The sequence below is a fragment of the Sarcophilus harrisii genome, chromosome 5 (assembly GCF_902635505.1).
Source record: "Sarcophilus harrisii chromosome 5, mSarHar1.11, whole genome shotgun sequence".
NCBI lineage: Eukaryota > Metazoa > Chordata > Mammalia > Dasyuromorphia > Dasyuridae > Sarcophilus > Sarcophilus harrisii.
Window position 1 is genome coordinate 94,438,873 of NC_045430.1, and position 141,391 is coordinate 94,580,263.

The window sequence follows — 141,391 nt, forward strand, 5'->3', positions numbered from 1 at the left end:
CACTAGAAGTTCATGTGGCCTATAGAAGTCACTCACCAATGTCCTGCTTTTCAAAGTTATTTCTTGATTCATCCCGAATGAATGAATGAGTGAGCAAATGAATAAATACATGATTAAACTGATTAACTGCTTACTTAGTAAACAGGACTATGCTAATGTTTAAGATGAGACAATTAACAGGCTCAGTAAATAGAGTACTGGGCCTGAAATCTGGAAGACCTGACTGTCAATCTGACCTTAGATACTCAGTAGGTGTGTGATCCTTAGAAGCCACTTATCCTTTGTTTGCCTTAATCCACTGGGGAAGGAAATGGCAAACCCCTCCAGTATCCTTGCCAAGAGTTTGACATGATTGAACAACAACATGAGAGAGTAGATGGTTCTTTATATTCATAGCATCCATCATTTCTTACAGCACAGTAAATATCCCATTACTTTAATGTATCACAATGTGTTTAGTCATTCCTCAATTGATGGTTATCTACTTTGTTTCCAACTGTTTGTTATCACACACACACACACAAAGTGCTACTATAAATATATTGGAGTGATAAGATTTTAGGAGACGCCTCATTTTCCAAAGCTAAGGTCCAGCAAATAGACTGTGCTTTGAGCTTGACATAACAATAATCCTTTGAGCTCACCCTCTGGCAAATGCTGCCATGGAATTTATGATTTTCATATTAATAATATAATATGCGTAATGAGATAGTAGCTATTTGGATTTGTGGAAATTTTCCCATTTCCCAGATGATCCTGGCCTAAGAACTGGGGCTTCAACTGACATGCTGCTGCAGAAAGTGATCAATCTCCTGATATTCTAAAAATCCCTGTACTGCTAAGTGAACTGAACCAGGTGCTACACTCCTATTTCCACCTTGCTAATTCTGGTTCTACCCCCTGCTAAATGATCACAAGGCTCAACAAATGACTCAAACAACTTGAGAAAATTACAAGGCTCAAAAATTCTAATAACTTATAGCCCATTCACATAGGACACAAGAATATCTATTGTGTGCTCCAAAAATGTCAGCTGTGGAAAATATACTCAATACCTAAGAATGACTGTGTTGTAGTCTCACCTTTTATGGTTTTCATGCTTAAAACCCTTCCTCTTCCATAAGCTCTTAAGCTTCCTTTTCAGAACTTTGCTCACAAACCTGTTTTCCTCACTCTGAAATTAAATTACTATTTGATTCCTGACTCATCCTACCTCTGTTCTGCTTTGTTTGACTCTGGACACACATGGGTTAGAGACTGTCCAGGCTGGACTAAATTTAAAATTCTTTTGTCAGGAGCATGTCAGCCCTTATCATTTCTTCTTATCATTGACTTCCTTGGAGTAAAAGTCCAATAATGGAGTCTCTGGTTTAAAGTATATAGACAGTTTAGACACTTGGCATAATTCCAAATTGCTTTCTAAAAAGTTTGCATCATTTCACAGCTCCACCAATAATGTATTAGGAGTTGCAGTCATTTTTTACATATGATTTGGCACTGAACTCACAAAATTCTGAAATATATCTTTTAGTTTTTCTATCATGAAATCAAATATCACATTGGCTATTTTAGCACACCTTTGATGAGCAGGCCATTTCCCTAATCCTAGCTTTTATTACACTGCATAGTGTTGTTTTTAATGGGGCTTAAATCAAAAGATTTCCCAAGCTACTGAAGCATATTTATCTCTATCTGTTGGATAACATTCTCAGTCTTTCATGACAGGTGGCATTGTACAAGGTTTAATTGCAGTATTCCATCTCTACTGGGAGATGAAATTTCCATAATTCTGGAAGAATTTTGCTTCTCACGGTATCAATACATAAGATTTCTTTATTCCTTCAATGAGGAGAACAATTATATATCCATGGGAAATAAACCCTCCTCACAAGAATGTTTGGGGTAGATGTCTCATAAGAATTGAAGATGCCTAGAATTTAGAGACTCACTTGAACTTCCCCTGATAATAATTTTGTCTGACAATAATTCAATGAAAAAGTGAGCTTCAAGAGGAAAAATTTCCTTTTTCCAATCAAGACTCTTGTCTCAGATATTGTATTACTCACAACAAGCATTTTTTCTTCCTAGCAATGATTAGCAGTAAAAACAAAAACAAAAACAAAAACCACAAAGTCTTATCTTCTCAATGTTCTTCCAGTTTTAAGAAAACCACATGGAAATGTCAGATACTTGTAAAGGCCTTTGCTTATTTTCTAAGAACTTATTAAGCTGTTTTAAAGCAGTAGCTTGTTGTTGACATTTTCATTTTCAACAGCACTTTCCTTTGAGCTTTGGTGTAGTTAATTTGTATTCATTATGGTCTAAAATCACTCTTGAAATAGTTGATATATTCATACCAAATCTACTACAATATCTTTATACAATTTTTACAAAATTGTAAAATAGTTATAGTTATCTTGAGTGACTCCAAAACTATTATAAAATGCACTACAAGTTTTGTGTATTTCTTAAAAATAATAGCTAGTATTAAAAACCACAGAATTAAAAGCAATAAAAGATCAGTGAAATACGTATCTGTTATGAAATACAGTGTTTAGCTGACTGGGAGCTAACTAAATGTGAGGAAATCAGTTCATTCTAGTTTTATCTATTCAAGGTGAAATATTAAGTCAGCCTAGTATCAGTAGAAGTACACATGTATTGCCATTGTTGAACCCCAAAAGAAATAATGTCAGAATTCTTGCTTGCTGAGCAGCTAGTATATGTAGAACTCGGTGCCTGAAGTCAGGAAGATCTTAGTTCAAATCTAGTCTCAGACACTTAGTAGCTGTATGTCCCTGAGCAAGTCACTTAACCTTTATTTGCCTCAGCTTCCTCAGCAGTAAAATGGGGATAAGAGTAGCACCTACCTCAAAGGATTGTTGTGAGTACCAAATGAGGAAATATTTGCAAAAGCACTTAGTAGAGCATATAGCAAATGCTACCTAAATGCGGTTTCTCTTTCCTTTTCCCCAATTAATATATAGACAGTTGTGTAATGTATCTATTTACACATAAATATGCATATGCACATATATGCTCTAATAGTCACTCCTACAGAGATTTTAGATACCATTACTCCATCTTTAAGAGAAAATCTTAGGAGAGAAGCAGTTATATTGTCATTTTAAAGAAACTGTTAACTGTCATGGCTAGAAAGGAACTGTTTGAGAGAAAGTGCTGAGAAAACTTCTTTCCTGAGAAACTGAGCTTAAAGCTTATCTTGCAGAAAAGGATTCTTGACTGACATTCCAATAGAGCTGAATAACAGAACTCTTATTTCCAGAGAAAAAATGTTAGGAGCTACAGTTGATAGAACTGACTGTGATCCTTCTTATTCAATAATACCTTATTGAAGTATTTAAAAGTGACTTTATATTGTTTGTCATACATTCTTAATATACATTTCTTAATACATTGTAAAGCTGATAATATTGATATGTAGTTAAGTTTATGTGACAGGGTAGGGGAAGCTATATAGAAAGAGGTAAGTGAACACTGGGATAAAAAGTTTCTTCAATTTATTCAATAAATTAAAGTAAGTGGCTGGAGTGAGTTTTAGCTAGATCCTCCTGTGATCCTCCCTCCCCCCTTCCAAATTCTGGTTGTTTACAGAGAATCAGAGTAAGGAAGTATACTTAGGGTGGCAGAATAATGGAAAATTAACTGTGAAAAACAAAATTGTGAAATAGTTATAGTTATCTTGAGTGACTCCAAAACTGTTATGAAATGAAGTATTTGGGGAAAGAGGAAGTCATTGTTTTTATGATCTGGCAAGACCTTCATCATTCATGTGGGCTGCATCTATCAGGACCTAAGACAAACTCTTTGAGAGACTTAAAGGCAGAGAAAGCCAACAAAAATTGAATCATCTTTTCGTCTTATATCTAAAGTCAACATTTCCATGTATTCTTTGATGATTTTAATAAAAGTTATTATTTCTCTTGTAATCTGAATGTGGATTCTTTGCTAAATCAGGAACTTGAGGTCCTTTGGGGCAAATTCAGGGGCTCAGAACCAATTGTTTAATTAATAACACAAGAAAAATCAGATCACGAAAGAAGAAAAAGAAAAACTGAAAAAGAAAAAATGCAAGCAAATAACAACATAGAGAGTGAGGATGCTATGTTGTATTCCACAATCTGTTCCCATGGTTCTCTCTCTTCATCACTGCACAAGTGGAACTGGTTTGAATCATGTCAATGTTGAAGAGAGCCACATCCATCAGAATTGACTGTTGTATAGACTTGTTGTTACCATGTATAATGATATCCTGGTTCTGCTCATTTCACTTAGCATCAGTTCATGTAAGTATCGCCAGCCTCTCTGAAATCATCTTGCTGGTTGTTTCTTACAGAACAATAGTATTCCAGAGCATTCATATACCACAATTTATTCAGCCATTCTCCAACTGATGGGCATCCACTCAGTTTCCAGTTTCTGGCCACTACAAAGAGGGCTGCCACAAACATTTTTGCACATACAGGTCCCTTTCCCTCCTTTAGGATCTCTTTGGGATATAATCCCAGTAGTAACACTGCTGGGTTAAAGGGTATGCACAGTTTGATAACTTTCTGAGCATAATGAACAGACAGTTTTCAGATAAAGGAATTAAAATCATTTATAGTCACATGAAAAAATGCTCTAAATTATTATTGATCAAAGAAATGCAAATTAAGAAAACTCTGAGATACCACTACACACCTCTCAGATTGGTTACAATAACAGGAAAAGTTAATGACAAACGTTGGAGGGGATGTGGGAAAACTGGGACATTGTTGCTGGAATTGTGAATGCATCTAGCCATTCTGGAGAGCAATTTGGAACTATGCTCAAAAAGTTATCAAACTGTGCATATTTGATCCAGCAGTTCCATTACTAGGCCTGCATTTCAAAGAGATCATAAAAAAAGGGAAAAGGACACATATGTACAAAAATGTTTGTAACAATCTTTTGTGATGGCAAGGAAGCTGAGTGAATGGTTGAATAGTTATATGAATGTTATGGAATATATTGTTCTATAAAAAACAGTGAGTAGAATGATTTCAGCAGGCCTGGAGAGACTTATATGAACTGATGCTAAGTAAAATGAGTTCAACTAGGAGATTATTATACATGCCAACAAGAAGAGTATGTGATAATAAATTTTGATGGACATGGTTCTTTTCAACTGTGAGGTGATTCAGGATTATTCCAATAGGCTTGTGCCAAAGAGAGCCATTTGCACAGAGAGAGGACTGTGGGGACTGAGTGTGGATCACACCATAGTATTTTCAATTTTTTTTCATTATTGTTTGTTTGCATTTTGTTTTCTTTCTCATTTTTCCTTTTTTTGATTGATTTTTCTCATGCAGCATGATAGTTGTGAAAATACATATAAAAGAATTGTATATGTTTAACATATATTGGATTACTTGCCATCTAGGGAAAGGGGTGGGGAGAAGGAAGGGAAAAAATTTTGTAACACGCTGAGTGAAATGAGCAGGACCAGGAGATCGTTATACACTTCAATAACAATACTATATGATGATCAATTCTGATGGATGTGGCCCTCTTCAACAATGAGATGAACCAAATCAGTTCCAATAGAGAAGTAATGAACTGAACCAGCTACATCCCGTGAAAGAACTCTGGGAGATGATTATGAACCACTACATAGAATTCCCAATCCCTCTATTTTTGTCTGCCTACATTTTTGATTTCCTTCACAGGCTAATAATACACTATTTCAAAGTCTGATTCTTTCTGCACAGCATACTTAACATGTATGGGTCAACCTGTCATTGGTGGGAGGGGATGGGGGGAAGGAGGGGAAAAATTGGAACAAAAGGTTTGGCAATTGTCAATGCTGTAAAATTTACAATGCTGTAAATGTCCATGCATATAACTTGTAAATAAAAAGCTATAATAATAAAAAAATTTTTTGTAACACAAGGCTTTGCAAGGATGAATGTTGAAAACTATTTTTGTATATATTTTGCAAATAAAAAGCTATTGTCAAAAAATAAATTTTTTTCTGGTTAAAAAAAAAAAAGAAAAATCCACCATAACTCTTGAACTGAAGAGAGCACAGAGTGAGAGGGAGCTTAGCTCAATCTATCCAGCAGACATCTTGTTCCCTAAAATGAGTCCAACAGCTGAGTAGTGTGTGTGCGTATCTGAATACAGTTCAGTAACCAAGTGACCTACTTATTCCAGTCTGGCATCAGCAGACCAGAGGCAGAACAACTTGCCTAGACTATCCCAGAAATAGCGGTAAAGTGGCCAGCCAAGTCTAACAACAGTTGCCCAATGACCTGTCTAGTCAAGCATAGTAGCAGCCCAGCCCCCTGAAGAACCAGCTCAATAGTCAAATGATTTGCTATGAGAATATGAGCTCCTTGAGATCAAGGTCTAATTTTGTCTTTCTTTGTATCCCAAGCATTTAGCATAGGGCCTGGAACAGAGCTAGTGCTTCATTAGAGCTTGTTGACTACGTGATTGACTGCTTGGCCTAGTCCAGAAATGGACTAAAACATCCAGTTGAGATAACACACCCTATAAGCAGCAAGCCCAGCTGAACTGTCTACCCAGTGCTGAGCCTTTGAAGAAGCCAGCCCAGCTGATCATGAGAGTGACACATCCATAACTGATGCCATATCCTGTGAACCTCCAGAGGAATCTTCAGAAAAAGGATGGACTTCACTGTCTCTACATGAATTACCCTGAAAGAGATTTGGAAGGAAACACAGATGAATGAGACAGCTTTGGATCTCATGCAATGGAAATTCATAATTTCATATATAATTCTCTTTTTCTTTTCTTCTTTATGTAAGGAAATGTTCATGTTTGTTGACATTTGCCAAGTTCAAAATAGTGAATAAATGAATAAAATGTGTTCAAACAAATGAGTTCAAACACATTAGCTCATGGAAACTTAAAAGCTCCACTGGGATATAGACACAAATCCCCACATATAGAGAAACTGATACTTAGAACTAGTGACTTGCTTAGAATGACACATCTAAAAAGTGTCAGAAATAAAATTTGAATCATATTTACTAAGATAAGCTCTCTTGTCAATATACTACACTGACTCAACAGTATATCAATAAACCAATCAATAACGATTTATTGAGGGGTTTTTGCTATTATTTGGCAAAATAATACTGCTCCATGGTACCAGAGACACAAGTATAATGAAACAATCTTCACAATGAGCTTATGTTCTAATGTACATGATGTTTTACTGTTATAAGAGAATTTTAGTAAAGCTGCTGAATTGATTAAATTACGAAATTATGAAATGGGGACGACTTGGTTCTTTAGGTACTCACCAAGAAAGATCACAAGTGGGAAATGGGTTGGCAATCACACTTTAATCAGACACAGAGGATGTGAGGGCAAATAGCAGAACAGAGACAAGTAGAAAAAGGATAGAAGCAGACAGCATTGAGACAGAGGGTGGGATAGTGAACAAAGTGAAGCAGTGTTAGAGAAAAAGAAAGGAGAGAGGCAGAATATTCTCCCACAACCATAGATTAAAATTGAGAACATTAGCCAGCATGGACCTGATAGAGATGGAAGAATGCTGTGGTCAGGGTAGGAATTTGAATTTCTATTTTGAATTTTGTTCATTTTTATAGAATTTTTTGGAGAATGGACCAGCTCCTACCTGTTACCTTGAGATGCATTCACTAACATATCCAAATCATTTCAACATTGTCAGTAAAATTTTAAGGTTAACATGTCTACCCTATCTGAAAATTGTCAGCGTCTTTTGGAGTTCTTTTAATCTTAACTATGTCTAGAACTTGTCTGAGACTTACATATCATAGGACCAAAAATCTAGATGTCTTTCCCTGATTCCATACATATTAGAAGGATAAGATTTTATTGGTTACTTTATGATACAGTTTATAAATTGTGTTCCTCTGATCTTTGGAACAATTTATATGTGGTCTAGGCTCCCCTTTATAATCTTAATCATAAAGGGGCCCCTTTATGTAGGCTACTTATAAACTTAGTATACTCAGTAGAAGGTAGAGGGAAGGGAGTGGTCAAAATACACAATACAGTTTTAACATAACCGCCACTTTACCTAAGATAATAGGTCAAGTACTTCCTGGGAAATTTTTTGGAGTTTAGCTGAGAAGGTTAAGGACAAAAAAAAAAAAAAAATCTGGCTCAATCTTATTTTTTAAGTTTTAGACTTGGTTCTGATATTTCTTGTTGTCTCGTGGAATTATTGAATTCTATTTCCTCCATTACATTTTACAAGTAGCCATTTAAAGGTAAGGTTTTCTACCTTCTTTTCTAAAAACATTAAGATCTTGATAACTGGTCCCATCACTTCCTAGAAAATAGATATAATTGACTCAAATTTAGAAGAATACAAACCATTCTCCAAATGATAAATGGTTATGAAAAGACAATTTTCAGATGAAGAAATTAAAACCATTTCTAGTTATTTGAAAAAATGTTCTAAATCACAATTGATCAGAGAAATTCAATTAAGACTGAGGTACCATTACCCTTCTCTCAAATTGGCTAATATTACAGGAAAAGATAAAGATAAATGTTGGAGGGGATGTGGGAAAACTGGGACACTAATTCATTATTAACGGAGTTGTGAACTGATCCAACCATTCTAGAGGGCAATTTGGAACTATGCCCAAAGGGCTATCAAACTGTGCATACCCTTTGATCCAGCAGTGTCATTACTGGGATTATATCCCAAAGAGATAATAAAAAAGGGGAAAAAGATCCATATGTGCAAAAATGTTTGTAGTAGCCATTTTTTTGTAGTGGCAAGGAACTGGAAATTGAGTGGCTGCCCATTAATTGAGGATTGGCTCAATAAGTTATGGTAAATGATGGTAGTGGAATATTTACACTATGAGAGCAGGAACAAGGAAGTAGAGCATCATCTTTTTTGACCTTAGGCCAGATTGTACCTGTCCAACAATCAATTCTTTTGGCTCTCTGAACATGTCAGCAAATCACTGAAAAAGCACCAAGAGCATCAACTTGGAGGGGTAAAAATAAATGTTAGCAAGTAGGAGAATTTACAAATATTGAATCTGTGAAAAATAAGAATTGATTGTTTATGTGTGTATGTTTGTAGAAGAGCCTTTGTCTCTTCTAAGATCTAATCAAGTATTTCAGAGAGGATATTTTAAACTAGATGTTCTATAGATATTTGAAATCAAATGTCCAAATGTAAACTAATTATTCACTTCAAATCTTTTTAGTCACTCAAATTAGCAAATTTGGGGCACATCTGACTCCACATTCTTCTTTACTCCCATCATCCATATCTTCTGGAGAATTATAATATAGTTTTCTTATTGGTTTCCCTGTCACAACTTTGTTCCCCTTCAATATACCTTACATATAGCTGTCAAAGTAATTTTCTCTGAAATATGGGCCTGATCATGTGACTCTTTTTCTTAAAAACTTTAGTGTTTCCCTATTGCCTCTAAGCGCAAATATAAATACCTTTAATTTTTTAAAACCCTTCTCAACTTGATCCCAACATACTTTCTTAACCTTCTATATATCATTTTCTTTCTTGCACTCTATAATCCAAATTGGTCCTCTTGTTATTTCTCATAGATAATATTTCATCTCCTGAGCATACCTTCACATTGATTTAACCTTATGTCTGGAATCTACTCCTTCCTCCTCTTTGGCCCTCAATATCCTTTATTTCCTTTAAAATTTTGCTCAAGTACCTTCTTCATCAAGGTTTTTTTGATTACCATAGTTGTCAATATTCTCCCATCTCAAAAATTCTTTAATAACAAAATATTATCACAGATAGCAGGATTAGAGGACAACCTTTATAGCTTGATACCTGACTTGTTCTTATGTTTAATCTTATTAAACTTTTAATCAAGTATTACAAAAATCCAGAGGTATGTATATTTTCTTTTTAATTAATATTTCAACTTCCTCATTAATTAATTTGTTTGATTCCATATCTCAGTTCATTAAATATTTTTTATTAAGTAAACTGGAAAACTTCCTTTCCCAATAGTAATTATTTTCATTTTTCTACATATTAAAATCCCTTAATATTTTACATAAATATTAAAATGGTTGAATATATAATTTATTAACAAGTGAAATAAATAATAAATATTTGTAATATGTTAATGAGAATGATCCATCTAGATTTCTTTTCACTCTACAAATAAAATTTTACCATTTAGTTCACCTCAGATACTTATTGAAGTTTCTCAAAAATTCTCTTCATATTTTTCCTTAAGATAAGAGTTTCTCAGGAAATGTTGTTAGTCTTTTTTTCTCCTCTCTTCAGTCCTTATAAGAAATACTCTTTCCAGAATATATTGTCTGCCAATTTCTCACAATTTTCACAGAATTCCCTTTATAATTTTTTTTCATAACATAGCAGTTAAGGAAATTGTCACAAGAAAGAAATGTGAAACTCAATATTCTGTTCTTCTCCAGCTCTAGCTCTAGACTTAGAATCAGAAAGTCTCAACTTCAGAATTTAGCAGAGATACGAACTGCTGAGATGCCCTCCCACCCTCCACCCCGGGTTGGGAGGGAGAGGGAAACAGAATTGATCTTTATCTGACTCAGATTCCTCATGTGTAAAACAAGGAGGTTTGGATTAGTTAAAAACAAAACAAAACAAAATAAAATAAATCCTCTCCCTAAGCTCACAGGGAGAAATTTCTCATAACAAGATATTATCAACTGTAACTCCAAATTGCTTTTCTCACAATATTCCATTTGGCTTTTAAAGATATAAGAACAGTATATTGTTTTTGAAAGAGCTTCTTGTAATAGTTGACACATACAGGCTTATTTGAATAGATGCTGTGTTCTCCCAATAAAATATAAGCTCTGTGAGGACAGGAATAGCATTTATTTATTTTTCTTTGTTAGTTGGTTTTCTTTTTCTTTTAATTTTCCCCTTGCATAATCTTTTGTTTCAAATTTTCCCCACCTTTCCACCATTCCCTCCCCTAAATGGCAGGTAGTAAATACATATTAAATATGTTGAAATACATATTAAATCCAATACACGTATACATATTTATACAGTTATCTTGTTGCACAAGAAAAATCAGATCAAGAAGGAAGGAAAAGAAAAACCGAGAAAGAAAACAAAATGCAAGCAAATAACAACAAAGAGAGTGAAAATGCTATGTTATGTTCCACACTCTGTTTCCATGGTTCTCTCTCTGGGTGTAGATAGCTCTCTTCATCACTAAACAAGTGGAACTGGTTTGAATCCTCTCATCGTTGAAGAGAGCCACAGGACAGGGATATTATGAAGAAGTTATAGTATATAAATGTTATAGAATATTATTGTTCTATAAGAAACGATCCACAGGATGATTTCAGAAAGGCCTGGAGAGACTTACATGAACTGATGCTAAGTGAAATGAGTAGAATTAAGAGAATATTGTACATAGCAACAAGAAGATTATGTAATGAACAATTCTAATGGATGTAATTCTTTTCAACAATAAGGTGATTCAGGCCAGTTCTAATAGATTTGTAATGGAGGGAGCCTTCTGAATCCAGAGAGAGGACTGTGGGGACTGAATGTGGATCACAACATAGTATTTTCACCTTTTTTGTTGTTGTTTATTTGCTTTTTGTTTTCTTTCTCATTTTCCCCGCTTTTGATCTGATTTTTCTTGTGCAGCTTGATAATTGCGGAAATGTATATAGAAGAATTGCACATGTTTAGATTGCTTGTTGCTTAAGGAAAGGGTGGGAGAAGGAGGGAAGAAAAAATTTGGAACACCAGGTTTTGAAAACGTGAATGTTGAAAACTATCTTATGCATATATTTTGAAAATAAAAAGCCAAAAAAGTAAATAAATAAAAAGTCCCTTGAACATCAAGGATATCAAATATCAAATCAATCAATAATTAAAAAATAAATTCATACTATTCCTTGAAAGGTCGAGAATTGAAACCGAAGCTTAAATACTTTGGCTATATAATGTGAAGACAGGACTCATTGCAGAAGACCTTGATGTTGGGAAAGATTGAAGACAAAAGTAAAAATGGATAGTAGAGAATGAAATGGAAGGGAAATATCATAGAAACAACAAACATGAATTTGAACAGACTTTGGAAAATAGTGAAAGGTAGAAGAGCCTGGTGTGTTCATGGGGTCACAAAAAGTTGGACATTACTGAATGATTGAACAACAACCATAAAAGATGACAGAAAAAGGAAAATGATAAATTTTGGAGATGATGTGGGAAAATGGGCACACTAATGCATTGTTGGTGGAGCTATGAAATCGTCCAAATATTCTGAAGAATAATATGGAACTATGCTGAAAAACCTCCAAAACTGCTTAACCAAAAACCTTCAGCAATACCAGTACTAGGTCTGTATTTCAAAGAATCAAAGAAAAAGGAGAAAAACCTATGTTTACAAAAATATTTATAGCAGCTTTTTTTGTTGTGGCAAAGAATTGGAAACTTAAGAGATGCCCATCAATTGGGGAATGACCAAACAAGTTATGGTATATTAGTGAGATTGAATACTATTATTCTCTAAGAAATAATGAAGAGTTGGTTTTAGAGAAACCTTGGAAGTATAGTTTATATATATATATATATATATATGTGTGTGTGTGTGTGTGTGTGTGTGTGTATGTATTATATTGAATATATAATTCAATATATATATAGTGAAAAGGGAAGTAAACAGAACAGGAAAACAAGGTACCTAATAACAGCATTACAGTGAAGATAATCATCTTGAAAAGTTTTAACAATTCTAGTTAATACAATGACAGTTCCAAAAATTTTGTGATAAAACATGCTATCTCTAGAAAGAGAACTAATAGGCTCAGAGTGAAAATTAAGCCATGTTTTCCTTTTCTTTTTTTTTTTTTAACATGGATTATGAAGAAATGTATTCTGTATGACTACATGTATTTGTGGTAGAGTTTTTATTGTCTTCTCAGATTAAGGAGGGGATGGAGAGGGAAAAAATTTGGAACTTAAAAAAAATAAAAAAGTCCCTGTTCTTTAATAAATAAAAATTTAAAAATAAAATATATGACACCCTATTTCCCATAAGATCAACTATAAAGTCTGTCTAAAAGTCAAAGCCCTTCCTAATCTGCCCCTTCCCTTACACTTAACTCACTTTCATGTCTCTGATCCCTTGATACTGACTGACTTCTCTGCTGACACAAAAGAGTATCTCCTAACTCCAGGCATTCTTTCTGGCTGTCTCTTACTCCTGGAATTCTCTCCCTTCATCTGCCTCTTGGTTTCCCTGACTTCCTTTAAATCCTCTACTAAATCCCTTCTTTATGGGAAGCCTTTCCTGATTCCCCTTAATTCTAGCACCTTTTGTCAATCATTATCTCCAATATACCCTCTGTATCTTGTTCCTATGTAGTTGTTTGCGTTGTCTCTTCCATTCAACTGTGAGCTCCTTGAGAGTAAGGACCACCTTTTGTTACTTCTTGTATACTCAGCATTTAACACAGTGCTTGATATACAGCAGGTGCTTAATAAATGTATATTGACTGACTGACTGAAGGGGATACATATGTAGAACAGTGTTCTAATTGATGTTAAATTTACTATGTACTTTTTAAAAAAGCTGCTTGATATAGAGACTCATAGTTTCATATACTATACTTTTTCTGTTCTTTTTATATAGAAATGTTTATGTTGACATTTATCAAATTGATAATGAAACACTATGTTACAAATCCTTCTATGAAGATGAGAGATTCAAGCAAACCCCCATCTCAAAGTTTACCAGCTGGTGACATTTGAACTTGGATTTCTAGGGTTTTTGTAAGTCTTGAGGGAGGGAAGCTTGAAGCTGGAATAACTAGCCACTTATGAGGAGAAAAGCATCATCAGGATGCCCAATCTCTGGGTACCAGCTCCTCTTCCCTTTCCTCAATGGGAATCAGAAGCCTTCCCTACTCCCCACTCCCAAGAATTGATTAGCAATGTCCAGAGGAAAGTGTGCATTTTTGTTTACTTTCCTGTTAAAGAAATATTATCTTCTAACTGATTTGTGATAGAAAGTACCATTCACATTGGAGAAAGAACCTCAAACACTGAAAGTGGGTCAAAGCATAGTATTTTCACTTTTCACTTTTTTGTTGTTTGTTTGCTTGGTTTTCTTTTCTTTCTCATGCTTTTTTTTCCTTTTGGTCTGCTTTTTTTTTTTTTTTTTTTGCACAGCATGACAAATATGGAAATATGTTTAGAAGAATTGGACATGTTTAACCTATATTGGATTGCTTGCTGTCTTGGGGAGGGGAGAGGAAGGAGGAGAGGGAGAAAAATTTGGAACACAAGGTTTTACAAAGGTGAATATTGAAAACTGTCTTTGCATATGTGTGGGAAAATAATATATTATTAAATGCCAAAAAAATTTAAAAATAAAGAAGTATTGTCTCAAAGCTCATAGATCTCTTAAACTGATAATTTCAGTCTATCGAGCAGAGTAAAGATGGTAGAATAAGAAGCATTTTGGTCTAACTCACCCAGTTACAGCTCCTGCTCAATGACTTAGAAAATACACCAAATCAAATTCTGATAAGAAAAGCCAAGAAAATGTCACAATGAATCATTCTTCCAGTTTAGAGTAGCTTAGAGAGATTGAGAGATCTACAGACACTGGAATTGGGATCTGGACAGGAGTCCACAGCTGTGGGGAGTATTCTAGTTCCTGGGAAGAAAAAGAGGGCCAAGAAGACCCTTCTTGCCAACAAGGCAGGAAGCACAGATGCAGAAAGTGATTCCAGAGGATCCCAAAACTAGCTCCAGGTGCCAGAATGAGAAGCATCTGGAAACTCTGTTGTCTACCATCCAGTTTTGGATCACAAATCCAGGATGGAGAGGAGTGGTCAAGAGAATAGGTCTTACCTGTGAACTGAGCAAAGAACAAGTTCCAGAAATGTAGCTGTATGACTACATTTCCCAGAGAGCAAAACAGAAACTCTACCCTAGTCTATTGCCCAGTATGTAAGTCTGCTGTGGAATAAAACGACAGGAGTTCCAAGTCAAAAAGGAGCCTGAAGTTCAGTCACTCAATCTGCAGAACCTCTCATCTGGCTGACAGTGACTGAATCCAGCAACAGTTTACCAAAACTTAATTGTACATAAGAAAATGTACCCAAACCTGAGCCAGGAATTGCCCAGGAGCTCAGACCAGGAGGGAAGTGAACATATTTCTCCTTTCTCACTTGAGCACTGAAAATTTGTGATTCCAACCCAAACTGAGCTTTGAGAGCAGGAAATGATTTCATTCCAAAATCATAAACCCAGTGGTGGTACCTTGAAATAGTATTCCTTTCCAACTGTGCTGCTGGATGGTGCAGGGAATAGAGTACTGGGATAGTACTGGAATAGTACTGGGATTGTAATCAGGAAAACTCATCTACATGAGTTCAAATCTTACCTCACATATTTACTAACTGTGATCCTGGAAAAATCATTCAATTTTTTTTCATCTATAAAATGAGCTGGAGAAGGAAATGGCAAATCCCTTGCCAAGAAAACCCTAAAATGGGAGCAAGAAGAGTCAGATATGCTTGAAACAATTTTATAACTCTCTCAGAAAATGTTTCTATAAATAGAAGGATTTAATAAGCATAGAGAGATTTAAAATATAAATATAAATTGACACCCTTCCCCTCCCCTCCCCCCGCCCAGCCATTAGAGATAAGCCTTTGAAGCAATATCAAGCTAAGGCAGAATAAAGGGGATCTATGCTACCTCTTGGGTTTTTTTTTTACCATACTTCGCCCCCCCCCCCTTAAAAAGAGACATCTCCTTAAGTATTCTGTATAATGATACTTTAAATGCTATATATGGACATTTCTCAACCCTTTCTTCTTTTAAAACATTCCACATGGAGAATCCCTACAACCTTATGATTTTTCAATAATAATAAAAAGATTTTTTTAATGAATAGTAATGATCAGTAATGATTTAAGCATTCAAGAGTGTATCTTACATAGTAAATGTGTATTTTTGTTTAAAAGATAACTAAAGCTCACAGGATCTGACTAATATGTCAACAAATTAGAATCTACAAATCTTGAAATCCAACTAAACAGTCTTCCTATAATATTCACATCCAAATTAAAATATTAATAGTGGAGATGTCAAAATTTTTTCTACCAATTTTAAAGAAGAGTAAAGTTCTATAAGGACCAGCACAGAACAAATAAGCCACGTCTTTAAAGGAAGCTGGAATTTTGCCTATTTTACAATTTTTCATAGACTAGATTTTAAATCTGGTAATCAGGACTTTAGCAATCATATGGTCTTATTTTCCCATTTTTCACCACCTAGCAAAATGCCTGGCACACAGCAGGTATTTAAATGTTTGAATTGAATTTGCAGATGAATAAACTGAGAAGTGACTTTCTGTGATCATAAAGCAAATGAGTGTTCAAATGTGGGGAAGCAGTTTACATGAATTTTTAGTTTCCGTGTGTGTGTGTGTGTGTGTGTGTGTGTGTGTGTGTGTGTGTTAGGAGGGAGAGGAAGGATACTGGGAATTCCCAATGAGAAAACTCCTTGTGAGGACCCAGATTGAATTCAGGTTTATTGATACACAATCCATTACCTCTTAGTATGACCTTTCCCAATATCATGAGTTACTTATTTAGAGGGTTTTTTTTTTTTTTTTTTAATGGTAATCCTTTAGATGTTCTTTTAAATCGGGCTTTAAAAAAATCAGACTTTTTAGATAGGAAAGGTTAAGTAAATTGAGGATTTGGGTCCTATAGCTCCTAACTCTCAGAAGTCTCTTAATTCAAGCTTCATTTGGACTTTATACTTAATGACATGTAGACAAGTGCCATCCTGGTTTCTATGTCAATTCAATTGATCTTGAACCTGACTCAGACAGGGAGCTAAATGTAGCAGGTTAGAACAAATCTTACTAGCACCTCCTGCCATATGTGTAGTGTGTTAACTATTATGTGTAGTTAACAAGTGCTGCTTGTTATAGGTGTGACATTCATTTTCTGTATCTACAGAATCTCAGAATTGGAATAGACCAAAAAAAAAAAAAAATCATCCAATCCAAGCTGTACCTAAACAGGAAACTTGCTCTGTAGTAGGATCACAATCTGGTGTAAAAGTAATAGGGCTTGATTTGCTAGAAACTCAGAAGGCTGATTCTGGAGAGCAATTTGGAACTATGCTCAAAAAGCTATCAAACTGTGCATACCCTTTGATCCAGCAATGTTTCTACTGGGCTTATATCCCAAAGAGATCTTAAAGAAGGGAAAGAGATCTGTATGTGTACGAATGTTTGTGGCAGCCCTTTTTGTAGTGGCCAGAAACTGGAAACTGAATGGATGCCCATGATTCGGAGAATGGCTGAATAAATTGTGGTATATGAATATTATGGAATATTATTGTTCGGTAAGAAATGACCAACAGGATGATTTCAGAAAGGCCTGGAGAGACTTACATGAACTGATGCTGAGTGAAATGAGCAGGACTAGGAGATCATTATATACTTCAACAACAAGTGTATATGATGATCAGTTCTGATGGATGTGGCCCTCTTCAACAATGAGATGAACCAAATCAGTTCCAATGGAGCATTTATTTTATTTATAAATAAAAATAAATATTTATTTATAAATAAAAATAAATAATGAACTGAACCAGTTACATCCAGTGAAAGAACTCTGGGAGATGACTAAGAACCATTACATTGAATTCCCAATCCCTATATTTTTGCCTTCCTGCATTTTTTTTTCCTTCACAGGCTAATTGTACAATATTTCAGAGTCCGATTCTTTTTGTACAGCAAAATAACGGTTTGGACATGTATACTTATTTTGTATTTAATTTATACTTTAATATATTTAACATCTACTGGTCATCCTGCCATCTTGGGGAGGGGGTGGGGGGAAGGAGGGGAAAAATTGGAACAAAAGATTTGGCAATTGTCAATGCTGTAATATTACCCATGCATATAACTCGTAAATAAAAAGCTATTAAAAAAAAAAAAAAAAAAGAAAAAGAAACTCAGAAGGTTGTATTTGAATACTGAAAAGTTTTGTTTCTTACTAACAGTTGTTTAACTTTTCTGGACATTAGTTTATCTGTCAAAGGAGGGGTTAGGAGAGGAAAGTCTACAGGTGGCCTGTAAAGTCTCCTGCTTCAAATTGTGTGTTCTAATCTAGGATATCTTTGACAATCACTCAGCTTCTGCTTGAACATTTCTGGACTTATTTTTTCCCATCTTTCCTGACCTTTCTCTTCCCACCTCACCCCCAATCTTCTTCTCAAATGTGGGGAAGCACCTTACACGAATTTTAAATTTCCGTGTGTGTGTATGTCAGGAGAATATTGAGAATTCCCAACGCGGAAACTCCTTGTGTCAATCCAGATTAGCGTCTGCTTTGAAAGTTCCAGTTTTAGATAGTTTGTTGTCTGGGGCACATTCAGAGTTAACTTTTCTCTCTTTGACTCCAGGAGGGCTTCTTGGAGGAGAAAGCTCAAAAGCGAGAAAGAAAAGAAGTTGAGACAGGGTCGGGAGAATGAGGTGAACCAGGTTCTGTTTTTGCCAGCCAACTCTTCTACCCTAGGATAGAATCAATAATTTTGGCAGGTTCCTTAAATCTCCTTCAGGGCAAAACTCGTCCCTTCAAAAATCCAGTGTAACGTAACTTCCTGCCTTCTGGGCCGGTTTGTGCCTAGTTTCCCAGCACTACTTGGCTGACACCGAAGTTTAGCTTTGGTTCAAATTCCTCCCCTTTTCCTCCACTCCCACAAAAATGATGCAAAAGGAAGCACCTGAATCCCTCTTAAGGGGGGACCAGGAAACTGCAGCTTTAAGGGGGAAAAGGACTGGGGGAGAAAAGGCTCTGACTCAGCTCCCTCCACCATTGGCTGTCGGAAGGATGGGGAAGGGAGAAATCCCATTTCAGGGATTGGCTCTGAGGGAGGGCCACCTCCCTCCGTGATTGGCTGACCTGTCAGGATATAAAGTGGTCATACCAGCCTCTTCATCAGTTGGAGGGAGGTAGGGGAGTGGTTCGGGTCGAAATTAGAGTTCTTTTTTTAAGGGTCGCCCTCTCCCTGTTTAAATCTGTGTCCCAGTGGAAGCCGAAGAGACCATGAAGGAGAGACGGGCCCCCCAGCCGGCTGTGGCCAGATGTAAGCTCGTCCTGGTAGGGGATGTGCAATGTGGGAAGACAGCGATGTTACAGGTGCTAGCTAAGGATTGCTACCCAGAGGTGAGCTGCCTAACGGAGAGAGCGCCCACCATCCCCTCCCTTCCTGGGCAGTCCGAACAGAACCCTGGTGCTTTCTGTCCCCGGCTGCGACCCACTTACCGCTGAGCTCTCGGGACCAGGCTCTCCTGGGACCTGTCCAGCTTCTGTCATCCTGCAGGTCTCATTCTTGTCCTCTATCATTAGCCCTCATTGCCCAGAGGAGCCTCTGCATTGCCTCTTTTGCACCCCTTTTCCCTTCCCCACGGCCGCCCCAGTCTCTGGAAAGGAGTCCAAAGGAATTTTTAAAAATTTAAAAGTCTAGATTTCCCTCTTGCTTGAAACCCATTCCTTCCCTTCTAAGGGTTTCTGATTGTGAGCCATTCCCCAACCAGCCTTCTGTAGTCCAGTTTCTACTGTTGTCTTGTATGGATCGTATGCAGACTGGAGTTAGGGAAAATAAAAACGGGCTCCCATCCTAAAAAAGGAAAATAGAATGAAAGAAAATAAGAATATTTGATTATCTCTCTGGGAGAGGGGCCGTATCTTAGTTAGATTGAACAGTATGCCTATTCACCTGGGATTCCCTTTCCTCCCATATCACCTGACATTATTACAGAAAGGTGGTACACAGTGGCACTGCCCATAGAAGCTCAGCTGAAGGACTGGGAAGCAAAAGAGCCTTGGGGAAGGGTATGATGGTGGCTTTCTTCCCTTTCTCATCCCACAGACTTATGTGCCTACTGTATTTGAGAATTATACAGCCTGTCTGGAAACAGAGGAACAAAGGGTAGAGCTCAGTCTCTGGGACACCTCAGGTAAGAATGCTGATTCCAGATGTTCTGCCCTTATCTGTAGCAGCTGTTTTTTCTCTGTGAGTGAGGTTAGGGAATAGAGATAAAAAAGGATCTTGGTTTTGGCTTTCTCTTGGCCAGAGAGGAAAAGTCATGCCAGTTGAATGGTTTTGGGAATTCAAAGTTGGCAAACCCCAGACAGTTCTAGGGCTGGCTGAAAATCAGCTAATTGAAAGAGCCTGTGTTGGTACTATAGACCCCGGGCAGACTAGACATAGGTCAAGGATTGTAGCATTTTGATATGACATTGGCATTTCCCTTTTTCCCTCTTCCCCACCAAACTAAATAAAAGAATGGACTATTGTAGGAGACAGTTATAATGAAAAGAAAGGGAACTAATTTGTGGAGGTGGGGGTATAGGAATTAGATTGGGAGAAGGTTAGTCATGTAACTGGGAGTGTGTGTGTGTGTGTGTGTGTGTGTGTGTGTGTGTGTGATATTTTGTATCTGGTTTATTCTTCACATATTCCATTGCAACGATGGCAGCAGTGACAGTATCAGAGCATCCCTACTGCAGCTCATGGCTAAGAAGATACATTATCTGGTGTTTGGGAGGATGAGGAAATGGTTTACATTTAATGTCCAGAGCTCCTTTTTAAACAGTGTCTAGTGAAGGAGGAGGTGGCTCTAAAGATGTCACCCACTGAAGGGGGGACAAAAGTAGTCACCCTGTTTTCCCAGAATGTGGAGAAATGACGTCTTTGCAGCCCCATCACAGATTCTAAGAGCATCACAGATTCTCTGCGCTAGAAAATCCTTTGCTTTACTTCTGACCATCCCAAATCTCTGAATGACTCAATGTCTGTTCCCTTTTTCCCAAACTGGGCCAAGGACCATGATTAAGGATTAAAAACAAGGAAAAAGGGAGAAAAAAATCTTTCTGCCTTTTTTTTCTGTCCTTCCTCCTAAGTACTTATTCAGGCTGAGTTTAAAGGGGAACTCTGTCAGACAGTCTCCTGTTACAGAAATATAATGCCCTATTCACCCAAAGCTCTATTGTATAGTCTCTCCTCAGGCGGTGATGAATAAATGGGAAAGGTGGCAGGTGGTCTAGATAGGGACCTTGGCACCGTTGTATACTCTCTTTTACCTACTCTCAGCTGACCTGAAATGCAGAGGGGCTGCAGGTCTGGGTTGTGCATCTTCAGCACCTCCTCTCACAACCCCTCCAGGATTTAGACTGCAGCTCCAGGTTCCATATACATAGCAGGGGAGCAATGGAGAAGAGGGATTTTTATCTTTCCCCCAGACCTCTGAAAAAAAATAGAAAATGCACCCCCCCCCATAGAATTTGAATTCCATCTCTCAGCTGGGTGTCCATGAGGAAGGAAAAGATAATATAGAGGACTATAGGATAGAAATTGTCCACATTGAGAGGAAGGGGTTTAAAGCAAAGATCTGTTCTTATGATTTACTTGTCAGACTTGGGTGGGGGTTCTGATTGAAGTCAAAATGGAGGTATTGTTTTCAATCCCTTACACACACCTCCACCATTCCTTTTGTATCATAATGTTCTTCCTTCCCCGGTGCTGCAGTGATATGACCCTACTTCAAAAGGGGGCTGTGGTGCAGGGGAGAGAGTTGTTGTCCTTTCTCTCCTTTTCTCAGTTCCTGTCATAAGCTTGGATTCCCCCCAGTTTCCATGGTAATTGCGGGTGCAGAGAGAAAGGCTGCTTGCTATTCTCAGCACGGACTGTCTGGGTTCCAAAGCTGATGCTGTGCCTTTTCCTGGGAAGGAAATGGGTAGGCTGGTCTGGTCCCCAGCATTCTCCTATATCGGACCGCCCAGGTTAACAGCTAACCCCCCTTGCCATAGGACAACTTCTCTGCCATCCACATCTGGACTGCTATTGGCCCTAATATGTTTAATATATATCCTGGTGACTGATCATATCTTTTTCCTGTGAGGGGATTTTAGAAGTTGGGATAGAGATATTAGAGACTTGGGGCTCTCCCCCCCCCTTCCCTTTTACCCTTCATGCCACAACTTTCACAGTTTTGACCCCATGGTAAGGGATGTGGACCACTTGTTATATAACCAATAGAGCCATTTCCTAAGAGGGGAGACACTGGAACAGGAAGGAGGGAAGGAGAACGAGTAGCACTGAAAATTGTGTCCTTTACAATCCCTAACTAGGCTTGGTGACATGATGTTGTATGAAGAAACTGGTTAAATTTTAGCACCAAATATATTGCTGAAGTGAAAGGAACCTCAAATAGGGTTTTCTCTCTCTCTCTCTCTCTCTCTCTCTCTCTCTCTCTCTCTCTCCTTTTATCTCTTCTTATACTCTAGGCTCTATTGGATTTGGGGGACAAAGGCTATTGATCTTTCCTCATTCCTCTCACTCTTCCCCCCTGCTTCTTCTTTTACATTTTTATAAAGGACCAGCTTAACTGCTCTAGAAAGAAGACAAGGGGCAGGGGGAGGGGAATATTTTGGCATATGGGGGCAAAGAAAACGTGTGCCTGAAATCCTCTCAATGTAAAGAGGGAAAGGATTTTAATTTATATTTTTTTGATATTCTACATAAAAATAGACAGGTCCTTTGCTCTGATGATGGTTATGATAGCAGTGGGAGAGACAGTGATAGCAATTCCCTGAATACATTGACTCTTCTTCCCTTCCTCCCTTTCCTTTCCCACCATCAGGTTCTCCCTACTATGACAATGTCCGTCCACTCTGCTACAGCGATTCAGATGCAGTATTGCTGTGCTTTGACGTCAGCCGCCCTGAGACTCTTGACAGCGCACTCAAAAAGGTGAGGTTCCAAGAATCCTGGGATATTAGAGCTGGAAGGAACCTGGGAGATCTTTCAATCCAGCCTCCCTCCCCCACTTTTTAAGATGAGGAAGGGAGGCCCAAATTAGTAAAGTTGCTTTGCCCAACGAGAGAAGCTAAAATGAAAATCCAGTCTTCTAATTGTCAATTTAGTAGTCTTTCCATTATATTGTACTTCTCCCTTAGAGGTCTACCAAACTGGTAACATTAGAGAGAGGGAATGGGGTAAGAGACTTTGGGAACTTCTCAGTAAGATCACAGAGTAAGCAATAAAATTATATTGAAAGATACCATTTTGGAAGCATTTTCTTTTGAAGCTTGAAGCCAGATAATCTGGGATCAAAAGAACCTAACTAACATATAACTAATTTGTTATTGAATTGTTAACTTTTTTTTCCCTTTTCTGTGTAAAATACAAATTACTTATTCCCTATCAAGGTCCCTTGAGAACTTTGGGAACTGCTTGCTCCAACTTTAAGGTTCTTTTCTTGGGTGCTTGGTTTGGATCTTTTGACAAGAGAGAGAAGGAAATCTCCCTTTGAGAGAGATATCACTGAGATGAATTTTCTCTACTTACTGTAGCTACTGTACTTAAAAGGGTTATTTTTGGCTGCAGTTTTGTGAGTGGATCATAGGACTTTTATTTCCTGGTATTTTTGAATCAGGACAAGACCTTTTAAGATCTAAGAGCAATAACTACGGCTGTCTTTTCCCCATTTCCCAATCCCTACTCCTCACTCTCCCATTGCTTATTTTTTCTCCTGGAAACCGAATCTGATGGAGGGTAGGGCTGTTGATGAACTTGGTGATATTAAAATATCCATTAGCAATTCTCCTAGTTCTGCCTAATTCCTTGGTCTTCTCTTATGAAATTTCTACTTAGCATAATGCCAGCACATAGTAAGTACTTAATAAATACATATTCCCTTCCCTTTTTCTCTTTGCCTACAATCCTTCAGTGGAAGATGGAGGTTCTAGATTACTGTCCCAGCACCCGTGTGCTGCTCATTGGCTGTAAGACAGACTTAAGGACGGACCTGAGTACACTGATGGAACTGTCCCACCAGAAGCAGGCACCTATCTCCCATGAACAGGTGCGTGCGTGTGTGTGTGTGTGTGTGTGTGTGTGTGTGTGTGTAGGAGTTGGTTGTAGTAAGAGGGTTGCCAAGTATATGGGATTGCTGATAAGCAAGACACTTTGGCAACACTGTGGCAGCCCCTCCCTGGAGTCCTTTACCTGCTGCCTTTAGATATAAATAGCAGAGATTTAGAAGGTGGAAGGTGGTGGGATAGCTCCGGTCTACTAATCAATCCCTGACATGAGCAATAAACATCTGTTTCATGTAAACAAACTTCACAAAGAAACAGTTGAGTTATTCTTTTTTGGTGTCAGAAAAGGAATCTGGATTGCTCTTTGTCCCCATTGGTCCTGAAGCAGGAAGAAATTTAGGTTAAAGCCTTCCAGGACTGCTTCATGAAGGAAACAGTATTGAACAACTTGGAGATGCTAGGATGTTCACCTCTCCACAGGGTTGTGCCACAGCCAAGCAACTAGGTGCTCAGATTTACCTGGAATGTTCAGCCTTCACTTCTGAAAAGAGTGTCCATAGCATCTTCCGGACAGCTTCGATGGTGTGTCTGAACAAAGGCAATCCTCTTCCACCCAAGAGCCCAGTGCGCAGCCTCTCCAAACGACTCCTGCATCTTCCCAGCAGATCTGAACTCATCTCTTCTACCTTCAAGAAGGAAAAAGCCAAAAGCTGTTCCATTATGTGAAGGGAAGGTCTGGGGGTGGGGGGATTGCCTCCCATTTCCTCCCACTTCCTCTCCTAGGAAGAGGAGGCATGGGGAGAGGGAGGATGAGACATTTTAGGACACCAGACATGAGTTTTTCAGATAGCCAAGGTGAGGGCTTAGAGGGATGGTACGGGCCCAAGGACAAGGATCTGATACAGAGGGAGAATCATCACCCCCAGGCCAGAAAATAGAGTTATGGAGGGGGCCAGTTTACTTCAGTGCCCCCTGCCCAGGGAGAAGGAAAAGTGTAGGGGGTGCAGGAGGTACTCTGGCCTCATGGGCCCAGAACCAGATGCCTCCATCTTCAGCATCTTCCATGCAGTGTTTCCATGCAAGTCTGGGAGGTAGATAAGGAAGGCCAGCTCCCTAGTTCCCCTACCAGGAGATAGCCAGGGAGTGGGGATGCACAGAGTAGGCAGCAGAGGGTCTGCCCTGGCAGCTTAGCTTGGGTACTTCCCAAATGAAGCCAGAAAGGCTATATTTAGTCAGAGCCATTGAGAAGGAAACTCATCTCTTTGCACAGCCCATGTCTCATATAGATGTGACATTAAACATCCATATGCTTCTCACCCAAGTCCCCAGGGTCCAAGGAAGAAGCCCTGACCCCCTTCTCCTGCCAAAGCATGAGGTGGAGGCATGCTACCAGGGGCAGGGGCAAGCGGGGGCACAAGTTTTCTCAGCCCTCTTTGAGGGCAGCACAAGTAGAATTTGTTTTATAGACTTTTGTCTTTGGAGTTGGTTAGTTGAAGGGGAGGGATAGGGGAGTATATCAATCTGTTACATGTTCTGTGTTTAAAGAAAACTTATTAATGAAAAATATAACATGAAATCAGGCTCAGTTTTCCTGGTTACTTTCTTTCCCCTACATTAATTGACTTTTTAATAATCTCCCTATCCTCCTTGTTTTTTCTCTCAAATGGTTCTCTGGGGAAAAGGGAAGTAGTTGGTCTAGGGCCCTTCCTCTAAATGGTTAGACTCTACCTAACGTAATCTTATTAGAAAATTCACTTTCCATCTCATTCTTCCAAGAATTACTACACTGGTAGAAGTCTGGTATTTTTTTTTCCCTTTCAAGTTTTTGGTATCCATTTCTCTCCCTCCTCATCTATACCAGTGACTCCTTAGCTCCCTTCCCAGGTAAAATACCAACTTCTACAACAACCTTTTTCCAACTTCTCTTAATTCTAGTGACCCTTTGTTAATTATTGCTCATTTATCCTGTACAGAGCTTATTTGTCATATTTGTTTGCCTATTGTTTCTCCCATTAGCTTGTAAGCTCCTTGAGGGAGGAACTATCCTTTGCCTTTTTTTGCATCCAATAACTAATTCAATAAGCATTTATTAAGTGTAATATTCTAGTTAGCTTTCTGGAGGTCTTGGAACCAGCCTTCATTTCAGCAGAGTAATCACCACAAGAATAGCCAGGGATAAAGTCCAAAAGTCTTTATTGTCTCCTTCACAATCTGTCCCCTTGCCTGGGGCTCAGCTAGCTTTCTGGAGGCCCTTCAGACTGGCAGAAGCAGGAGAGCCACCGTGATGCTGATGAAGATGGAATGTCTCTCTCCTGAAGTTTCCTTGAGTCCAAGAGCTTGAGCTCTAGCCTCTTAGTCCTCTGTCTTCTCTGAGTCTGTCTCTGGCTGAGTTTGTCCCAGTTTATATGCTCTATTACAATGACATCATTACAGTATACTGAATATAAACCAATCATCATATCACTAAGGCAATCATACTGAACTAGAGAACTCACATGCTAAACTAGGTAACCATTGTATTATCAATTCCACTGTGTTAACACCTTGTTTTAGGACTAAATCAATCATACTGAGCCTTGAGTATATTTCTCCAAAGTTCCTACCCTTTATAATTAAGTACTTACTATATGCCAGACACTATGTTAAGTCTCTGTCCAAACATTTGCACAGTGCCTAGCATATAATATGTGTTTAATAAATATTTATTGACAGACTGACATAAGGATAACCCTGGTTCTTGGGTTTGTAGGACTAAAGCAAAGTCCAGCAATAACTGTAAAGATTAAAAACTTTAGTCTTAAACATCGGTTCTTAGTATGGATGAGGAATAAAATGAGTTGTAGTTCTGGTCTTGCCTGTTATAGGAATGGGGAGTTGCAGCTCTTTTCTATATTGACTTTATCTTAGTTATCATAAAGCAGAAAATTTGCCCATCCCTGTACACTAATACCACAGGAGATACTGGCATGTGGTTGCTTACTTTTACAATATTGAAGGGGGATGTATTTCTCCTGAGGATGACCAGCATCCCTCTGTTCCTAAATGATTATTTATTCCTATTTCCCCACAACAAGCATGTTTCTACACTATTCAGTATGGACCATTAAAGAGAATGCTGCTTTTTCTCTTCTTCTCACCCCCATCCTGTCTGTCTTGTTATCCACCTCCTTTAGGCTGGCTCCCTTGGTCCTATCATCCAATAGCACAATCTTCAAGCTCTTATTGCCTTCCAAGTCCATGGATCCTTGGCTGGCTTTGGTCATACCTGTGGGATACCACAGGGATGAAGTCTGGCCAGATTTTATCCTAAGAAAGGGGCCTTCTACTGGTTCACTAGATTAATTATACTCTTATGTAAGCTCTTTAGGCTACAGGGTTGTGAAAAGAATGAAATAATAAGGAATGAAGGAAAAATCTAATGAACTAGGTCACATGTCAAGTTACTTTGGACTAAGGGTAAGGTGGAGTCTATGGTTGGGCTGAACTGGACTCTGGATAGTTTGGTATAAAGAAATTTTGTGCAAATGGGGCTCAGAATAGTTTAAGGGCAATCAATAGATGAAAAAGATGGGAGTGCAAATGCTCAGCTCAGCTTTGGCTCTATGGTGGTTGCAGTTCATCAGTATGATTATGGCCCTAGTTTTGGTGCTATTATAGCTTTACTATACTTGGAAGGGATCAATATCTGTCATGAAGTTGTCAGTTTGATTCTATTTTAATCCTCATTGGAGCTGACTGTCGTTGGGTAGTCTGGGCTGTCCAGCAGATGCCTTCAAAGAAAAATAAGAACCCTCAGAGGCCTGAATGCACAATGAAAAAAAACATGGTTCAAACCTGACTCAGCAGTAAAATAACTGTGATCATGGGCGAATCCCTTAACACACTATCTTTTTTTTTTTTTTTTTTAAGCTAGAAAGATCTCAGGAACTATTTAGGCCCAACACTCTCATTTTTGTGATAAAGTAACTGGGGTCTTCTTCGTTTAAGTACTTGTTCAAAGTCACACAAAATAATGTCAGAAGCAGAATTTAAATCCAAGTTCCATCACAGAATAAGCACTCTTTCCACAGTGCTATGCTGGAACTTATTTTAGAATGTGAGTGCAATTGATGTTCAAGGATTTGATAGCAAAAACACCTTACTTTGTTTGAAGTATTATTATGATTTTGAGAGAAGGTGAAATTATCAGGCTTCTCAATTTTTTTGTCCCTGTGCCTTAATCAATTTTCTGTAAAATTAAAGTTCCCTGAGGCCAAAAATTGCCTTGTTAGGTTTTTGGTTTTTGCTGTTGTTTTCCTAGTATCTAGTGTATGCAAGATATAAGTATAAATTTATTTTTTAATTGAAGGAACTATGAAATGTTATAATTATTATATCTGTGTAAAAAAAAAGAACACTATCCAAAGCTGACTGCTATTCCTCTATATTCAGAAGAATATATTTAAGTACTTTAATCTGAGGAACCTGCTCTTTTTGCTTTGAGTTGCTGTTCCCTAAATTGCAGTAGTAGAAGTCAAGTTCCCATGCTCAGGGAGTTTACATACTAGAAGGAAAAAACCTGCACTACAACACAAATAGAAATAAAATTTTATAAAAGCTAAAGAAATAGAAAAAACAAACATTTTCTCTTAAGAGGGAAAGAGTAGACTATTAGAATTAAAATACAAAATGATACATATATTTTTGACATCACTTTCTTAGTTTAAGAACATAAAAAACATTTGTTATTATTTTGTTTATAATGTTATTTCATATAATAGATTTAAATGTATTCAGATAATCCCAAATGTTTATAATTTATTTGGTTTGGATTTTTTCTTCTAAAAGTTCTACTTCAATACCTCATTGTGGTCTGGAATGATCCTTGCTATTGGCAAAGTATAAACTCTGGATAAGTCTATCATCCTGGAATATCTAGGTCTTCCATGTGAGTATTTATTTAGCCTACTCCAATAGGCTCTTTGGCCATGGCAACCAAAGGAAGAAAGGAAATTTCTTCTGATTCTATAGTGACTGGTGAAATGTCAGAACAAAAGGGCAGAGAATGCTAAGTTTTATATAGTTATAGACTCTACATGTGAGATTGCTGTTATGGCCAATGAATTGATATGCTATTTAAAGAACTAAACCATATCTATACTGCTAATTTCTAGATGAATGGCCAAAAGAAAAAAGACAGTTCCGCCTGCATTTTTTATTTCCTTCACAGGCTAATAGTACACTATTTCAAACTCCGGTTCTTTTTGTACAGCAAAATAACTGTTAGGACATGTATGTTTATGTTGTATTTAATTTATACTTTAACATACTTAACATGTATTGGTCAACCTGCCGTCAGGGGGAGGAGATGGGGGGAAGGAGGGGAAAAATTGGAACAAAAGGTTTGGCAATTGTCAATGCTGTAAAATTACCCATGCATATAACTCGTAAATGAAAAGCTATAATAAAATAAATAAATAAATAAAAGATGGAAACAGTAAAAAAAAAAAAAAAAAAAAAAAGTCAAAAACCTGGAGAGACTCACATGAACTGATGATCCAAAGTGAAATAAGTAGAACAAGAAAAATATTGCATTGTAATAGGAATGTTATATGGTGACCAACTATTCTTAGAAATAATAATCCAAGACAATTCCAAATAACTTATGATTTAAAAACAATCTATCCATTTGCACAGAAAGAATTGAAGGAATTGTTATGCCACAGTTCTCTTTTATTTTCCTGACTCAGTTTCCCTAATTATCCTGACCCAGTCCTGACTTGGTTTCCCTGCTTCTCAGTTCTACAAAACCTGCCCTCCCTCTTTATCAGAATACTTGATAGAACATCAGAATGCCTCTCCCCATCCCAAGCTTTTGGAATGTCAGATACTGTCTTATCAAGATGCCTCTCCCCATGTCCAGGGTGCCTCCCCCTGATTATGTCATCCCCTCTCCAGAGGCTCACCCCACCTTGCCAGTCCCATTCCAGCTCTCAGTACCCTGACTCCGCCCCTGCCTCAGTCTACCCTACATCTGAGCCACGTGTATATATGTCATTGAGAACTCTGATTGTTGGCTGGATTCTTGGAGACCATAGTCTCATTCAGCCCTGGGACCAAACATGGATCCATTGGTCTCAGTATATCTCTCCATTTAATAAGTTATTAAATACTCTAATCTGTCTTGCTCAGTTTCTCCACCATTATATAACCTGAATGTAGATTGAAATATACTTTTTTCCCCCTGAGGCAATTGGGGTTAGGTGACTTGCTTAGGGTCATACAGCTAGGAAAAGTTAAGTGTCTTGAGGCCAAATTTAAAATCTAGTCCTGCTGACTTTAGGTCTGGTGTTCTATTCACTTCGACACCTAGCTGCCCCTTGAAGTATACTTTAAAAAAAACAAACAAAAAATAACTTTTTAATTTTCTTGGCTTTGTTGGATTTTTTTTTATCTGTTTTCTTTCACAACATGATTAATATGGAAATATGCTTTGCATACCTGCACATGTATAATGTATATTAAATTGCCTGCCTTCTCAGTGAAGAGGAAAGAAAACAAGGAGAGAATTTGAAACTAATTTTTAAAAAATAAATGTCAAAAATTGTTTTTACATGCAATTGGGGGAAGAATTAAGTATTTAAAAAAACTATTTACAATCGCCCTTTTTTTTATAGCAAAGAAATGAAAACAAATGGATGTCCATCAACTGGGCAATGGATAAACAACATATGGTATATAATTTTTTTAAATGTAAGTTTTTAATGAACAAAAATTATTTTCTCCCTTCCATTCCTTCCTACTATTTAAAAAGAAAAAGAAAAACAAAACTTTTGTAATAAATGTGCTTAATCAAGAAAAACAATTACTTACATTGGGTCATGTTCCTTCTCTCACCAGTTGCATCTCATTCCATACTCTGAGTTCACATTACCTCTCAGGTGGTTGAGTAGCATACTTCATCACTGATTCATAGGAATCATGGTTAGTTGTATTTGTCTGAGTTCTTAAATCTTTTTTTAAAAACACATTTTAAATTTTTAAAAATAATTATTTCCCATTATATTTTTTAAAAAATTAAACATTCATTTTTTTAAAAATTGAGTTCCAAACCCTCCCACCCTTGAGTGATTGAACTGAGGGAACTAAAATAGCAAGTGGTATTGGAAATTGAGTGAACCAAATTATCTTGTGACTCAATTCTGGAGCTAGCTTAGTTTCCTTTCTATTCAATTATGTGTCTGATCCAACTTCTGTCTTGTAAGAAAACCATTCAATTGTGGGAATTGAGAGAAAAACTTACTATGTTGTTTGAACCTAACAGCTTGGGAAGCTGGAAACTACCTACTTTTTGGAGAGCCTTAACTAAGAACCTAGGTTATGCTGACAAGAAACCCAGTTAGATCCTAAGATTGATTCAAGGAGTTATATATCTCAACCCATATGTCTTATCTGAAAACTGACTCTGTAACGTTCAATCAATTTTTTTTTTTGGTTGTTTAGACACTTGGAGAGAGTAGGACACCATTTTTCCCCCCCTTCTGATTTCAGGGAATTGCTCACTCTCTCTCTCCCAATTTGAAAAGTCCCTAATCTTTCTTCTAATTTGAGAAAAATTAAAATGCTTATAAACTCAAATTTCTGTTTCTTCAATCATTTCATGTATTATCTGCCACATGAGAATACAAGCAGTGTGACATTGATTATATATGTGAAATCATGCAAAACATATTCCACATAAGCTATGTTGCAAAAGAAAAAACACACACAAAAACAAGAAAAAATAAACTGAAAAGAACATGCTGCAATGTACATTTAGAGTTCATCTGTGCTTTCTGTAGGTGATTAACATTTTTCATTATGCATCTTTTGGAATTCTCTTGGATCACTGTCTTGATCAGAGCAACTAAGTCTTTCATAGTTGATCATCATTATAATATTTCTGTTATTGTATATAATATTTTCCTGATTCTACATGATGCGGGTTGTGGTCCCTTTAAGAATCGATTTATTCCTTTCTGATTCCCAACCCCTCCTAGTTGATGTATTATCAATCCAGGAAGCTAGGACCTTTGATTCATAAATCCTGGTCAAAAGCACCCCTTTTAATTCCAATAGAAGATCTGGACCTGTCCTAGCCCCCACCTGGATCTGAGCCAACTTAGGTTCTCCCAGCCCTATCAGATCTGAGCCAACTTAGGTTGTCCCAGCCCCCATTCTAATTATCTGCTCAGGTTTCCCAAACCCCACCAAACAAACTCAAACCCCCACTGAAATCCAGCGAGGAGCCAACTTGGGACTCTACCCACAGACCCCTTTAACTAAATCTCTCCTTATAAAAGAGTCAAGACCCTCTTTGCAGAGGGTCAAAACATGCTAGTACCATGCCTGGCACCCCAAGGACTCTCTGTCCACTGGAATCCTGTTTCCAGTGCCCTCCTCTCTCTACCTTCACCTATTTCCTTAACTATACTTTAACCTTACTTCCAAACCCCATAATAAATCTCTTTTATCAATCTAGGTTTTTGGGCCTGTAAATTCCTTTACATGGGACTCTCGTGCCACTACTAGACCTCATTTAACTCCATATCCTTGCACCGAATCCGAAGGGATTGCAGGGGAGTTCTATTTGACTCCCTGTACCCCAAACCTGCCACTAGACCTCAATTAAACCCTAATTTCATTTAGGTACCCTATATCTAGACCTCATCATACTCACTTCATTTTATATAGTATCAGTTCATATAAGACCTCTAGTTTTTCTGAAATCATTCCATTTGTCAGATATTATAGTACAAGTAGTATTCCATTATAATTATAGACCATAACTTATTTAACCATTCCTCAATTGATGGGAATTCCCCCAAATTTTCAATTTTTTTCCATTAGTAAAAAATCCTGCTATAATTTTTTGTCTACAAATAGGTCCCATTTCTTTGGTCTCTTTGGGATGCAATCCTAATAGTAGTATTGCTAAGTCAAAGTAATGGCAGCCACCACAACAGACAGGCGCTGGGGATGTACAGTGCATGCTGCGCATGTCACAGCCGCTGCAGGGGGAATTCACTGCAGCAGTGAAGGAAGGGAGCGCCAAGAGCGGGAAAGAGAGTGTGGAAACGGAGGCATCACAGCACAGAGGCAGCTTGGAGAAAGTTGGGCATTGCAGTCTGTACGTCTCTATGTGGGCAAAGTTTTTGCTAGTATATTGTTTTTGTAGCTCTGTATATATGTATTGGTATTTTATTAATAGCAGTTTGGAATCCCTAGGAAATAATGATGTCAAGAAAAAAAAATTGACTCAGAGTGTAGGATATTCAAAGAACAGTGAACTTATGATTACTTTTTCATGCAGTACAAGGAAAGAGCTGTATGTCTGATATGCCAGAATATAGTGTCTATGTTCAAAGAATATAATTTGCTTCGACACCATGAAACTCAACATAAAGATAAATATGATTAGTTGGAGAAGTGAGAAAAGATAAAATATTAAAACTGAAAAATACATTGACAACTCAGCAAAATACTTTTGTGAAGCAGAAGCAGCTAAATATTTCATCACTGAGAGCAAGTTTTCAAGTTGCCAAGCTAATAGCACGGACTGGCAGACTATTTGTGGACGGAGAATTTGTTAAAGAATGCCTTCTTTCTGTTGCCAAAGAGATGTGTCCAGAGAAGGCCGATTTATTTAGTACAGTGAGTCTTTCAGGACCTACAATTACACGGAGGATTGAAGAAATGAGAAACAATCTGCATCAGCATTTGCAAAACTCCATAAAAAAATTTCATATTTTTCCTTGGCACTCGACAATAGCAATGATGTTGGTGATTCTACACAACTTCTAATTTTTATTTGTGGGACGAATGATTATTTTGAAGTCATAGAAGAGCTTGCTGCACTGCAAAGCATCAAAGGAACAACTACAGGAGAGGATATCTATGAAAAGGTTTGCCAAACTATGAATGGTTTGGAGCTGGACTGGGCTAAACTAGCCAGTGTGACAACTGATGGTGCTCCTAGCATGGTGGGGGTCTAAGAAAGGAGTAATTACTTGCATTAACCAAGAGATGGACAAACATAACCATTCTCATCCAATAGCCATGCACTGCCTCATCCACCACCAAGTGCTGTGTAGTAAATCACTGAAGTGGGACTCTTATGAAAATTGTGGTATCTTGTGTTAACTTCATTAGAGCTAATGCAGTAAATCACAAACAATTTCAGGAATTTCTGTCTGACCTAAATATTGAGTATGAAGATGTTCTATATCACACAGAAGTCCATTGGCTGAGTCAAGGGAGAGTTTTGAAACATTTCTATGACTTACTTCCACAGTTTACAACTTTTCTGCTTTCAAAAAACAAAGAAGTACCAGAGTTCAATGATGCAGAATGGAAATGACACCTTGCCTTTCTGACAGATGTAACAGAGCTACTCAACAATTTCAATATGCAAGTTCAAGGAAAGGGGAAGCTGATCTGTGATATGCAATCACATGTCAAAGCATTTGAAGTAAAATTAGTCCTCCTCATCAAACAAGTGAAGGAGGAAAACTTCTGCCATTTCCCCACAATTCAAAATCTGTTGGCAGAAAAACCGCTGATTGCATTCCCAAACAAAACATGTGTGGATTCACTGGAAAAATTGCAAAAGGAGTTCCAATTTAGATTTAAAGAGTTTCATCTCCACGAACAGGACATACAGCTTTTCCGTAACCTATTTTCTATTGGCATTGAAAATGTGGATACAATTTACCAAATGGAACTGGCTGAACTGCAGAATTGTGACTTTCTGAAAGATGCATTCAAGTCAAGCAGCCTTCATAATTTCTATGCCTCTCTCCCCTCTCAGATATATCCTCATCTCAGGAACCAGGCACTCAAAATGGTGGCAGCACTTATGTCGGTGAACAGACTTTTTCTAGAATGAAACATCTGAAATCGCCAACCAGATCAAGACTAACGGATGCACACTTGCATCACTTGTTACAACTAGCAGTGACAAATATGGAACCAGACATTGACCATCTCATTAACCAAAAGCAGGCCCATAGTTCCCATTGAAATACTGGTAAGTTTGTTAATTTAATTTTACTTCATTTTAAATATTGTATTTGTTCCCATTTTGTTTCTTCACTTCAAAATAAGATATATGCAGCGTGCATAGGAATTTGTTCATAGTTTTTGTTTTTACTATAGTCCGGCCCTCCAACAGTCTGAGGGACAGTGAACTGGCTCCCTATTTAAAAAGTTTGAGGACCCCTGATCTAGCCCTTGCATCCTTGATCCTGCTGCTCAGGAGACAAAAGATCACAAAGCATAAGACCCATTTGGTCTGTGGGCTCCAGTTTTTTCTGAAAATGCACAGTAGTGCACTAGGTCAGAATTTCAGCTGAGTTTATACAATAAAGCAGCATATTGTGGAGAATAAGACCAAGGTTAGTGGGAACACTGCAAAGGATATCAATAGCCCAATAGCACTGCAGTACTGGAGTCATTGCCCCTCTCCCATGTACCATGTGACAAAGTAAATTTGAATTCCAGTGTTTCCATAATGTCCATCCTCTGAAGTTCAGTACTTGCTTCTTATTTAGGTACGTAAGTACTTACTTGATTTAGTTTTTAAAGAATTTTCTTACTCCAAGTGCTCTCCTTCCTAACTCTGAAAAATGCAAATGAATGAATTTTGCCTGCTATATAATACTGCCCCAGGGGAACCAACCTGCAAGTTGAATTGCAGTCAGGGTCAGGGGAGTGTCGCACTTTGTGGAATCATCTAATACTTATCTTGAATTTGCATATTTAGGAGCCTAGTGGAAAGATTCTTACCTGAAATCTCCCTGTTAGATATTCTAGTTACAGGATTACAGGAATATATTGGAGAAGAATCAATATTTTTTTGCTTTCTTGTGTTTTTTTTGGGAGGGAGGGGGGGTTTGGTTGTCTTTCCTTTACAAGTCAAACGAATTGCTTTGAAAAAATTTAAACTGAGTCCCACAAGACTTTCCTTTTTGGAATTCCCATTTGTGGTTACCTCAGTTGCATCTAGGCCCAGCTCCAGTAAAGCTTTACTTCATCCTGCCATTTTCTTCACCAGTTGAAATGCTGCCATGCCATACCCTTTGTCCCACCACCTCTCTTTCCAATTATGGAACCATATTCAAATTAACTCTATCGTTGTTCCTGGTAAAAAGTGTGCCAATATATATCGCTATGGCTCTGCTCATCAGCCCTGTTTTCCAATTCAACAAATCCCTCCCATTTCCACCACTCCCCTATATGTGGCAGTCTCATCTATTAGAATGTAAGCTTCTTGAGAAAAGAGAAGAAAATTCTTGTCTTTATTTTTGTATATATATATATATCTTCAGCACAATTTTAGATATGTAGTACACAATTTACTATTTTTTACATCTTTTCATTTATTTATTTTTTATTTATATGTTGAAATTGTAATGCCGGAGAAACTGAGCAAGACAGATTAAAGAGTATTTAATAATTTATTAAATGGAGAGATATACTGGGACCAATGGATCTATGTTTGGTCCCAGGGCTGAATGAGACTATGGTCTCCAAGAATCCAGCAATCAGAGTTCCCAATGACATGTATACATGTGGCTCAGATGCAGAGGGTAGACTGAGGCAGGGGAGGAGTCAGGGTGCTGAGAGTTGGAACAGGACTGACAAGGTGGGGTGAGCCTCTGGAGGGGGGATGACATAATCAAGGGGAGGCACCCTGGACATGGGGAGAGGCATCTTGATAAGACAGTATCTGATATTCTAATAGGTTGGGATGGGGAGAGGCATCCTGATGTTCTGTCAAGTATTCTGATAAATAGGGAGGGGAGGTTTTGCAGAACTGAGAAGCAGGGAAACCAAGGCAGGACTGAGTCAGGATAATTAGGAAAACTGAGTCTGGACAATAAAAGAGAACTGTGGCATAACAAAATTTGTTTTATTATTGTGTTCATATATAAGTATAGAAGCTGATATAAAAAGGAATGTTGTACTCATAGAATAGTAGTACATACAAATATACTTAGAACACTCTGTGGGGCTTACTAACATTAATTTTTAATAAATTTTTAAGCAGGTATGGACATCTTGCTCTGTTGTTGTCTAGAATTATCAGTCTAGATAATTTTTCTAAGATCTTTATGGACTGCAGCTCCTGATTTGCCTCATAACCTAAAAACCCCAAGAAATCAGCACTAAGTGTTTCATGCCTTTTATGAAGCCCCACCTAACTTTGGGACTTTTGGGGATTTGATTTCTTTTTTTTTTTCTTTCTTTCTATCTTTTTAAGCCAGACTTCAATCCTGCTATGAGGTAAGTTTACACCTCCATTGGAAATGCCCTATAGTTTTGCAGGAATCCACTGAAGAAATTTTTACAACCACATCTCACAGATAAAAGGAAAATGGATTCCTAACAAGTGACAGATTTATTTTTAACAAAATTCAGGTAGATCTTAGGAAATTGGCTCCTTGAAAACTCACTTCTCTTTTTCTTGGGACATCTGAATAAGCTTTAGTCAGCTTTAATAACAGGCTTTACTTTCTCTTTTAGGCATCTATTTTTACTTGTTTTCCAACTAACCCAGTGAATTAAATGTCAAAAAGATACCAAATGTCCTAAATAAAAAGCTTTCTATCTATAAACTAAAATCATAAAGATAAGATAATACCTAGTGTTCACATCATAGAACAATCTCAAAAGACAAATTTGTTACAACTTAACATCTTTGAGACTATTTTTCCTCAGTACGAAAACAGAAGATACCTGTAGTATCTGCCTCTAAGGGCGATCACAAGGATCAAATGAGATGTTTATAGAAGTTTTCATTTAATTTAATAGCAGCTCAGGAATTAATGTCCTAAAGTAATAACGTGGGTGTAGGAGAAAAGAGGATGTGCTCCAGAGAAATTCCAAGGAGTCCAGCTCCAGAGTATGAGAATGAACAGAGGCAAGGAACATTATCTCCAACTTCCAGAAGCCCATTCCTTCCATTTAATTTTCTGTGCCCTAAATTGTAACTTTTCCGATTGTTCTTCCTCTTTTCCTTGGCTTTAGGGGTTCATATTCCCAAATCTATAAGCTTCTTTAACATACTAATTAAATCATTTTCTCTACCTTTTTCCTCTCTTGTCCCTGTCTTTAGGGACAAGATACAGCTTTTCTGTAACCCATTTTCTATTGACATTGAAAATGTGGATACAATTTACCAAATGGAACTGGCTGAATTGTAGAATTGTGACTCTCTGAAAGACACATTCAAGTCAAGCAGCCTTCATAATTTCTATGCATCTCTCCCCTCTGAGACATCCTCGGATCTCAGGAACTATGCACGCAAAATGGCATACTCAGCTTTTTCATTACTTGTGTTCTACGGTTCGGGTTTTTTTGGGATCTCTGGGGGCAGCCTTAGTTTCAGTTCAAGAATCACCACAAGAACAGACAGGGGTTTTATTATCTCCTTCCTTGAGCTGGGTAGCTTTCTGGAGAGCCTTTCAGACTGGACTTGGTCTCAGTGGGGGAAGTGCAGGGGGCCAGGCCAGCCACCGGGAGCCTGACAGAAGGTGAAATGAGAGCTTCTAGTGCGCTTCTCCTCTGTGGCTCTCAGTCCCTGCTTATATGCTCCACACTGAGTATGAACCAGTCATTATATCTCTAGGAAACCATTATTTGTTGTAGGATTAAATCAATCCTACTGAATTTAGAGAACTATTAATCACCATGCTAAACCAGATAACCATGGTCTCATCCATTCCACGTAGTACCTTGTAAGCATCCTTGTTTCAAGTTGAGAGTTCTGGCCCATAACAATTACTAATGTAAAGGAATCCTAGAATTGAAAAGTTCAAAGGGAACTCATTGACCAAAACACATGCAAAAGATATAGACATATTTGTGGAGAACTATTATAAATATCATACAAAAAAGCAAACTAGTCAGCTTGGATATAGATATATTTGTGGAGAACTATTATAAATACCTCACAAAAAAGCAAACTAGTCAGCTTGGATATAGATATATTTGTGGAGAACTATTATATACACCACACAAAAAAGCAACCTAGTCAGCTCTGGAACAGATATATTTGTGAAGAGCAATTATATATACCACACAAAAAAGCAAATTAGTCAGCTTGGATATAGATATATTTGTGGAGAACTAGTATATATACCACACAAAAAAGCAAACAAGTCAGCTTGGATATAGATATATTTGTGGAGAACTATTATAAATACCACACAAAAAAGCAAACTAGTCAGCTTGGATATAGATATATTTGTGGAGAACTATTATATATACCACACAAAAAAGCAAACTAGTCAGCTTGGATATAGATATATTTGTGGAGAACTAGTATATATACCACACAAAAAAGCAAACAAGTCAGCTTGGATATAGATATATTTGTGGAGAACTAGTATATATACCACACAAAAAAGCAAACTAGTCAGCTTGGATATAGATATATTTGTGGAGAACTAGTATATATACCACACAAAAAAGCAAACAAGTCAGCTTGGATATAGATATATTTGTGGAGAACTATTATAAATACCACACAAAAAAGCAAACAAGTCAGCTTGGATATAGATGTATTTGTGGAGAACTAGTATATATACCACACAAAAAAGCAAACAAGTCAGCTTGGATATAGATATATTTGTGGAGAACTAGTATATATACCACACAAAAAAGCAAACTAGTCAGCTTGGATATAGATATATTTGTGGAGAACTAGTATATATACCACACAAAAAAGCAAACTAGTCAGCTTGGATATAGATATATTTGTGGAGAACTAGTATATATACCACACAAAAAAGCAAACTAGTCAGCTTGGATATAGATATATTTGTGGAGAACTAGTATATATACCACACAAAAAAGCAAACTAGTCAGCTTGGATATAGATATATTTGTGGAGAACTAGTATATATACCACACAAAAAAGCAAACTAGTCAGCTTGGATATAGATATATTTGTGGAGAACTAGTATATATACCACACAAAAAAGCAAACTAGTCAGCTTGGATATAGATATATTTGTGGAGAACTAGTATATATACCACACAAAAAAGCAAACTAGTCAGCTTGGATATAGATATATTTGTGGAGAACTAGTATATATACCACACAAAAAGCAAACTAGTCAGCTTGGATACAGATATATTTGTGGAGAACTAGTATATATACCACACAAAAAAGCAAACTAGTCAGCTTGGATATCCAAGCAAACTAGTCAGCTTGGATATAGATATATTTGTGGAGAACTAGTATATGTACCACACAAAAAGCAAACTAGTCAGCTTGGATATAGATATATTTGTGGAGAACTATTATATATACCACACAAAAAAGCAAACTAGTCAGCTTGGATATAGATATATTTGTGGAGAACTAGTATATATACCACACAAAAAAGCAAACTAGTCAGCTTGGATATAGATATATTTGTGGAGAACTAGTATATATACCACACAAAAAAGCAAACTAGTCAGCTTGGATATAGATATATTTGTGGAGAACTAGTATATATACCACACAAAAAAGCAAACTAGTCAGCTTGGATATAGATATATTTGTGGGAGAACTAGTATATATACCACACAAAAAAGCAAACTAGTCAGCTTGGATATAGATATATTTGTGGAGAACTAGTATATATACCACACAAAAAAGCAAACTAGTCAGCTTGGATATAGATATATTTGTGGAGAACTAGTATATATACCACACAAAAAAGCAAACTAGTCAGCTTGGATATAGATATATTTGTGGAGAACTAGTATATATACCACACAAAAAAGCAAACTAGTCAGCTTGGATATAGATGTATTTGTGGAGAACTAGTATATATACCACACAAAAAAGCAAACTAGTCAGCTTGGATATAGATGTATTTGTGGAGAACTAGTATATATACCACACAAAAAAGCAAACTAGTCAGCTTGGATATAGATGTATTTGTGGAGAACTAGTATATATACCACACAAAAAAGCAAACAAGTCAGCTTGGATATAGATATATTTGTGGAGAACTATTATATATACCACACAAAAAAGCAAACTAGTCAGCTTGGATATAGATGTATTTGTGGAGAACTAGTATATATACCACACAAAAAGCAAACAAGTCAGCTTGGATACAGATATATTTGTGGAGAACTAGTATATATACCACACAAAAAACAAACTAGTCAGCTTGGATATAGATATATTTGTGGAGAACTAGTATATATACCACACAAAAAAGCAAACTAGTCAGCTTGGATACAGATGTATTTGCGGAGAACTAGTATATATACCACACAAAAAACAAACTAGTCAGCTTGGATATAGATATATTTGTGGAGAACCAGTATATGTACCACACAAAAAACAAACTAGTCGGCTTGGATACAGATGTATTTGCGGAGAACTAGTATATGTACACATACATATATGTGGGTAGAGCTGTTTAGTTGTTGACGAGATGGAGCGAGATCTCTTGAGACCGTTGTGAGAATGGAGCAGAGCTTCATCGGCCTCTGAGCTGGAGCAGCCCTGAAGGCCTACCTTGACTCGGGGCCCCTAAGTCCCCTTCCTGCCATCCTCCCATGACATTAATTTCTCCCCACTTCCATCAAATGCGGGCAACTTTGTACTTATTGGCCTAGTTCACTTTCCGGGGTAGTTCCCTCCTTTAGATGTAAGCCCTCAGCCAGTGAGGATGAGGGTCGCGGCGGGACGGGTGTTCGCGTTAGGGACAAGTGTAAAGCCTGCCCAAAGGCGCCGCCCCCTGTCGGGTGTTCGCGAGACTGGAGGGAGGCCGCCCCTTGGGAGGATGTGCAGCAAACTTCGTTTTGCTCCCGGCGATCTCCCGTTTTCTATTAGTTCACGGCGACCCCTCGCGGTTCTCAGCCACGCGTGTGTGCGTGTGCTTTGTGGAGAGCGAGTTAATGACGATGGGCTTGTGCAGGTGCTCAGACACACAAGGAAGAGCCGGAAGTAATCGCCTCCCCACCCCCACCACACTCCCGGCCGTAGCCTTGGAAAAAAACTCACAGAGAATGATTCATTACTATTCTTGCACACACACAAAAGTGTCTTTGGGGTTTTGCAGATCAGGCGCCATAACAGCTTTGCGGGTCCAAGCAAATAAAACGGCCTCATGAAGGGATGGGAAACTAAGCTAAAATCTGTAACTAAATTCCCCAAGTGTGGAACCCAGAGAAATCCCGGAGAGGGAAGCTTCCTTAGCATATCCAGCACGCTACGTTGTCCTCTAGGAGGCGCTAGTCCCCGGGAGATACATCTTGCCCAGAGGCTCCGCCCCCTCAACCGATCGCCTGCGCTGTGCACGCTGGGAATTGTAGTTTCCCGTTTCGCGTGGTAAGCCCAGGCCCAAGAGGCCGGGGACTCACTTTCCCAGCTTATTGCGCGGCCCCAGGTGCTATCTGGGTGATTAGAAACCGGGAAAAATGGCGGCCCCTCAGCGACGTTAAGGCCGCGTAGAGCGGTTCGGCTCCGGTGTGGTGAGTCCTGGGCCCCGGCAGCAAGAACGGGATTGGGCCTCGGAGGGCCCCAGTCCTGGGAATCAGGACCGGGAGTGGGACTTGCGAAGGCGCCCGGGGACACAAGAAGCGCGGGGGGGTGGGGACGGGGGATCCCCCTCTAGTTCCCTGCTTGCATCCTTGAGGAGCTGCGGCTGACGGGCGGCAGGGGCCGCTTCCGCCTCGGACGCGTTCTGAGGGCTGCGGAGTGGGTGACTTGCATGGAAAGGTCCTTTCCGCCGCCCCCCAGGCCAGGGTCCCGGAGCGGCCGCTGGAGCTGGGATCACTCCCCGCCTCCCTCCCACCGCGCCGGGCCCAGGATCCAGCCCACACTAGGCTGGTGTCACTATAAGTCCTGCGTGCGGAGCCTGGGCACTGAGGGTGGGGTTGGGGGGGAGGTAACGGGAGAGGGAAAAAGTTCGGATCAAGAAAGACTTTCCGGAGACTAGTCTGATGGGGACGGTGGCCCGTAGCGCAAATAATGAACCACGGATACGTGCATTAGAAGTGCAGACTTCCCAGTTCCATCCGGGAAAACTTGAGGAAAACACGGTCCACTTTTCCAACTCCAGAAAGCTCTAAGGGAGGAAGGGGGGAGGTGGAAGGATGGAGGAGAAATTTAAAATAAAAGATGTAAGTAAAAATCTACTTAATACAACAACAATTGCATCCCCTCCCCCCACGCCCCCCCAAAAGTATAGGTGAGAAAGATGGGTATAGGGAAGAATATGGCCAAAAAAACTAAGCGCCTCCATAAGGGATGTCAAAGGGGCCAATTTGATGGGAGCAGAAGTTGAAGGAAGTGATAATTACCAGACAAAGGAGTTAGAATATTGTCTCTTGGGTTGCAGTAGAGAACCTTTGAAAGGTTTTAGCCAGAGGCATGACATAACAAGGAAAGTTAGTTTGGGAGCAAGGTAAAAAAATACATTTGAAAGAAATGAGAATAGGGTTAAGATGACTTTCTCAGGCTGTTAATTGCAAAGCCCAAATCAGGAGATACTCTATCAGGAAATAACTCTGGAGGACACCTCTAATATAACCCATATTTATTTTAAAATGAAGTCACAGGTCCAGTGCCTATCTTATTTGTAAATTATTGCTGACTATATACCTCTCGTGACATGGATCACATACATATGTATAATAAAACAGGCACAAAAGTGGAAATTTTTAAAGGATGACACACTTTATTGCTACAAAAAGCCTTTTAAGGGGCATATTTAGTGACCTAATTGTGATATTCCTCATTATCTTTAAATCTTGGTTTAACTCTGTAATTGTTTGTTGAAGGTTCTAGAAGTTCACTGTATTTTAATATTAGTTTTTAATGATTCATAGCTAGAAAAAAAAAGCTTAGTTAGATATAGAGATCCATATAGAAGAAATATATCATTGCTTATGCTTAGGCTGAATCATGCATATATTTTTCTGTTTCTTCCACCATTCATGCAAACATTTTTGTTGATATTTGGCTAGTAGATTTCCATCTTTGTAGTGATCACTTCTTGCAAGCTAGTTATCTTCAACTCCTCATTCTTTCTCACCCCTTATTTTGTACGGTTAACAAATAAATTTAAAACCCGCTGAAACTTCACTTAAAAGGTTTTTAATAAGTTAGAAAATCTTGTTTTCAGGTTTTTAAAAGTATACAAACATGAGAGATTTTGTAAGTAGCAAATTACCTTTTTGGACAATAAAATTTAAGGGTTTTTTTTTTAAACGTTTTGTTTTATTGTGACGACTTTATACAATCATTAATATCAATCAGTAAGCATGTATCAAGCACTTATTATGTACCAGGATCTGTTTTGGTCCTGGAAGTACAAATACAAAGAGTGAAGCAATCTCTACTTGCAAAGAAGTTTATGTTCTATCAGGGGAAACGATAAGAACATGTATTATAAGACTTTGCAAAAGACAATAAATACAAAGTAGGGAGAGGATACACTGGGAGCTGGAATCAGGAAAGGCTTCATGGAGAAGCTATTTGAGTTGCTCATCATCCTTCATACTCTAAAAGGACCAGTGACATCATAATGTTAGAGTCAAGTGTGTTCCACTGTGGTTGATCAGTCTATTATGCGCTTGGAAGGCTCTACCACAGGTCAGGCCTACAAATATTGTGCATTTTATGTTTCTTTCGTATTATTGTCATTTTAGTTTTGCTAATAGAGCACAATGTCTTTAATCTGAGCAGTCCTATGCCAATGTCTCCCTTGTCCCACTATTGATACTACAGTTTTTCAGAGAGACTTTTAGAGTGGGCTTATACCACATCTAATGTCCTCTATGTATTTGCCTTGCTTGAGTTCTTGCTAAAATAGTCTTTTAGATAAATGTAATTTGGCATTAGGATATAGAGAGTTGGAGTATTTGGCAGTTCAGCTCCAGAAAGGATCTCATTGTCCAGTATCTTATTTTGCCAGATAATCTTCAGAATTTTCCAAAAGAAGAGAGGGATTCTTATTACTCTCTTGAAGGAACATGAAGTGGAGAGGAGAAAATGCATTCCAGGGACAGCCAGTACAGAGACTTGGAGATGGAAGATGAAATGTCATATTTGTGAAACAGACTGGATCTCACAATGCAGGAGGGTAAAGCAGAAAATGTAGCATAGGACAATGTTATGAAGGCCTTTAAACAGAGGAATTTACATTTAATTCTAGAGAAGATAAGCTGCTGGAGTTGATTGAATAGGGGAGTGACATAGTTTAGATCTTAAGGACATATCACTTTGGCAGCAGTGTTCAGGATGGGCTGAAGTGCAGATCAGTTTGAGACAGGGAGACTAATCAGGAGACCTTCTAGGTGAGACGTGATTAAGATCCAAACTAAGATGGTAACTGAATACAGATACCAGAGTTGGGTGTAAGGTGTTGTAGAGTTAGAAAGGCAAAGATCTGGTGACTTTGTGGGTGAAGGAGTATTATCTAGGATAACTCAAAGTTATGAACCTGGGAGACTGGAAAAATTATGGTACCTTTGACAGAAATAGGAAAGTTTGGGAGAAGGATAGACTTTGGGGAAAGGATAATTTCTCTTTGGGGCCTATTGAGTTTGGATTTCTTTTTTTTTAAGTTTAAAATTTTATTTTTCTCCAAGTACATGTAAAAAAATATTCTCTCCCTCTCAAGGAATTGATATAGTTATACATGTGTGATCATGCAAAACATATTTCTATGTTAGTCATGTTATAAAAGAAAATATAGACCAAAATAAAAACCTAAGAAAAATAAAGTAAAAAAATGTATTCCATCTGTAAGGAGACTTCATCAGTTCTTTCTCTGGGGAGGGGTAACATTTTTGGTCAAAAGTCTTTCAGAGTTGTCTTAGATCATTTGACAAGAACATAGATCATAGAACATTAGATCATATTGACAAGAACAACAAGTCATTCACAGCTGATCATAGTATTACTTTTACTTTGTACACTTCTCCTGGCTCTACTCATTTCATAAAATCTCTCCAGGTTTTTCTGCATGTCTAACTCATCATTTCTTATATTACAATCATTAATCACATATTGTCCAGCTATTCCTCAATTGATGGGCATCTCCTCAATTTCCAACTCTTTGGTACCAGAAAAGAGCTGCTATAAATATTTGTACATAGTTCCAAATTGCTCTGCATACTAGTTGAATTAATTTACAACTTCATCAGCAGTACGTTAAATTGTGTCTCAATTTTCCCACATCTCCAACATTTATCATTCTCCTTTTCTGTCCTATTGGCCAATCTAATAGATGTGAGATAGTATTATCTCAATATTGTTTTAATTTGCATTTCTCCAAATAGTAGGGAATTAGAGCATTGTTTCATATGACTGTAGGCGACTTTAATTACTTTACCTGTGCCCACTGTCTATATATACTCCTAATATCCTAAGGAGAAATTTCTTATTAGCTACAAGCATCATCTTCCCATGTAGGAATGTAAACAGTTTGACCTTATAAAGTCCCTTCTCATTTCCCTTTCCCGCTTATCTTTTTATTGCTTTCTTGAGTCTTATATTTGAAAGTCAGATTATCTATTCAGCTCTTGTCTTTTCATCAGGAATGCTTCAGAGTCCTCTATTTCATTTTATGTCCCATTTTTTTCCCCCTGAAGGATTATACTCAATTTTTCTGGAAAGGTGATTCTTGGTCATAATCCTAGCCCCTTTACCTACTCAAATATCACATTCCATGTCTTCTAGTACTTTAATGTAGAATCTTTTGTGATCCTCAATATAGGTCCATGATCCTTGAATTGTTTGTTTCTGGCTGCTTGTAATATGTTCTCCTTAATCTGGAAGCTCTGGAATTTGACTATAATAAAATTCCTGTGAATTTTCATTTTGGGATCACTTTCAGAAAGTGATCAGTGAATTCTTCCAATTTCTATTTTATCCTCTGATTTTTTTTTTTTTTAATCATGGCTTTCAAGAAGTCTTATTTTAATTTAGATTATCTCTCCTGGGTCTGTTTTCTAGATCAGTTTTGTTTTTCTAATAAGATATTTCACATTGTCTTCTCTTTTTTTTATTCTTTTGGTTTTGTTTTATTATTTCTTGATGTTTTATAAAATAGAATTATTATAGACAAACATTATACAATGTTTTTATAGAATAGCTTCCATTTGCTCAGTTCTAAATTTTTAAGTAATTATTTTCTTCAGTGAAGTTTTGTGCCTCCTTTTTCATTTCACCAATTCTTTTTTTTTTTTTTTAATGAGTTCTTCAATTAATTTTTGTTTCTTTCTTTGCATTTGACCAATTCTGCTTAAGGAGTTCTCTTTAGTGAATTTTTGTATCCTTTTTCCATTTGGCCTATTCTGTTTTTAAAAAAATTTTTAAGTACTTTTTGGTGCTTCCTTTACCAATTTCTTAACTTTTTTGCTAATTTCACTCTTATTTACTTATATCACTCTTATTTCTCTTCCCAATTTTTTCTTCTCCCTCTCTTCATTTAAAAAATCCTTTTTTAGGAACAACTAGGTGGCACAGTGGATAGAGCACCAGCCCTGAAGTCAGGAAGACCTGAGTTCAAATCTGCCCTCAGACTTAACACTTCTTACCTGTGTGACCCTGGGCAAGTCACTTAATTCCAATTGCCTCAGCAAAAAAAAAAAAAAAAAATCTTTTTTTAGTTCCTCTGTGGCCTGAGACCATTTTGTATTTTTCTTGAAGTCTTTGGATATAGGAACTTTGACTTTGCTGTCTTTTTCTGGGTGTGTGTTTTGATCTTCCTTGTCACCATAGTAACTTTGTGGTCAGAATTTTTTTTCCTGTTGTTTGTTCATTTTCCAGCCTATTTCTTTTAACTCTGCTAAAGTGAAGTTCTACTTCCAAGGTGAAGAGTGTGTTGTCCCAAGCTTCAAAGATTTTGTGCAGCTGTTTTCAGGGATCTGTAAGTTTTCAATTTTTCTAAAAGCTCTATGATCTAGTGAGAGGTGTGCTTACTACTCTTCTGGCTTATGCTTTGATCTGGGGGTGACTACAAGCACTCTTTTCTATCCTGGAACCTTGAGGAGGGTCCCTGCTTTACTGAGGCCAAAAGCTCTGGTGTACTAGTGTTCCTCCTTACCCCAGGACTGCTGCCTAGGACTGCAATCTGGATCCAGGTATGGGCAAAACAAAGAGTCCTGCATCAGTACAAGCAAAAGGGCCTTTGTAATCTACCTCTGACCAGTTGTTTAACTTACTGTCTGTGGGCTGTGGTTTGGAAGTAGATGCTGCAAATTTTTGGTTAATTTGCTCCCAAAGCCTGCTCCTGGTTTGTTGGGGCCTGGTCTACACTAGTGCAGCCTGCCAAACTTTTAAGTTTTCTTGGGTTAAAATATTTTTTCACCTCATCCTTTTGTGGGTTCTGCCACTCCAGGATTTGTTTAAGTTTTTTAAAGGTCTTTGAAAGGGTTTGGGGAAGAGCTCGGGCTAGTCCTTGCTTGTCCCCCACTTCTATCTCACAAGATGGAATCATTTTTGAGATATCCAGGTTGAAATGTCCAGAAGGCATCTGTCAACATGGGGCGGAAGCTAGAGAGAGAGACTGCAATGAGACTTATATCTGAACATCTCAAGGCATATTTAAAAAACTCAGAGTGACGGTCATTGATAGTGGATGTGGGTTCATATTTCAAATTATCTTATTTATTGTTTTTTAATTTGGGTAGAATCTTGTCAGAGCTGAATTTCATTTGTTAGCTTGTATTCTGAGGAATGGTTTAGTTAGGCACTAATAGCTGAGTTAATTCAATAGTTAACTCAATAGCTGAGTTAATTCATATTGCTCTTCGGTGTTGCTACTTTCCTTTTATTCACATAAATTTCAAGCAAACATTGTATGTTATAGGGTCTTTGCAGACTAGCTTTTAAAAACACATTTTCATTTTGTAAAAGTTCGTTTCCTTAAAATTAGATAGAATATAAGCTCTGGGAGGACAGAACACTTTTGTCTTTATCTCCATAGGGTTTGCACAGCATCTGGAACTTAGGTGTTCCTTGCTTGAGAGTTGATAGTGTTGATAATGTACATTTATTTTACCAGACATATATGGAAACTGCAGTTTCAATATGCTGCAAAGGAACAAACAAGTAAAGGTATTACCCTCAACTCCCTGCCATCTGTAACTTCAGCTCTCCTCTTGGAATGCCTGTCATACTCTGACACTTGACTAACATAAAGAATATTAACTATTAGCAAAGCTTACTTTATTTTCTTAGATAAAAATAAATAGAATTTCAAATATTTTTCCAATGCACATCTTGCTTTGGAGATTGATTTAGATATCAGGTGAGAGTGAGTACTGATATTTAAGGTAGATGTAATAGAAATGAGAAAGGGGGACAGCTGAAAGATTAGAAAGTTAGAAAAGTTGGTAGCTTATTGATTACAAAAAATGAAAGTGGGAAAAGAATCAGGGAATCAGTATGACTCAGGAATGTTTATTTAGTGTCTTTATACCTCTGGAGAAAGCAATCTAAAAGCTCTGTTTGGTCAGGGACACAACACCTCCAGCTTAAACATGAACATGGCAAGGACAGAGGCAGCATCACAGCTTCCTTGACACTATTTAGCCCTGTGGAACAAAGACTACTTCAAACAGGGAGAAAATCCTATGGAGCAGTAACTTCTCAAGAATTTTCCTTGGGGCTACATAGAGTTATACTATCATAGATGTAGATTTGTGGTGGACCTCAAGGTTGCCTCTAGCTCATTTTTTTTTTTTTTTACAAATGTCCATGTATAAAATGGAATAATCCCCAGCATACTTCCTTACAGTATTATTTGGTGACATAGACCATTGAGTGATTTTTCTCTTCTTACCCATGGACATTTTTGTGACATAGTTCTATCCTGCACGTTGAATGTATGGCATGAAATGAGATTGAAAAGTTTTGTGGTCAGAACTTAGTGACATAGACTTGAGGATAAAATCACAGTTTGAGTCCTTAGAGTGGGTTTGATAGACTTTAAGTGGCATTTGGAAACACTGTGGCATAAAATAATAAAATAGTGAATAAAAGTGGCAATCTTATTCTCTTTAGGTTGGGACTTGAGCATACCCCAGGCAGACGGGGAACAGAATCACTTTTGCTCAGCCCTTCGATGAGACAAGGTAATGCAGACAGGATGGCAGTTGGACCAGGCTGTGAGATCTGTTTGGCCCTAATAGCAATATTACTTTCCAAGTCTTAGGTCCTTGAGAAAGTGGGATCTGTTTGAGTATGGGGACTAGGACCCCAGGACTCCTTGTTCCCGCATGGGACTATTTTCTTAGTCTGATCTAAGGTGAGTTGTAGCATTCAAGACCAGCGTTTTTTGGTTTTGTTTTTTTTTAATTATCAGTATTATAGATTATAATTCCAAACCTCTAAGTTTTTCTTTAGATTTTGGTAACTAGGTGGTAGAGCTGAGTTTGGAGCCAGGTAGACTAGAATTCAAATCCTGCCTTAGCCACAGCCTAGCTATGTGATCCTGTGCCCATTATCTAACCTCTCTGAGGTCTAATTTTTTCATCTCTAAAATGGAAATTAAAAAAAAAATACAATAAAATGGAAATAAAATTTAACATCTACCTCACAGGAGTGTCATAAGAATCAATAAGATTTTATATGTGTCTGTATTACATGCATATATACACACATGTGTGCATGCACACACAATATTTTTATAAACCATAACTATTATTATTTTTACTTTTTCCTCTCAAGCATTCCCTTTAGACCTTAAGACATGTTATTCAGGTCCAAATAGGGCTAGCATTGTCCTTAAATGTCCAATTTAAGGTGTTTTTGTGGTTCATTAGTACCCTGTTTCCTCACCACTACTCCTTGTCCATTAACAGATGGCAGGAGAGTTGACTGATAAGAAGGATCGTGACACATCACCTTCCAAGGAAGAGAGGAAAAGGTCACGGTCTCCTGATAGAGAGAGGGAGAGGGACAGAGATCGAAAGTCTTCCCCTTCCAAAGATCGGAAACGTCACAGGTCAAGGGACAGACGACGAGGAGGCAGCCATTCCCGTTCACGTTCCAGGTCCAAATCCACAGAAAGGTAAACGGGCTCAAATGTGGAGGAAAGAATTGAAGATTCCAACTCATGCCCAATATAGACCTTGGGATGGTTCCTATGACTCTACATTGTATTTGCCAAACAGCTCTGCCTAGGATAAGTGCAATAGGCAGTCAGCTAGGCTATATTAAAAAGGAGTGAGTGGGAGTGAGGTTGGAGATAGAGAACCTTTTTAAAAACATTTTTTATAAGTGTACTTTTAAGGCTAGAAAATTTGGTTGTTTCAGAGGTCTAAGGTAATACTATTTTGTGTTAAATTTATATATGTTAAAATGTAGATTCAGAAGCTCTTATGGAAAGTAACACCAATGGAAATTTAATTCAATAATATTAAGTATCTTCTATGTACAAGCACTACACTAAGTAATTGGAATATAAAAATGACATAGTCTCTGTCCTAAGGCAGTTTAGAATACAGAATTGTTTGATGTAGCACAGCACAAATGAGGTGATACAAAGATTTCTGTGAATTATATTTTGTTGCTGTCTACTTTGTTTGTTGGAGGTCCAGAATGGGGAAAATTGCAGATTTCGCTGGAATAAAGATTGATTACTATAATACACACTCATTTCAGTAAAATAGCCAGCGATTTTACAGCTATTAAAGCATTATTAAAGCTGTATCTGTGACAAATTTTTGTGTTGCTCTTTTTATAATTTTAAAATTGAAATAAACTATTCTTTTAAGAGGTATTATTAATAGCGATGATGAGCAGTTTCAAACTTTGTCTAAAGTGTGTATGTGCCTTGACCCAGTTCTACTTCTACACATTCCCTTACCTTTATCATAAGTCATCCTGTAGTTACTACCATCACCATTTAGCGCTTGTTTGTCATTTGGTAACTTCTTCTCTCTCAGTATAACAGATCTACACAGCTCCTTTAGATCTCATTCATGACTTCCTTTAGAGTCCTGTCTCCCAATTCAAAGAATGTTTCTTTAGGATAATGAGGAAAAATATTGCTTGAGATAAAGGGAAAGAGGAAAAAAAGAATCTTATGGTTAAAATAGAATGCCATAAATGATTCCTTAAATTTGTTCTTTTAGGGAAAGACGACATAAAGATCGAGATCGAGACAAAGATAGGGATCGAAACAAGAAGGATCGGGACAAGGATGGACATAGAAGAGACAAGGACCGTAAACGATCCAGGTATCTGAGAATGGAAAAGGAAATGTGGGTGAAGACACCTGACCCTTTGCTTTTGTGTAATGAATGGCCTTCAGTATATAGAAAAATAGATTTAAATTATTGGCACATAACCTCCCTTCTTAATTTGCAGAGGTAGGGAACAATGAGTATGGAACATTTCCTATACTTTTATATTGGTTGATGTGTTTTGTTGAACTTTTTCTTTGTAACAAGAAATGGCTTGCTGAGGAGGAATAAGTCTCAGAAATTAAGGCAATGTAAAAATATGAATTAGCAATAAAACTGTGTTAAATACCAACAAAGCATTTAACTCCATAGGTTGGTGACTTTGTTCACATATTACTTTTTATTAAAAAGGTATATGAAATTATGCCATGGTTGCTACTAAGCTCTACTTATTTAGTATTTTTCTCTTTCTGTGAATGTTTTTACTTCTGACCTTCTTTAGCTACATGCCTTGCTCAGATCTCTGGGTCAAAGGAAACATTTTATTCACTTTCTTTGAATAATTTTCAGTTGCTTTCTAAAATGGTTGGACCAATTTGCAGCTCTCCCAACAAACATTAATGTACCTATTTCTTCACAGCATCTCTGACCTTGACTTTTTCCATCATTTATTATTATTGCCAATTTGTTGAATATAAAGTGAAACCTCATTTTAGGAAGAGTTTTTTGGTTTGGTTTGGTTTGGTTTTTTACATTTCTTTTACTATTAGCAATTTGGTATAGTGTTTCATATGATTATGAATAGTTTGAAATTCTCCAAAATTTATCTGTTTTATTTTTTAAAGTCTATCTCTTGTTTGATTAAAAACATATTATGAAAGTTACCTGATTTTTTTTTCTAATTGTTTTTATAACTTGATCTTTGATAGCCACGTCTAATTCAAACTTAATATGGTATACGTGCAAGATATTGGTCTAAACCCAATTTCTACCAAACTGTTTTCTTTGAACAGTACTTATCAAATAGAGTATTCTTCCTCAAGTATTTTTATATTCCTAGGTTTAGCAAATACTGAGGTACTACCTTTTTTTTTTTTTTTTTTTTTTTGATTCTTTTTATACAACCTTCGACTTTATATGTAATTTTGAAAAAATCAAATCATAAACCTTTTAAATATGCTGTCCTGACCAGAGTTAGCATATTGCCCATTTTTGTTATTGTAATGATTTAGTGTCTCAATTTATTTACAAGTGAGTGAGAAATGAGACTATCTCAGCTTTTTCTTCAAAGTGCTGCCAAGCCCTAAGTATACAAGACAAATTAAGAATGATATGTATTTTTAAAATGCTGATATTTTGGAGGTTATTTCTGATTCTTCATAGTTTAACTTCAAGTGGAAGATTTCAGATGAAAAAGGATGGGGCTAGAGGAAAGAGGGAATATTTGTTAAATAAATGGGGAAAGGACTGCAAGGGGTATTGTGGGAGATCTAAGAAGTCATTTATGTTTTAAATCACTTACAGAGAAGAAAGTTGTTGGGGTTTTTTTCATGCCTACAGTTTGGAGAAAATAGCTTTGATATTTTAAAAAGGCAATAGAGGACTTATTTCCCCATATTGGGTTAGCCTCAGGGAAGAAATTCAAGTAGAATAGAGAACAAATTCAGTCCATGTTGAGCTGTAGATAAGGCGAGATTATTTTGCTTGCCATGATTCCTTTGAGAGTTGATTGATAGGCAGGTGGTGTTGCACTCTGATTTTCCTTTGACTTTCCTGTCATACCTCTTCTGCAACTCAGTCTGTGCTTCCATAAGTAAAGGACTTGAGGCAAGGCAGCAATGCAACCTTTTCTCTTCCCCTCCCCTTGAAGCTTATCTCCTGGCCGAGGAAAAGACTCTAAATCCCGGAAGGATAGAGATTCTAAGAAGGATGAAGATGATGACCATGGAGAGAAGAAGCCAAAGGTAAGGGAGTGAAGCTGGTCCTTTCCTCACTGCCTGCATTGCTTGAACCTGAGAGTCTTCGTGGAAAGGAGAGTTTAGTGTGCCAACAATGAGTGTTCTTTATGTGTGTAGGCCCAGCCTTTGTCTCTGGAGGAACTTCTGGCCAAGAAGAAAGCTGAAGAAGAAGCTGAGGCTAAGGTGAGAATTTAAGTAGATGGAGTAGTTGTTTCTGCCCCAAACACTATGCACAGAGCTCTGGGTTCACCCCTTTCCTTTCTCATAGCACTCAGCTGGTGGAGTGCCTTTACTGACTGGGCCCTTCCCTTTTACAGCCCAAGTTCCTCTCTAAAGCAGAAAGGGAGGCAGAAGCCCTCAAGCGGCGGCAGCAGGAGGTAGAAGAGCGGCAAAAGCTGATTGAGGAGGAGAGGAAGAAAAGGAAGCACTTCCAAGATCTGGGCAGGAAGATGTTGGGTGAGTGTGGATGGCAAGAAGCAGAGACTTCTTGGTCTTGGTATTTGGGCCAGATAAAAGAACAGATTTATCATGCAAGCATGGTTCTGCTTTACTAGGACTGCATTTTCCTTCTTTTTTCACTTGTTTATGTGCCTATTTTCCCATGTATTTCCTTACTCTTCCTTTGTGTTCCTGTGTATAGAAGACCCACAAGAGCGAGAGCGCCGAGAACGAAGGGAGAGAATGGAGAGAGAAACTAATGGTAATGAGGATGAGGAGGGGAGGCAGAAGATCCGAGAGGAGAAGGACAAGAGCAAGGAGCTCCATGCCATTAAGGTATCTATCTGAACTCACCAACCTTTCACTGAGAAAGTATAAAAGGTTGGTGGAACCCAGGCCTCACAAGCAGAGCTCTTTCTTCCTGGCAGGAACGCTATCTGGGTGGTGTGAAGAAACGGCGCCGTACAAGGCACCTCAATGATAGAAAATTTGTCTTTGAGTGGGATGCCTCTGAGGACACATCCATAGACTACAACCCATTGTAAGTGGCTTTGGAGTCAAACTCTTGGTCCTTCTACATGAAGATGCTCCTAAAAATGGTAGAGTGGGAACAGTGAAAATAATTAAGTAGCAAATTGGAGCTGACTGATTGCAAGTCTGTTCTCCTGGGAACTCTGGTCAGGAAGAGGAACCGTTTGTCACTGTTCTATCTTCCTGACTTGCTAGCTGAACTCCTACTTTTCTTGTTTTTTTTCCATTCCCACTCCCAGATACAAGGAAAGGCACCAGGTGCAACTGTTAGGCCGAGGTTTTATTGCTGGCATTGACTTAAAGCAACAGAAACGGGAACAGTCACGTTTCTATGGAGACCTGATGGAGAAACGGCGCACTTTGGAAGAAAAGGAGCAGGAAGAGTAAGTGGCCAGTGCTGAGGGTAGCAGGGTGAGATATAATGCTCCCCAAGAAGGGGATGTGAGATTCCTGATTCTTCTCCCAGGGCACGACTTCGAAAACTTCGAAAGAAAGAAGCCAAGCAGCGCTGGGATGACAGGCACTGGTCACAGAAAAAGCTGGATGAGATGACAGACAGAGATTGGCGCATCTTCCGGGAAGACTACAGTATTACTACTAAGGGCGGCAAGATCCCCAATCCCATTCGCTCCTGGAAAGATTCTTCACTGCCCCCACATATTCTGGAGGTCATTGACAAGTGTGGCTACAAGGTCAGTGGAGCTAGTGAGGTCCTACAGAGCTCTGCCTCCTCCCCATTTGCTATTTTTTCTGGCTAGCTGGGCATTCTCTTTCAAAAAGTTTTGGCCTGTTGGCAAAACAGTCTCTTTCTTACGCCCCTTGAATCTCACTCAGTGAGTATGTCCTCCATCTTAGCACCAGCCCAGGCAGAGTGATCCTTTATGGACTCATTGATGCTTCCTTGGGCCTCTACAGGAACCAACACCCATCCAGCGCCAGGCAATTCCTATTGGACTGCAGAATCGTGACATCATCGGTGTGGCTGAGACTGGTAGTGGCAAGACAGCAGCCTTTCTTATCCCTCTGCTGGTTTGGATCACCACCCTTCCCAAAATTGACAGGTAACACCTGATGGAGTGGGAGAAGCTGGGAAGAAAAGGTCAGAGGCAACAAATGAGCTCTCTGAATTCTTTTTTCTGCCTCCTCAGTGAGGCCTCTCTTTAAACATGGGTCCATTTGGGGGTTGTTCACTGCAGAAGGTCTTAAGTGAGGTCCAGAGCAGAAGAATAGGACTGCAGACAGGTTCGCAGAAGTATAAGGTTTTCTTGTTGGAAAGGGCATTCTCCTACAGATAAGGAAATTAAGGCCCAGAAAGATTAAGTAGGTTATCCAGGGTTAGATAACTAGTGAGAAGAATTGTGACAAAAACTTAGTTTTCCTAACTTCTAGTCCATTTCTCTTCATTACTACTTGGGCATGGTGAAAAGAGCTGGGACCGTACACACTGTAGAGGGATGATTTAATAATTGTTTTTTAGTTTGTGAAGGCATATCAAGTGAACTGCTAATTTCTGTTTATCTTAATGTCTGAACAAAAAGAAATAAAGTAGAGCAGGAGAGATTTAGTTTAAACCTTGACTATGCATGGTGTGAAATACTGTAATAGCTGATGAAGAAAATTTTAGTATCTTTTGTTCAAAGTGACCTCAACAGTAAGAGAAACTTTCTTCTTCCTAGGCTAAGGCCAGGCCCATCCTTCCCAGAGACAGGTGAAAAATTAGAGTTGGAGAGCCCTGCTAGTCTCCAGTATGACTCTCAGTCCCCTTATTCTCCAGCTTCCCTTAAGGATGATTGTACCTCCTTAAGACCTGCCTACTGAATGGGAAAGATGACAAATTTTTTTTTAGCGAAAGGACCGAGGTTGATGGCAACAAATGGTTTCATTTGTCACAGGATTGAAGAGTCGGATCAGGGTCCTTATGCAATTATCTTGGCTCCTACTCGTGAGTTAGCCCAGCAGATTGAAGAGGAGACTATCAAGTTTGGGAAACCCTTAGGTATCCGTACCGTGGCTGTAATTGGTGGCATCTCCCGTGAGGACCAGGGCTTCAGACTACGCATGGGCTGTGAGGTTTGTTTGTTTAGCCAGAAAATCAGTCATCTGGTTCAGGGGAATCTCCTTTGTATGATACTTTGATGCTCATTTGAGAACTCTTTCCAAGGGTTTTTAGTGGAATTAAGAGTATTAAGTTTTATTAATTAAGGTTTACCTGATTCACACTGTATATACCTCTAACCTCCCTCTAGGAATAAGTTTGCAAGTTTGAAATGTGGTTCTTCTTCCAAAGTTGGAAAGGGAAGCATGAAACATCTTTTCAGAATTAGGGTGCTGAGGTTTAGCCTTTTTATGGTTACCTGTCCATTACTCTCTTTGTAGAATTCCACTGTTGGAGTCCAACTCCTGTAGTGAGATGAAGGATGTGACAACATACTGGGGCCAGGTAGAGAAGTCCTGATTATGGACTCTTCGAAGTTTATTGATCAGAGAGATAAATATATATACCTCGAATGCTCATAGGTTTGATGCAAATTTATACTCTTTTAAAATTCCTATAGCCTAACAAAATCTACTATGATGTAAATGATTAAACTCCTTAAACCCCAGATCTTGCTTATTTAGACAGAGATGTAAATAGTTGCATCAGAGTAAAGTTTATTATACCATTATCTTAGGTATCTTTCTCCCAAATACTTTTAGTCTCCTTGTGGACATCCTTTCCTGTCCTAAATTCAGAGGTTTAGCTTTTAATCCAAAGAGTAGTGTTTGCATTTTGCTTCAGTCGCTGGATTATTAATTTATTATATTGACATGCAGTCTCTGCTATTTCAATAAGGAAGTTTTAGTGAGCCAAGTTACTGTTGGACTCAAAACCTGGAATAGAGTCTTACCTCCTGGCCCTCTACATTCCACTATCATGTGTCATTTCCCCTTTGAAAGTTCCCTTGGATCTTATCTCTGCTCACCCTCCCCACTTATTTAGTCCATTCTTTCTCAGAGGAATCTGAAGTTTTTTTGTTTGTTTGTTTTTGTTTTTCTTTTTTTGGGGGGGGGAGACACATCATTTTCTGGATAGACATAATTTGGGCCAAAATGAATCAAGGATACATGTCCCAGGATTGATGTGCCATTCCTCAAGAAGAAACTGTAAATGGGAAGGAAAAGAAGAGAATGAATGTTTTCTTGCAGATTGTTATTGCCACCCCAGGAAGACTGATTGATGTGCTTGAGAACCGTTACCTGGTATTGAGCCGCTGTACCTATGTAGTCCTGGATGAAGCCGACAGGATGATTGACATGGGCTTTGAGCCAGATGTGCAGAAGATCCTTGAACACATGCCTGTTAGCAACCAGAAACCAGATACAGATGAAGCTGAGGATCCAGAGAAGATGTTGGCAAACTTTGAGTCAGGCAAGCATAAGTACCGCCAGGTAAGGCTGGATCTCTGGACAAGGCTCAGGGTTTGGGCATGCTCCAAGAATCTGCTCCATTTTGAGCGTGCTTTTTTGTTCAAGTTGGTAGCAGAGAAAACTTAACCAGGAATGATGTGGTGGTGGTAAGGACATGATTAGGCAGTAGTTTGGGAGACTAGGACATTTTATCCAGATCTTTCAAGAGTTTTTTACAGTGTCTAGCAAGTAACACTTTATTGCTATCATTAACCCTAAAGGTCAGAGTTCCATGAAAACCCTAACGTTTGAAATGAAATGTTAACAGGACTTTAAATGATATTATGGTTTTCCTTTCATTTTAAAACTAATCTTGATGCATACCAGTATAGGTCCCCATTCTAGGTTAAACTGTCAGGAGTAAAAGGATAAGGAATTGAAATGGTAGTCTTGTGTTTCTACAGACAGTGATGTTTACAGCCACCATGCCTCCAGCAGTGGAACGTTTGGCCCGTAGTTACCTGAGACGTCCAGCTGTGGTGTACATTGGCTCTGCAGGCAAACCCCATGAGCGTGTGGAGCAAAAGGTGTTCCTGATGTCAGAGTCAGAGAAAAGGTATAAAGGGCAATGTGATGAGGGTAAGATGGGGTGGGAGGGGGGCTTTTATGATAGCTCTCATCTGAGTCAGGTTGTAGACGCCATAGTTGGGTTGGGGTTAGAATATTGATAGAAGGCATAGTGAGGAAGGGAGTAGGATGATTGATTTCAAGACTCACAGTGGTAAATTGGGGTTCTTTGCTCTGCTATTTTTCCTTTGGCAGCTATTCTAGGCAGGCTTGGAGAGCCTAGATTGGGATAAAATAGGCCATTCATTACAGACACTTTTCCTGTGGCTCTGGGTCAGTGGGTTAGAACTCATTTGCAGGATCTAGCCTTTTACTAGTCTTTCTCTTAACCCAGGAAAAAACTCCTAGCAATATTGGAGCAGGGTTTCGACCCACCTATCATCATCTTCGTCAACCAAAAGAAGGGCTGCGATGTGCTGGCCAAGTCCCTAGAGAAGATGGGGGTGAGTGTTATGGAAAGAAAGACACCTAAACTTCTGGACCCTGGTCACAAACTGGGATTCTTTTTTAACATTTTTTCTGTCTCTTTTTCAAGATCCTAAAAGCCAAGGAAATTATGATGAGAATCATCTCAGGGTCAGGGAAAAGCGAAATCAACCTAGCAGTGTCAACCACATCAGTCTGTGGTTGAGTCAGTGCTATACAATTTCTCCTGTCAAGTGCCTGGGGATGCAAAGTAGAGTGAGCTTCTTAAAAGCCCAGAGCTGGAGATGGGCTTAAGTTGCACAGTCCAGGCTCCTTCTCTCCAGTGGTGATGATTGAGTGTAATCCTTTCACTGAATGTTTTAATTTGCCAACTCAATCATATGTATTTCCTTGTATTTCCCATCCCCTTTCCTGAATGATCTCTTCATTATCCCTTCTGCTTTTCTTCCTGTATTTACTCCCTCTAAGCCAAATATTCCTCAATCTGTTCTCTCCTATATGTATTCTGGTTTTATAGTTGTTCTTTCTCATAGCACAGCCTCTGAAAATGGTGTCATATTGTCTTTAGTTCTCCTGCTTTCTCCTCCAAATTAGTGACTCTTCTCTTTATCCTTTCAGCAATTCTGTTGTTTTCTGAATGAAGTACTCTCTTCTGACCTTACTCCTCTCTCCACAGTACAATGCTTGCACGTTGCATGGTGGCAAGGGGCAAGAGCAGCGTGAGTTTGCACTCTCCAATCTCAAAGCTGGTGCAAAGGACATATTGGTGGCCACAGATGTAGCTGGTCGTGGTATTGATATTCAGGATGTATCTATGGTCGTCAACTATGATATGGCCAAAAATATTGAAGGTAAGGAAATAAAGTTGTTTCAGTCCTGAGTGTTCCATGACAGCCTTCTAAGCCCTTTGACCATCTTTTATGTCTAGTACTCAGTATCAAAAGCTATCATCTATAGGAGATCCTTATCTCCAGCTTTTCCTGCTAAGACCAGGGTTTGCTCCTCACCCTAAGACCACTTTGAGCCCTTTCTCCTACTTTGTCTTGCTTTCATGTCCCAATGATCTGTGTCCCTGTCCATAGGGGCGGGGTGGGGGAATGGGGAAGAGAATTAGTGTGCTTAGGGTGTAGAGGAAAGAATGGGACAAAGGTAGTGGGGTGTTAGAAGAGAAAATCTTAAATTCTAAATTGTGGGGCAGTTACTGGAAAACGAGGTGCCCAGGGGAAAAGAGAAGACAAGCTCCAGATGTGAGAAGAACATGTAACTAGGATGGTAGTCTTCAGATAGCACTTAGATAATAGATTCTGGTGAAGCAGACTTGAACCTAATTATAACCTCTCTAATTCTCCAGATTATATCCATCGTATTGGACGTACTGGGAGAGCAGGCAAGAGTGGTGTAGCCATCACTTTTCTCACCAAGGAGGACTCTGCTGTTTTCTATGAGCTAAAGCAGGCCATATTAGAAAGTCCTGTGTCATCCTGTCCTCCTGAGTTGGCCAACCACCCTGATGCTCAGCACAAACCAGGCACCATCCTCACCAAGAAACGCCGTGAGGAAACCATCTTTGCCTAACCCCACAGCCTTTTCCCTGGATGTCAGAGATGTTGTGGCTTCCTGTTGCTGGCTTCTTTGGGCCTTCACATCTTTTTTTTTCAGCTTCCACTGGGTGATAGAGGCTGATGAAGCATTTAAGACCATCCTGCCTAATCCCTCGGGCAGGCCCCAAAGCCTGTGATTAGGGCCATAAGGGAGGTAACAGAAGAAGGAGTGATGTAAACCACCAAAAACTCTGGCCACACCATAGCCATCAGTGGGCTCTCCTAGGATAGTAGAGACTTCCCTCTAGCTCTCACTTGGGCTTTGGGTTGGCATTTTCCTCTAGACTATCAGGCCCACAAATGCCTGGATGGACTCTTTTTTGGCACAGTCTTCTGATTGCACTAGCCACAGCAGCATTGCCTGGAATGATCTGAGGGTACTGATACCATGAAGGTTCTTTGACATTGGCAGCTTTTCTTCGTGGTCACTTTGATCACTTTTTCCTATTTGGTTTATAAAGCAAGTCAAAAGCTTTCAACCTATATATAACTGCTGTGCCAGGGAGACAATACTCCCCCCGAGTATCTTTTTTTTTTTTTTTTTTTAAACAAATGTTGTGAGGTCACAGTAGGACTGACTGGCTGTCTCTCAGTTATTAGCTGTGAACAATTCTGTTTTCTATACTTTGAGATGAAAATTTGTATGTTCTGGGAATAAATATATAAATATGTATGTGTTTAGTCAGTCCCAGGTCATAACTCATAGAAATAAAAGAAAAATCTAAGTTTCTAGATAAATGTGGTTATAGTGTGGTAGAGCAGAGCTTATTTACTAAATTCATTTGGGATAGAAACTTTGGGCCAGTGGAAGAGTTGGGAAAAGGAACTGACACTGAAACCCAGGGAAGATATGCACCAGACAGACTTAGGAGCATTCAGTTTGCATGGGAGTACTTTATATGGAGAGTAGTAAGATAGCAACGATGTCTCCTGCCCTTACTTCCATGATTACACTGAATATCCTGCAGGGAGCTTTTGCAAGGTAAGGGGGCAACCAGCTTGTTTTTGAAATGTGGGGATGTTTTATACCTTAGATAGGACCACAGTTGTGTACAACACTGTCCTTTAAGCCTCAGGTCCAGAGTTCAATGCCCCCAGGGAAAGGTTGTTCAAGCTTCAGGGAAGTAGGGGCAAGATTTTATTTCCTGGGCAATAAGTGCTTAGAACCAGACTTATGCTGGTACCAACAGGTCAAGACAAAAAACCGATATGACTTATAAATGGGAACCTAAGCTAGACTTAGCACCATCCTCCTTCACCACAACTATTCACTATCAGTAATGTACCCTTACCCATCAGAAGGGACTAGACAGATTCTAAGAGGGGGTTGGAGTCATAACTAAGGAAATATTTTAGCCAAAATCTCAGTGCTAAATGGATTTTGGAAACTATTTAACCCAACTCCCAGAGTTTGAGGACCAGATAGCTGAAATGATTTGCCTATGAGTTAGCAATGTTATCAAGACAAGTGTAACATGGTCCATTAAGGACCTTAAATTTAGAGGTGGAAGGGGACTGACTATCTAGGGCCTGGAGATCCTTTGTCCCTGAGGAAAAGGAATTAGGAGACCTTAGACTAAACCCAATCTCCTTTCTCCTCATTCCCTTATGTTCTACTGAACACTTCTAAGCTCTTGGATGTTGGGGTGAGTGGGCAATGTAAGCTTCCTGCCTCTTTCCCTTTTTCACTGAGTGGATTCTTCAAGGAAAACTAGTTAATTGCTTCATTGCACTTCAGACATAATCCAGCCAGTATGACATTCATACTCCATATAAAAGACATTGACTTGGGAAGGATGGGATGGGGTGTGGTGGGGCAACACATGGTATTTATTGGTGATGACAACACAATGGCCATGTGGGGGCATGGACTCAGCTACACAACCACATGAGAGGGATGCAGGTAGGGTGTCCAGAAACCAGAAGAGATTCCTCACCTCTATTCCTTTTCTTTCCCCCAGCCTAATTTAAATAGTTGTGTATATGAGCAAGAAGAAAATTTTGGGGTCTGTGACCCTCATTGGTCATAACAGGATAAGGAAGAAATTAAATAAAGGAGCAGATGTAGGTGCTCCCTGAAGTATTTGGCCTTCTTCATGCACCTACTCCTCCCACCAACTTCTTTTTGACTCTGCTTTCTTGCTTGCATTTCTTAAACCCCAGTTATAAAGGGTAAACACTCGGGTCAGAATAATCCTAGAAAATATGAGGGCCCAGCTGTCTCCTTAATGCTTCACCCTAAGATTTTCAAGTGGTCCCTTTCTCCTCAAGAGTTTGGTAATTGTTTTTTCCTCTTCCCCAGCCTCCCTGTCTCCCCTATACACACATCTTGACCATTGAATGAATGAATAGAAGCAAAATCTAGGTGTGGATATGGGATGATTGTCAAATTTCTTATGTGTGATTTCAGAACTGAAAGAAATCTTGTAAGACCTCAAAGTTTGGTTCCCTTGGCTGATGGAGCAATAGGAAGGACCCTTACTCTCTCCAGGACCTTGACATTGTCCCTTGCCATGGCTCCTCCTCACATCCCAGTCACCTTTGGGGGGGGAACATCCCTTTCCTGAGTCTGGAAGAAATGAAAGCCATTTCTACAGGAATCTTGGACTTGAGGGTGCTGCCTAGAGAGGACAGCTTATTGTGCAGGAGAGAGTGCCAGGGTTACCGAACTGTATATAGCTAGTACTTGGAAAGTGGAGAGCATGGAGGTTCTTAACACACAAAGTAAAAGGACCACCTATAGCTCTTGGAATATTGGGGTCCAGAGCTAGGCAAGGGGACTTAGGGGGCTAAGCCTAGTGCCAGCCTAAGGCTAGCTTAACTTCAACCTGCCAATAAGCTCTTGCCCTGCTATTCCATACGTTTCCCCCTCTGCTCCCTTGGACAGACCAGAGCAAGGCAGGAAGAAGTTCAATAACTATCCTTAGGCCATGGCCGATTGCGTTGCCAGTTCCTTTCATTGTAATTATGCTCTGAGTTCCGGGCCAGGAGCCGGTCTTGAGGATCCTGTCCATTGGCACTGGGTAGCCCAGAGGTGTGCTGGCGATGCGGCTGGTACAGATCTCGATAGACTTCAGTGTATTCATCCTCGAGGTGGTGAGAACTGCGCTGAGAAGATCCAGTCCAAGCTTGGTGTGAGCTCTCACTGGCCTCATCTGAAGGCATCAGGCTGTCCCGCTCTGGGGGTGAGCACTCGCCTCCTTGCTCCCCCAGCAGTTGCTGGTTCTAGGAACAACATCAAGGCAAAATCAACACTGGCTTCTCATCCTTTCCCCAGCCACATACTAAGCTTGAGGTGGGGTGGGGAGGAGAGAGGAAGGAGCTGGAATCAGGTTCTTCCTGACCACACTTCAAGAAGGAGATTGGCTTCCTAAAATAAGGAACTGGAGTTTAATCACTTTTCCCTACCATTTCCACGGCACTGCACCCAGGTCTGAAAGGAGATGATTGCTGTTTTTTCCTAACCTAGAAAATGTGTCCCCATCTCTACTGTAATTTGCCTTCCCTATCAGAAATCCTTCATCTTGTCTTGTTTCAGTTCTTCCCACTAATAGAAACTATCTGCTAAACCAACTTACCATCTCTTACTCTGCAAAGATTTGAATACTGATATATCTGCCTTGGCAATAGTTTAGGAAAGGAACAGTAACTAAGGTACTTGGACTGAGGGAAGTCTGGTTACCTGAAGGTCGGGGATGGCACTGGGTGGGCCCAGCAGGCCAGGCCCCGGAGCCGGGTAGTGAGTAGCTCTCCAATACACTTCCAAGTACTCAGCCAGGTGCTCACAGGCATCTTCCAATTGGTTTTCATCCAGGATCACATCAAAAGATTCCTTAGGGATGGGGAAGGGAGTGGGAGGTGAGGAAGGAAGGGATCTCAGGCCAAATGATCCAACTTCACCTTTTTACAGATAAGGCCCATAGAGGGTAAGCATCTTGCCTAAGGTAACCTACGCAGATCCAAGCTGCTGCTTCCACACTTCCCACAAGTCACCCCAACCAGACCCTAAAAGTAAAGTGGGGGCAAGAGTTAGTGCACTCACTGGTGGGCATTGCACCAGCTTGTCATACGCCATCATCTGAACATTCACATGTTTCATCTGGGACTTTCCCCGGGACCGGATCAGGCGATGAAGCACCTAGGGGACAAATAAGCATGGGCACAGGGTCTCGTGGGAGGGGTCACAAGTAAAATTGGGCATGATGCTGTTTAAGGGAATGGGAGAGGTTCTGGGTGTGCTGTCTTCAGGGACATGAGTGGAGCTGGGTATGATAACTATGAAAGGTATAAGGGAAAATAAGCCCAGCTGGAGCACAAACATGCTTCAGACTTAGGCAGTGAGACCAAGCTAAGCAGGAGCATCCCTAGTAGGTTTGGGGGACCCAAGTGGCACCATCCCCATCCCCCTTGCACCTCCCTGCTGACCTTGGGTGAGGACACTTTGACATATACGATGATGGGGGCCAGAGAGGTCTTAGTCAGCTGGGCAGGGTGGTTGATGGTGTCGGCATCCAGCACTACCAGCTGCAGAGACTTGGCCAACTCGAAGATCCGCTCGATCTCACTCTGCACCTCAGCTGTGGGGGGAGTGGTCAGCAGGTTCCCCCCACCCCCAGAGGGGGACTCTCCAGAGCTTTGGGAGGTTTCCAAGAGTCTACCTTCCCCTGCATTGCCTTGTGACCATAAACGTTCTAGTGGATGATCATAAATTCCTTGAGGGCAAAGCCTATCTAATTTCAGATGTGAATCCTAGTACCAAGCCCAGTTCCACATACACAGTAAGGTTTAAATGTTTGTTGTCGAAGTAGTTTTCAAAGACATCACTCAGTTTCAGCTTTCTGAAGGACCAAGAATTAAGGTGCCTTGGTGGGAATAGGTAATGGGGTGGCACTGTAGCATGGGTGAAGCAGCAATGGGATGTGATGAGGTTGGGAGCAAATGGAGAAGGTAGAGGAAATAAAGCAACTGGGGACTAGAAAGAGCTTTGTGTGAACTGGGAAGGGTTCTCACCAATGCTGGATCGAGCTGTAGAGCGTTCGATTATAGTTCTCTTGCCTGGGTTGTTGAGCACCGATCTCTTTGCCAGAGAGAGATCGGCTGTAACTCGAGTGATAGAGATCCTGGAGAACAGGGGAAATGGAGTAAAGGATCACTCCTGGACTCTAAACCCAAAAGAGTTTGACTCCTAATATTCCCCTAAGCCTAGCTACCCGATTACCCCCTCAAAAATGACTATTGTGGGAACAGGAGATTAGGGAGTGTCTGACCCCACCCAATGCAACTTCAGGGAACTCACCTGCCATCAAATCGATGCTTTAGAAAGTCAAAGAGCGCCTTCTGCATCATGTCTGTGACCTGATGGGTGAGGGTATGGAAAGACTTACTTTGATTGCATCTAAAAGCCCTGTGGAAAGGGATAGCATGCTCTATCCTCCATAACCCAATCCCATCTCTACATATATCCATGTTTCCATTGGATAAGGGATTAGATCTCTTTGCAAGCTCTCAGAAAATGCCAAAGGCAACCATGAGAGCCATGCCCTAGTCAGTGGATATCTCCAAGGGGCTTGGTGTACATGGTCAAGATGAGGATTTGGACTGAAAGATCACTTCCCTACTTACCTCATAGCCTTTCAAAGAAGGCCCCACAAGCACCACAGGTCGCATGGAGGGTACCACATCATATGGGGGCACATGTTCTGCCTGAAGAGGGCAGAGAACACCAGAACCACATGGGGTTCCATCATTCATTAAAGGACACTTTTCCTTCCTAATGCATTATGTATAGCTATTCACTGGACATGGGTAGGATAAACAGGGTTGAGGGTAGTAGCAGGGAGGTATTGGAAGGTAAGCAGAAAATCAGGATGCCTTGATCCTTCCAGACCTCTTGTCATCAGTTTCCTTCCTTGCTCTGTTTCATTCCCTAAAATTAGAGGTCCTGAAGTTGTAGAAAGTGTGTAAGACAGAAAAGTTAAGGGGAGAGAGACAGGCCAAGGCAGGGAGAACTTGCCCTACCATGTGAAAAGTGAGGAAGGGTTTCCTTCTCAAGCAAGTTCTCAGCTATATATATATCTTCACTATATTCCCCTCCTCCTGGGAGTTCTTAGATTACACCACCCCACCCTGAAAAATCTCTCCTGGTTTGGGCAGCTGACTCAACATCCACTTCCTCTGTTCTGGCTTGAAGAAGAGGGGTCGGGGGAACCTAGTGGGGGGTGGAATTCTAACAATTAACCGCAAATTCTGAGCCTCCCAAGCCCGTAACCCCAACCTTGAACTCACCTGTTTTTGCTTCTGTTTGGCTTTTTGGAAAAGGAAATAAGAGACTCAGGTTGGTGAGGGGGGAGGGAGCTCTGGGAGAGACATGGTGGCCTCTGTATTACCCACATCCACACCCATACCCACACTAGACAATAGGGTGAGGGTAGCCTCACCTTGTGGGAGGCTTGCCAGGTTCCCCCAGTACTACTATAGCTTTCCCTCCCCCCAATTTTCCCAATCAGTCATAATGAGATCGATCCCTCCCCATATTGGACTCTTTATCCATCTAAGATGGGAAGAGAGGAAATTACCTAGAGATGGGGGAGGAGAACGGCGGTTGCCAATGTCACCAGGGGGGTTCCCAGATCTCCTGAAGTTAGACCAGGATGGGGGAGAGGGGAGGTTGAAGAGAAAGAAGAGAAATGGAAAAAGTGAGTGGCCCCAGCCTTTCAGTATACTTAACTCTCCCCATGTTACTGCCTGTCCCATACCTAGCCTTCTGTTCTTGCTTGAGGCGTATGGTTTCCAGGCGCTGAGGGCTGGGGATGAAGGCAATATCCCCACCTTCCTTCACTAGTCTCCCAATCCACCAGTCATTGTTGTATTTCTAGAAGCAGACAGGTAAGGCATTTCATGAATTAGGAAATGGGTACAGGAGAAGAGGCAATTCCTTTCTCAATTCTTCATAATTTTGGATCTTAAGTTTGGAAAGAGAGAAAGGAGAGGAGAAAAATTAAGATGAGAGGGCATGGAGAACAGTGAGAGTTGATGAGGTTGGAGACTTAGTCTTGAGGATTAGAGATTAGGATCCCAATGTTCAGATGGCAATTTGGAAGTTTGTAGGGACTTCAGTCTTAGTGGTAGACCTAGGAAATCAAGGAAATTCAAGACTGGGAATAGAACCAAGTTTACCTCTTTGATATGCAGGAAATCTCTGGCTTCAAAGTTGACTCCTGAGCCCTGGACAGGGCATTCCTCATCCAGCACCCCACAGTAACTGACATTGGTTCTCACAGCAAATGCCACTGGTTTGTGCTAGGAAAAGGATTAGCAAAAACACGAATGTGAAAAGTTATCCTCTTCCCCTAAGTAGTAAATATAATAGTAAAAGTAATAGTAAATAGTAATAAATAGTAAATGTAATAGTAAAAGATGGATGGAGAAGACCAAAGAATCAGGAATGACAGGACACACTAGATACCTTGGCTCTTTCCAGCTGCTGCTGCGCCTGGCTCTCCACCTCTCGACGGGCGCTCTCCCTGTCCTCCTCCAGGGAGAGATCTGAGTCCAGAGACGGTCGGCTAGTATAGGAATCTGCTGAACCCTGGGTAGAGAAAGATGCAGTGGTTCCAGGGTTGGGGAGGGTTCATCCTTTACAAAGGTGGTATGGAGACCACAAAAGTCAGGTGGTTGGCTGAAATTCCATGAGGAAGGAAGAGGGAAAAGAACTGCCAGAATTCTCTTGTTCACACACTAAATACATGATCTCCATGGCTGGGGTATCAATGTTATACAAGTTGGTCAAAAAGCCACCAAAGTCTGTGTTGGCCAGAATCCACCCTGTCCATCCCCCATTACACTTGTATCCTAATGATATGACTAAGCTAACTTATAAGTACTACCTTCATATAATACCTCTTATACTTCCTTTTTTCCCCTCTCCTCCCCTCTTCATCCTGTCTCCCACGGCCCACAGAAGAAGCTCCAGGCACAATGATAATACCCAGGAATCCTGTCTCCCTCCTAAAGGATCTGATTGAAAAATGTCCTTTCAAGGTCCATGATGGTCATAAGGAACTGTCTGAAGTATAGCCAAAAAAAACATCACATAGGCATTGACCCATTCTTGTCTACTTATACACATCTTCTCTCTAGGAATTGAGATCCTACCCTCTTCAGTTCCTGCCTCCTCTCAGGCTGAAAATGGAAATGAATACCAACTTCTGGTAGTTACATCCTGGTGTCTTCTTCCCCACTTGCGAGGGTATCAGAGCTGGATGCAACTCCAGACTAAGACAGCAACATAAAGCTGTTTCCCTTGGCACCAACTCTCAAGCACCTGTAAAGAAAGGCCCCACCCACCTACCTGACTCTCTTTGATCCATCCCTTTCCCATCCCCAGAGGATTCCAGGCTCTAGAGAAACCTAGGCTGGTGCCAAGCAACTCAGGCAAGAAGGACTTGATTTGGGGAAGATGCAATTGAATCACATGGATTCCATGAAGTTTTAAATGCAATGTTTCCTTTCTTTGAAAGCAAGGGTTCTTGAATGCAAGAATAATAAATAGTAGACTGCTGAATGTACAAAATTCCCTCTTAGGGATAATAAAGAAACAAGAAATAGAGGTGGGCAGATTGCTGGACTCTGGAATAAGTGGAAAAGAATCTACTTTAGTTTTCCCTTTTACAAAGTGAGCCCCTCAGGATTAAAAAAAAAAAAAAAAAAACTTTTGAACAGTTTTGTTCACAGAATTTAAAGCTAGACATGATCACAGGACCTAGAATTGCGAGGAATCTTAATAACCCCTACAAGATATGAAAAAAATGAGGGTCGGAGAAATGAATAGTCTATGGTTACATGGATAGCAAGTAGCAGAGCTATTCTTTAAATTCAGACCTCTGACTCTAAAGTCAGTGCTCTTTGCCTTACATCATATCTCCATCTCACTGAATTGAATAGCTTCATTATATCTAGAAGAGGGGAAATCTTGAGTTTGATTCTGTCCAAGAGATAGAAAGACAATGTGTTGAGAAACTAGATGGAGAGGAATCAGGTCAACTTCCTAGATATTCCTAAGGATACAGTAAAGATACAAAACTAAGAACAGTTTTGACAGAGGAAGACAGAGCTATTTAATTGGGGATAGAGATAAGAAGAAGAAACTGAACTTGGGACACAAATCTGCCTTCCCATCATAGCTCTCTACTCCACATCAGGTCCAGTCTCCAGATCTCACAATCTAAATTTAAAAAAAAAAAAAAAACTGACCTGGAACCCCAGTAAAAAAAAAAAAAAGGCAATGGGAAAGTCTTTGATTTTACACAGAACAATCTATTTACTGTGTCCCACCTTCCCTGGGGGCAAAATAATAGACTGCAATCCCCATTTACTCATTCATGCAATAAACATTTATTATACTCATGGCAGTTAGATGTGTTAGGTTTGAAGGTAGGCTGGATTCTGTGCAGAGTTGGGCTATGGGGATATTCTTCATTCTTATGACATTCAGATGATATTTGGAGACTCTTCTCCACCATCGGCCAAACCCTCAAGCATCGTTATCAAAGGTCTCCCCTCTGTCTCCTGGGCAGAATCAGGAAGAATCATCTGGGTCTCTGACCTGCAAATGCTCATCTATTATTAACTACAGAATCAGCTTCATCACTTTCTTTCAGCCACCCTGAAGTCTGATGTGATTTCTCTGGCTTTCATGAAAATGTAAGCAGAGATGATGTAAAAGTATTGATACTGTGGACTCCCCAAGTAACCAATTCATATTGATACCACTCTTACTGTCCAACACAGTGACACAGTAGGTAAGGAATTTAATATATATGTTAGGATTTGGAGGAGGGTTCAAAGATCTGAATTTGTCATTTTATCCTTATAAGTAATTTCCTACATGAAAACTTCCCCTCAAAATACATGCCAACAATTCAACCAACTTCTAGCTTCAACTTACCTACTTGTTTGGGGCATCAAGATTAAATTGTTCCCCTTTCTTCTTTGCCCCCACTTGAATGTAGGAGATGGAGAATTAAATTAATTTATGTGGACTTACTGTTATGTTATAAGTCAATGTCTCCGAACAGACAGAATCATAGATATGAATCATCGATTTAGAACTAGAAGAGGCCCAAGAAGACTTATAGTCCAACTCCCTCATTTACGGATGTGAAAACTCAAACTGAGAGAGCTTAAATCATTCGTCCAAGGTCACTTTAGGTAGTATCAGAGGTGATATTTGAATCGAGGTTTTCAAATTCCAAAGCTAGTACTTTCTCCTCTAGCACATGCCAGAGGTAACATGATACTGGATTTACACTCAGCAGACATGAGTTTAAAGCCTGATTCTGTGGTTTACTAAGTATTTGATGTTGGGTAAATAATTTTGTCTCTTCACCTCTGTTCCTTTATCTGTAAAATGGGAATGTGAGAGTAGATGTTTTCTAGGGTCTCACCTAGTTCTAAATCTTATGTTCTACTCAGCACACAGACCTAGCACAGTCCTGCCAAGCCATACCCTGGAGACCCAAGTTCTTTCTTTTCCCTTACACAAGGCAGCCAGAGGCAGTGTCGTGGAGCTGCCAGGAGTTGGCATCATGCTCTGATTGTGCCCCCCTTGCCTGGTGTGTGTGTGTGTGTGGGCAGGCTGCAACACCACTCTTGCCTGGCACAAGAAAAGGAAAGATGAGCCCATGGATTTATTTGGAGCCTCCTACTGCTTCAGTGGGGATCCTGGAGAGAGAGGGAGGATTGAAGTGGGTGGAGGGCATTGGGGGAGGAAGTGGTAGATCTAGGAACCAGAGTAGGGTAGAGAATGGGCACAGGGCCAGAATGGCCAAGATAATGGCTTCTCTCCTTAACATTCCCACCAGGTTCTCTTCTTCCTTATCTTTATTCCTCTTTTCTGAGTGACATTTTTCTGCCACTTGCTTATAAGCTTTTCAAAGAAATCCTCTGCTCGTCACCAGGGATAAAAAACAAAAAAAAGCGAAACCTGCCGGGTCCCTCCGGCCTCAGACATCGCTTCTCAGGCATAAGCTGACACCCTGGGTAGTGCCAGCTGCCCCCTTAACAAACAGTACAGACCCATAAGGCCTTGGACAATGAATCAGAATGCCAGACAATTAGCCCCCTGGGGTGCAGCCTAGAGCTACGGGAACCCCCAACTGGAAGCATTGTGGGTACCAATTCTACTCTTCCTTCCCTTACCAGGATGTACATTCTGGATCCCTCAAGCCACCTCTAAGGCTGGGTCAGGCCCCATGGGTCAGGCCGGGTCAGGGACCTTGACCCTTCACAAAACTCTTTGACTAATAGCCTAAATATCTACCACCCCCACCTAGAAGCATATGGGCAGCTTTAGGGACACTTCTCCCTAAAATCAGGAGAGCGAGAAGGGGCAAGCACTTAGGGGGCCAAAAAGCTGTTAACTAACCTCTGTCCTTCCCAGCATAACGCCACTCTTGCTCTCCCACCTCCCTCAAATCACCAGAATCTTTGCCTAATGAGCTGGTTTGTCTCCAAAGAGGCAGGAGATAAAAGCAAAAATGAAAATTAAATATTTATAGGTCGCCTGTTTCCCCGAGCAAAAAGCTTCCTCCACCCTCAGGCCCTCCATCTTCCGGCTCCCTCGGCCCCATCACCCAGATATTTTTCCGCTGAGAAAGCAAGGGAGGCATTTGGCACCGGAGCGGCCACGGGTGGGCAACGCCAGGAGCCCGGTGGGCAGGGCTCGGTGGGAGGGCAGGAGGTGGCCAGGAGGTGTGTAAGGAGGCGAGGAAGTTTTGGAGGTAAGAAAGAAACAAAGACCTGGGGGGCGAGAAGAGAAGGTTCTACAGCTCTGGGAGGTCCCTCTCCAAGCAGGCCCCGGACACGTTCCGGCCAGAAGGGACCCAGTCCCCCAGTCCCCAGCCCCTCCTCGTTCCCCGAGGCATTTCATTTTCACTTAGTTGTTCCTTCTTCCCAAAACGCGTCCTGATGCAGAACCAGCTCCAAGCCCCCTAAACTCTTCTCCGGGACCCGCTGTCTCTGGAAAGTTCCCCCTTCCACACCCCTGCTACAGCCCCTGTCCCCGAGGCCACTGGGCGACGCCCCTCTCCCTGACGCCTCTTCGGGGTCTGCAGCCAGCCCCGAGCCCCCGCCCCCCCCCGGGGCTTCCTGTTCCCGGCCTCGCTCCCCTAGGACCCCCCACACACACCCCGAGTTCCAAGGCCTTAGGGGGAGGGGGGGCCGGGACGCGGCAGCCGCCGAGCCTCCTTCCTTCCCGCGGCCCCTTCCCCGCTCCCTCAGCACGGGGGGCGCAGCGCCCCCGCTTCCCCACCCCCGCCGCCGCCGCACTCACCGCCTCCGAGTCCTCAAACCCGGGCACGCAGGAGTCGTCATACATGGGGGAGTCCGGGCCGGGGAGCGGCCAGGGCCGCGGGGCTGGCGGGGGCGCCCGGGGCGGGGAGCGGGGGCGGCCCGCGGGGCGTCAGCGCGGCCGGGAGACGCGGGCGGGGGCCGGCTGCCGAGAGCGCAGACCTCCGCGCCCTCCCGACCACCCCCTTCCCTCCGCGCCCCGGGCGGGCTCCGCCCAGCGCCGCCGCCGAGGAATCCGCGCCGGCCCCTACAATAGTGCCTGCCCACTGGGTCCCTGCCCCGCCTCGGGGCCTGGGGAGGGGCTCGAGCACCCCTCCTGCCAACCAGAAGCTGGGGGCGGGGGGGGCCTGAGGGAGGGGCTCGAGCACCCTCCTGCCAACCAGAAGCTGGGGCGGAGACCCTGGGGCTAGGGGCGGGGAGGCCCTGAGGGGAGGGGCTCCCGAGCACCCCTCCCGCTAACGAGAAGCTGGGGGGCGGGAGACCCCGTGGGGGGGGCTGGGGAGGGGGGGAGGCCTGAGGGAGGGGTCCTGAGCACCCCTCCCGCTAACGAGAAGCTGGGGGGCGGGAGACCCCGTGGGGGGGGGGGCTGGGAGGCCCTGAGGGGAGGGGCTCCCGAGCACCCCTCCCGCTAACGAGAAGCTGGGGGGCGGGGGGGGGGGCCTGAGGGGAGGGGCTCCCGAGCACCCCTCCCGCTAACGAGAAGCTGGGGGGGGGGAGGGCGAAGGGAGATGGGCGGGGCGGGGGGGCCCTCCCCGAGCTAACGAGAAGTTGGGGGAGCGGGAGGGCGAAGGGAGATGGGCGGGGCGGGGGGGCCCTGAGGGGAGGGGGGCTCCGAGCTAACGAGAAGCTGGGGGGCGGGAGGGGGAGGGAGGAGGCTTGGGAGATGGGCGCGGCGAGCAGAGATGGGGAGACAGACTCACAGAAACCCAGGAACTACTCCTCAGGGAAACAAAGGGCTGAGGGGGAGGGGAGGAGAAACTTAGAGAGAGAAGGAGGCGGCGAAGCAGAGAAGACAATCGTGAAGAGAGCAAGGCGTGGAGGCGGAGGGGAAAGCCAGACAGTAGAGACCTGGAGAGTAGGGAGAGGAGGTGTGTTGGGATGAGGGGAGTCAATGAGGAATAAAGGGTGAAAGGCGGAAAGGAAAGGACAGGAGGAGGCTTTAATTCTGCTTTGGGGACCGCGGGTCACGGCCTACAGGCCTTTCCCCACCCCTCCCAGAGACCAGCAGGTGTTGAGGGATGAGCAGCTGATGCAAAGGGCCACACTTCCAGATCCAGGGTAAGGACTAGAGTGAGTTGGGCACTGCCCCTCCGAGGGGATGCAGTAAATGTCAAAGAGTCATCTTTCTGGGCGAGAAAAACCTGCCTCTTCCTCCCCTGCCTCACCCCAAGGAGCCTGGGAAGTACGCTGAGAGGGTAATTCCCTCTGGTTATCCCCAGAGCATCCTAAGTACCTCGGACAGAGCTGAGGAACTGCCAGGGTGGCTGCTCATGTGAAGATTCCTGAAACCATTTGTTGAAGTCCCTTTTCCTTCAGGTCCCCACTCAGGTACCTCTTCCTGCAAGAAGACTTCACTTCCTCCATCTGCCCCAGCTGAAAGTGATTTCCTTTTTTGTTGGATTTCTCACAACTCTTTACCTGGCTCTCTTCTTTGTACTTTTCATACCTTCCCCCTGCATTACAAGGATCCTTCTGTGAATGTGTGTGTGTGTGTGTGTGTTTGTATACCTAGTTATCTACCTATTCCCCTTATTTTGAGAGTTTTAAAAACCAGGAAGCTTTTTGAGAGCATAGTTTCATCTATCTTTACATATCTAACTCCTAGAATCACTGCTTGTACAAAGCAGGTGATTAATAAATAATGTTGAGTTGGATTAAACTGAGAAGGAAAGCAGGAGAATAGTTCAGGGTGGGGAGGGGGGATGAATGTAAACATGCCCTGTGGGTATCAGGGGTAAGCATACCTATCTCCACCTAGTCACTGGTGCAGAAGTCAAATTCCCTTCTTCCTAACAGAGACTGAAGTGAGTAGTCCATCTCTGAAAACATTCCTCAAAGCATTTAGGATCTCCTCCAAATCCTTTGTCATTTTGGTTCTTCCTCTTCCTATTCTCTGGGCAGTATAAGAAAGAAAAAACATTTGGGTTTGCTAAAGAAAAATTCAAAATGGTCCTCTTGAGAAATCCTAATCCAGAAAGGAAGAAGGAACTGAGAGAAATCCAGGCATTCTGGCATCCTTGAATGAGAGTGTCATAGTTCATTTTCACATTTTCCATTTCTCCCAAGGAGAGTGCACCAAGAAGCCTGTCACTCCAATTCAGTTTAAAACATTTTTTTTTTTTAATAAAAAGTCTATTGCTATATCCCTTCCTCTTTCAGTAGTAGGAAGGAATCGAAGTGAGGAGCACAGAAGGCACCAATAGATGTCTCAGCATTATACTTTTTCAAAGGGACAGAATCTCAGAACTAAAGGGGATGGATACCTAGTCTGAGAAACAAGAGGTCTCTAAGGGGCTGAAAGGAAGACATCATGGCATGATAAAACAGGCAGAAAATGATAATTTAAAAAGCTGGTTTCTAGTTTTGCTTTTGTCTCTATCTAGTAGTGTGAGTACTACAACTACTACTAGTTGACCAAAATCACACTACTTTGGACAAGTCAGTTAATCTCCTGTCTGGATTATACTTTCCACATCAGTAAAATGTTTTAGATGGACTAGATTCTAAGTTCTATCCAGGTCTAACATTCTGAGCTTGAGAATTTGTCATTTAGGATGTCTAGATTTTTAACTTCAACTTTGCTATTGACTTTTTTTGTGTTTCGAGGCAATCTGGGTTAGATGACTTGTTCAAGATCACACCACACTGGCTTATCTTAGGCCAGATTTGAATTAAGGTCCTTCTGACTCCAGGATCAGTAATCTATCTTGCTGTCCCCCCCACCCCACCCTGTATTGACTCCTCTTTCCATACTTCAGTTTATCTGTTCTATAAAGGTTCTTGAGACCTTCTCTAATATTTTTTTCAGTAGAATATAAAAGAATTGAGAATGGAAGCAACAGGGCATCTTGAGGAAGAAGAAGGGCATATGCCTGGTAACTCAAGCTATCATGACCACCATCACCTTGACCTTCAAGCTTAGAAACAGCACAGAATCCTGGGCACAAGAACCTTGAGAATTGCAGTGCTCTCCCAGGACAGTTAGGAAAGAATACTGGGCTTGGATTCAGGAAGACATTTTCCTGAGTTCAGATCTAACCTCAGACACTAACTAGCTGTGTGACCCTAGGCAACACAACCCTATTTGTCTCAGATTCTCATCAGTAAGATGAGCTGGACCACTTCAGTATCTGTGCCAAGAAAACCTCAAATGGACTCAAAGAGAGTTAGACACAAGACTGAAAAATGTATTAATTATAACAACACCTCCTCCTTGCAGCCCAGCAAGTCCAGCAGCCCAGTGCAAAATTATTGTGGAGAAATGATCCGTCTTCCTCATCACCACTAGCAAAATTGCTGACCAATTGCCACTCTGAGACCAAGAGTCACTCCTGAACCACTAGTCCTGTTTTCAGGCAAATCCTAATGACAATCATTAGAGAAAACAACTTCTATAGAGAAAGGGTCAGTCATTCCCAACAACCTATCAACTAACTGCCACACACAGAATGGTGAAAGTAGCAGTGTGTACCAATCAAGTTAAGACTACCACCACCACCCTGACCACCATCTCCCCTCTGACCCTGAAGGAGACAGCCCAGGATACTGAACATGAGAGCCTTGAGAATAGCACTGCTTTCAGGCCAGTGCCCATAGCCATCATCCTGGGAAGTAATCCCTGTGGAGTTGCAGCTTAGCAACAGCTCCTGTAGGTGTTACGGCCTCAGCTACTAAAGGCTTAGAAAGGAAAGTTTTTGTCACCTTGTCACAAAAAAATAGTTCAACATCAGAAACTGCCAGGATTATATCAGTAGAAATGACATGAAAGAAGCATTAATATTTGCTTTGCCATAAGACCCTAAGGACCATCTGACTTGCAAAAAAAACCTTCCACTGTGTTGTCTCCAACATATTAGAATGTGAACTCCTTGAAAGTTGAGACTATATACTTTTTATATCCCCATGTTTTATTCATTTATAAGTTTATTCAAAGAGAAATTTCACCAGGTTCTCTGAGTTTATCAGATTAATAGAACAAGATCTGTCCTTGCCTCCCTCCCAATTGAGCCCCTTCTCTGGCCCTTTGTTATTCTTCTTTTCTCCCGGGAATAAGCAACACATTCAGAGGTAACAAAACATCAGGGTATAGCCAAGATCTGCGAGCCTGGGGAGAGAAGGCTGGCAATAGCCTGAATATTGTCAAGGGTAGTTGGTTTACCAGACTTGTAATGTCATCACAGCAGCCTAGGTCCCACTTGTTCTTAAAAGGTATCCCATCCCAATCCCAAGTACTGGTGGCAGAAAATTCTCTCAACACATGGGTAATCATCCTATTTATTAGGAAATAAGTCCATGTATTTCATACCTACACCGATCCTCACCTCACTCACAACTGTGCCCCATACTCTTCCAAGTTCATTCCAGGACAATAAAATACATTGAATGCTATAATTTCTTAGAATTGTAGGATTTAGAGTTGGAACCTTAAAAATCATCTAGTCTAACCTTTTCATTTTACAGGGAAGAACATTGAGGTTTAGGAGGTAAAACGACTTAAGTCATAAAAATGACAATTAGCAGACCTTGGATTTAAACCAAAGCTATCTCACTCCAAAACTAACACTCCTTCTAAAACATTAAGCTTCTTGGAAGTACATTTTTATGATTTCAAATTGCATCTACTATATCAAAAGCCCAAAATCTGGTATAGTAACACAGCAGGCAGGTGGGGAGTGGGGAGAGAGAGAGAGAGACAGAGATTCACACAGAGATCGAGAGAGTGGGAGAGGCAGAATTTTCAAATATGGAAAAGGGATGCTTAATTGGCAAAACTTCTCATAAGGCACCTAATTGCCTCATCCAAGATCTGCCCTGATTTGCCAACATCTTTACTAAGAGCTACTCCTCATTTCATTCAGTTTCCCACCACACCCCCAACCCTGCTTCAAACCAGCCTAAAATCTTATTCTACAGCAGGCTATGCTTCTAAGAACTCAACTCTGCCAGAAACACCTACTATTCTCCAGGGAACAGCACAAACTGGGATTTAGAGGAGAAAGTTGAAAACATAAGTAAACCAAGAACTTCCCCCCCCCCCAAAAAAAAAAAAAGAGGAATGAGCTGAATGTGAACAAAATCAGACTTTATAATATTGATCTTTCTTCGGTGATAAAGGATTAACGACCATGAGAAATCATAGCTGGTGAAAGGTCCCCTACCAGGGGTTGAGGCAAAGCACAGATAAGGGTGGCCAGGATTGGGCGAGGGCTATGCAGGTGAGTTGTAGCACAGCAGTCCTCAAATTACCGCTTCTCTTGCCTGAGTGCACTGGAGAGCAGAGGAGGGTATACTCCAGAGCGCTGATTAGGACAGCAAGGAAGCTGCCGGCGCGTCGGAAAGCGTCTTTCTCAGCTGCCTCCAGGATCTGGACCGAGCCCCCAGTAACTCCTAGGCTATCCTCCAAGGCGGCGGGGGAGGGGCTCAGCTGGCTGCAGTCCTCCCCTTTCCCAGGCAATTCTGACTCTTGCCTCTCCCCCCTCCACACTCTGCCCCCCAAGCCGGGAGTCCCCGGGTTTGGCTCTTTCTTCTGCCCCCCGCAGTGAGTGATGCTTCCATCCCTCTCGGCTTCAGTGCCCCTCTCTCCGGCGCTCCCTTTCCCAGCTGAGCACCTTCTCCCCGCCCAGGGCGGCTGGTACCGCTGCCCCCCTCCCGGACCCTGCGCCGAGCCCGGGGCCACGGGCTGCGATTACCTCGTTCAGCAGAAACGTTGCGCTGGAGTCAGAAAAAGACATAGACGGGGCTGGCGGCGCCCCCGGGCCAGCAGCTCAGAGGCCGACGCGAGAGCACGGCAGGCAGCCGCCGGGCACACCAGCTCGCGCTCGCCAGCCTGGCTTCGCCCAGCGCCAGTGCGGACCCGCTCCCCCAGCCTCCTCCCCTTTGGAGTCCTCCCCTTCTCCTCCCTTTCCTTTCCTCTCCTCCTCTCTCCCTCCTCCTTCCTCTCTCTTCTGTCTCCCTGCGTGCGTCTCTCCATCTATGCCTCCCATTTTCTTATTTTCTTCATTTTGTCTTCTGTGTCTGGGTAGTCCCACCTTCCGCTCGGGTCTTCCCTTTTGCTTTCTTTTCCCCTTCTTCCCTCGGGCAATACCGGGATGCAGGTACTCCCAGCCACCCGGAGGGGAGGGGCCGACCGAGGGGAAGATGTCATTCTCTTTGTGTTTAACAATAACGTTCCAACGCGCTGCCCCTTTAATTCCCCATCGCACACTTCCCGAGGCTACTTGCCCCGGCTTTCGGCCGTAACTCAGCCTGGGGGGAACCCAGGGGAGGGGATCCCGAGGGAGAGGATCAGGAGTAAAGGAGGCGTCTGAAAGCGCCCGCAGTCCCGGCCCAGGAGTGAGAGTCACGTCTAGTCCTCTGCTGCTGGCACTTCTGCAAACTAGCTCAACCCTTGGCTTCAGAAAGCATCCCCAAAGCTGCGGCAGTGACAGGTAAAGGCAGAGCAGGGGCTGAGCATGGACCACTCAGGTTGCAGGTCGCCTACGAACTGTTCTTATGTCACTGTTCCAGAGGAATCCCACTCCGGTTCCCAGCCTCCTGCAGCTTCCCGGCATCATTCTCACCCCGACCCCCGAACTACGTCTGGGGACCACCCAGTGACCCCGGGCTTTCCGTGTGAGCCGTCACTTCGGTGCTCGCTGGGCGCCTCCCCCCCTTTCCCAGGATTTCAACTTCGTGGTCCAGTTCTTCCTCCCCAACCTGCTTAGTCTACCCTCGACTGCTCCGGACCCGGGCTCCACCGGGGCGGGGAGCTCCAAGGGGCAGGAGCCCAGTGCCTGTAACCGGGAGAGGGTGGGCGGCTCCGGATGCTGGGGGGCACCTCGGCCAGCAGGAGGCGCAACCTCGGGCTCTAGAGGAGAACACTGGGCACAGGAGACAAGACCCCCATGTCCAGCCCCCCCTCCTCCTCCTCACTCTGGTCCTGCCACTTCCTGCCGTGACTCCCCCGTGTGGCTCCTCCCTTCCAGCCCCGACCCTTGGGGTGTCCTCTTCTTTCCTCCCCCCCACCCTGTGCCCGGACTACCAGACCCCTCGGACTCCCAGACCCCTCGGACTTACCTCCATCCCGCTGGCAGCGCTGCCCCCCGGAGCACGCCCGCCCTCCTCGCTCTAGCAGAGCCCGACCAAGTCCCCGGACACTGCTGCCAGGCTGGAAGGCAGGAGTGGCCAGAGCAACGGGGACTGTTCCCCGGGTCAGCACCCCCCACCCCCTCTGGTTGGCACGTCAAACAGGGCAAGCCCAAGTCCTGGGGGGAGGGAAAGGAGGAAGGCAGGGTAGTGGTATCGCTTCTGAAACCTAAGTCTGCTTGTCTTTATTGCCCCTTCCCCGCAAAGAACTTCTTTTGCAGAACCTCTTCTTTTTCTCCATCTCCCTTCACTTTATGAGTCTGTTCCTCCTCCCTTCCGAGGCCCTACAGAGGGAATTCTACTTCCCTGCAAGTATAGAATAAACAAACAATATGAATAAAACCTTAATTTCATCCTGAAACCAAGATTTTCCCCATTCCCCAAATCGGCATATTCCTCACTCTTTTCCACGCTAATCCCATCACTCTCCTAGATCGTTTTCCCAATTAGGGAAGCTGAGAACTTTCCTCACAGTACCACTGAACTCAGGATCGCCTGCCCTACAAGCCCACGTTTCCTCCCCCACCCACCCAACTCCAACACCACAACCCTCTCTTTCATTCCAAAGGGGAGCTGGTTTGGGAGAATGTCACTGGGGGATATGAGAGTCCTCACTCTATTTGTCACCTTCCCTGACCTCCATGCTAGCCTCCTACTCTCCCCCCCAAAGTAAGATAGCGGAATACTCTGAGATCTGAAAGAGCAGAATGTTGTGGCGATATCCTTTTTAATTTCATCTCACATCTCAAGCCCGACCAATTAAAGGCACTGAATGTGTCCCTCCCTACCTCCCCCCCTTATTATTCAGCTTCAGCTATTCAGAGGAAATAAAGAGGTTGTGTGTGTGTGTGTTTCCCCAGGGTTTTTTACTTTGTATATGTTTGAAGTGAGGCAGGGAGAGTGCCAGCCATTTGGCAATGTGAACTGGAAGAGAGAGTTACTCCCCCCTCCCAATACCACCTGCTGACCACAGCTAATGGAGTGGCTCCTTTGGGCCTTAGGGGCATCTTGAGTTACCCAGGGAAGAGCTTTGGGGGGGTGGCCTGGTTAGAGCATCTCCCCCCCTTTTCTCTGACTTCTATCTCTCTACCAGAGCCTACAGTCTAGAGAAATGCCATTTCCACTTTTCCCCATCCCCTTGCTTTTAAATAGAAACATTAATTGTTTCTTTCTGAGCCTGAAAGGGGGGGGGGGGGAAAGCTGGGATGAGTAGCTATCCCCTCCATTGTTCCCCTTTCCCTCTACCTATTCTAGATGTCTGATTAAAGTTATCCTTTTTTTGTACAAAAGATGGATAGATAGAAAATTCAGGCTCTTACCTAATGTACATGCAAGGCCTTGAACTTCCCCACCACCACTACTACCTCCCCAAGCCCCATCCCTGTCCTAGATCCAAATCCCTTTCTGCCCATCTGGAATCTTCTTTTCCTCCAGAAATCCTTTCGCCCTGGTCTCTTTATTAACCTCACAGATCTTGGGGGTGGATACTCCTGTTGGGGGTACACTAGAGACTGGGGATAGAGAAGTTAGATAGGCCCATCAACCCATCCCTATTCTTACTGGAACCAATAAGTTTTCCCTCCACTCCACCCCCTTCCCCCATCTTCTCAGCAGCTAGACTCCTGAGTGTCTGGAAGCATCAACTCACCCTTCCCTCCACTTCCTTTGGTCTGTCCCAAATCAAGTCCTTGGGGAATTTGCAATCACTACCAAAAGGGCAGTTTAGGACAGAGCACAGAGTTCACATTGTCCATCCCCCTGTCTCTGTGAAAGAATAGTCTGTCACTTAGTCCGAGCTAAAACAAAGCTTTTTTTCTTCTGCTCTGAGAGGTCTAAGGAGGGAATTTCCACAATCATTCTCCATGGCCAACTACAGAATATCAAACTGGGTAAGTTCTTCCAAAAATCTAACCTCAATCCTTCCTGTTGTCAATTTATCCTCCTTCTTCTGGGCTCTTCCTCTGGGCCCATGATGTTATTCAATGCTTCCAGGCAGTTTCAGGATCCATCCACTGACACAGCACTTGCTATAAATATATCTGGAGAAGTTCTTGCTTAAGGACCCAGCATCTGGTGAGCTCTCCCATCCCCCATCAGTTTCTCTTTGGGGGACTGGGGCTGGGACTTAAAAGACCCAATCTACTGGTTTTGTGGCTTCTAGACTGCCCAATAATTATTAAGAAGTTTGGGGGGCACTCCTAGTATTAGAGGATGGAGAAATCTGGTATTGAGACAGAGAAGATAACTGGATTTTTCTCCCAAATAATCCTCATTCACTTGCCGACTAGACCTTGCCTAATATTCTTTGGCCTTTTTCTATTTTGTGATTGGAACTGAGAGTATGTGATATCTATTCCACGCATGGGGAGATTTTAAAAATTTGGACTAAAGAAAAGAGCCAGAAAAACAATCATGATTATACTATGGCCAAGGAACCAGGAAAAAAGACTGGGCGTGGCCTTTATAGGGCTCACAGGGTCCTCTCAGGGGGATTGAAAAACTAAGTTTGGCAGCTGCCCCCTACTGTGAACATTTACTTAGATCATCCTAGTTCTTGGGGGCTCCTTGGTATTTCTAGATACTCTGAAACTCGGCACTAGCAGAGAGGGGGGTTAAATTCAAAGTCCCCAGACAGTATGAGGCACCTGGAGTGGGGAAGACCTACTTTAGACTCTTACTAGGTATATGACCTTGGCAAGTCACTTAACCTCAAATTGCCTCCCATTCTCTCATCTATAAAATGGGAATAAGAACATCTACCTCACAAGGTTGTTATGAGGACAAAATGAGATAATTGTAAAGCATTTTGCAAACCTCAAAACATTTCATAAATCTTAACCCTTATTTTTCTTATTATCCTAAATGAAATAGTTGAGAGACTGAATCCATGGATCCCAACATGAAATTCTTCTTTCCTTACAGACAAAAAGCTAATGGGATGGGCGTCTGAAGGGTGGGAGTCCCTTAGTGAAAGGCTTCTCCCAGGGAAGGCAGTAGCTGGGACTTCCAAAGACTTCTTAAAGGGAGACTGAATCTGAAAGGTGAGATGCCCAAATTTTATTTAATGGGGTTGTAGCACTACTGATGGAACAGAAGGCATTTTGGAGAATATAGAGATGCTGAGGGGAGAAGTTCTGATATCCTCCACTAAATGTGTGTTTACGAAGGTGAAGAGTGTTCCTTCTTTGATTCCTTATCTATTAACTCTTCTCTCTGCACTGTGGAACTTGCTTTGCTGTAATCTATCCTTCAATCCCTGCTGCTACAGCATTAACTTCATATCACCATGAGTCGTGTAAAAAATTATGAGATCAGGTTAGAGAGCCCAGAAAAGATGTCCTTCACCCTCTCTATTCAAGCCTCTTCCATATCCCCATAAGGAACCTGGTTGCCACAATTCCAACTCAGAATGAGGGCATGGTGCTGGCTAACCTCCTCGGGCCTGAATTATTTAAAGAGGATAAGAGAATCATGCTCACAGCTGAGTGCTCCTTAGGTCCCCTATTGCCTTTCACTTCAATTCTCACAGTGTTCTTTCAACTCCTTTGTGGTATTGTAGAGACAGTGAGCATAGTGAGCAAAGCCAAGAAGAGAATTGGAAGGCATGGGGGGAAAGGGCCTAGGGAATAGGGGAGGAGGAGAGACAGTATGCCCACTCTGTTAACCAACAGGGCTCTTTACTATTATTACCTTAGAGATGAATTGGAAAAGGGGGCAATAGAAAAGGTGTATGCTGTTTCCCAGATTACCTTAGCAGCAAGATCTCTCAAATACTTCTATTCAGCACCTAAGTCCAGAATTTTAGAAGGGGGACACTAAGGAATTTTCAGGTCAGATCTGTAGTGGTGCCCTTATTTGGGAAGCCTAGAATTCTGCTTTCTCAACCCAAAATGCGCTATCTATCCTAGAGTTATTCCATAAACTTGCAAAGCATTAGTATTGAAAAACATCTCAAATACCTAACACAATACACACATACTCAAATTCTTTCATTCAAATCCCTATTGGCAGTAATGAGATGTGATAAGATTTAAGAGGCATTATGGTGTAATGGAGAGGGCACTGTACTTTGGGTTAGGAAAACCTGGGTTTCAGAACCACTTCAAACATTTCCTAGCTGTGTCTAATCATATACCTTTTTGTGCTTCAATTTCCAAGTTGAAAAATGAGAGGTTTGGATTCAATGACCTCTAAAGTCCCTTTTTGTTTTAAATCTATGATTCTAAATATCAAAGGGATCTGCAATTTCACCAATTTGTGTTTGCTCCAATGATGATTTTATCCCTACCAACTCTTCACCATGCCCTCCCCTAGTTTGCCACAGTGACTGTCAAGTATAAATGGAGTCCTTTCTTAATTCCTTCTGATATACCAAAGATACCGATGAAGCTAGTTAATAACTCTGGCTGTCCACCTGTTAACCCTTATCTTCATCAAATGACCAGTCCACTTCTCTTTCTAAGATATGCTTTTCTGATAATACTTTTTACTCATAATTTTTTGAGGTTCCTAACTGAATTAATCTTTTAGATTACTCACTACCATCTTGTTCTATCTATGTGATATTCATTCTTCATTCTTTTGAGACTATTATGTAGGATATCACACAATCACACAATCACACAACAGCAAGAACCCAGTGGTAGAAAACTGACGTTTTAAAATATTATATATATCATTTGTTTGAAGGAGAAATCTTGTAATTAAAGGAGCTTTGTAATTTTACTGTGTCCCACATATGCAACACATACCAATGAACAGATTCTAGATTGTCCATCTAGTTGCATCATAATTTGGTTAATATATACTCTTTATCCTCTTGGCATTTCCTAGGTGGATAGTTGAACCAAATATTTTCTGAGTAATTATGCCTCTTTTCCAAGAGGCTTCACATTATTTCAGGATTTGATGTAATCAGTCATATACATTCACCCACACAAAGCATCTGAAGGACTCATCATCCATACATAATAATTTGGACTCTACACTGGATTTCCACTGTAACAGTAGTAAATCCTTTTGGTGAGCATAAATCTCCCTGTTTTGTGCCTTGATACTTATGATCAGAGAATTATTCTTTGGAGCAATGTGCAGCACTCTTTCTAGAGCTACTCCCCACAATGTGTATTCAAATTCACAAATTTGTAGGTTGGGTTATTTGGGACCTAACTACTCTATCTTTAAAGGTAATCTGTGGGTTCCTTCTCCTAAAACTAAAGTTCACAAGCCCCTTCTAATGACCTTATCTTTAACAATCAGAAAATAGAAATAATCAACTCACAGAATCTGGGAATTAGAAGGGCCCTTATAACAATAAATCCAATTCATTTGTGAAAGGAATGAATTGGAATAGATGTACCTTACCTGTCAAGTAGTCATTGAGCCTTTATTTGAAGACCTCCAAGGAAGAACAACCTATTTCCTCTTGAAACAACCCATTCCATTTTTGAACTGCTCAAGTTGTTAAAAAGTTTTTCTGACAAAAAGTCTAAATTTGCTTATTTGATCTTTTAATCCATTGTTCCTAGTTCTATCTTCTCGGGGTCAAATAGAACAAACCTGAAACCTAATCATATGACAGCCTTTCAAAAACCTGAAGACAAATAATCATATCCTTCCTGAGTCATCTTTTCTCTGGAGGAAATATGCTCAGCTCCTTTAATTGATTCTCATATGTTATGAATTCAAATCTCTTCATCAACCACAGCACTTATTATTCTCCTCTAAGCAGTCTCTAGTTTATATTAATAATTCTTCCTTAATCAGTGATGCTCACAACTGAACATAATATTCCAAGTAAGATCTGATGAGGTCAAAGTTCATTGGAACTATCATCTCTCCATTCCTGGAAGCTATGCCTCTCAATGCAATCCAAGATTACATTGGCTTTTCTATATGTAATTTCTGCATTACACTGCTGACTCTTTTTGAGCACATATATCTTTTTCAAAACAACTATTCATGCCTCCTTCATCTTACATCTATGAATTTTATACCCAAGTGTAAGATTTTACATTTATTCTATCAAATTTTATTAGAATAAGCCTAATATAATAGACTATTATGATTCTGAACTTGTTACCCAGTCTATTATATATCCCTCTCAACTGTATTTCATCAAAAAATTTAGTGAGTATATCATCTAACCTTTATCCAAAATTTTGATAAAAATTTTAAATAGCACAAGTCAGATACATGGCTTCAACAGAGAACTGTCATAATATCAAATGATGAACTATTTATTTTTAACTTTGGTTTTATTTGTATATATATATATATATATATATATATATATATATATACATATATATATATTTCAATTCAATAGCATTTTATTTTTCCAATTACATGTAAAGATAGTTTTCAACATTCATATTTGTAAGATTTTGAGTTCCAAATTTTTTCTCCTTCCCTTTACTTCTCTTCTCCCCAAGACAGTAAACAATTATATAGGTATAATTGTTTTTAACATATTTCCATAGGTATTTCTTTTCAAATTGAAATGATTTTATTTTTATTAAAACTTTTTAATTTTCAAAAGATATGCATAGATAATTTTTCAACATTAACCCTTGCAAAACCTTGTGTTCCAATTTTCCTCCCTTCTCCCACCTCTCCCCTAGATAGCAAGTAGTACAATATATGTTAAACATGGTAAAAGTATGTGTTAAATCCAATATATGCATATATATATATTTATACAATTATCTTGCTGCACAAGAAAAATCAAGTCAAAAAGGAAAAAAATGAAAAAGAAAATAAAATGCAAGCAAACAACTGTAATGTTCTGACTAGCTTTCTGGAGGACCTTTAGACCAGCCTTGGTCTCAGCAGAATAATCATCACAAGAATAGTCAGGAATAAAGTTCAAAGTCTTTATTGTCTCCTATAGTCTCCCAGTCTGCATCAATTTCCACAGTCCTTTCTCTGGATGTAGATAACTCTCTTCATCACAACATCATTGGAACTAGTCTGAATCATCTCATTCATTAACTATTTTTGAATCAAAGCATCCAATCAATTCTAAAAATGCTTAATGATATTGCCATTTAGTCCATATCTCTATATCTTCTCAACAAGAATATAAGATATTTTATTAATATCCTTGCTAAAATCTAGGTGAACTCTATCTATAGTATGCCCCTCATTTACTGGTTTAGCACTACTGACAAAAAATGAAATGAGGTTAGTGTAGCATCACCTGGTCTTGATGAAGCCATCTGAGTCTTTGTAATGACTTCTTCCCTTTCTAAATGTGCACCAACCATCTCTTTAATTATGCTTTCAAAATGTTTCCCATAAATTGAAGGCAAGTTCATTGGCCTACAGTTTTCAGAGTCTACTTTTCCAGTTTTGAAAATTAGCAAATGTTCCTTTCTCTAATTTCATGTTCACATCAACAATCATATTTGTCAATTCTTTCAGAACCCACAGATATAATTCATCTGGACCAGGTAATTTGAATTCATAAGTGGCACCTAGGTGCTTTCTTACCATCTCCTTATTTATCTTAAGTATTGCCTCCTTGTGAATGCCCACAAGGCATTCACTACTCTTGTGAATACCCTTGTTAATGCCCACTCAGCATTCACTATTGCCAGTCTTTCCTAATTCCCAGGCTTTCAGAGAAATCTCTGGTCATTGTCTTTTGCAGTGCTTAAACCAATTTTACTAAGCTTACTTCGTCCTCAGAGATCTCTGGCCATCATTTCACAGAACAATGGTTTAAATGCACTTGGGAACAGCCATGTGCAAGCTCAAGATCTTTTATTCACTTGTTCACATCCTGCCCCTAGCCGACCTCCTGCTGACTCCTAGTGAACTCCTGATGAATTCCCCGTCAAAAAGAGCTACTTCCTTGTCCCCACAGCTTAAATAAGTGTTATGGGCCAGAACTTGAAACTAGTTGCTAAGTCACTAGAATTGATAGAAACAATGCTTATGTACTTAGTTCACACCTTTAGAGTTCACACCTTTAAGAGAGTTTACACATTAGAGTTCACACCTTTAGAGAGCATATATAAGGAGGAGCCCACTAACGGACAAGCCAACTAGAGACTTTGGGAGATTTACAAGACAGGGCCCACAATCCAACTCTCGAAGGAGGAGCCAGATTCCATTCCATATTCTACTTTTGTGCTGGCTGGAGGCTTTGGATTCAGAGGGAACTAGAGGCTGAAGCGGGCAGAGGCAAAGGACTAGTGGCAAGAGCTCTCAGAACCAAGGAGAGAGATAGGCCTCTAAGAAAGCTAACCGGGCTATTTTGAAGGAGACAATAAGGGATTTGGATTTTAACTCCTGGCTGCATTTGGAGTGATTTTATTGAACTGAAACTAAGGCTGCTTCCAGAAGCCCTCCAAGAAATCTGCCTCAGAAAACGATTATATTTTAGAGAAGAACATTACAAATAGGGTCTATGAGGTCACATGCACATCCAATTAGAGAAGGAGACACCTCCCGTTAATGATGTGATCTCAATGCAACCAGAGTTCCCACCCATGAGGCAGTGCCTGTTTATTCACTGAAACCACTTCTGGGGGTCTCAGGCTATATTGACTGTTTACTTCCTGATTGTGTAGTACCCGACTCCTCCGACCCTTACAATTCCTTTCTCTCGTATAGTGGGGATGGCTAACTTTAGCATCAACAATAGCTCGCTTGATCAATAAGATTACAGAGTGTATATAACAGAACAAAGGCAAACAAAAGGATGACAGTGAGAACTAGGCCCAACAATGGCCAAAACCAAGCAAGGATAACATGATGTTCAACCCATTCAATCAATAGTCATGCTCAAGGAAGTAGGATGTCATAAGTCTATAGTTTTAATTGTATACACCTTTTTGTAAAGAAAGGCACAGAGGAAGGTGTATACAAGAAAAATCATGTCCTGTAGCACTGCCTCAGTAACTGTGGCAGGCGGGCGTGTTGGTTTTTCACCTACTAATTTAGAGGCATTGTCTATAAGTGGAATACAGGGCAAAGCCTCTCCCCAGGCCACCATATGACCAGCAAGTAGCCATGGGAGAAGCGCACAAGCCCATTGTCCAATTATCAATCTGTATGTATTGCACATCACCCAAGACAGTCCAGTTCAGCTGCCACACTGGTACTATGTCTGCTGTCTTTGGTGTCATAATCAGGAGGGACATGGGTGCCATCAGCGTCTGAAGGACTGCTGATGTCCAGCTGATGTTTCTAGGCTATCGTCTGGTCCTTTTCTTGGTTCCCCAGGTCACGGATGTTTCTGGTTGGGGTCCACTCCTCTGCTGATGGGTCTGCATCTGGAATGACAAGAGCATACCCGGGGTCCCAAATCTTGACCCAACTTGGGCCCTTACAGATGCCATCTAAGCCCTTCCACATCACTGTGGAGAAAGTTCTTGTCCTTGATGGCCAGTCTGTTTGTTAGTCACTCTTTCTGCATGTGCCAGAAGTGTATTGCTGGGGTGAGATCCAAGAAATGTGAAAATTGTAAGTAATTATATGTATATATCACCGCATCTAAGAGGGTCTGCATGAGTCAGATGGAGGGTCTTGTAAACCCCAATACCCCTTTTTTCTTGCTTAGACAAGAGCATCTTGAGAGTACGATTAGCCCATTCAACAATGGCTTGTCCCATAGGATTATATGAGATGCCAATGGAATGAGCAATGCCAAATTCAGTGCAGAAGGATCTAAAGGCAGAAGATGTATAAGCTGGTCCATTGTCTGTCTTAAGTGCATGTGCAACTCCTGCAATGGAAAAACAATGCTAACGATGGCTGGTCACATGCCTAGTTGCTTCTCCTGATTGGAGTGAAGCCATGAGGAGAGGGTGTATCCATAGTTACACGGATGCACTGCCTTTTAACATGAGTAACAGCCATTTGCCATAGGGCATTAGGTGACTTACCATGAGTATTCGTTGCAGCATTTTGTGGAACAGGATGAAAAGGAGCACAAGTAGTACAGTGGCGAACAATAGCTGCAGCTTCTGCTTTACAGATGCCATATACAGCCTCCTCAATGAGTGGGCAGATAAATGAACCAAAGCATGTGCCTTATGGGCAGGGGAATCATAGTAGAGACCGTATAAAGGATAAAGGTGGGCATCAGCTACCCTATTGCCCCCAAATATGGGACCACTGCCATTAGTATAAGACCTAACATGCATGTTGAAAAGAGGTGCAGCTCTGTTGTTTAATGCTTCTTGAGCCTGATGAAGATGATCAGTGATGGTGGAATGCCTGTCATCTATATATGCATGTGGTAGCTGTTGGACGGCTTGACAGGCATAAAGACTGTCTGTGATGATGTTAATAGCCTCTTTATATCATTGCATGGCATGTATGATGGCATACAACTAATTTTTTTCTGTGTGGAATCATAAGGGGTATCAAGGACATATGTCTCTTGAGTGTCCTTCCTATATATTGCAGCTCTATGATCTTTGGTAGCATCAGTAAAAACATTACAGCCTTGTACTGGCTCTGAAGAAAGAGATCCAGTGGCAATTCTTACTTTTAATCTTTTGTACAATTGCCTAAGTGGCTGAGAAGTATGGAAAGGCGCCAAGGGACAAAGCTGTAAGAGGATGGCACACATTAAGTTATTCTGAGCAATAGCAAGCACTTGCTGTGATGATATACCAAGAGCCAATTGAGGAGGCCGTCCCGAGATAAGTCCGGCCTCTTGGCAACCTTGTCACAAAAAGGAACCAAGTATTTCAATATTATTGGTCAGAATGCATGAAGGTCTAGTAGGGTACAGCCATTCTATGGGGTGCTCTCCTTGGTGCAGAGTGGCGAAAAAGGGCTTATCAATAAATACCAACAGCATCAAGGATCAATTCTAGAGGTAGGAGAAGTGCACAGCAAATGCAATGCTGCCCAAGCCTTTGTAGACCACGATCGTAGTGATGTCAGAGCAGAAGGGCCTTTTAAAATATTATAAGAGGGGTGCCTAACTGCTGGTGGGGACTTTACAATGGCTGAGGTCCACTCATCAGACTCCCCCTTCTGTTATAAGGGTCAGAGGATGTAATGCCCTGGGATTCTGATGGCTCCAGGCCTACCCAGTAGAGGAGACTGAACACATGTCCCATTCCCATTTAAAATGTAGAAGAAAAAAAAAAAAAAACAAGCAGAAAGTTGGTGAACATATCATATGGAAGTTAACCAGAAAACTACTCTTTAGCATTTTGTGTAACAACTCCCTAGGACTCACTATCCCAAACCATAAGATTTGGCAAGTTGTGTACTCAGAGGGTCGGGTTTAATTGCTAAGGTTCTAGGAGACAACCTGAATAGAACCTAAGAAGTCCATTTTTTTCTGAATCATACAGAAGACTCACTTCTTCAGCAAAGGCATGTATTTAAATTTCATAGCAAGGTCAGATGTTACAAAGCATTTTCCCCAAAACCATAACACCCAACACTCTCTCATAAACATACCGAGAATCCAGGATTGAGGGAAATATAAGCACAAATTTAAAATACAAAGTAGTGAGGCACATTTTTATGGAACATATTCTTTATGTTCTTCTTCTATAAACTGGCTTTACTTCCATCTTCTATTTATTTTTTTAAAAAATCTACCTTATTGCCCACTATCACCATTGTTATTCAATATTGTATTAGAAACGCTAGCCTCGGCAATAAGAGTTGAGAAAGAGATTAAAGGAGTTAGAGTAGATAATGAAGAAACCAAATTATCACTCTTTGCAGATGATATGATGATATACTTAGAGAACCCCAGAGATTCTACTAAAAAGCTATTAGAAATAATTCACAACTTTAGCAAAGTTGCTGGATACAAAATAAATCCACATAAATCCTCAGCATTTTTATACATCACCAACAAAATCCAACAGCAAGAGATACAAAGAGAAATTCCATTCAAAATAACTTTCAATAGCATAAAATATTTGGGAATCTATATACCAAAAGAAAGTCAGGAATTATATGAGCAAAATTACAAAACACTTTCCACACAAATAAAGTCAGATTTAAATAATTGGAAAAATATTAAGTGCTCTTGGAAAGGCTAAGTGAATATAATAAAGATGACAATACCCCCTAAATTAATCTATTTATTTAGTGCTATGCCAATCAGACTCCCAAGAAACTATTTAAATAACCTAGAAAAAGTAACAACAAAATTCATATGGAAGAACAAAAGGTCAAGAATTTCAAGGGAATTGATGAAAACAAATTAAATGAAGGTGGCCTAGCTATACCTGATCTAAAGCTATATTACATTCCTTCACAGGCTAATTGTATACTATTTCAAAGTCCGATTCTTTTTGTACAGCAAAATAACTATTTGGACATGTATGCATATATTGTATTTAACTTATACTTTAACATATTTAACATGTATTGGTCAACCTGCCATCTGGGGGAAGGGGTGAGGAGAAGGAGGAGAAAAGTTGGAACAAAAGGTTTTGCAATAGTCAATGCTGAAAAATTACCCATGCATATATCTTGTAAATAAAAAGCTATAATAAAAAAAAAAACTATATGACAAAGCAGTGGTCAACAAAACCATTGTATTGACTAAGAAATAGACTAGTTGATTAGTGGAATAGGTAAGGTTCACAGGACAAAATAGTCAATAATTATAGCAATCTAGTGTTTGACAAACCCGAAGATCCCAACTTTTGGGATAAGAATTCACTATTTGAGAAAAACTGCTGGGAAAACTGGAAATTAGTATGGCAGAAATTGGGCAGAAATTAACAACATATACCAAAATAAGATCAAAATGGGTCCATGATTTAGGCATAAAGAATGAGATCATAAATAAATTAGAGGAACAGTTTACCTCTCAGACTTGTGGAGGAGGAAGGAATTTGTGACCAAAAAAGAACTAGAGATCATTATTGATCACAAAATAGAAAATTTTGATTATATCAAATTAAAAAGCCTTTGTACAAACAAAACTAATGCAAACAAGATCAGAAGGGAAGCAACAAACTGGGAAAACATTTTTACAGTGAAAGGTTCTGATAAAGGCCTCATTTCCAAAATATATAGAGAATTGACTCTAATTTATATGAAATCAAGCCATTCTCCAATTGATAAATGGTCAAAGGACATGAACAGACAATTTTCAGATGATGAAATTGAAACTATTTCTATCACATGAAAGGGTGTTCCAAATCACTGTTGCTCAGAGAAATGCAAATTAAGACAACTCTGAGATACCACTACACACCTATCAGATTGGCTAAGATGACAGGAAAAAATAAAGATGAATGTTGGAGGGGATGCGGGAAAACTGGAACACTGATGCATTGTTGGTGGAATTGTGAATGAATCCAACCATTCTGGAGAGCAATCTGGAATTATGAGCAAAAAGTTATCAAAATGTGGATACCCTTTGATCCAGCAGTGCTACTACTGGGCTTATACCCCAAAGAAATCTTAAAGAAGGGAAAGGGACCTGTATGTGCCAAAATGTTTGTAGCAGCCCTTTTTGTAGTGGCTAGAAATTGGAAAATGAATGGATGCCCATCAATTGGAGAATGATTGGGTAAATTGTGGTATATGAATATTATAGAATATTATTGTTCTGTAAGAAATGACCAGCAGCATGAGTACAGAGAGGCTTGGAGAGATTTACATAAACTGATGTTAAGTGAAATGAGCAGAACCAGGAGATTATTATATACTTCAACAACAATACTGTATGAGAATGTGTTCAGATGGAAGTGGATATCTTCGACAAAGAGAAGATCTAATTCAGTTCCAATTGGTCAATGATGGACAGAATCAGCTACACCCAGAGAAGGAACACTGGGAAATGAATGTGGACTACTTGCATTTTTGTTTTTCTTTCCAGGTTATTTTTAACCTGGATCTAATTCTTCTTGTGCAACAAGAGAACTGTACTGTTCTCCACACATATATTGTATCTAGGATATACTATAACACATTTAACATGTATAAGACTGCCTGCCATCTAGGGAAGGGGGTGGAGGGAGGGAAGGGAAAAGTCGGAACAGAAGTGAGTGCAAGGGATAATGTTGTAAAAACTTACCCAGGCATATGTTCTGTCAATAAAAAGTTGTTTAAAAAAATCTACCTTAGTTGGTCAGTATCTTGTATATTCACATCTGTTCCATTTTTTTCTTTCTCACTGCAATCGTTTCTTTTTTTTTGTCTTCATGATTTTATTCTTGAGCACATCTCATTTCTTATGGGTTAACTTTTTCCTGGAGAACTTGATCCATGGACATATCTTCCCTCTAAATCCAGACTCAAGGATGGAATGATCAAGATTCCTATTAACCTTGTTAGTGAATATCAGCTTAAAATAAAATTTCTTCTTCTTAGTTTCAACACCTTTTCAGTTGCTTTGCTTTTGTCATAAAGAACTCCAGCAGATATTTGAATAATTGAATTTTTCCATCACTATTATATCATACCCCTTTGATGTGTTTCCCAAATTTTTCACTACTTTTTCTATTCAAGTGATCTGTAGTATACTCCCATGAGGGAAAAAAATCATTTCTCAAAGCAAAAGCACATTAATAATAGTGGCTATAAAACATTCCCTCATAAACCTTGAGAGCACTACTATAAATATACTCCCACAAATATACAAATATTCTTCTATGGGAAGAATGGGTACAAACTTAAGAGTCCAGAGAGAACATGTGGTGCAGATACCTCATTCCTCCGATACTTCAGGATACCCATACAAGTCTGATGATGTCACCCTCTTACTCCCATTACCCCTAAACACTAGTGGTTCCTTATTATCTTCAAGATCAAATATAAAATCTACTTTCTTGCTTTTAAAGATCTTCACAACCTGGACCTTTCCTACCTTTATACTCTGCTTATGTTTTACTCCTTTCCACATATTCTACAATCCAAGAACATTGGTCTTCTTGTTGTTTATAATACACAACATTCTATCTCCCAACTCCATGTCTTTTCACTGATTGTTACCCTGGCCTGGAATTCTCTTTCTCCATACCTCCATTTCCTGGATTCTGTAACTCTCCTCCTTATTTGGCTCAAATTCCACTTTGTTTAAGAGGACTTTCTTGGTCCCCTCCTCTGCTGATTACCTTTCTCCTGAGACTATTTTTCATTTGCTTGAGCTCTCTCAGAGAGCTCTCCCAGAGAGCTGGGATCTATCTCTAGTTCTTCTTTCTTTTTATTTGAAAGAAGATTAAGAAAAAAAGGAAAACAGAAAAGAAATACAAAACAAAATAAAACAAAACAAAAGAGAACACTAAGCAGACATCAGGGAGGAGTCAAAATATATAACAAATTACCAGTTCAAGAAAGTATATTCATGAATGACCATTTTTCTTTACTTCCTTGTAAATTGTTCTTTGGATTCTCTGCTGCTCACTTTATTTTATTTTTCCTCCTCTCATCCCCCCCTCCCAAATAAGCTATAATTAAGAAAAGATATATTTATGTATGCAAATCTAGATATACATACTCACACCCACTCCACATGAACACACATTGTTCCTATCCTTGCTGCCTCTTTAAATTCTGCTCTATAACTTGCCTTGGTATTACTTAATCTCCCCCCACCCAAGAATCCCTCCCTTGCCTTCTTCTCTTCCCCATCCTCCCATCTCTCCTCCCTTATTTCTTTATGGATTTTGGAGGGTGCTATACCCTTCATGATATATATGTAGGGTTGCCTATGAAACCTATTCCAGATGTGAGTAGTTTTTCTGAACTACAAACTCTCCTCCCCTCTCTAATTGCCTCTGTGTCTATTTTTCCTCTTCACATCATTTGTATATGATCATTATTTTTACCTTAAGTCTGCCAAACTTTCTTTTGAGATACCCTACTGTTGATGTAATGTTATGTGTGTGTGTGTGTGTGCATATATAAAAAATAATTTGTCCATGTTTAAACAGTTTGTCCATGTTAAGTTTCTTAAAATTGATCTTTCATATTGGCTCTTATATGTTAAATTTTCTGTTAAGTTCAGGTTTGGTTGACAGAAGTCCCGAAAATCTGCAAGTTTGTTGAATGTCCATTTTTTTCCTCATTCAGGATTATAGATAATTTTGCTGGATAGGATATTTTTGGTCACAGACGTAGTTCTTTTGATTATCAGTAGATATGATTCCAGGACCTTTTATTGTAACTGCTGTAGTTCAACTATATTTGAATTGTTTTTTTCTCGTTTTTTTGCAAAATTTTCTCTTTCATGTTAGAGATTTGAAATTTGGCAATAATATTCCTATGTGTTTTCCACAAAGGATCTCATTGAGGTGGTGATCAATGGGTTTTTTTTTTTTTTTTTATTTCTACTTTCCCCTCATGTTCTAACACTCTAGGACAATTTTCTAGGATTATTTCTTGCATTATTTTCAGAACTTTTTGGTCAAAACTTTCTGACAGTTCAATTATTCTTGATCTGTTCCCCAGATCTGTTGTTTTTCTTATAAGATGCTTCACTTTCTGTTTTATTTTCTCATTCTTTAGAATCTGCTTTATTATTTCTTGGTCTGTCATAGCTTCACTGGCTTCCCCTTGCCCAATTCTAATTTTCAAAGAATTATTTTCATCTTTGAGATTCGATACCTCCTTTTCTAGTTGGTTAACTTTTTTTCATAACGTGTTTTCCTATCAAATATCAAGGGAATTAATGAAAAAAATTCAAAGGATGGTGGCCTAGCAGTATCAGACTTAAAAGCCTATTATAAAACAGCAGTCATCAAAAAAATATGGTACTGGCTAAGAAATAGAGCAATGTCAGGGGAATATATTAGATACATATGATACAATAATCAATAACGATAGTAATCTAGTATTTAATAAACCTTTAAACTCAATCTCCTGGGATAAGAACTCACTATTTCACAAAAATTGTTGGGGAAACTGGAAAGTAATATGTCAGAAACTTGGCATAGATCTATATCTCATACCCTATACCAAATTATGATCAAAATGGGTACATGATTTGGGTATAAAGGATGTTCTCATAAGAAAATTAAGCAAACAAGGGACAGTTTACCTATCAGAATTTTGAAGAAGGAAGGAACTTATGGCAAAGAAGAACTAGAGAACATTATAAAGTGCAAAATGAATAATTTTGATCACATTAAATTAATTTTTTTTGCACAAACAAAACCAATACAAACAAAATTAAAAGGGAGGCACAAAGATGGGAAAATTTTTTTACAGATAGTGCATCTGATAAAGGCCTCAATTCTAAAATATAAAAAGAACTGTGTCAAATTTATAAGACAAGTCATTCCCCAATTGAGATGAACAGAAATTATCAGATGAAGAAATTAAAGCTATCTATAGTCATATGAAAAAATGCTGTAAAAAACTATCAATTAGAGAAATGCAAATTTAAACAACACTGAGATACCACTTCACACCTCTCAGATTGACTAAGATGACAGAAAAAGACAATGATAAATGTGGAGGGGTTGAGGGAAAATTGGAACATTAATACATTGTTGGTGGAGTTGGAAATTGATCCAACCATTCTGGCAAAGGGATATCAAACTGTGCATACCCTTTGATCCAGTAGTGCTACTACTGTGGTCTGTATCCTAAGAAAATCCAAAGGAGGGAATAAAACCCATATGTGCAAAAATGTTTGTAGTAGCTCTTTTTGTGGTAGCAAAGTATTGGAAAATGAGTAGATGCCCATCAATTGAAGAATGGCTTAATAAGTTATGGCATATGAAAAAAATGGAATATTATTGTTCTATAAAAAATGATGAACAAGCTGATTTTGGAAAGACCTGGAAAGATTTACATAAACTGATGCTGAGTGAAACAAGCAGAACCAAGAATATATTGTATATAGTAATAGCAAGATCGTTTGTTGATCAACTATAAAAGACTCAGTTCTTCTGTGTTCAGTGATCCAAGGCAATCCCAATAAGCTTTGGATGGAAAACACCATTTGCATCCAGAGAGAGAAATATGGAGACTGAATATAAATCAATACATGCTATGTTCATTTTTTTCTTTTTTCTTGATTTTTTTCTCTCATGATTTTCTCTTTTGTTCTGATTTTTCTTTCCCAACATGATTCATAAGGAAATGTATTTTTTAAAAAATGAATGTACAAGTATAACCAGAAAAAAATTTTAATGGTATTTTATTTTTTCCCAATTACAGGTCAAGGAAATTTTTAGCATTTATTTTTACAAAATTTTTCCTTCATGAATCCTTTGCTTGTCTTGGTTCATAGTGTTGCTAAGAAGGTCTGATTCATAATTAGTCATCACATAATGTTGCTGATGCTGTATACATTTTCCTGACTTTTCATTTAAATTTTCATCAGTTTGTACAAGACTTAACAAGATTTTCTGAATTCTACCTGTTCTTCCCCCCCCCCCCCCCCCCCCGCCCAGGTAATTGGGGTTAAGTGACTTATCCAGGGTCACACAGCTAGGAAGTGTTAAGTGTCTGATGCCTGTTCATTTCTTATTGCAAAACAGTATTCTATTACATTCATATACCACAATTTGCTCATCTGTTCCATAACTGATGGGCATTCCTTCAATTTCTAGTCTTCGCCACCACAAAAAAAAAAAAAAAAGACTGCTATGAACATTTTTGCGCATTTAGGTCCTTTCCTTTTTAAATAAACTTTATGGAATATATACCTAGTAGTGATATTGCTGGATCAAAGGGCATACACAGTTTTATAGCACTTTGGCCATAGTTCCAAATTACATTCCAAAATAGTTGGATCAATTTACAACTCCACCAGTGGAGCATTAGTGTCTCAATTTTCTCATGTCATCTCCAACATTTAATCACTTTCCTTTTTTTCATATTAGTCAATATGATAAATATGAGGTAGTATCACAGAGTTGTTTTAATTTGTATTTCTCTAATCAAAAGTGATTTAGAGCAGTTCATATACCTATGGATAACACTGATTTCTTCATCTGAAAACTGTTCATAACCTTTGACCATTTATAAATTGGGGAATGGTTTGTATATTTGACAGTTCTCTCTGTATTTGAGGAATAAGGCCTTTATCAGAGACACTTGCTATAAAGGTTGTGTCCCAGCTTTCTACTTTCCTTCTAATATTGGTTACACAAAAGCCTTTTAATTTAATATAGTCAGAAGTATCTGTTTTCCATTTTGTAATACTCTCTAGCACCTGTTTAATTATGAATTTTCCCCCTCTTTATAGATATTACAGGTAGATTATTTCTTGCTCTTTTAATTTGATTATGATATCACCTTTTCTATCTAAATGATACACCCATTTTGACTTTATCTTAGTATGGGATATGAGATCTTGGAATATGCCATAGTTTCTGCCATACTATTTTCCCAGAAATTTTTGTCAAATAATGAGTTCTTATCCTAGAAACTATGGTCTTTAGATTTATCAAACACTAAGTTACTATGGTCATTGAAGCATATGAATACATTCTTACCTTTAACTCTTTATTGGTTTAAAAAAATTTATTATTTTTAACGTTCTTTTCTTTTTACATTTTGAGTCTTTCTCCTTCCCTCTTATCTGTCCCCTATTAACTGAGAAGGCCAAAAACATGATAGCAATTATACATATGAAAGCATGCAAAACAAATTTCCATGTTAGCCATATCACCAAAAAAAGTAAAAAAAAAAAAAAAGAAAAAAGAAAGGAAGGAAGAAAGAGAAAATTATATCTCCATTGGTTCATTGGTTCTCTCTCTCTGGAGGTAGACAGCATTTTTTCATCATGAGTCCTCTGCAATTATTTTGGATCTTTGTATTAGCCAAGTCTTTCACAATTATCATCATTATGATCATTGCTATTATTGTACACAATTATCTTCCAGTTCTTCCCACTTCACTTTGCATCAGTTCCTATAGATCTTGTCATGTTTTTTCCCAAACCACTTTGTCATTTCTTATAGTACAATAGCATTCCATCACAACTTGTTCAGCCATTCCCCACTTGATGAGCATGCCCTCAATTTCCAATTCTTTGCTATCACAAAAAGAGCTGCTATAAATATTTTCCTCTGTCTCTGTCTCTCTCTTTCTGCCTCTGTCTCTGTATGTGTGTGTGTTGATATACATGTATACATATATACATGTATATCAACACACACACACACACACACACACACACACATATATCTGGAAGATCTGAATTTAAAAAATCTCTTTTCTCCCCTAAATTCTTAACAGCTGGCTCCTTTATACAGGTGCAAATAACTGAATATAATCTATGTCCAAACTATCTCTACTAAGCAGGATAATCTTATGCAAGTGGCCTTTGGGCCTTTCAGCATTTATTCATTGAGCAATGGCTCTTGTCATTATAAATTTTAAACTAGTCCTTCTATTTCAGATAAGACGTTTATCAGAAAAATTTGCTACAAAGATTTTTTTCCCAGTTACCTGCTTCCCTTTCATTTTTATAGCTTCCTTAATTTTTTGGATCATTCTAGTAATTTAATTACAGCTAAACAATATTTTACTCCTGCATTTTCTCAATAGTTTTTTCCTTATATTTTCCTTTTCCTTTCCTATCTGGCAAGATTTGGCTCTTCATTCAAGGATCTTTTTGTGATCTTGTAGAGAGATGGAACTTTGAAAAGGTGTATTTGAATCAAGGACAACAGGGTGCTTACAGTTAAGCACCTACTCAGTGTGAGATAATGGTTCTCTAAACATATATTTAATGTGATATGGTGATGTAATGTTTGCACATGCTCAGTTGCTGTAGTGATGTAATCTTACTGAAGTACTTAAGGACTGGAAAAACTGGAACTCTCTCAGCCAAAGACACAGACACAAAGAAGACTCCGGACTTCATCTTTGACCATCCATCCCTGTAAGTCTCCTGCCTCCTTCACTCCTCCACTAAAGCCAAGGACTCAGGCTGATTCCAAGGTCCTCTAGAGAGCTAGTCCAGACATTAGATTTTGGTACCTAAAGGCAGGCCCTAGAAACACAGGGCCTTGCAAAGCAGGGCACAAATAAGCTCCAGTGATGAGATCATAAGCTCAGTGAAGAAGTCCCTATGACCCAAAAATAAGATGAGTATAAAAATAGACAAGCAGGAAACTTTGGTAAGGGCTAAACTAGTGACTTTCATTTTCGGCTAAAATGGGGCAAATACTAAGAAAAGAGCCTCCCCCACTGCAAGGGAAGTGTGTAGAATGCATACTTAGGTTAATAAAGAAGCAAGGTTGTTGGTAAATTGGAAGCAGATCACTGGACTCTTAAATATATTATGGTACACGTCTCTTTGGCTATCTAAGGAAGAAAAATTAGAACCAGACGTGGGAAATAGTGGGAGAGCAACTAACTGAATATTATGAAGCTATGAGTTGTGATTCAATTCCTTTTTTTTTTTTTTTTTTCCGTGATTCAATTCCTGAGGAAATATTCCATTTGTACAATATAATACAATTGGCTTTAAAGAATCCCACAAGTTCTATAAAAAGGAAAAGTTTTAAGGTGGACATCCAGAAAAGGAAGTGTAAGGAGAAAGAGCAGGAAAAGGGGGATAATACTGACAAAGCAGCTGAAAAGCATGGAGAATTGGACAAGAAAGGAATTAAGTACAGTACTGATGAACTTAAGGCGTGTGGTGCTTCTCACTTTCACAGCTCAATTATACTGCCCAGGAGCCCATAGGGCATTCCCCATCTCCAGATCATCCTCCCTCAATTTCCCCTTCCTGAGTGGAGGGAGGAGGAGGAGTAGGAAGTGGTGTGACACCATCAACACCACCTATGCAGCAGCTATGACACAATCACAAAAAGTACTAATTAAGAAGGACAGGATACATCTGATTTGAGAATAGAAACTTACCCTGTGATTGAAGAGTTTGACTCTTCAAGTCAAGAAAAAAGAAGATACACTCCTTTTAATCTGAAAATTATCAAGGATCTGAACAAAGTTTGCACTCTGTGGGTCTCCATTGTCTTATGTTAAGATGTCATTAGAGAATTTGGCTTTTGAAATTTTAACCCCTAATGATTGGAAATCTATAGCAAGGACATACTTAGAACCTGGACAAAACTTGTTATGGTTTTCTGAGTATAGTGAACTCTGTAAAATACAAGTCCAATGAAATAAGCAATCTGGAGTTAATATAACAGTCACCTTTGACCAACTAGCAAGTGTAGGTCCTTATGCAGACACTTTAGAGCAGATTAATTACTCCTTGACAGCATATGAGCAAATTGCTTCTCCTGCTATCAAAGCATGGGGCACCCTCCCATGAAGACAAGATAGAGGGGAAGCCTTCACAAAAATAGCACAAGGTCCAACTGAACCCTTTGCTGATTTCGTGGGATGTCTGCAGACAGCTGTCATACAAACTATTGGTGAAAATGCAGCAACAGAAATTATGATAAGGAAAATGCTAATGAGGTTTGTAGAAGAATTATACTAGGACTGCACAAGGATGCTCCTTTAGATGAGATCATAAGGAGCAGCTAGATGGTGCAATGGTTAGAGCACCAGCCTTGAAATCAGGAGGATCAAATCTGGTCTCAGGCACTTAACACTTCCTAGCTATGTGACCCTAGGCAAGTCACTTAACCCCAATTGCCTCAGCAAAAAAAAAAAAAAAAAAAAAAATACCCCCCAAAACCAAACAAACAGATGAGATCATAAGATGCTATACCACAGTGGGAACAAATACCTTTTATACCCAGGCTAAGATACAGACTTTTCAAAATCTGAACATGGAAAGACAAGATCCCTTTTGGCAAGGGACTTCCAAAGAGACTCATCAATGCTTTCAATGTGGTAAAGTAGGGCATTTGAAAGCTCAGTGTTGGCATAAAGATAGAGTGAAAAAACAGGGTGGGCAAATAAGACCCAAAACTCTATTTCCAAAATGCAACAAAGGCTTCCTTTGGGCATCAGAATGTAGATTGACTCAGGGAAGCGGGAAATGAGGCTTGGCTCCAGGGCCCCAGGGGCCCAGGAAATAAACTGGGGCATGATGTCAGCTACCCAGAGAGTCTTTAGAAGTTCGGTACTCCAACATGATCAATCAGCCAAGAAGCAACCTGATGGGAGAAAGGGCTTACAATTGAGGAGAATAGAGTTATATTTAGCTGGGACTACTGAGATTACCCCTGGAGAGGTGAAATTTGTCCCTGTCCAAGCTATAGATCTTTTGCCTCCAGGCATAGTAAGCTTGACCATTTCACCTCCTGAGAGTGGCTTACAAAACCATATCTGTCCATACACTAACTTGGGAAACTGGGGAATATGTAGTTAATATTCCAGTCACTAATACAGGTAGACAATGTGTGATATATCACCCAGGAGAAGTAGTAGCATCAGGTTTGCTGATACATACTCTTGATAGGAAATTTGGTGATATTTATCCAGATTTTAACTCCAGGAATATTCTGGACTGCAGTTGTTACAGCTGACCATTTTATGCTCACTATCTATGTAAATGGCATATCATTGAAAGGGTTGGTGGATACGGGTGTAGATATCATTAGAGGTACAAGTTGGTCCAATCATTGGCCAAAGATTAAGGCAGACACCCATGTATCTGGCATAGGAGGATCAATATCAATTGAAGTTAGTGCTACCCCTTTGAGATGGATATTTGAAGATAAAACAGGAGTTTTTACTCCTTTTGTTGTAAATAAAATCCCCAACAATCTATAGGAAAGAAACATCTTATAATAGTTAAGATTATAATTGAATACTTCAGCTTTTTAGGCAGGGCTGCTGTTGAAGGCCTGCCTGCACTCTCACCTGTCCCTATTCAAAAGAAAACTGATACAACAGTGTAAGTAGAACAGTGGCCCTTAGCAAGTGATAAAATTCAGGTCTTATTAGATATAGTACAAGAGCAACTTGTCCAAAGACACTTACAACCTTCTCTTAAGTCCTTGGAATTCCCCTGTATTTGTTGGAAAAAAAATCTGGAAAATGGAGGATGTTGACTGATTTAAGGAAAGTAAATAAACAGATGGAAACTATGGGAAGTCTTCAGCCTGGACTTCCATGTGCTACTCAATTGCCTAGAGAATGTCTTCTTTGGGTTATAGACTATTAAGGATTGTTTCTATTTTATCCCTCTGGATAAGGAGGATATGAAAAGATTTGCTTTTTCAGTGCCCAGTGTTAATTTAGCTAAGCCTTATAAAAGATATGAATGGACAGTTTTGCCACAGGGAATGAAAAATAGCCCTACTATGTGTCAAATGTATGTGGCTGCTGGCTTTACTCCAGTAAGAAAGTCATTTCCAAAAGTTATATTGTTACATTACATGGATGATATCTTGGGATGTACACCCGAGGAGCAAATGTTAGAAGCGTGATTATAAATTACCATAGAAACACTAAGGAACTACAAATTGCATATAGTGCCAGAAAAAATTCAAAGACATGTTCTTTTTCAATATTTAGGTTATGAAGTATATCCTAAGATGCTTACAGTACAAAAACATCTTTTAAGAACAGCGAAGTTGAATACCTTAAATGACTTTCAAAAACTGATAGGAGCTATCCAATGGATGCATCCAATGTTAGGCTTAACAACCTATCAATTACAACCATTATCATTTTAAGGGGAGATACTGCTTTAGAGTCACCATGCCAGTTTACAAAAGAAGCTCAAGAGGCTTTGAGAGAGGTTGAACTGGCTTTTTTTAATCCAATGTGATTGAAAGAGTTACTCAGAAACCCTTGGAAATAACAGTTTTTGCTACAAAAGGGGCACCCATGGCAGTCCTTTATCAAGGAGACAGTGTGATAGGGTCACCCACCCTCCCAGCACAACCAGAACAAAGCCTTACTCCTTATCCAGTGCTTGTGGTTAGAATTTTATTGAAGGTCATTAAGTAAGTAGTACAATTATCTGGAATAAGAGCTGACAAGACATACACTTTAACCTCCCCTGAGGCTACTGATTGCCAAGGCCATACATACCAATTTTTCTGGATACACATGAAGATGAGCCAATGTTAATGTGCCTAACAGCCTTTCTTTATTGGTAATCTCAGTAGAGATTAGCAGGAAGCAAGAACAAGTGTGTGTATATCTCTGCATATCTCTTTCTGCATCTCTGAATCTATATCTCTGCCTCTCTCTACATCTCTCTGCATCCTTCTTGCCTATGGACTCAAAGCTGGCCATTTATATTTACTGTCCTCTGAGATTACCCTGTGCCTAACCCACTCAGCACTGCATAGGTGGATCTACAGAAGGAAGTCACCTGCACTTAGTGCTGTGTCCTAAGAAAAGATCTAGCAAGAGGACATATCCCTCACCATCTCAAGGAAACACCTGTAAGACATAACCTTCTGCCTCAGAGGCCAAGCCCATTTTTATCTCTTGGGTCCACCCTACCAGCTGACAGGGCATACATGGCAATTCTCAGAAGGAAAAACCCTAACAATACACCTTTTATACCAATGCACAAATTAATGTATGCTGTGAAACCATCCCAGAGTGGCAAATTTTATTAGCCACAGTTCCAAATTTTACACACAGGTCTCCATTAAAGATAATCCAGTAATTACATAAATAGCAATGGATTTTTGAAAAAAAGGTTTCTGAGGGAGGACCAACCATCTTTACAGATGCATCCAAACATAACATTTGTGCTATATACTCTTGTGACTTAACTATAAAGAGAGTAGTCAGAACTCCTTTTCAGTTCACTCAGCAGAATGAATTGTATGCAATTATGCTAGCTCTTATTTATTATACAGAAGATGTAAATATAATATCTGATTCAGCCTATTCAGTAGGCGTGCTACAACGAATTGCCACAGCCCAAATAAAATTTTTAACTTCTAATATATATCAGCTCTTTAAGAAACTTCAAGAGCAAGTGAGAAAACATCCAGGTAAGATTTGTATCTTCTATGTCCACTCTCATAGTGGACTTCCAGGTCCTATTTTTTAATGGAAATTCAAAGGCAGGTCTCCTTTTAACCATGTTAGCCAATACCCCTTTATTTTAGGCAGCCCAAAAATCTCATTCTAAATAACATCAGGCTGCTCAAGCTTTATGTTTGCAATTTGGGATAAAAAAGAGGAAGCTAGGAGTATAGTAATAGCCTCTACAGCTTGCCTTCCTTTCCACACTCCTATGCTCCCTCTAGGGAAGAACCCTCGTGGTTTGAGACCCAATAAAATTTGGTAAATGGATGTGACCCATTATAAATCTTTTGGTTGTCTTTCTTTTATCCATGTTGTAGTAGATACCTTCTCAGGATTTACTTTTGCAATACCAGCAGCAAAAGAGATTGCCCGAGTGGTCACTGAATTCCTTATACAAGCTTTTGCCATTATGGGTGTGCCACAAGTAATAAAGACAGATAATGGACCCACATATACTTCTAAACATTTTGCACACTTTTGTGCACCATATCAGATTTTACACAACACTGGCATACCTTTTAATCCTCAAAGACAGGCAATAGTAGAGAGGAGAAACAGAGACATCAAATTCTCCTCCAAAAACAAAAGAAAGGGGGAGTCACAAGTAAACCTAGAGAAATTTTAAATTTAGTTCTTTATACTATTAATTTTTTGATTTTTGATAAAGATGCACTGGCTCTGGCAGACAGGTTTTATAACCCGCTGGAAGGGCAATGTCCAGTGCGAGTAGCTCCACGATCTTTAGATAATCACCAAGTGATGTGGAGAGATCCAGAAAGTAGTGAATGGAAGGGACCAGATAGGTTAACTGCTTGGGGAAGAGTGTTTGCTTGTATCTCTACAGATGGAGAAGGAATCAAATGGGTGCCAACCAGACTTATATCCCCTTGTTCATCAGAGAGAGATGGAGAAGATCCTTGAAACAAAGGAAAAGATCTAAGAAACATTGGGTGCTTCCATCGCTGACTGTTTCCACCACTAAAAGAGCATGGCAGTTATGGCAATTGACTCATGAACATCAAAAATTGATAAGATCGTTGTAGGATTTCAACACCCACAAGCATCATTAGATTTCCTGAGACATGATGAGACTGTTGTAGGATTTCAAAATCTGCAAGAATCATTGGACTCCTTAATACATAAGACTGTTGCAGGACTTCAAAATCTGCAGCAATCATTGGATTCCCTGACACGTGAAGTAATGGACAATAGATTGGCTTTGGACTATCTCTTGGCTGTTGAAGGAGGTGTATGTGTGATTGTTATTTATATACTCTCCTTCTAGGACTTATGGACATGTATATTCATATTGTTTGTTTTATCACTATGTTGTTTCATGCAAATCCCACGTTGGGGCCACTCATGCTAACAAATGTGCAAAGCAGTGAGTGTAATATTGCTGAACTAACATGCTCACCACAGGACCAGGGCCAGAGAAGGAAGGAAAAAAAAGAAGGAAGGAGGGAAGGAAAGATTGAAGGGAGAGAGGGAGGATAGAAGGAAAGAGGAAATAAACATTTATTAAGCACCTGCTGTTGCTTCAGGCACTGTGATTAGTTTTTTTTACAAATAATATTTCATAAATTACATTCGGGTGCCTCAGGCTTCAAGGCCTCTGTACTTCCTCTTATGCTATGCGAGGCTCCTACCCTGACCCTTACAAACCCCATTTTCAGTTGAGAAAACTAAAGCAGAAAGAAGTTAAATAATTGTTTTTACAATTAAGCCCATGGTTACATAACTAGTAATTATCTGAGGCTGGGTTTGAACACAAGTCTTCCTGACTTGTTAGGGTTTCTCTCTCTCTGAGAATTGTCATGTATAACATGTCAGCTGGTAGGGCAGGCCCTGGAGGTAAAAAGGGGCTTGGCCTCTGAAGCAGGAGGTTGTATCTTACAGGGGTTAAAGGGACTCATAATAGGTTCCTTGGGATGGGGAGGGGTGTGTCCTCTTGCTAGATCTCCTCCTGGGACACAGCATTAACTCCAGGTGTCTCCCTTCTATGGATTCACCTACTCAGTACTGAGTGGACTAGGCACGGGTTCATCCTGAAAGAGACTAAGTATAAATTGCTAGCTTTGAGTCAAACTCAGAGAGATGCAAGCACACTTGCTCTTGTACTCTCTGGCTTTTGCTTCCTGCTGAGATTCCCAATAAAGAAAGGCTGTTTTGCACCTCAAGATCGGCTGGTCTTCTTGTGTATCCAGGGATATCCTGAAGACTGGTATGCATGGCCCTGGCAGACTAGGATAGTGTGCACAGACAGTCTGGCACACTGACTCAAGGCTCAATGCTTTCTCTACTGCACCCACTAGGTTGCCTCCAATGCTTACTTCTATTTTTCTTTGTTTTCTTTATCATTGCTCCATCTATGATTCTTTTTAGACATTTACTGGGATATTTGTGGAAGAGATGGGCCTCTTCATATCGTTTACCATCCCCATGTATTGCCCAAACATTTCCCATTCAAACTAGGCTAATTTTCCCCTAAAAGGTGAATAAAAAATGTCCTTAGTACTTGATTGGTCCAAGAAACTAGGAGTCAAGCTATTGATTTAGTTTCCTTGTCACCTAAGTACAAATACCTAGCATGTAAGGAATCACCTGCTTCTCACACTTGGTAGGCAAGCTGTCATGGCATATAAGAAGGGAAAGAACCTGTAGTCAAGTAAGTCAATACTGTATTCTTGTTCAATATCGCTTCTGTGCTATAATTAAGCTTTGTTCCTTATTTTAAAATCCTTAGATTTTTCCATTCTACAAAAGTCTCATTTCATTGTAATTTCAAACCAGAACCACTGGCCTGAGTTAGACTTGGCTTAGAACACTATCTTAACCGAAAGTTAAGCCTTAAACATTTGAGAGTCAGTCTCATACCAATATCTAATCAATCTGTTAATAAATCAATAAACATTTAGTAAGCACCTATTATTTGCCAAGAACTGTACTAAGCACTGAGAATCTAAAAAAAGCAAGAGTCCTCAAGGACAATCTAATGGGGGAGATCAGCAAACAAATAGGTAAAAATATCAAAGTGGTAGTGGTAAGAAATCTGGTAAAGTGGTAAAGGGTTGAAAAATAAGTAGTGAAGAAGTGGAGGCAGATGGCTAACTTTTTTTTTTCTTTAGTGAATTTAACTTTGAAAGAAGGAAATAGCATTGTAACTGGCTGGTCAGGAAGGGTCAAGGGTAGGTTTTTTTTAGGCTTGCTGAGTTTTTTTAGGTTTGCTTGTGTTGAGGCAGATCTAGAGGGGCCATTCCTGAGTGAGAAATTAAAAGTGCATAAGAGACAAGGACTGAGTACAAGAATAAGGTCCTGGAGAGGTCAAAGCAAATGGGATCAAGAGTTCATATAGAGGAATTAGTGTTTTTGTTATATCTAGAAATGTACAAATAAAGACTCATCTAAAAAAATCAAACTAAATAATAAAAATTACACCTCTGCCTAAATTAATTTACTTATTCAGTGCCATACAAACAAAACTACCATAGCATTATTTTATAGAGCTAGAAAAAAATAAAATTCAATTTGAGGAAAGGAAGGACAAGAATCCCCAAAATAATAATGAAAACAACAACAAAAAAGAGCTTAGTGGTACCCGATCACAACCTATACAACAACTGAGCATATCATTAAAATGACTTTGTTATTGGTTAAAAAATAGCAAGGATGATTGGTAGGTACCCAGATTAGGCATCTGAATGGGACTGACTAGGTGAAATCTTCTCAAAGTCTATGAGACTAGGCCTAAGTCACATGATCCCTATTCTAAGAGTCTGAAGATCAGGCTTTGGACCCCCGGTTGCTTGAAGTCACAAGATATCTAGGTGTAGAAGTCTCTAAAGGCCAAGATGCTAGATCAGTGAGTGGAAGTGACTTGAAGTGGCATGACACATAGGAAGCAGACAACATTGGTGACCATTGGTCAATAATGGTTATTTCCTTTTAGTCTATCCAGTGAAAAGGCTTAGGTCTTTTGCTATTTAACCTTTTACTACCTCCTGTTGGTCAGGTGGATGAGCACATGCTGGGATCTGAGATGCCTCCTCCGTCTGCTTGGGCCTCTCCCTGCAGGGACTAAATAAATGTTTTTTCTTTGTTCCTGAAGATGTCTCTGATTAATTAATTTGGGAAAGGGAGTCTAGCACACATCCCACACATACCTAACATACAAAAGCAAATGAATAGTGTTAAATAAACCCACTTCAGTTACCAGGATTAGGTAAAGGTCAACATTTCATATTATATACCAGGATAAGTTCCAAACAGATACATGATACAGACTTTAAAGTGACATCATAAGCAAATTAGAGGAACAAGGAAGAAACTATCTCACAAATCCCTGAATAGTGGTTAAACAAGGAATAGAAAGGATCATAGAAGATAAAACAGACAATTTTGATTACAAAAACAATTTAAATTTTGGACTAACAAATTTAATACAGTGAAACAGGTAACTGGGAGAAAATCTTTGCAAAAAGTTTGTCTAATAAAGAAAATATAAGGAATTAATTCAGATTTGTAAAAACAAGATCTATTGCCCAATGGATAGTTAAAGGGCATGAACAGTGAGTTTTTAAAGAATCCATTGAAGTATGAAACTCTCACATTGACAATACATGGTAATTACTATGGTACAAGAGTTGAAGGAAAAAGAAAAAATGAGATTTTAATCCTGGAACAAAAAAAGAACATTGATACCATTAACAAATTGGGAAATCAGTAGGTGTTGTGTCCTGTTTTCTAGAGCCCCCACATTGGGGTGCCAAAATATACTGTCCAGATGCAGGGCTGGTTCAATATTAGGAAAATTATCAGTATAATTGGCCATATTAATAACCAAAGTAACAAAAACCATATGATCATCTCAAAAGACACAGAAAAAGCATTTGAGAAAATCCAACATTCATTCCTATAAAAAAAACACTTGAGAGTATAGGAATAAATGTATTTTTCCTTAAAATAATCAGTAGCAACTATTTAAAACCAGCAGTAAGCATCATATGTAATGGGGACAAACTGCAACCATGCCCAATAAGATCAGGAGTGAAACAAGGTTGCCCACTATCACAGTTACTATTTAATATTGTATTAGAAATACTAGCTTTGGCAATAAGAGTTGAGAAAGAGATTAAAGCAATAAGAATAGGCAATGAGGAAACCAAATTATCACTCTTTGCTGATGATGGTATACTTAGAGAACCCCAGAGATTCTACTAAAAAGTTATTAGAAATATACTGTCCAGACTAGCCTCTGGAGAACCCTGGGACCAGCCCAAGTCCTTGGTGTTAATGGAGGAATGATGAAGGCAGGAAATTCACAAGGAGAGTCAGAGATGGAGTCCAGAGTCTTCTCTGTGTCTATGTCTGAGATTCCTCTCTCTGTGTTGCTGAGAGTCTTTTTTCTGTGTCTGTGGCCGAGAGAGTCCTCTGTCTCTGTGGCTCTCTTAAATACCTCAGTATAATCATACTGAAGGAAGGCTTTAGTTTCAAAAGGACAGACTGACTCAGATGGCAGGAAATTTAGCTGTTGGTGAGATCTCATAATAAAAATTTATTTGTGTGTGACTTGCACATCTGTAACATCATGCTACATCCAAATATATAGAAAATATATAACTTATAATCCCTATCCTAATTTATTCCCTTTAAACACACAAAAAAGCTTTGGTCAAAGAGAGGCAATTTCTCTATATCCAGAGCCTTCTGAACCTGTGACGTCTTATCTGTCCCAGTGGTGTCTTCATCCTCCCTGGCCAGTGAGGCCTTTGACAGAAATGCAGCATTTAAGTACGGTTTCATCTCTTCAGGACAGAAGGATAGCCAGCAAAGGAAAAACAGGAGGGAAATCCAAATACTTTTGAAGATGCAGCATTCCAGCCAAACATTACAAACAAAGACAAGTCTGGATGAATGGACACGCAGCTGACGACTGCTAAGATGGCCGTTCGAGTGTGGGTGATTTTGTCAGGGGGCATGAATCCACTGTCCCCCAAAGTCCTTAATGCCACCCTTCCACTTGGACGGATTACCAAATGGGTTATACTGCCAGGGACATCCGCAACCAGCCTTCTGGAGGGAACTGTAGTGCTCTGCAGACAATGTAGCAGATGACATTGGTGTGACACACAAAGATTTTATAGCTGTCCTCCTCCTGCTTGGTGTCTGCATGGTGGATGAAGTTCCAAAATGCAGCCTCAATACAGGCGCCATCCTCATAATACCGGGCTTCTGGCTTCCAGTCAGATACAGGAGGGTCGGGTTCAATGGGAGCACCTTCCCCTAGCAAGTCAGTGCTACATCACTACAACACACTGAGCAAGAACAACCATTACAGCACATTAAGTATATGTTTAGAGAACCATTATCTCACACTGAGTAGGTGCTTAACTATAAGCTCCCTGATGTCCTTGATTCAAGTACGCCTTTTCAGAGTTCTGGCCCTCTACAAATAGGAAAAGCAGATCTTGAGGGAAGATTAAATATGTTTCCAAAGATTTAAACAAAAATCAGTATCAATATATTGAGTCTGAGGTGTGGGTAAAGAAGGCCAACAGGCATTTGGAAATTTAAGACTGACGTTTGGAGGAGAGGTCAGGGCTAGTGAATGATTAAATCAATCAGTCATTCAATAATCATTTATTTACCACCTCTTCTGTTCCAGGCAGTTTACTAAGCTCTGGAAATAACAGAAAATGCAAAAGACAGTCTTTCCTATTCTGGAGCTCACTATCTAAAGGGAAAGACAATATGCAAAAAACAAGGATACAGGAAAAATTGAGATAATCAAAACACGGAAAACACATCAATGTAGGATTAGAAACCACCTGAGTTCCTGAGGGAATTACAAAGACAAATAAGAGGGGGTCCCTGCCCTCAAGTATCTTTTTAATCTATTATTTAATAATTTATATATTTATAATATAATCTAATTATTTAATATAAAATAATTATATTATAAAATATTGTAAATACACAAGAAATATTCAGAGTGTTGTGATGGTTTTGAGTCATGAAAGGACATTTTTGACTTTAAGGATCAGGAATTGCAGCATAGAGGACCTAGAGTAAGGAGACTTGGATTGTCATCTTAACTATATCACCTATAAACTGAATGGGACTGATTGGAGGAAGTATTTCTCAATATTGAATCACATCATTCCTGTTCTCAGAGCTGGGACCCTGGAGAGGTCATATGATCTCTGGAGGGATGAACTTTGAAGCCTGGGATATGGGAAGTTGCAGGAAGTGAGTGACCTGTGGGAGGTGGTCACATTGGTGACCATTAGTCAAGGATAGTTACATTCTTTTAGTCTATCCAATTGAGAAGGCTCTGGTCTTTTGCTTTTAAACCCTGGACAAGCCGGAAGCTGGCCAGGTTCCAGGAGCACATGGTGGGAGTTGGGATGGCTCCCAAGTGTGTCTGAGCCTCTCCCTGCAGGGATTAAAGAAATGCTTTCTCTTTGTACCTGATGATGTCTCTGATTAATTAATTGGGAAAGGGAATCCCAGACAAAACTGCATGACCATATAGAAGTCACTTAATTTCTCTGAGACTCAATTTCACCTATAAAATTAGTTAACAATATTTATACTAGCCAGGGGGAAGAGGAAGTACTTTGAAAATCATAAAACTGCCTCAACAATGAATGCTCAACAAAGGGAGGTTTACTTAGTTCTCACATAACAAGGATATGGTAACACTTAGTTTTCATAAGTAATGTCCCTTCATTTCCAGAGTGTGACAACCACGCTAGCACCCAGGACACCCCAGAATCAGCCAGAGTCAGGATAAGTAAAAGTCCTTAGTCTTTATTCTTGGTCTTTAGACACACAATTGAATAGGATGGAAGCAGAATCTCCGCGACTGCTTTCTCCCTCATCTACCGCCAAAGAGTGACCCTGGCTAGTCTTACTCCACCCCCTAGTCCCTCCTATAATCCTCTGTATACACCAATCATTGAGCCAGCACAGGATAGTGGGAAGGACCATTTCCCAAGTATATGCCCATAGAGTACTGTACAATCCGTAGTTAGTCTTAAGTGCTCGGCTATCCTGACCTCAGTGCGTTGACTCAATAGTTTCAGCCTTCTACACCAGAGAGAAAGCCATTTGGTCAGCAAGGCAGAGTATGGTAACTTAATGGTTTTCAAATATCTGTTAAATTGGAGGGGCCTCAACTTCCCATAAGAAGTTTTTTTATATACCCTAAAGTCAATCAGGTCTATTGCCTCTTGCCTTTTAGGAGAATTAGTGCCCATTAGGAAATGGAGGGGGAACTCTGATAGATGTTTATCCTATTGACCCTTGTAGGAAGGTCCTATGGGTCTCATCTAGAAATGGTGTCAAACTCCAGGACCACTGGCATTTATGCCTGCAAAATTCCCAAGTGCAGGTCCAAATAAGATTAAAATGTATTTGGGAAATGTTCAACAAAAGAAATAAAAATACAATATGAAATAAGTAATGTTCACTTGTATTTTTTCAATTCAATATGCAGCCCACAGTGATGCTATTTTTATTTGAGTTGACACCACTGTCTAGAGGACCTTTCATCATTTAAATGTTTTCAAGGCTTTTACTGGACAATCCTCCTGTCATGGGCAGTATTAAGGTGAAAAGGAAAAAAATAGAACAACAACCTTTGCCCTTTCCCCTTCCAAGAGTCACTATAAAGAAAAAAGATGAAAAAATGTAGGGAGGACAAAAGCTGGAAATCCTAGACTCTTCTCTATCCCAGTTTGTTAGGAGCAACAATCTAGACCATGAAGGTAAATGGTGGCACATTTTTGCAGATCAAAGAAAACCTCTTAATGCAAGGTGGTACCTATAGGCCTATGAGCTACTGAATTGGAACAGTACCAGAAAATATCAGAAAAACAGAGCAGATGATGACATCTTCAACATATGTTGATATAAAATATAAGTACAGTCATTTCTAATATAAGGTGATGGCAATGGGCAAGAGAAGATGCACTTCTAGATTAGCAGGGGAAAATCTCCTATCCCAAAATGGGAGAATGACATTTTACGAGTTGGTGACAAGTTAAGGCACACTTAGATTAAGTGGATGTTCCAACTGACACAATAGGAGTTGGGCCTTATTCTTTGTTAAGGTAATCATATGTCTAGCACAACATGGCAATATCATGCTCTTTTTTTTAAGCTGATAACTGTAACATTCACTTATTTTTTTCTTTTTTTTTAAATTATAGCTTTTTATTTACAAGATATATGCATGGGAAATTTTTCAGCATTGACAAATGCAAAACCTTTTGTTCCAACTTTTCCTCTCCTTTCCCTCACCCCCTCCCCCAGATGGCAGGTTGACCGATACATGTTAAATATATTGAAGTATAAGTTAAATATAATATATGTATACATGTCCATATAATTATTTTGCTGTACAAAAAGAATCAGACTTTGAAATAGTGTACAATTAGCCTGTGAAGGAAATTGCAATATCATGTTCTTATTGGAAATGGACTCATTCCTGATCTCTGCTGTTTATGTAATAGCTTTAACCTGGCTATTTAACATATGATATTTCTGTTGGGTGCTGCCATCAAAATGCCCTCCCAGAGGATATGCAGAGGGAGACCTTGGCAAAATTCCCCTATTGGTCTTTACTCCAAAGGGGATATAGTATCTAATTATCCACACCTTGGATCCTCTTCAGGCCCTAAAACACTTGACCATAGCTCAGCTAGTCATAGATGGGGTAGAGTAGCCCTCCCCCTAACTATAAATCCAATAAATCTAATCCATTTTCTTTTGTAACTTTACCCTTTTCTTTGTATGCAAAATCCCATCAGGAAGCCTATGCAACTAGTCTTTATGGGACCAGATAAAAATAACTCCCATTTTAGCAACCCAAAAAAGAGACAAAAGACAATCCCTGTCTGAAAACTACAAAAATTTAAGTGACTGTGTAAAGTGCTGAAATTCTGAAAAAAAGTGTGCTTGAATTAGACAACTGAGCACTTAAGGCTAATTACCTATTTGACAAAAGACAGTGACTCTATTAGCATATGTTGGGGGAAATGGCCATTCTCACAGTTGATGCTGGCTCAATGTTTGGGGTTAAGATAATTGTAGGCAAGGATTAGAGAGTGGAGTAACAGAGGTTAAAGACTCACTTGGTGGCAGGACTAGGAGGAGAACAGTGGAGATTCTGGACTCCAGAACTGAGAAGAGATCTTTGGCAAAACTCCTGATAGTTTGCCTGCTTCTTTCCCTTCTCCCCTTAAAAACCAAGGACTTTTACTTATCCTGACTCTGGCTGATCCTAAGGTCTCCAGGGAGCTAGCTAGCCTGGACTTTACAACTCTGTAACAATAAATTTTGGGGTAGCTCCTCAAACCTAAGAAACTTAACTAAAAAGCATCGACTCCATTGGAGTTGTTCCAGTGATTCATCGAGTTTCTGTTTGAATTTCTTAACTACCCACTCCCTTGGAGGTAACCACCTCTTTATTCCCTCCCTTGGCTGAGCGAATCCCCTTCTCCCAAGAGCAGTAATAAAATAATTCTAGAACTTTTTTTTTTTTAACCTTGCTTTTAAGCAGTTAGTTTTTAAGAGGGAGTTCTCAAGCCTTTTCTTCTCCTCTGTTCTCATTCTGCTGTCTCATGGTTCTAATCTCAGCAGAATGAAATAGAATTGGAACCTCTGGGTTGAAAACCGTATTGTAGGTTCCCGGCTATAGCCTATTACTCCCCACCCCCACAAGCTCCAGTAACTTCCCGTCAGCTTTCATTACATAGTCTCTCTTTCTCTAGTCAATGAAAGTGCTGAGCTAATTCATTCCAATCATTTTATGCTGGCAATACAGTTTCTAAAGGTCAAAAGCAACCAGGTAATTCTGCACGTGGTATATTTTTACCCTCCTGGACAACCTCTTCTAGACTTCACTAGGCTAATTGCTCTCCTTGAATGAGAACCTGTTTCCTGTCCTTTTTAGAGAACTCTTCATAGACATCCATGGTTCTTAAAACCTTTCTTTAAAAAAAAAAAAAATTAACATTTTACAGGTAAAAACAAATTTTACATTCTTTTTTTTTCTTCAGATTTTAAGTTTCAAATTCTCCCTCTCTCTCCATCCCTTCCTTCCTCTACTCCATCCTTCATTGAGAAGGCAAGCAATTTGACATAGGCTATACATGTGTTGTCATGCAAAACACACATCTATGTCAATCATGCTGTGAAAGAAAACACACACAAAAAAAGAAAAATAAAGTAAAGAAAATGTATCTTACATCTTCATTAGGTACCCTAAATTCTTTCTCTGGACATGGATAGCATTTTTCATTATAAGTTCTTCAAAATTTTCGTGGATCATTGTATTGCTGAGAATAGCTAAGTCATTCACAGTTTTTCATTGCTGCTACTGTGTAAAGTGTTCTCCTAGTTCTGCTTATTTCATATTACATCAGTTCATGTAAGTCTTTCCAGGTTTTTCTGAGAGCATCCTACTTTCTTATGGCACTATAATATTCTATCAGAATTATATGATGTTATATAGGCCAGAGACCTATATATAAGGCCAGAACTTGAAACAAGGTGCTAAGTCAGTGGAATTGATAGAGACAATAGTTATCTAATTTAGCATAGTGCTTAACAGTTCTCTAATTCAATACATGTACTTAGTACTTACTATAATTCTACAAGATTCACACCTTTAAGAGAGCATCTATAAGCTAGGAGCCTTAGCCAGGATTCAGTCGGGGAGATTCAGAATCCAGAGAAGGCAGGCAGAGTCAAGCTCTTGGAACCAAGGCCAGACTGAAAGGCTCTCCAGAAAGCTGCCCAGCCCCAGCAAGGAGATAATAAAGGATCTGGACTATAAGAAAGCTAACTGGGATTCAGGAAAGGAGACAAGACTGTAAAAGAGATAATAAAGACTTTATTGACTTTAATCTCTGGCTGCACTTGTGGAGATTACTGAACTGAAAGGAAGGCTGCCTCCAGAGACCCCAAGAAAACGCCAACAAGAGAATATTACATTTTAGAGAGAATATTACAATATACAACTTGTTCAGCCATTCTCTGGAAGGGTAAGTAGTAGTAATTAATAAAGCTATGTTGTTTTTTTTAAGTTGCAGGGTACAGTCAGATTCATATAAATACAACAAAAACATGACTTAGTTATTACTACTTATCCTTCTGGATTTCATTTTCATTATCTATATAAAAAAATTGATTAATCCCTAAGATTCCTTCCAAATTAGATTCTTATAATTTCTTATGAAGTGACTTAGCCAATAAATAATAGAAGGAAGATATAAATTTCCTGAAGGCAGTAATAGTTTATTTTTGTCATTATATCCAAAGCACTTATGCACAATGTCTGGCATATAGTACACAATATTTATTTGATGGATTTTGTTTAATTGAATGCTATACACAGAAAGGTTTATGGAAGGAGTATGGGGAAGTTTTTGATAGATTGAGGGAGTGGGCAGGATATTCAAGCTTTGGAGAATTTAGTAGTAAAAAGACAGTGATGAGAATACAGATATTCTGTGAGAGAGAAGAGAGGAGAAGAGGGGAAAGAAGGGAATGGGAGGGGAAGAAGAGAGACATACACAGAGAGACAGAGAGATGCAGAAAGCCAGAGACAGAGAGGGAAAAGGAAAGAGAGAAAGAGAGAGAGAGAGAAGGAAGGAGGGAGAGGAAGAGAGAGAAAAGAAGAGGAGAAAGAGAGAGAGGGACTGGTGCAGAGAGTTCATAAAGGCAAGTAGTTGGAAGATAAAGGCTTCATTGAATCAAACTTTGAGAACCAATATAAGGAATTAAAATTTGATCCAATAGATAATGGAAAGCAGAATTTGATATTACAGGTAAATAGAGAACAGAGCCATAAATAACAGTTTTGGCACCTGAAATGAGCTTCAGAAAATATATTTAGGGCATAATAATTTCTCAAGTCAAGTTTTTTTGTTTCATAATAATAGCCTTTTATTTTTCAAAATACATACAAAGATAGTTTCCAACATTCACCCTTGTATAACCAATGCATAATTCCAAATATTTCTCCTGTCCTCTACCCTCTCATAGACAGCAAGTAATCCAATATAGGTTAAATATGTGCAATTTTTCATCTCATATTTCCACATTTATCATGATGCACAAGAAAAATCAGATTAAAAGGAAAAAAATGAGGGAAAAAACCAAACAAGCAAACAACAACAACAACAACAAAAAGGTGAAAAAAAAACCTTATGATCCACACTCAGTCCCCACAATCCTCTCTAGATCCAGATGGCTCTCTGTCACATATCTATTGGAATTGGCCTGAATCACTTCATTGCTGAAAAGAGCCAAGTCCATCACAGTTTATCATCATAAAATCTTCTTGTTGCTGTGTATAATGTTCTCCTGGTTCTACTCATCAAATCAAGTCTTAAAGACAAATGTAATCATAGGAAGAGAGATATAAGAACCCTGTCTTACAGTCAGGCTACAGGAATTCCAGGAAACAGAGAAACTCTGGCTGCAGAAAAAAAAAGGATGATGAGGAGGAGACGATAAAAAATAAATATTTTACTGATCTAGGATGATCCTATTTTTACTCATTATTCTTGGTAATTTGATGATTAGGCTCTCATCCCAATTTTTCCTTTTTTTTCTACCTGCTGAAGTGTTTTAAATGTGGTCGGTTCCTCTAAATTTTAGCACCCTATTGTGGCTCTGGAGTAATGCTCCCATTCTGGTTTAATTATGACTCTGATGGGAATTTATTTGAAGCTTTTAAAAATGACAGTGGTATTATGAAAATTGTGCTTTAGGATGATTAATCTGTAATGGCGTGTAGGATTGTTTGGGTGGAATAGTAATAGCTCCTATTTATATATTTTACAAAGTGCCTTCCTATTTTTGTGTCTCAGAGACTCAAGTGCTTATATGAGACTTTTTTATTTTGCTTTGTCTTTCATCTAAGGCCCTCTTGACCTCATGCTATCTTTCTTCCTGCTCCTTAGCACCCGGATCAAGGAGAAGCAAGGGCAAGGTTGAAAGTTCTGAGGTACATGAGGGGAAAAGACTGAAGTGCTGGGATCTGCCTCCAGAGGGCATAGGAGGCTCAGAAATACCCAGAGATAGGCAGAGTGTCTATTCTGCTTAAAAACAAAACAAACATCCAAAAACCCACCCCACCTTGCAAGTGGTAAATAGCAGAATTCTGTTGACGAGCATGAAATGAAGCAGAGTGGACATCCACCTAGGGAGTTCCTTTGTTCTCATGCCCCTGGTGGCTCACAAAGCCCATATTTATAAAATGTGTCACCAAAGTCTCAATACAGTTTTAAACTATTAAGGCTTATTAAACTCTGTATATTGGGGAGGTTATGAGAAGGTACATTTGCTGCCAACCTTTTGATTATTCTCAAATATTTTAAAATTTGCAAAGTGCTTTGTTCACAATAATTCTATAGGGAAAGTAGTGTAATTCACATTATCCTTACTTTATCAATTTGGAAACTTAAGCTTGAAGACTAGCCCTGGTCACACCTAAGTTTCCAGATGGAATTCCAATCCAGAGCTATTAACTTCCAGTAAAATTCTTTTTCCATCACACCCATTTAGGGTGGGAAGTGTAGGAGCCACAAATCCCTACACACATCTTCTACCTTTCCATTCTTCACAGAAGCACAGGGAAGGGGTGTGTGTGTATGAGAAAGGAAGTCAAGGTCACTTGAGGTATGAGGAGGGAATAGACTAGAACCCCAGGCCCAAGGCTGATGTTGAGAGGTTAGGAAAAACCTCTAATATATGAATTAAGGAATATTCTGATCCCTTGAACATTGAGTTCCTGGCTCTAATTTTAAAACTCTTTCAGAGGATCTGTGAATTTGATGGGGAAAATTATCTTGACAACTTTATGTGAATTTAATTGACTTTCTTTGTAATCCTATGTCTTTTCTTTTATGCATTTAGCAAAAAATTGAGAAGGAGCCCATAGGTTCAACCAGACTGCCAAAGGATGCCAAAAAAATTTAAGATTGTTTTAACCTGGCAGTTACCATGATGGTATTGCTGATTGGAGTCATTCCTTCCATTTTTCTTGCGGGCCTAGTGTGGGTTGGTTTGGGTTGGCAGTAGCATCTAGCACCAGTTACCATGTGACTTAGAAGTAGCAAACCTTGAGCCTTCCTTGTTAAAGATTTGTTGATAGTAGGGGAAGACTTAAATGGAATTCAGTAAGAGGGGAATAGGAACAATCTTGCTTTAAGTGTACGTATATGCTTGGTTCACAAAAGAAATGTATAAATGTTGCAAAAATCTGAGTTAGGAGGTAATTATTTACATTATAAAAAATCTACTTAGAAAAAAGAATTAGATACAGGCTAGCAGCCACTTCAGCAATTCCTGACAGCCTTAGTCTTCTAAGAGTTAAAAACAATTAACAAGAAAACAATTTTGAAGTTAGTAATATTTTGTGTAATAAATCAAGTGGCAAGCATTTATTAAGTGCTTGCCAAAAAGTGCCAGGCACTATTTTAGGAGCAAGGGATACGGAGACAAAAATGAAACTCTGCCTTAAAAGGAAATGATATTTTATGGGGGTAAGGGAGTGGTATACCACATGTAACATGTCTGTGTGTGGCCAAGCATGGGTTGCCCCAGTTCTGTGAAGCACAAAGTACCGGAAGTTCTACCAAGCTCTTCTCTACTTCAAAAGACTATTTCAGTGAGGACAAGAAATAAATATATACAATTATATTTCTCTGCTTATAAGGTCTTCTGTTTATTAGAAACAAGTACTTGACTAAGTCTGATAACTTTCAAATGAGAATAGAATATGTATCTTAGTTCTCTAAAAGAATCAAAATTTGGGGGCAGCTAAGTGGTGCAGTAGATAGAGCACCAGCCCTGGAGTCAGGAGGACCTGAGTTCAAATCTGACTTCAGACACTTAACATTTCCTAGCTGTGTGACCTTGGACAAGTCACTTAACCCCCATTGCCTCAGCCAAAAAAAAAAAAAAATCAAAGAATCAAAATTTCTTCCCAAATCTTTACCTGCATTGGCATTAATCATACCTTACAAAGATTTCTTTGCTTTTGTAACACTTCTTTTGAACACTTCCCCAATTCACACTTGTAGTAACAGATTAGAATCCCCAGAAGATAACTGATTTACTACTATTCCCTTTTAGGGGCAATTCTGAGGGACTGGAGTTTCTATTACTGAAACTCCTGAGCCCTTCCCAGTATACTCACCATTAATGAGAGTATATTACCCTCATATCACATATCAATGGTGAGACATCACCCTCCTGAGGTCATTGATTTTCTTTAAGAAAGATAAACCGTAACCTGTAAGCAGTAGTAGCTGCCCCACTGAGGAACCAATTGGCCACTCCCATTTGGGCAATGCTACTATTTTCTTGCTTCTTCTTCCTTCCTTTCTTCCTTCTTCCTTCCTTCCTTCCTTCTTCCCTCCTTCCTTCCTTGCTTCCTTCCTTTCTTCCCTCCTTCCTTCCATAGGTAACTTATTCATGCCTAATCCAAAGGTAAGAGCACTACCTGTGTCTTTGGACTGTGCTTAGGCTGAATAGGACCCTTGATCATCTTGATGATCCATGGAAAGCAGTGGCACCTAGTAAGCCAGAAGGAAGTTCTAATAATTGGCACAGAGCACGAGCAATCTGGATGACTGCTGGATGAGGATGACTCCTTTGGCCTTGGGGATCCCAGTTGAGAAGTCGGCTTTGGGCATTATAGGATTACAAGCCATTGGATTGGAGCTGCTCTCCCCAGAAGGGAAAGAGGAAGGAACAATTCAAATCCAAATCATCAGAGTAAAAATCTAAAATACCACCAGAGAGTGCTATTGTTTTGTGTGGGGAAGGGAAGATCCTTTGCCATGTCATTTTTGTCTGTGTCTGTGTCTTTGTGCAGAATGTCTGTGTTGTGTCTGTACTGTGACCTGGATTTTGTTACCTGGAAAGATTTAAAATGCAATCATCAAGAAGGAACACTTCTATGCTACAGTTAGAATGCTGGGAAAGAATTCTTAACAGTCTTAACTCCCATCTTAGAATGAAACAAAAAAGCTTGACTTTTTCTTGTGGACCCCAGCTCTGGCCAACCTAGGGACTACAGAGATAAAGTAAGCTAATTTTTGAGAGCATTGATTGTGGAGTTTGGCAATTGGTCATTTCAAGATTACAAAAGTCCTTAGCATAAAAGAAATGCTATATGAATTTTAACTTCTTTATTGGATTTAATTGCTTCATATTTAATAATTTTATGTGGATTTTAGATGTGACCAATATACAATGCCAATGTTGAGATAAATTATTTTTTTTCTGTGTAGTTTGGAAACAAATTCAACTAAAGTAGCTCCAGTCAAAGCCCACTAAAAGGGATATGTAAATTGCAATTTTATTTTCACTAACTGTTAACAGAAGATTTAAGAATTTGGGAATTTTAAGAAAAGCAAAAAAGCAGTTAACTGCTTTTAAAAGCTGGCAGCAAACAGCCTAATCCGCAAGCCTTTTCGGATTCACAGAGGAAAGAGAAAAAGATTTGTGTAGACTGGCAAAAACAATTAAAAAAAAAAAAAGTAATGATTTCTTTCTAAAATTGAACTGAGATTTGGCTTGTAACTAAAAGTTTGTATCTGGAATCAGATTTGCACTTTAACACTTCTGAGATACCACTACATACCTCCCAGATCAGCTGACAGGAAAAGATGACGAATGTTGGAGCGGATGTGGGAAAACTGGGACATTAATACATTATTGATGGAAGGAATCCAACCATCTGGAGAGCAATTTGCAACTATGCTCAAAAAGTTATCAAACTGTGCATACCCTTTGACCCAGCAATGTTACTACTGGGCTTATACCCCAAAAAGAATTTAAAGAAGGGAAAGGGACCTACATGTGCAAAAATGTTTATGGCAGCCCTGTTTGTAGTGGCAAGAAACTGGAAACTGAGTGGATAAACACTGGTTGGAGAATGGCTGAATAAATTGTGGTATATGAATGTTATGGAATATTATTCTGTAAAAAACGACCAGCAGAATCATTTCGGAGAGGACTGGAGAGATTTACATGAACTGATGCTGAGTGAAATGAGCAGAACCAGGAGACCATTATATGTAGAGGACCACAAATAGTGGGCAACTCTGGGAAAGATATACATGAAGCAAGGATACTTACAGCAGGGTGTTCACTCAATGTGATTGATGAGATAATGAATCTCTAGTTCACATATACTTGGTGTGATGTAATGATGTAATTCTCTAGTTGACATATGTGTGATAGTGCGATATGGTGATGTAATGGTTCTACAGCTGGCACACGTGCAGTGTGCTGTAGTGATGTAATCATACTAAGGTATTTAATGGCTGAGAGGACTTGAAGACTCGAGACTCCATCCTTGATCATCCTTGTGGTGGCTGTCCTGCCTTCATCACTTCTCCATCTAAGAACAAGGCCCATCCAGAGATCCTCCAGAAAGCTAGTCTGAAAATTACAATTATCCATGGCAACAACATTATATGATGATCAATTCTGGTGGATGTGGCTCTCTTCAACAATGAGATGATTCAAACCAATTCCATGATGAAGAGAGGACAGTGGGAACTGAATGTGGTTACAACATAGCATTCTCACTCTTTTTGTTGTTGTTTACTTGCATTTTATTTTGCTTATCTTTTTTTTTTTTTTTTTTGCTGCCTTGATTTGATTTTTCTTGTGCAGCACAATAATTGTATAAAATGTATGCATATATTGGATTTAACGTATATTTCTACCATGTTTAACATATGATTGGACTACTTGCCATCCAGGGAGGACATGGGGGAAGAGAGGGGAAATTGGAACATAAGGTTTTGCAAGGGCTAATGTTGAGGAATTGTCTAAGCATATGTTTTGAAAAATAAAAAGTTTTAACTAAAAAAAAAAAAAAAAAAAAAAAAGATTTGCACTTTAAATGCCTGGAGACCTGAGAGTATGAAGCTCTGAAGGGGGGAAGGAGGGAGGGTAGTTAAATAGAAGAAAGAAAGCTTATGTCAGTCAAAGAAAGTAAACAGATAGGAAGTGAAGAAGAGTCCTTTTCTGGAATTCCTTAGAACCATCTTGAATAAGATTGTTATCTCTGTAAAATAACTTGTTTGAGTTACATAGATCCCATTGAAGGAATGAGTTTATTGATAATCTATAACTTTATTACATAGGAACAATGTCTAATGATTGGTTTTTAGGTCAGGAATGTTGAACTTAAGGGTACCTTTTTAGATATCAAGATGAGTTGTAAATTTTATATGATGAATCGCATATTATAATTATATGAGACAATCACTATTAACTGGTCTATGCTAGAATTGTCCATTTGTTTACTTTAAGCACAAGATCTTAGAAATTTGTATGCAAATATTGAAACATTAATATTGGAAAAAACAGGTTATTAAAACAAAGTTCTAGTAAAATCTTAAGAAACCATATGTTTGTATCCCCTAACTAAATGAAATATTTTGCTTTCCTTGTTCCTGTTCGCTGCCTTAGATACTTCTGCTCCACCCCCTATCTCACTAGTTCAGATTTAGTTGGAAGTCCTTTAAACAGTCCTTTTCATTTTTATCCCTTGTTTAAATTTACTGGACTATGATTTGCTGGTTAGGCTTTAACTTTGAAACTCCTTATTCTGTGGGAGTTGCCGTGGCAGACTCAGTTTTAAGGACCTATTTTTTAGAAAATCTCCAAGATACAGACACCTGTCTTGGGACTGGCGGTCTTTCTGATCTGTTTCTCTAGTCCTGTAACCCCATTAATTAGTATTTCAGCATTCTCAAAGGACCTTGCAGTTTTGTATTAGGCCTCTAAAAACTGTGCATACTCTGATAACTCAGCTCAGAAACCTGGATCCTTTCTATATCCCAGTAGCAACCCTGTCTATTCCCCTGGGCAGGGACAAGTGGAGCTACTCCAAGCCTCACCCTTCTCCCCTGGAGTAGGTTGCCCTTCTGAATGGGCCTTGAATCCTGCTACTCTATAAGCAGAGGCTGAGTTAAGTGCACAAATGACTGCAGACCACCTAACTCACAGTGAATTGTCCATCTCAAACTGGATTCTCTGGCTGACATGGTGCTCCAACTATAGAGGACTAGACATGCTGCAACAGGGAGCCTTTGTACTGCTGATAACTCTGAGGTTGTCAGGGAGAGACTTGCTCTTGCTATAAGTCCTTGCATTTTTCTAGTTTTATTTTGATTTATTTGCTTCACATTGGGTTGGTCAAAATTATGGTGCTGAGACCTCTCAGATATCTAAGGGGGAGGTAATTCAATAATTGGAATATTCAGAAGGAGAGTGTGTAATGTTGTGCCTCGGTTTCCCTAGATTGTCATCTTTATTTATTTATCTTTGTATTTTTATGTCTGCTAATTGACAATCTGTTCTGTGATAACTGTTTTTAAGACAAATGGTGGGGAATTGATGAATGAGAAGTCCTCATATGTTAAAAAAAAAAAAAAAAAAGAAATAATTTGAGTGTAATAGGAAACAGGTCTTTTCAGAATAGTCACTTGATAATTCCAGACCCAGTTTCAAAGGTCTGTTAATCATTAAGGTTCTGGGAAGGAGAAAAAAAGGCTTGCTCTTCTAGTAGGAATATCTGAAGTGATCTCCTAGACCTTTACTTAACTGCTTAGAGAAAAATCTAACTATTGAATATTCTGGAGATATTCTAAAAGGTCTATAAACTGGCTAACATCTATTTGTTGACTGAGGAAGCCTGAGGTAAACTAAGTCTCCTTGGTTATTCTAGTTTAATGGACTACTTACTTCTAAACAAATCTCCTTATTGTGGGGAATTATATAGTTTCTTAAAAAATTATTAACTAAGGTAGACTGAATTTATAACTTAGATTCAGTTTATCTGGGGAATTTGAGAAAATGAAATAGGGTGTTCATATTGGCTAAAGTAAACAGTTGTAAACAGTTGCACAATTGACCACCATAAACCCATAAAATACACTTGCAAGCAGTTGCAAAACTGACCACCATAAAACATACCTGCAAAAATTTGTAAACTTTGTGAAAATGACCATCATAAAATTCAGGTCAAAATTTAACAAGTTCATGTTACTTCCAAGCATTAAGCGAGATAGTGAGGATCAACCAGATAAAGGGAAGGAGAGGATTATGGATTCTTGTGGTCACGACTATATAACTCACTTCAGTCTTTGTGGAAATTAATCTCTCTCCACTGGTGGAACTCCAGTGGAAAGATGTTCACTTCTTGTAAGATTCTAAAATAAACACTTCTATTCTTCACTCAAGATATTTTTGAGTATTTGTAAATTGGGTTTGCCAAACCACACAAATTCATATCATACCTATGGGTGCTCTGTCCAAAGGGATATACATTTTAATCACATACTTCACAAGATATTTTGGAGTTTAGGGGCCAGGTGTTTTTCCTTTCCCATTTATTTATTCAGTCTATCATTTTTTTTCCTAAAAAAACTGGGCCAATTAACCCTTTTGTCTTATGATTTTTTAATTATTTCTTGGAATATAACTGAAAAATCAGGCTTTGATGTAATCCATTGGGATTCAAATGGAGCTACTTGACTATATCTTTGAATCCAAATCACTCTGGCTCTCAGTTATTGGCCAATAATAGCTTCCAGTCCAAGTTTCATTTCCTCTTTGGGTTTTGATGGCTCAGAGTGAGTGTATATTGCAATTGTTTCTGTTCTGGACAGAAATCTTGAGGGTCTTCCCCTCCCAGATTGATCCTTCTGAGAAGGCAAACTAGGCCATCTCTTCTCTGAATTCTTACCTAGACTTTAATCAGACAGACTGAGACCTGGGAAAGACTTTAGTTTAAAAAGGCCAACATCTCCCACTGTTTCTAGGGCCATCTCCAGTCATCATGACCTATATCTTGCCCCTGCACTCTGATTGACTCTGAAGAAGATAATAGAATGCAGAGATTATATCTCCACCCCTCCAAATATATTGGATTTTCTGGTCAATGTCACAAGGTATCTCAAAAGAATTTGTAGATTTAGACCATCTCTAAATCAAGAGGCAAAGAATCTTATTATGCTGTTGGCAATAGGCTGAGTTCTAAAAGGGAGATAACAATTAACAAGGGGAAAGATTCAGGCTAAATTTCCCTCGCAGAAGACAAGGGAGAGTAGGGCCTTACATAACAGAAAAAAAACTTTGGGGATTGACATCTATAGTTTGGCCTTTTAATTAGATGCAGTAAACTGTGAAGTTAAAATAATACTGTCAACATTAAATTCAACAAAGGTCCTTTCTGTCATAATCCTTCCCATAGTCTATATGATTAAGGATTTGGTTTTTTTTGGGGGGGTCTTATTTACTCTATCACAGAGAGTGAGGCTGATGACTTTGCACAGCCCTGCTTCACATAAATCCAATTCACTTATAAGTCAAGAAATCACCTTCCTGATGAGGATGATGATAGATTCCTATTCAAGAATGAAAGATGAACACACCTGTAGTATGCCTTTCCAGATCCCTTTAATTCTAGTGCCTTCTCTCTGTTAATTATCTTCAACAGCAAGTTTGTATATAGTTATTTGCATGTTATTTCCCCTATTAAGCTGTGAAGTCCTTGAGAAGTGTATCTTTTACAGTTCTTTGTATCCCCAGTCCTTTGCGCTGTGCTCAGCACATAACAGATAATAAATGCTTATTGACTAATAGTTTCAAATTAGCTAACCCCATGGTGAAGAGGAAGCTCTTTGATTGGCTGCAGAGAGTATTCAGCAAGCCCTAAATCACCCTTAGCCTACTCTCTTGACTACTTTGTTTGCAGTATTCTGTGAGAGATAATATTTTAAGGGAAAAGACCTTGGATCCCTTGTTCTCCAAGGCCCTGAAGTCTGCAAATACAGGCATAGGTTCTTGCCTGCCTTGGAATTTATTCTTTTTCATTCTAGGTCAAAGGATTGGAGACACCAGTGTTCCAGTAGCTAAGTTTTTTGTTTGTTTGGAGGGGATGGGAGGATGGGTAGTTGTTTTTTAAGCCAGTCAGCACCAATGCTCAGAAAAGTTTAAAAAACAAAACAAAATTCTCAGATATGTCCTGAGGTGAGGCAGCTAGGTGGCAAAATGGATGGGTATAGGGATGGAGTTTGGAGTCAAAAAGGGGATATTTACTTCAAAGATATAGCAATAAGTATCTGTATTGGGTCTGTATTCCAAAAGGATCATAAAAAAGGGGAAAAAGAGGCTGCTAGATGGCACAGTGGATAGAGCACCAGCCCTGAAGTCAGGAGGACCTGAGTTCAAATCTACAAATCTAGCCTCAGACACTTAACACTTCCTAGCTGTGTCACTTTGGGGCAAGTCACTTAACCCCAATTGCCTCAGGAAAAAAAAAAAAAAAAAAAAAAAAGGGAAAAAGACCCATATGTGCAAAAATATTTGTAGCAGCCCCTTTTGCAGTGACAAGAAACTGGAAATTGAGTGGGTGCCCATCAGTTGGGGAATGGCTGCCTAAGTTATGGTATATGAGCAGGCTGATTTCAGAAAAGCCTGGAAAGACTTACATGAACTGATGCTAAGTGAAATAAGCAGAACCAAGAGAACATTGTACACAGCAACAAGATTATGTGATGATCAATTTGACAATTTTCAACAATGAAGTGATTCAAGGCAATTTTAATAGACTTGTGATAGAAAGAGCCATCCCCATCCAGAGAGAATAATAGATACTGAAAGTTGATTAAAGCATAGTGTTTTCGCTTTTTTTGTTTGCTTGTTTTTTCTTCTTTCTCATTTTCCCCTTTTGATCTGATATTCTTGTGCAGCATGATGAATATGAAAATATGTAAGAGAGCTGCACATGCTGGAATTGCTTGTTATCTAGGGAAGGGAAGGGAGGAGAGAAAAAGGGAGAAAAATTTGGAACACAAGGTTTTACAAAGCTGAATGTTGAAAACTTGCTTATATTAAAAAAAATACTATTAAAGGAAAAAAAATCAACAATAACAAAAATACCAACATTTTCCCCAATACCTTGGCAAAAAAATTTCCCCTATGCTACTGAATTCAAATCCAGCTACCTAAGCAAATCCCTTTATCCTGTTTGCCTCAGATAACTCATCTAATGAGCTAGAGAAGGCATGGCAAATCACTCCAGTATCTTTGCCAAGAAAACTCTAAAGAGTGACAAAGAGTTGGACATGGATGAAATAATACAATAATCTACAGCACCCAGAGCAGCAGTAGGCAAGACTCATACAGCAGTGCTATGTAGGAGCTGAAGTAAATTTGGGTCCACTCTCTCCAGAGATCTAGGTAGTACAGGGTATTTTTCCAAGGTATTGGGGAAAATATCTTTAAAGTAAATACTCTTTGTACAAAACTAATTGTTGGTGGTGGCAGTGGTTGTCCTTCCATTCTCAGACTACCATGATATCAGAGAGGTGATGCCATGACATATAAGTGAACTGGATTTGAGGGAGGGACGACTGTGCAAAGTCACTAGCTTCACACTCTCTTCTGGAACCAGTGCTAGATATGGATCAGGACGACTGGAGATGGCTCTGAATGGGAGACTTTGGCCTTTTTAAACTAAAGTCTTTAACAGGGCTCAATTTGATTGAGGCAATGCCCATTCAGTGATTAAGGTTAAGTAAGAAAGAAAGGAGAAAATAGCCTTTTTTACCTACTCAAAAATAAAAAAATAAAAAAAAAATGTTTGTAGGCAGTAAAGTCAGTAGACAAGGAGACACTGAAGAGAAGTGAGAGAAAAATGGAATGGACTTGTGCATCCAAAACAGTTTGTTTTAGTAAAGAAAAGGGATACCTCTTTTTTTTTTCTATTTATTTTTTAACACACATTGTTTTATGAATCATGTTGGGAAAGAAAAATCAGAGCAAAAGAGAAAAACCATAGGAGAGATAAAAAACAGAAAAAAACAAGTGAACTTAGCATGTATTCATATTTCTTTTTCTGGATGCAGATGGCATTTTCTGTCCAAAGTCTATTGGGATTGTTTGAAAAGAACAACTTTTTTTTTTAATAGCTTTTTATTTACAAGTTATATGTCTGGGTAATTTTACAGCATTGACAATTGCCAAACCTTTTGTTCCAATTTTTCCCCTCCTTCCCCTCACCCCCTCCCCCAGATGTCAGGTTGACCAATACATGTTAAATATGAAGAACAACTTCTTTCTGAGAAATAAGGGGGAAAGGAGAAATAGTGGCAGAAGGCCTTTGAGAGGGAGCTCTTAGTAAGTGACCTCAATTTTTTTTTCCAGTAATTGTGAGGCAAGTTCCTCAGCTAATTAATGTTAAGTGTTAAATAAAACTAGGAAGTTACTCACTGAATCCCAATAGTGGGAATAACAGAACCACTGGAGCAAATACAATAAATATCAATAACAATAAAGAAAAGAGCCCCTAAAACTCCTCAAGCTATTTTAAAAACTCAGAGGTGAAGGGGTGATGAAGAGGAATCTCCTGATTCTAAGAGAGTGTACTAGAACGAACTTACTACTTGATTAATGCTGTCATGAGCAAAAATCTGAGAAGGGCCTTGGATTTCTGTAAAGGGACAGAAGATGCCCTTGCTTCAATGATGTTGAAGCACAAAGGAAGGAAGAACAGGCTCCAGTTTCATTTGAAAAACACAAATGCAATGAAGGCACACTGAAATTGCACACTTATTTAATATAGGATTTTGTAAATAAAAGACTCTATAAACAGAGAAACAATAACATAAGGGAGATATTTGCTCTCCTTTTTTCTTCCAAACAGAAATTCTGAGTTGAAATTCTGTCATATCATACTTGTTGGGCTAGTTTAGAGATTGAACTATCTCTTCTAGTCCCTTGAAATTTCTACACACACATACACACGCATGCACATACACATGACAGAAGCAGAGACTCACACTCTCAGTTGTAGCATGATTTCAATTGACTCTTCTAATTGAAATATAAATAAGTTTTGAGTTCAAGTTTTGGGTTTTTTCTTAACAGGGTTATAGGATCATTCACCAAATTATACTGTCTATAACCTCCAGGGAATTACTTCAGTCTCGTAGAATAGATTATAAAATACATAGACAGTTTTTATGGTGAAAGAGAAGAACAGATTTCAAACTCTGAGTAGGCTAAAAGCAGATTGTCTCCAGATGAAGCTCCAAAGGGTGATATCAATTGGTCTACACACAAAGCTCTCCTAGAAGAAATTAAAAAGGATCTTAAAAGAGAGCTAGAAGAAAAATGGGGAAAAGAAAGGAAAACTTTGCAGGAGGGTTTGGAAAAAGCATATAACTCATTAAAAGACAAAATGGAAAAAGAAAACAATTCCCTGAAAAACAGAATTTGTGAAATGGAAAAGGTAAATAAATCCTAGGAAAACAGAATTTGTGAAATGGAAAAAGAAAATAACTCCCTAAAAAACAGAATTTGTGAAATGGAAAAAATTTCCATAGAACAAAAAAACTCATTTAAAAACTTAATTGGACAAATATAAAAAGTAAAAAAAAAAAAAAAAAAGTAAATGAAGAAAATAATTCACTAAAAATCAGAACTGAACAAATAGAAATGAATGATTCAATGAGATATAAAAAATCAGTCAAGCAAAACAAAAGAAATGAAAAATAGGTGAAAAAATCTAAAATACCTACTTGGGAAAACAACTGACCTGGAAAATAGATCTGGGAGAGACAATTTAAGGATTATTGGACTCCCTGAAAACCATGATGAAAAAAAGAGCCTAGACACTATTTTTCAGGAAATCATCAAAGAGAACTGCCCTGTTGTCATAGAATCAGAAGGTAAAATAGCCATTGAAAGAATACACCAAACACCTCCTTAGAGACCCAAAAATTAAAACCCCAAGGAATATAGTGGCTGAATTTCAGAATTATTAGACCAAGGAAAAAATATTACAAGCAGCTAGAAAAAAAAAACAATTCAAATACCAAGAAGCCACAATAAGGATTACCCAGGATCTAACAGCTTCCACTTTGATTTTGCTTAATCTGAGATCAAGATGGCTACTCCTGCTTTATTTTACTTCACCTGAAACATAATAATAGATTCTGTTTCAGCCTTTTACCTTTACTCTGTACGTATCAATCTGCTTTAAATGTGTTTCTTGTAAACAACATATTGTAGGATTCTAGTTTTTAATCCACTTCTGCTTTATGGGAGAGTTCACCCCATTCACACTTATGGTTAAAATTACTAATTCTGTATTTCTTGCCATCTTATTAACCCCAAATTTCCTTTTCCCTTTCCCTTCTCCCCAGTATTTAACTTATGAGCACCACTTGCATCAAGCAGCTCTCTCCCTTTAGAGTCCCTTCCCCTTTCCTATACCTTTTCCCTACTATTTCTGTTTTCCCTTCTATTTAGCATATCCCTTCCAATTGGTATAGCATGGGAATTCCTAAAGGACAAGTTAAGAGAGCTACAAGAAGAAATAGACAGCAAAACTATAATAGTGGGAGATATCAACCTTGCTCTCTCTAGATAAATCAAACCACAAAATAAATAAGAAACAAGTAAAGAGGTAAATAGAATACTAGAAGAGTTAGGTATGATAGATCTTTGAAGAAAATTGAATGGAGGCAGAAAGGACTATACTTCCTTCTTGGGCAGTTCATGGAACCTATACAAAAATTGTCCATATATTAGGACATAAATTGTCCATATATTAGACCTAAAAGAAAGGCAGAAATAGTAAATGCATTTTTTTTCAGATGACAGTGCAATCAAAATTACATTCAATAAAAAGCCAGGGGAAAATAGACTAAAAAGTAATTGGAAACTAGATAATCTCATCCTAAAGAATTAATGGGTGAAACAGCAAGTCATAGGCAAAATTAATAATTTCATCCAAAAGAATGGCAATAATGAGAGAACATATCAAAATTTGTGGGATACTGCCTAAGTGATAATAAGGGGAAATTTTATATCTCTAGATGCTTACTTGCATTAAATAAAAAGAAGATCAATGAATTGGGCTTGCAACTTAAAAGTCAGAAAAAGAGCAAATTTTAAAATCCCACTCAAATACCAAAATTGAAATTATAAAAATAAAAGGAGAGATTAATAAAATTGAAAGTAAAAATCTATTGAATTAAAATAATAAGAGTTGGTTTTATGAAAAAAAATAGATAAACCTTTAGTTAATTTGATTAGGAAAAGGACACAAGAAAATAAAATTGTTAGTCTTAAGAAAGTGAAAAGGGAGAACTTTCCACCAATGAAAAGGAAATTAGAGCAATAATTAGAAGTTACTTTGCCCAACTTTATGCCAATAAATTTGATTACCTAAGTGAAATGGAGGAATACCTACAAAAATATAGATTGCCTAGATTAACATAGGAGTAAATAAATTGCTTAAATAGTCCCATTTAAAAAAAAAAAGAAATAAAACAAGCTATTAATCAACTCCCTAAGAATAAATTCCCAAGACCAAATGGATTTACATGTGAATTCTACGAAACATTTAAACAACAATTAACTCCAATATTATATAAACTATTTTTAAAAATAGGGAATCAAGGATTCCTACCAAATTCCTTTTATGACACAGACATGGTACTGATACCTAAACAGGTAGGACAAAAATGGAGAAGGAAAATTATAGATCAATCTCCCTACTGAATATTGATGCAAAAATCTTATTTAATATTTTATTTAAAATATTAGCAAAGAGATTACAGAAAATCATCCCCAAGATAATATACCATGACCAAGTAGGATTTATACCAGGAATGCAGGGCTGGTTCAATATTAGAAAAACTATTGGCATAATTGACTATATCAATAACCAAATTAACAAAAACCATATGATTATCTCAATAAATGCAGAAAAGCATTTGATAAAAATCTAACACCCTCCATCCTATTTTTCCTCACAATTGTCCTCAACCTCTCTTTTTACTCTACTCCCCTCTCTAGTTTACAGCTAACCAGGCCCTCCCTATTCCATACCCTTTTAAAGAATTTCTCCCATACCTCTCCCTTTATCCTTTTCTATTCCCTTTTCTTCTTCCCCCAGACTCCTAAATCTTACTCTCCATATCCTTTTATTTTTGCCCTTTAATACTGTTCCCTTAACCTCTAATTTCTTTATAAATTTAGAAGATTTTTATATGTTTTGAAATGTGTTATTTTCTCTTATGAGAATGGGATTCATGCTGTAAAGTTACCCATGTATATATCCTGTAAATTAAAGGCTATTAAATTAAAAAAAAAAAAAATTATAAAAAAAAAAAAAAAGAAAAAAAAAAAATGAGAATGGGATTCCAAAAATATCATCCCTGTACCTTCACCCGATTCCTTTGAATCAATTCTTCTCACATCTCATTTGTATGAGACAATTTCTCTTTTTATCCTTAACTACCCAATTATTAATGACAATCTTAAGCAAAAGGTTTACATTTCCATGTATAAAAAGTAGTTTACCTCTATTGAACCCCTTGTGATTGGTCTTTGATAGTTATCTTATATTTCTCCTAGATCTTTTTTATATTAAATTTTCTTTTTTTATTAAAGCTTTTCATTTCCAAAACATATGCATAGATAATTTTCAACATTCACCCTTGCAAAATCTTGTGTTCCAAATTTTTCCCTCCCTTCCCCCCACTTCCTCCCCTAGATAGCAAGCAATACAATATATGTTAAACATGTGCAATTCTTCTATACATATTTCCACAATTATCATGCTACACAAGAAAAATCAGATCAAAAAAAGAAAGAAAGAAAGAAAGAAAACAAAATGCAAGAAAACAACAAAAAAGAGTGAAAATACTATGTTGTGATCCACATTCAGTTTCCACAGTCCTTTCTCTGGGTCTAGATGGTTCTCATCACAAGACCTTTGGAACTAGCCTACCAGAATTGATCATCATATAATCTTGCTCTTGCAGTATACAATGATCTCCTGGCTCTGCTCACTTCACTTAGCATCTTGCCTCTCCAAAATCATCCTGCTAACATTTATTATAGAACAATAATATTCAGTAACATTCATATATTGTAACTTATTTAGCCATTCTCCAACTGATGGGTACCCTCTCAGTTTCCAGTTTCTTGCCAATACAAAAAGGGCTGCCTCAAACATTTTTGCACGTATGGGTCCCTTTCCCTCCTTTATGATCTCTTTGGAATACAAGCCCAATAGAAATACACCAAATTTTCTATTAAGTTCTGATTTTTTTGCAACAGAATCCTCAAAGTCTGTCAATTCACTGAATATCTTTTTTTTCCCACTTGGTATTATAATTAACTTTGCTGAATAAGTTATTTTTGGCCACAACTTTGGTTCTTTTGCCCTCTGACATAGAGTATTTCAAGACTTGTGGTCTTTCAGTGTGGCTGCTGGGTCTCGTGTAATTCTAATTGTAGCTCCTCAGTATTTGAACTGTTCTTTTTTTCTTCCTGTTATTCATATTTTCTCCTTAATGTTGGGACTTTAGAATTTGAATGTCATATTGATATAATAAGGACTGTGTCTCCCTGATCTTTGTGGAGGGTGGGCCACCTGGCCTGGGGAAATTCCTAAAAATGATCCCCACCTACCTGGATCTCCCTTGGGAAAGCTACCTGGTTTCCCACGGGAATCTCCCACTTCCCAATTGATCTGGGAATCACTTTGGTCTGGGAAAAAGTCACCACCCTTTATTGATTTGAAAATTAGCCCCTATTGCTCCAGAGCCTCAAACCATAGGAGGCTAATAAAAGACAAGATTCTGTACCCAAACCTTTGCTAATTCCTTTCAGGAACTGGCCCACTGAATGGTTTCTCAGTGAAAATAAATCTATCTTTTCCAAAAACTTACCTTTGCTAATTTCTAATAAGCAAGCAGCCTGCTGAAGGAACTTCTCAGTGTAACAAATCCATTTTTGCCCCCCCCCCCAAAAAAAAAAAAAAAAACTTTTGCTTGGAAATCGGAACTACAAATTCTTTTGCAAAAATAAGGGAGCAGGCTAGGAGGGAATAATAAGAAAGAATGTTTAAATAATGCATCACCAAACTGGCAAGGCACAGGTGACAGGAGTTCTCTGGGTAACGGTCCTTCTGCTAAAAGGCACAGGAATACTGAGTCTAGGCTTCCCTAGTCAAGGAAGTCTGCTGAGTGTAGAACTACTGAACCCTTCCTGGGTGTTTGGGTGTCCTTTGTTACAGAACAGAGACAACAGAGGCAAGAGGAGGCTTACCTCAGCCAAAATTTGGGGGATCCCTATAACAGGCCACCAAATGTTGAGGGTTGAGAAATACCCTAACAGTGATGGGGTCCCCAGGCCAATGTTGCAGGTTTTTGGGTAAGAATTCTCAGTCCTGATCTTCAAGTGAGGTTTTTATTGGAAAAAAAAAAAAAAAAAAATTGTTTTTTTTTTTACAATGAGAAGCCACTCAGTGGGTTAGTTCTTGATAGGAATTAGCATAAATTTGGGTACATGGTCTTGTTTGTATTTAGGTTTCTATGGTCAGGGACTAGGGAGGGATCTCCAGATGATTTGAGAGATCAATAATTGGTATTAATTATGCCCCAGGCCAAGATCTCCAAATGAATTGTAGTTGGAGAGATTATTATGGAAGTTTCCCCTAGGAATCAAGTAGGAGGATGGGGATGCTCCCAAAGGTCAGGAGGGGTTGAGATTTAGTGTTTTCCAACCCAGGTTCCCCCTCCCCCTCCCCAAAGATCAGGGTTATGCAGTTCCCATTGCATGTGTCAAATGTATAAGATGGACTCAAGGACTGAAACAGAGAGATCAATTAGAAGACTTCGACAATAATCTAACTGAGAGTTGAGGAGGAAAAAGATGCATTGAAGATGATGGGAGATTAGCTCATCTCAACATTATTGTGATTCAAGACAATTCTGCCTCCAAAGAGAATTATGGAGACTAAATGGGGATTGAAGCACAGTATTTTCACTTTTTTTCTGCTTTTTTTTTCCTCATGATTTTTTTCCCTTTTGGTCTGATTTTTCTCTTATGTAGAAATGTTTCTAAAGGATTATGTGTGATGAGGTCCTGAATAATGTGGGTGTCTATATCATATTGATACGGTTAATGGCACTGCACAGAGTTGTGAGAATCCCTTTCTGGTTGGTGCAGATTCAACATGAAAGAATTCACTAACCCGAAAAGTTTGACTAGCAAAAGGGAAGTTTTATTGTGTTGGCACTACAGAAGCCAGACTTCTGAATGACAAGATCCTGGCAGAGAAATAACAAAAGGTTTTCACTGAGAAGAGGGTCTCTTCACAGTGGGCAAGAGTCCTGGCAGGTAGCTATGCCAAGGAAAGAGGTTCCTTGACAAGCCATAATCCTACTTCGGACAATTCTGCGAAGAAATGAGTTTAAAATTGTCTTTTTTATATGAAATTTGAGACTGGGGTTTCAATTGAATGAGATTCCTTCACTTCCCCCAGGCCTAGATTTCCAATTGAATGAGACCACTTAAGTTCCAGCTACTAAGAGTGGTCCTGGACTGTTTTTCAATTCAATAGAGGGTGCAGCTAGTCACCATCAAGATAGCAGAATGAAGCCACTTTATCTTGATTCCCTGAGGTTTCTCACGAGAGTTTCTCAGAGTTCACCCCCATGGTTTCCCCCCCCCCCATAGTCAGGGGTTCCCCTGTCAACATCACATGTGTGACCTATATCAGAAGCGGGAAAGTATGGAAGGGAAGAAAAAAATTTTAAAACACAGAATCTTGCAAAAAGGAAAAAAAAAAAAAAAAAAAGGAAAGGAAAAAAGAGGGGAAAAAACTGATAGGAGAAAATTCACTATTGATGTGGTACTAGTGTGACCCTGGGCAAGTCACTTAAGCCCGACAGCCTCTGCAAAACATAGAAAATTTATCCTTGCATATATTTTGAAAATAAAAAGCTTCAATTAAAAAAAATCCCTTCTTATATGAAAAGCAGCCCTGAGAGTATTATGCCACAGTTCTCTTTTATGGTCCTGACTTAGTTTCCCTAATTATCCTGACTCAGTCCTACCTCAGTTTCCCTGCTTCTCAGTTCTGCAAAACCTCCCCTCCCTCTTTATCAAAATACTTGATAAGGATAAAAGATCTTATGCTTTAGAACATCAGAATGCCTTTCTCCATCCCAAGCTACTGGACTGTCAGATACTGTCATATCAAGATGCCTCTCCCCATGTTTGTGGTGCCTCCCCCCTGATTATATCATCTCATTTCTGGTGGCTCACCCCACCCTGTCAGAGTCCTGTTCCCGATCTCAGTATCCTGACTCCGCCCCTGCCTCAGTCTACCCTCTGCATCTGAGCCACATGTATATATGTCATTGAGAACTCTATTTGCTGGATTCTTGGAGACCACAGTCTCATTCACCCCTGGGACCAAACTATGGATCCACTTTGATCCCTGTATATCTCTCCATTTAATAAATTATTAAATACTCTCTAATCTCTATTTGCTCAGTTTCTCCGGCATTACAAGTTCGGTCAAGTTTCACTTAAATGTCTCATTTGAGGATTTCTAGCTCTTGTGCAGTTGATCTAGTAGTTCTCAAGCATCTTGGTCACATGATACCGTAGCATGCCTATTCCTTTTGTTTCCCCTTGTCATAGCCAAAATAAATCCAAATCAAGACCTCAGAAGAATTGATAAAATAACTGTTTGTGCTCTCCAAAGGACCTTAGTGAAAGTACCATAGGTATATTATTGATTCAAGCCAGAATGTAATGCCAGAGAAACTGAGCAAGATAGAGATTAGAGAACAATTTAATAATTCATTTAAAAGGAGAGATTTACTGAGATCAAATGGATCCATGTTTGGTCCCAGGGCTGAATGAGATTATCCTCTCAAAGAATCCAGCCCTGAATGTCGGATACAAGATTGTTTTATAGGGTTACAAGACCGATGACATAATGGGGGAGGTACCTGGATGGGGATGACCTAATGGGGGAGGAACCTAGGATGAGGATGATATAACGGAGGCAGGCATCTAGGATGACATAATGGAGGGAGGTACTGGAGATGCTCCTGATATGCTAATGATGTTTAAAATGGATAAAGACCTTTATCCCATTAAACATTAAGAGGGCGTAAGTATAGCCTAAGGTCTAAGATATAAGACCTTTATCCTATCAAACATTAAGAGGGAATGGTTATAACCTGAGAAAGAGTACTAAATAGAACAATTAGGGAAACTGGGTCAGGATATTAAAAGAGAATTGTGGCACAACAAAACAAATGTATAATTAGGATTGTATTCGAGGGTGGTGAAAAGATCCCCCACTAGGAAACCATGAACCTGGGTTTCAGTTCTGCCCTAAGCTGTGTGACCTTTAATAACATTCTTTTTGATCTATAAAAAGGCTTAAAATGTCTTGTCAATCTCTATGACTCAATAAGAATTAGTCTAGTATGTTCATTATGATGCTAAATACTATGTGGAATACAAAGATATCAATGATATATATCTAGGTCTAAGATATAAGATCTTTATCCTATCAAACATTTTAATGATTGAGGGAATGGTTATAGCCTGAGGCAGAGTAACTGAGGTAGGACAATTAGGTCAGGACATTAAAAGGGAACTATGGCACAACAATATATTTAGAAGAATTGCACATGTTTAACCTATATCTGATTCCTTGCTGTCTTGGGGAGGGAAAAAGGGGGAGGAGAAAAATTAGGAAAACAAGATTTTTCAAAGGTGAATTTTGAAAACTCTTCGCATGTATGTAGAAAAATAAAAAGCTATTTAAAATTATTTTAAAGAAGGAATGAAATGAGAACTGGGGACAAATCGCTTTTAATTATAATAACAACTCATAATAATAATGCTTCATTGGTGGAATAGAAGTAATTCTAT

General features: G+C 39.4%; 3 protein-coding genes across 10 annotated transcripts; 2 read left to right on the forward strand and 1 right to left on the reverse strand.

Annotated features, from left to right (window-relative positions):
* Positions 1-18,989: 18,989 nt before the first annotated feature.
* Positions 18,990-25,477, forward strand: RND1 (Rho family GTPase 1). The gene is made up of 5 exons (XM_023500943.2): positions 18,990-19,233; positions 19,940-20,027; positions 22,713-22,822; positions 23,802-23,936; positions 24,373-25,477. Exons 1-5 carry the CDS (start codon positions 19,114-19,116, stop codon positions 24,616-24,618), a joined length of 699 nt encoding a protein of 232 aa, XP_023356711.1. The 5' UTR covers positions 18,990-19,113; the 3' UTR covers positions 24,619-25,477.
* Positions 25,478-41,182: 15,705 nt separating this feature from the next.
* On the forward strand, positions 41,183-61,781 carry DDX23 (DEAD-box helicase 23). Of its 5 annotated transcripts, none has more exons than XM_012546730.3 (19): positions 41,183-42,399; positions 47,708-47,807; positions 49,946-50,016; positions 50,746-50,954; positions 52,021-52,125; positions 53,942-54,035; positions 54,147-54,212; positions 54,347-54,485; positions 54,670-54,803; positions 54,896-55,008; positions 55,238-55,381; positions 55,465-55,690; positions 55,914-56,059; positions 56,891-57,068; positions 58,185-58,427; positions 58,850-59,001; positions 59,347-59,455; positions 60,115-60,289; positions 60,790-61,781. In XM_012546730.3, exons 4-19 carry the CDS (start codon positions 50,746-50,748, stop codon positions 61,011-61,013), a joined length of 2,457 nt encoding a protein of 818 aa, XP_012402184.1. In that variant the 5' UTR covers positions 41,183-42,399; positions 47,708-47,807; positions 49,946-50,016; the 3' UTR covers positions 61,014-61,781. The 5 variants fall into 5 exon arrangements, with proteins under 5 accessions (XP_012402184.1, XP_003766366.1, XP_012402185.1 ...); XM_031937999.1 differs by lacking the exon at positions 41,183-42,399 and adding an exon at positions 44,785-45,014; XM_003766318.4 differs by lacking the exon at positions 47,708-47,807.
* A 1,065-nt stretch (positions 61,782-62,846) lies between these two features.
* On the reverse strand, positions 62,847-80,683 carry CACNB3 (calcium voltage-gated channel auxiliary subunit beta 3). 4 transcript variants are annotated; one of them, XM_031938003.1, is made up of 13 exons: positions 80,663-80,683; positions 68,505-68,627; positions 68,216-68,338; positions 67,795-67,910; positions 67,615-67,673; positions 67,325-67,344; positions 66,662-66,742; positions 66,336-66,394; positions 66,050-66,159; positions 65,465-65,712; positions 65,082-65,177; positions 64,722-64,871; positions 62,847-64,264 (listed from the first exon to the last, which is right to left on the reverse strand). In XM_031938003.1, the coding sequence occupies exons 1-13, from the start codon at positions 80,666-80,668 to the stop codon at positions 63,950-63,952; spliced, it is 1,506 nt and encodes a 501-aa protein (XP_031793863.1). In that variant the 5' UTR covers positions 80,669-80,683; the 3' UTR covers positions 62,847-63,949. The 4 variants fall into 4 exon arrangements, with proteins under 4 accessions (XP_031793863.1, XP_031793862.1, XP_031793864.1 ...); XM_031938002.1 differs by lacking the exon at positions 80,663-80,683 and adding an exon at positions 79,297-79,456; XM_031938004.1 differs by lacking the exon at positions 80,663-80,683 and adding an exon at positions 73,371-73,468 and having other exon boundaries at positions 65,465-65,616.
* Positions 80,684-141,391: the final 60,708 nt, after the last annotated feature.

Coding starts and splice junctions, on each gene's coding strand:
- CACNB3 (XM_031938001.1), bottom strand. CDS start 73,415: ATGTATGACGACTCCTGCGTGCCCGGGTTTGAGGACTCGGAGGCG. Junction 68,628..73,370: donor GGTTTGAGGACTCGGAGGCG/GTGAGTGCGGCG, acceptor TTCTCTACCCAG/GGTTCAGCAGATTCCTATAC. Junction 64,265..64,721: donor GTGCCATCCCCGACCTTCAG/GTAACCAGACTT, acceptor TGTTGTTCCTAG/AACCAGCAACTGCTGGGGGA.
- RND1 (XM_023500943.2), top strand. CDS start 19,114: ATGAAGGAGAGACGGGCCCCCCAGCCGGCTGTGGCCAGATGTAAGCTC. Junction 19,234..19,939: donor CTAAGGATTGCTACCCAGAG/GTGAGCTGCCTA, acceptor CTCATCCCACAG/ACTTATGTGCCTACTGTATT. Junction 20,028..22,712: donor CAGTCTCTGGGACACCTCAG/GTAAGAATGCTG, acceptor TCCCACCATCAG/GTTCTCCCTACTATGACAAT.
- DDX23 (XM_012546730.3), top strand. CDS start 50,746: ATGGCAGGAGAGTTGACTGATAAGAAGGATCGTGACACATCACCTTCC. Junction 50,955..52,020: donor AGGTCCAAATCCACAGAAAG/GTAAACGGGCTC, acceptor TTGTTCTTTTAG/GGAAAGACGACATAAAGATC. Junction 52,126..53,941: donor AAGGACCGTAAACGATCCAG/GTATCTGAGAAT, acceptor CTCCCCTTGAAG/CTTATCTCCTGGCCGAGGAA.